We start from the raw sequence: 106,616 nt of genomic DNA on the forward strand, positions 1-106,616 counted from the left end.
TGTGCAGCATGTGGGATCTTAGTTCTCTGATCAGGGATGGTACCCTTGCCCCGTGCATGGGAAGTGCAGAATCTTAACTGCTGGACTGCCAGGGAAGTCCATTTTCCCCCCTAACAACAGTTTTGAAGAATATAGCATAGTTTCATTCGATAGCTTTTTCTTTAAATCTTTTTTGTTGAAGTATGCAGTGGTAAAGACTCTGCCTGCCAAGGTAAAATACATAAGAGATCTGGGTTCAATCCCTGTGTCAGGAAGATCTCCTGGAGTAGGAAATAGGAACCCCCCTTCAGTATTCTTGCCTGGAAAATTCCATGGACAGAGGCGCCTGGTGGGCTACAATCCATGTGGTCGCAGAGTCAGATACCACTGAGCACCCATGCACAACACACATATGGAAAAATTCACATATTTCAAGGATACACCTTGGATAGTCACAAACTAAACATACATATGTACTCAACTCACAAAAAAAAAGCAGGGACTTCCCTTGTGGTCCAGTGGTTAAGTATCTGCCTGCCAATTCAGGAGACACAGGTTCAATTCCTGGTCCAGGAAGATCCCACACACCACGGAGTCACTAAGCATGTGCACCCTAACTACTGAGCTCGAACTCTAGAACTTGCGAGCCACAACTACTGAAGCCCACATGTCCTAGAGCCAGTACTCCATAACCCGAGAAGCCACCAAAATGATAAGTCCACGCAGCACAATGAAGACTAGAACCTGCTCACTGCAACAGGAGAAAACCCAGGAGCAGTAACGAAGACCCAGTGAGGCCAAAAATAAACACAAAAATAAATTTTAATTTGAAAGAAAAGAACATTTTCTGCACCTTTCCAGTCTCCCCTCATGCTGCCTTTTAGTCACCACCCTGGAAAAATAACCACTGTCCTGACTTCTAATAGCATAGGTTTGCTTATGCAGTGCTTTTAAAGGAATTTTCACAAAAGTGGTCTTGTCCTTCAATATGTTTTCACACGCTTGCCAGAATGAGTATTCTGCAACTGAAACCCTATCACGTCACGCTCCTCTTAAAAACTTATCAGTGGCTGGCTACCAATTGCACTTAGAATGAATGAAATGAATGAATGAAATACAGACTTCTCCAAGGCCATGATCAATATATTCCCTCACTCACTACCCATCTTTTTTCTCAGTACTCTACCCCTTCATCACTGAGCTCCAGCAATATCCACCTTCTTTCAATTCCTTGGTTGTATCAAGTTCTTTCTTATCTCAGAGACTTGAGCCAAGCTGTTTGCTCTGCCTGGAATGCTTCTCTGAAAATTTTTCCCTTTCATCCCACAGCTTTCAGTGTAAATAACATGTCTATAGTTAGGCCTTCACTGATCACCCAACCTGAAATATGTTTCCCCTTATCTCTTCACCCAATTGATTCCTTTTTTTTTTTTTTTAGCACTTTTAAAAATGATTTTTCATTATCAATTGTCTCTCTCTCCATCCTTGACTGTGAGTCTGTGAAAACAAGGATCAGGTGTACATGTCCAATACCCAGTACACTGTACATCCTCAGTAAGTGTTTACTGACTGAATGATGTGACCACTGTCAACCTTTCAACCTTGTCTGTCATCTTTGTCTCCTTCAAATATTAAGGCCCAGCCATACGGAACTACTTGGGAATTTCCCCACTCTATCTTGCTTTCTTGTCCTGGGCTTCTGAGCTTACCAGCTTCTTTGCTACCAATGTTTTGATTTTTTTTTCACAGCCTTATTGAGATAAAATTGACATATAACTGTTAAAGTTGTACAACGTGATGACTTGTTGCACACATATTGCAAAATGGTTACCTCAGTAAGATTAGTTAACACATTTAACATATCCTTCACCTCACCTAATTACCATTTGTTGTTTTGATGAGAACATTTAAGATCTACTCTTATAGCTATTTTCAAATATTCAGTTCAGTTATTCAGTCATGTCCAACTCTTTGCAACCCCATGGACTGCAGCACGCCAGGCTTCCCTGGCCATCACCAACTCCCAAAGTTTACTCAAACTCATGTCCATTGAGTCAGTGATGCCATCCAACCATCTCATCCTCTGTCGTCCCCTGCTCTTCCCACCCTCAATCTTTCCCAGCATCAAGGTCTTTTCAAATGAGTCAGTTCTTTGCATCAGGTGGCCAAAGTATTGGAGTTTCAGCTTCAGCATCTGTCCTTCCAATGAATATTCAGGACTGATTTCCTTTAGGATGGTCTCGTTGGATCTCCTCGCTGTCCACCTTAGAGTCTTCTCTAACACTACAGTTCAAAAGCATCAATGCTTCGGTGCTGAGCTTTCTTTATAGTCCAATTCTTACATCCATACATGGCTACTAGAAAAACCATAACCTTGACTAGATGGACCTTTGTTGGCAAAGTAATGTCCCTGCTTTTTAATATGCTGTCTACAATACAATATTTTAAACTATAGTCATCATGCTGTACACTAGATCCCTAGAACTTATTCCTCTATACCTGGGAGTTGGTACCCTTTAACCAATATCTCTTTTCCCCTACCGGCCAGGGCCTGGCAAACACCAATCTACTTTCTGTTTCTGAGTCCAACTTTTCTGGATCCTGCATGTCAGTGAGATACTACAATGTTTGTTTCTTTCTGACCAGGCCACGCAGCTTACAGGATCTCAGTTCCCTGATCAGAGAGTGAGCCCAGGCCATGGCAGTGAAAGTTTGGATCCTAACCACTAAGCCATCAGGGACTCCCAGACACTACAGTATTTGTCATTCTCTGATTTATTCCACTTAGTGTAATTCCCTCAGTGTTCATCCATGTTGTCCCAAATGGCAAAATTTCCTTCTTTATAGTTGAAGAGTACTTTGATTGTTAAGTAAGGTTTCCTGGAGGAGATTGGACTGGCCCTGAGTCCAGAAGTATGACTTGAGTTTGAACTGATAAAGGGAGGATATGACATCCTGGAAGTCTGAGAAAGACCAAAAGGGCCAGAGATTAGTCAACTTTTCATTCCACAACATCAAGGCCTGTACTATGTCAAGGAGAAAGATAAATAAGACATAATGATCACAAGCCAGAAATCTGGAATAATGCTCTTGCCTTTACATTTCACAGGCTGATGATCCCTGTATTCATTTAAACATAACCTCAGAGAGGTTTCTTCTGACCCTGTCTCCATTTAAAATTGCATCCACCCCGGTGGTTTCAGTCTTGGCTGCCCACTTTAATCACTTTCATTAGTACTCACCAAAATGTGCAATAATCTTATTTGTCTACTAATTCCTTGCTTTTGTCTGTTTCTGTCTCAACCACTAGGATATAAACTCTTTGAGGGCAGAACTCAGTCATTTCTGTCTCATTCACTACTGTATCCTTGGCATTAAGCACAGGGCCTGCCATATAGCAGGCAGTCAATAAATATTTGTTGAATGAGTGAATGACTTTTTAAAAATATAAATACAAATTTTATTATTTGCTCAATGTGGGAAATATCTAAATCACAGAATTAAGGAAAATCAAATTTGTTTTATGTCAAAGATCAACCAAAGTCATGTTTATAAAATGAGCAATTTAAAATTAGAAGCCAATGTATAATGTTTGTCTTTCAGAGAAGCCCTGGATATATAATAATTTTTTAATATAATAATTTTTAGCTACTTTTTCTTTTATTAACAATGTTTGGGCAAAATAATTTTATCTTTCTTTAATGCTATTTTTAAAGAAATGACAGAGGTAAGAAAATATCCTATACTCTTGAAAATATTGTTAGTGTGGTCTTGTTTAGTTGCTAAGTCATATCTGACTTTTTTACCACCCCATGGCCTATATCCCACCAGGCTCCTCTGTCCATGGGATTTCCCAAGCAAGAATACTGGAATGGATTGCCATTTCCTCCTCCATGAATGTCTGTTTCTTAGGAGCACCTTAGAGGCTGAGAGAAAGATGTAAACAAATAGTTGCAGTAGAGTATATATGTACAGATTGCTGTGGGCACATCAGACTAGGAACAGCAATGTGGCTACAAGCAGTCACACCAAATTGGGATGGCCAAGGTTCAAGTTCAGTTTCTACCAGTCACTCACTGGGTTACCTTTAAAACTATTCACCTCACATTAGGACTTGAACCCATGTACCAGGGCTCAAACATGGCCAGACCCCACAGTCTTCCTACCAATATCACCCACCTGATTTCAGGACTTAATGAAGCTCATCGCAGAAAGAATTATGAGCAAAAAAGTGATAGGTAAGAAGTGGATTTATTTACAGAGAAATACACAGTCTACAGACAGAGGGTAGACCATTTCAAAATATGAGACTGGCCTCAAAATATGATGTGGTTAGCTTTTACAGTATGGGTAATTTCATAGGCTAATGAGCAGGAGAATTATCCCAACTATTTTAGGGAAGGGGCAAAGATTTCCAGGAATTGGTCCACCACCCACTTTTTGGTCTTTAATGGTCGGCCTTAAAGTTTCGTGGCGTCAATGGGAGTGTCATTTAGCTTGCAGATATGTTACAATGAGTGTATACTGAGGCTTAATGTCTAGTGGGACTGATTCATCCACCGCGTTGGACCCATTTGGTTCTAGTCAGTTTATATCATGTCCTTGGGCTACATTATTCTTTTAAAGTTTGTGCCTTGCCCCCTCCTCTCCTGTTTCACCTTGAATAATTGTCTTAACATCCCTAAGCCTTGGATATTTCTCTGTGCGTTAGTTGCTTGCTCAGTCAGATCTGACTCACTGTGACCCTACAGACGGTAGCCTGCCAGGCTCCTCTGTCCAGGGGATTCTCCACGCAAGAATACTGGAATGGGTTGCCATTCCCTTCTCCAGAGGATCTTCCCAACCCAGGAATCGAACCCAGGTCTCCCGCATCGCAGGAAGAGTCTTTACTGTCTGAGCCACTAGGGCAGCCCTAAATATTCCTAGTAATGATCATGTCGTGGATTTTTGTCAGAATTAAGTGAGATTTACCACATGTGGAGAGCCTGTCACATACTGATGCATAGCAAATCTTAGCTGTTGTTTTTAAAGGAAGATTGTGCCTCCTTAGAAGCACCATGTAAGACTTACATGTATTAACATACGCAAAATGAAACAAAATAGTGGCCTCTTTAAAAAAGTCATTCTAGGGATTTCCTTGGTGGCCTAGTGATTAAGATTCTGGGCTTTCACTGAATGGTCCAGGTTCAATCCCTGACCAGGGAAACAATTTCCCAAAAGCCACGCGGTTCAGTTCAGTCACTCAGTCGTGCCTGACTTTGCAACCCGATGGACTGTAGCAGGCTAGGCTTTCCTGTCCATCACCAACTCCCAAAGCTTACTCAAACTCATGTGTCTATGGCATCACTTAGTACTCTCCAGCTAGGGCTCCTCTAAAGAATCTATTACCTTTCTTACAAAGAGAAAAGATGTGGAAATAAATGAGAGGGAGGGTTTTTGCTTTAGAAAAGTTAATTCTGACTTTACAGAATAATTTTTTTTTTTTTTTTTTTTTTTGCCACACTGCATGGCACTGCAGCCATGAAAGTCAGTGATGCTGACTTTGAGTCAGTGATGCTATCCAACCATCTCATCCTCTGTTGTCCCCTTCTCCTCCCACCTTCAATCTTTCCCAGCATCATGGTCTTTTCAAGTGAGTCAGTTCTTCGCATCAGGTGGCCAAAGTATTGGAGTTTCAGCTTCAGCATCAGTCCTTTTAGTGAATATTCAGGACTGATTTCTTTAGGATGGACTGCTTTGATCTCCTTGCAGTCCAAGGGACTCTCAAGAGTCTCCTCCAACACCACAGTTCAAAAGCATCAATTCTTCGGCACTCAGCTTCTTTATAGTCCAACTCTTATAACCATACATGACTACTGGAAAAACCATAGCTTTGACTAAATGGACCTTTATTGGCAAAGTAATGTCTCTGATTTTAAATATGCTACCTAGGTTGGTCATAGCTTTTCTTCCAAGGAGAAAGCATCTTTTAATTTCATGGCTGTAGTGCCATGCAGTGCGGCAAAAAAAAAAAAAAAAAGTTATTCTGTACAGTCAGAATTAACTTTTATAAAGCAAAAACCCTCCCTCTTATTTATTTCCACATCTTTTGTCTTTGTAAGAAAGGTAATAGATTCTTTAGAGGAGCCCTGGCTAGAAAGAGTACTAGCTGATGCCAAAGAAACTAGGGATAAATGTCCTGTTTTCTTTGCCACCAGAGGGCACCAGTCAGTCAAGTCAATCTTTGCTGCTGCTACCTGTCATGAAACTAAGAAGCTCTAGGAAGCTGTTTCTGACATTCATTCTTTGTGCTGTAAAGTAGCCAAACATTATAGTAGCTTGAATACGGTTATGTATAGCTGACAAAAGAAGAGAAGCTAAAGTCAAAGTAGAAAAGGAAAGATATACCCATTTGAATGCAGAGTTCCAAAGAATAGCAAGGAGAGATAAGAAAGACTTCTTCGTGATCAATGCAAAGAAATAGAGGAAAACAATAGAATGGGAAAGACTAGAGATCTCTTCAAGAAAATTAGAGATACCAAGGGAACATTTCATGCAAAGATGGGCACAATAAAGGACAGAAATGCTGTAGACCTAACAGAAGCAGAAGATAATAAGAAAAGGTGGGAAGAATGCACAGAAGAACTATACAAAAGAAGATCTTCATGACCCAGACAGATAACCACGATGGTGTGATCACTCACCGAGAGCCAGACATCCTGAAATATGAAGTCAAGTGGGCCTTAGGAAACATCACTAAAAACAAAGCTAAAAAAATAAAAATAAAAAATAAAAAAATAAAAACAAAGCTAGTGGAGGTGATGGAATTCCAGTTGAGCTATTTCAAATCCTAAAAGATGATGCTGTTCAAGTGCTGCACTCAATATTCTAGCAAATTTGGAAAACTCAGCAGTGGCCACAAGACTGGAAAAGGTCAGTTTTCATCCCAATCCCAAAGAAAGGCAATGACAAAGAATGTTCAAACTACCACACAATTGCAATCATGTCACACGCTAGCAAAATAATGCTCAAAATTCTCCAAGCTAGGCTTCAGCAGTATGTAAACTATGAACTTCCAGATGTTCAAGCTGGATTTGGAAAAGGCAGAGGAACCAGAGATCAAATTGCCAACATCCATTGGATCATCAAAAAAGCAAGAGAAACATCTGCTTTATTGACTAGGCCAAAGCTTTAGACTGTGTGGATCACAACAAACTGTGGAAAATTCTTCAAGAGATGGGAATACCAGACCACCTGACCTGACTCCTGAGAAATCTGTCTGCAGGTCAAGAAGCAACAGTTAGAACCGGACAAGGCACAACAGACTGGTTCCAAATCAGGAAAGGAGTACATCAAGGCTGTATATTGTCACCCTGCTTATTTAACTTCTATGCAGAGCACGCCATGTGAAATGCTGGGCTGGATGAAGCACAAGCTGGAATCAAGGTTGCTGGGAGAAATAACCTCAGATATGCAGATGACACCACTCTTACGGCAGAAAGCAAAGAAAAACTAAAGAACCTCTTGATGAAAGTGAAAGAGGAGAGTAAAAAAGCTGGCTTAAAACTCAACATTCAGAAAACTAAGATCATGGCATCCGGCCCCATCACTTCATGGTAAATAGATGGGGAAACAATGGGAACAGTGACAGACTTTACTTTTTTGGGCTCCAAAATCACTGCAGATGGTGACTGAAGTCATGAAATTAAAAGATGCTTGCTCTTTGGAAGAAAAACGATGGCAAACCTGAATAGCATATTAAAAAGCAGAGACATTACTTTGCCAACAAAGGTCCATCTAGTCAAAGCCATGGTTTTTTCCAGTAGTCATGTATGGATGTGAGAGTTTGACAATAAAGAAGGCTGAGCGCCAAAAAATTGATATTTTTGAACTGTGGTGTTGAAAAAGACTCTTGAGGGTCCCTTGGACTGCAAGGAGATCCAACCAGTCAATCCTAAAGGAAATCAGTACTTTAATTTGGGAAGGACTGATGCTGAAGCTGAAACTCCAATACTTTGGCCAACTGATGAGAAGAACCCACTCATTGGAAAAGACCTTGATGCTGGGAAAGATTGAGGGTGGGAAGAGCAGGGGATGACAGAGGATGAGATGGTTGGATGGCATCACTGACTCGATGAACACGAATTTGAGCAAGCTCCAGGAGTTGGTAAGAGACAGGGAAGCCTGGCATGCTGCAGTCCATGGGGTCGCAAAGAGGCAGACACAACTGAGGGACTGAACTGATATGGATATGAGCAAGACCCTTTGTCCTTACAGAACAGGACACCTACTATGTGTCTGAGAGACCCTATTAGACTACAGGGGTGGAGGGTGAGGCTTAATTTGTGATTCATTGTTGTTATTGTTGTCGTCACTGATTATCTTCCTGCCTTTGGTTGTGGGCCCTTGAGAACAACTACTTAGTATCTATTTTGTGTCAGAGAGTGTCCTAGTTGCTCAGGATCCAGGGATGAATAAGACATAGTTGCAACCTACTAATAAACAATGTCTCACCTGCTAAGGTAAAAAGGCATGATACAAGTCCTGTGGAATTTGACTTCCTCTGACCTGAGGATGGAGTCTTTAGACAGCTCATTAAGACACTAGGCTGTGAGCTTCCTTGATAGGTATATGTTTATTAGGGTCATGGCATTGTGAATACTTAGAATGAGTTTGTGAGTTGATTTGAGTCCAGGGAGCGGTATTTGGTCTGGGTGCCAGGTGTATGTTCCAGTGACTTAAGACTAGGAATTTGCCATCTTCTGGGTCAGGGTGAGGCTGTGATGAGTTTATGTGGGTGAAATGCTTTGAAGATGAACTTTCTGCCTATTTGTCTACTCATAGCCTTGCTATTAAAAGTGTCAACATCATCACCCATATTTCCAGGTCAGCAATCTTCTTGTCTTTAAATGGAGTGGGGGGAGGAGGAGAAGTCAAAAACAGTCATACTCCATCCTTTGGGAAGGAGGGGCTACACTGACTAAGATGCGCTCTAATGCCAGTGAAGTTTGGCCTCAAGACCAAGAGAATAGAGTTGGGAGCTAAGGAATGATTATTTAAAATACTGAGGCTTTGTGTCTGAGAAAAAAATAACACCAACAATAAAATGAAGGGGCTCTTTCCTTGTGGATAGTGCATAGTGACTTCCTTCTTAAGAGGACAGAAACGAGGTAAAAAGAGTAACTTTACAGTGAAGAAACCTGACACACTAGGTCAGCCAGGTGATTGAGGTCAATATCAGCATATCAACACAGTCATGTTGATATTATGTGCTCTTGATATGATGCGATGAAAATATTTTTCTCCTGGGATCTCTTCCTCTGTGGGCATGCTGAGTTGCTCAGTCATATCTGACTCTTTGCGACCCCATGGACTGTAGCCAGCCAGGCTCCTCTGTCTATGGAATTTTCCAGACAAGAATACTGGGGTAGGCTGCCATTTTCTCCTCCAGGGCATCTTCCTGACCCGGGATTGAACCAGCATCTCCTGCATTGGCACGCAGATTAGCATTCTTTACCACTAACCCCTGGGAAGCCCCAGGATCTCTCCCCAAACTCCAGTTTAATCATGAGAAAAACATCACAAATTCTAGCTGAGGGATATTCTAAAGTATACTTGACCAGTACTGTTCAAAACTTTCAAAGTCATCAAAAACAAGGAAAGTCTGAGAAACTTTCTTAGTCAAGAGGAGCCTTAATAAAATATGAAAACTAAATATAGTTTCTCGGATGGGATCCTGGAACAGAATAGGGACATTAGGTAAAATCTAAGGAAATGTGAGTAACTAGGATTTTAGTTAATAATATATCAACATTGGTTCATTAACTGTAATAAATGTACTATACTAATGTAAGATGTTAATAAGGGGAAATTGGATGCCAGGTATATGGAAATTATCTATACTATTTTTTTTTTTAAGTCTATTAAAAAATGGAGGGGGTGGTATCCAGAATATAACTATGCCTTAAAAAAATTTTTTTTTCTTAAAGTTCCTACTTACGGAGCATTTACCATATGCTGGTCATTGTGCTAAACTCTGTACATGGATGATTTCATTTAATTTTTTTTTCATTTAATTTTTATAATTGTTTATATATTAGGCATAATTAACCTTTTTTACAGAAGCTGATGAAAAAGGAAGAGGTAATATAATATAAATGGTGGAGCCAGGATTGGAACCAGGGATGTTTCTGATCCCAGAATTCTAAGTGTGTGGTACTCACAGTATCCTGGCTTTTCTAGAAAATGTTCAGTTTTCATAGGACAGGGCTTCCAAAGAGAAACAGGGCCTAAATTATGGGGATTGCAGTCCATTTCCACATCTCACTTCAGTCATGATTATTTTAAAACAACTCCAGTTCTAAGATCTGTAGGGGGTCAAAGTTCAACCAAGTACCTCATTTTACAAATGGGTAAATGGAGGATAGCCACAGCATTTGTTCCAAATCACACAGAAAAGGGCCAGGAACCCAGGTTCAGTCTGTATGATTATTTCTCTTTTTATTTCCCACAACTTCCTCTTTGTAGTTAAGAAGAGAAGTAGAAACTGACCTATCTGCTTTCCCCATTTCTCGGATGGGAAACTGCACTTCAACCCCCTAAGCTGGGAACACGCTGCTCTCCAAGGACACAATGGCATGAGGACTGGACCTGAGGAAATGTCAGGACGCTTGTTCCCACCGAGAAAACCCGCACTGTCAGCACATCCTTGTCAAGCACCTACTGAGTGCTGGACGACAGACCGTGTGTCATGGCGGGCTGGGGAGGGGACGTTAGGCCTGCAGAGGATCAGGACTCAGGAGGACAAGTGCGGGAGGCCTGAGGATACAAGTAGGGGGAGGAGGGCGATGACAGCTCTAGGACAGAGGTCCCTTCCCGGGAGCGCCTTTGGAAACGTAGCGTCAAGCCGCACAACCGTCATTTTGTGGCCAAGGGCATCCCCAGGGGCCATCCTCAAACCCCGGCCCCCACCGCCACCCCCAACAGCCGCTTGGCCCTTTAAGGGCGGGGGACGCGCGCCGGCGTCACAAAGCGCCGCCACCTGGCGGGGCGGTGGAGAGGAGGCGGGGAGGCGGAGAGGAGGCGGGGACGTGGGAGGAGGAGGAGGAGCGGGGGGGGGGGAGCAGCGGGAGGAGGGAGAGGAGGGTGGAGGGGGAGGAGAGGGAGGAGGGGGAGGAGAGGGAGGAGGAGGAGGAGGAGGGAGAGGAGGGCGGGGCGCGCGCACGCGCGGCGCGTCGGGCCGCTCGCCGCCTAGAGCCTCCCTCCGCCAAGAGCCGCCCTCCCTCCCGACGCGCGCCCCTCCTCCCTCCCTCCTTCTTCTCGGTTTCGTCGCTCCCGCGGCGCGAGGCGCTCTCGCTCTTCTCCTCCTCCTCTCCGCCGTCGCCCCTCCCCCCGCGCAGCCGCCGCCGCCGCAGCCCCGAGACCCCCGCGTGTCGCGCTTCCCCCGCCCTTCGGCCCCGCGCGCCCTTCGGCCCCGGCGGCCCCCGAGGAGAACAAGAGAGCGAGCGAGCGCGGCGCTCCCGGGCCATCCCGGCCCGGTCTCCTCACTGTCGCCGGCCTTTCGCCGCCTTCCTCCGCTTCCACCTCTTCCCCCCCCCCCCCCATCAAGTTGAGGCCCCCTCCGGGGGGGGGAGGCCCGAGACGCGGAGCGAATTTCTTTAACTCTCTCCACCCCTCCCCCCACCCCTGCCCGAGTGTGAGGAGAAGGGCCCGGCCCGGCCCGCGTCGTGTGTGAGGAGGAACCGGGCCGGCCCACGGGCCGTGTGGGGCCTGGTCCGGGCCGCCGGGTGTGTGAAGACAGGGGCCCGGAGCGGCCCGGCAGAGGGCGAGCGGAGGGGAGGGGCCTGGTCCGGCCCGGCTGGTGCGTGAGGACTGGGGCCCCGGCCCGGCGCCGCCGCCGCCGCCGCGATGGCCCAGCAGCAGATGACCAGTTCGCAGAAGGCCCTGATGCTCGAGCTGAAATCCCTGCAGGAGGAACCGGTGGAGGGCTTCCGGATCACCCTGGTGGATGAATCCGACCTCTACAACTGGGAGGTTGCCATCTTCGGACCCCCTAACACGCTCTACGAAGGCGGCTACTTCAAGGTACCCCCACCCCCTCTCAGACCAGGCTTCCCTCGGCGGAGGCCGCGGTTTTCGGCTGTTTTCCCGGCCGAGAGTGGGAGCGCGGGGGAGCGGAGGGGGCTCCTCACCCCGGCAGCCCCCTCCCCCCATCCGTGGAGGCAGGAAGGCCTCGCTTGCTCACCCGGTGCCTTTTCTTTGTCATGGGGGCGGGGGCGGGAGGCCAGCCTGCACCGGGAAATAGGAAAGCCTCTGTGGCTAGGGTAGTGGCTACCGGAGGAGGAGGGGGGAGGTCTTTGTTTTGTTTCCCCCGCCGAGGGTATACGGAGAGAAAGGTGGTCTGTTCCCCACGGCCTCCCATCAGAACCATCTCTGCGCCGGCTGGAACTACCCCAGAGGGCAGAGTGACCTGCACTTATGGGATTGGACCTTTTTTGGGGGTGGGGGTGGGGGGGGTAGGAGGGTGGGGGAGGGGTATCGGCCTGTCATTCCAGAGGCTGCCTACTGACCTGACATTTTGGGGATTTGAGGGCTTCTTGCATATAGTGGTGGTTCCAACTTCGCATTCCAGTGGGTGGTAATGGAGAATAGGACCCTAGGGGTGGTAAACAAGGGCGCCTGCGTTTTCTTGCCATCAGCCACTTGAGGGAACTCGAATTTAGCCCCCTTTCTGTCCTCATTTTCTATTTACTTCAGTGCTGTTTCAAAATGCCCTTTGTCCTTACCCTGCCACCAACTTTACTGCACTCACCCCCGCCTTCCCCGGCCCCCGGCCTCCTGTGTAGAAATATCCACTGAGGGCAGAACATGTTATGTAGGGAGATTGATAATTTCCGACTTCAGGGAGACAAAATTGAAACCTTTTGCTCAGATGGCTAACTCTAGCAAACGGGGAGGGGGGTGGTTTCACAGGTGATAAGTATCATCTGCGGTGGGATGGTTTCACAAAGTAGGACCTCTCCTTAGCGACCGTAGATATACTTTCTATTGTTTTCCAGGATGTTAGAACAGTGGTTTTTATCCTTCCTGAATCCAGTAGTTTTTTCAATTCCCAAATACATAGTTGGAGATATTGAGGGTCTTTTGTTTTTGTTTTTATTTAACCATTTTTTAAGGGGAAAACCACAGATTGAAGGTCGAAGTTTTAAATGGTGGGGGACAGAGAGGAAATGAGTGCTTAGGAATTCTTTTAAGTTAATTTTTTTTAATTTCCAAATTTAAGTAAAATAGGTCTGTGAGTCAGTCTTAGTTTGTTTTGAAGGGAGGGGCTATCTTGGCATAAGTTTTAAATGAGTATCTTAGTCATGTAGTTACGTGTATTTTTAAGGACTGCCCAATTACTTTAGTTTCTACTCTTCTAAAGGTAGAAGCCTCAGTTTCAGGCTTGAAATTGGGTCTATTTTGTAGAAAATGTGAAGAATTGATTGGGAAATGTTTACCATTCATGTCTGTGATAGTCACGTAATACCTGGTAAAAAGCATGCATTTAGTTTTTAGAATACTGTATATACCAACCATACACTGTACTCTTCAGAGGAAAATACTTGGAGCAAAATCCACTGGCTAACTTTAGTGAAATGAAGTTTAATTTCCAAAAAGTATCATTATTTGGGACAATCGCTTGTCAGGATAAATAGTTCCTAGCTAGAATTATCTTAATCCTACGCAGTGCATTAAAAACAAACAACAACAAACAGAGGAAATAATGGGTTTAAAATGGTAATAGTTTTGCTCAGGTAATTGAGAACCGAGTGTGGTGAACCCTCTCAGTGTGGCATAGGTAATATGGAAGGAGAATTCCTCGAAGCATGCACTGATTTAGATTAACTGCTTTTTAAATTCAGTCTTATTTAAAAAGAATCTCGTTTTGTTGTATGTTTTAGATTTTTTTTTTTTACTTTTGTGAAATGTAAAAAATATATGAAAATTCTTAAACAGATTTAGTGTTTTAGTCTTATGTGAGAATTTTGTTCAGTTTTGTTCTCTTCTGCTTTTTTTTCTTTATTAAATGGCTTTTTATTCCAAAGTACTTCATTGGAAAAGGCAAATTTATGGTCCTGAGCAGTTAACACTGGTGACAGGTTTAAAACCATTGTTTTTTATTTCACTGCTTTTGTGAAACAAGGCTTTTAGTGTGTCCACTACAGCTGCAGTTAAAAGTTGGCACAGATCTTTCTCTACTACTATTCTCCTTGATCAAATGGTGGTTCTTGAACATTTAATTTATTTTCAAGTGAAACTATTTTCTTTATGGTGTGTTATAGTTTCCAAAGGCAGGGGCCCGCCAGTCATTTTAAATTTTTCATAATATAACTCCTTTACCTTTTACATGTTAATAGACTTCTAACAGATCTTATTCATCATGAAATAGTTGACCCTAGTCTGTTTTAACTGTGGCATCTGTTGTAGTAGAGACTTGTGAGACCTGTATTTCACAAATTTGTTTTTTCAACTTACTTTTCAAATATCTTGAATCTGTATGATTCTTAGCTTGGGTTGGGGATCGAGAGGAATATAGATGTATGGTGGGCAAAAGTAGTTTCTTGTGTCCGATTTTCTGAATGTTAGAAACTCTTCTTTGGCCTCATTATCTTTTTGTCCAGTTTCTTTAATTTAAAAATTTTTATTTTATTTTTTTGGCCACCCTGCGTGGCATGTAGGATCTTAGTTCTCCCACCAGGTATCAAACCCTGGTAACCCTGCTTTGGAAGCCAGGAGCTTTAACCGCTGGACCTCCAGGGGAGTCCTTTGTCCAGTTTCTTGATCTCATTGATTCACAGAGTGAATTTCTTTGCTGCTTCAAATTTTTCCTCTGGGGGCAACCATTGTAGAACACAAAGTAGGAGATGATTTAGAATACCCAGAACACTTCTGATCTTAATTTTGCTAATGTGGAGCGAGTTGGAATTCTATTATGTTACTGGAAGAGGAACTTGTTGATCATGTGAGCAGTAGTAATGACTTTTAACAAGTTTACTCCTATTCTTTTAGAAACAACTATCTTTTCAGATAACTCCTGATAATGATCACAACTTAGTGTGGCTGCTTTTGTATAGAACCTCCTTGTAACTCCTGCCTTATTTATATAAATACAAGATAGCAGTGAGTATGGAGATCAGAAAGAGGGACTTTTTCATGATATGCATAACATTTAAGTGTTACAGAATGCTTAAAGTGTTACAGGTTTTGTAGTTTTGATTTTATTCAGTAATCTATGGGAATGAAATACAGGTGTGTTCCATTTTTGGATAACTCCCAACAGATAAAATTTAGGAAGCATTTGTTATATTTTCAGAGTTTTCCTTAATAGGATATTCTTTATCAAATGTAACACTTCATTTTATATTCAAGAAACTCTTGAATAGTAATTGTTTAAGATAAAGGACATACATTATTTTCATTTGTTCTGGAATCTATTGTTCATGTGTCACCCCTCCCTGCCCCATAAAAACTATTTTATGACTCTGACATTTTTAATATATAATTGAAACAATTTTTCTAAGTAGTTTTGTCTTTTTGGCATAGGGATCCTTTTGAGAACTTTATAAATTTCCTTCAAAAGATAATCAGAACACACTAGTTTGTATGTAGGAGGGTTAACTGAATCCTTGTTTTAAGGGATTTGGATTGTCAGCTTTAAAAACAATTAAACTCCTTTGATGTAAAAAAATACTACTTTTTAAAAATTTATAAGTCTTTCAGTCAGTTAAAATTTTCTTAGTTTAAATTTTTTTCTCAGTGACTTTAAGAATACCCCTTAGGACTTATAGCTGTACCCTTTTCTGGAAGCTGAATTTGTTTTGAGTGCTGGGTGAGCTAAGGGAACATTGTAAATGGAAACATGGTTAATGTCCACTGATTTGGGACATGGAGTGCAATTTTAGTCCCCAGCCTGCATCCCTGGCAAATGCAGCATTCCAGTATTTCATAGATTATACTTTTACCATATTAAGTTGATTCCAAGATGAATATTTTTCTAGTTTCACATCTCAAATTTGGAATAAGTCCAGAAAGTCTTAGAATTGCCATCAACTAGGTGGCACTTGTGACTTAGCTGTGAGAGAGCCTTCCATTGAAATCATCTGATAAAATTTTTTTAAATGCTAGCATCAGTGTCTTAAATTTGATCAGTAAGAATTATTTCTTTTTGAATGAAGGATTTGTTTCCTTAGTACTTTTTTTTGCTGCATGTTGATTCCTCTTTTTCAGAGATTTGTGTTAGTAAACAATAATTATTGAACACACACCAAAGGCAAAGCACTACAGGAAGTGTCACTACCTTTCAGATAGTAAGGAAAAGTATTAGGACATTGATAACCTTAAAACTTTTATGAATAATCTTCATAAAAGTCTTTGTGCAGCAATGTGAGGGGTAGGTGTTACTGACAGAATTGTAATGGTAATTAAAATCAAAGTTTTAAGGCCAGTTAGTGCATTGGTCAACATAACCACAGTCTGTCATGATTAAATATTCTGCTCCATTTTTACAACTTAGTGTTCCTAGGCTAAGTAAGGTTCCAGAAAAATCTGTCTGTCGGAGACAGGTGAAATAAAAGAGATTATCTTAAGAAACTGGCCCACCTCTGCTAATATAGTTTGGAAAAATAACAGGAAGAGTTGTAAATTCAGGATTTAAGACAACAGAAATCCTATCTTGCTGAAAGGTCATATTTAAAGTTTTTAATTCTTTCATGTTCCTGTAATTCTTTTGGACGTTTCATCATATACCGCTACATATATATCTGAATAAGATTAAGCTGAACCTCTTTGAAAGTGTTTTGTCAGCACAGAATTAATTCATTTCAGCTTCGTTCAGTGAGAAATTGAGTTTATGTTTAAGTATCTTTAAATGAATTGATTCTGAAATTGTGGGATGATAAATACTTAATTGAAGAGAAAATTTTAGTTTGGATTGCTAAGGTTTGACTTTATATAAATTTTCCTCTATATAAGAATTGGAATAGTCAGGGAAAAAAAAAGAATTGGAATATTCAGATTTGGGGATATGTATTTAACATAGAAAGTGAATATCCACTTTAAGCACCTTTAGTTGATTTGTTTTAATAACAAATATAAATATGTTTTTGTTACAACACAGTAAATTACTGTTGTAAATTTGTTGGCAGGGTAATATAAAACATGGAAAACTCTGAATGTCATGTCTAATTGCAGATACACGCTACTATCCTTATCAGAGTAATTTAGGTGTTAGTAGCTAACATTTATTGAGTACTTACTATGTGCCATGTACTTTATATAGAATATTTCATACAATTCTCCTGTGAGGTGTGCTGTTAGTACTTTCATGCATATAGAGAAACAGTCACAGAGCTTATTTAACTTGCTCGGGGTCCTCAGCTAGGAAGTTGTAATATCAAGATGGATTATCAGACTGCTTGATTCTAAAGCCTGTGTTATTCTCTTGGTGAGATCTTTTATCATTTTGGATAATGTTTGAAGGTACAGAAATGGAGCTTTAAGAAAATAAAATCTATGGACGGGACTTCCCTAGTGGTCCAGTGGTTAAGACTGTACTTTCTCTGCAGGAGGTTGCGGATTCGATCCCAGGTTGGGGCTCTCAGATCCCACATGCTGCATGGTGTAGTCAAAAAAGTAAATAAATAAATAAAATTTTTGGAACATTTGAAAAGGAACTTTTTATTTTAAATTGTACAAGTTTAAAGGTCACAAGGGTAATTTGTTCCTTCAAATTTCAGGGAGATTATTATGACTTCTGCTTATAAATCTTAAATTGACTGAAGAAGTGGATTTTGATGTTGTTCTTGGACTACTTGGATTAGAGAGTAACAAGTCATAATTCAAAAGGATTTTTTTTTTTATTAGCAAATTGACTCCTTTGATAGCAACTTTTTCATTATGGGAAGAGTGGGATGCTGCTACAGTTCAGAAATATAAATCTAAAAAAGCTACTTTTGGGATTAGAAATGATGGTAAACATCTTTGAAGTCATACTGGATCATAGAGGAAGTTAAATTTCTTAATACAGTGTTGCTTTATGCTTTTAAAATAATGTCAACACTTTTCCCAAGTATATTTAAACGTCATAGGAAACTTGAGCAGTGTAAAGTTGAGACTTTATTTTTTTCAGTTGAGTTTTAACTGGTATTCCGTATCTTTATTATAGCATCTTTTTTTTATATTATTGATATATGTAATAATTTGAATGAAGATTACACTGAGTGAGAAAGTCAATCTCAAAGGTTACATGGTCCCACTTAGTTAACATTCTTAAAATGTCAAAAGTATAAAGATTAAAACAGACCAGTGAGTGCGGAGGGGTCGGGGGGAGGGAGGGGGGATTAGAGATGTTTGGGTTATGGGATCGAGGTGGATGTGACTACGAAGGAGGAGCATGAGGTCTTTGTGGATGGAATAGTTCTATATCTAAATCGTGTTGGTAGTTACACAGATCTACACAGACCATAAAATGATGCAGAACTGCACTCATATATTGTACCAGTGTCAAATTTCCTCATTCTAATATGGGACTATAATTATGTAAGACGCAGCCATTGGGGGAAATTTAGTGAAAAATAGATTTCTGTGTACTATCTTTGCAAATATATGTTGTGAATCTGTAACTTCCAAAATAAGATGTTAAAAAGTTAATCATCAGAAGAAGCCATATATTCATGCATTTTATGATCTTGAGATGATTGCCATCTTGAGATTGCCATCTTGAGATCATTGCCATAGTTTCAGTCTGTGTGTATTTGGATTTTCAGGTTTCACAAAGAAAATGAAAGTGAAGGTGAAGTCCCTCGGTCCTGTCGGACTTTTTGAGACCCCATGGACTGTAGCCAACCAGTCTTCTCCGTCCAGGGGATTCTCTAGGCCAGAATACTGGAGTGGGTTGCCATTTCCTTCTCCAGAGGATCTTCCCGACCTAGGGATTGAACCTGGGTCTCCTGCATTGTAGGCAGACGCTTTACTGCCTAAGCCACCAGGGAAGTCAGATTTCACAGTTATTTAGTTATCTGCTTTGCTATATTTGCTGCATGGCTAGCTTATGCTTAATTTGAGGGATAAATCCCTTGAAATAATTTGGATTATGTGACTCACTTAGTAGCATACATAGTAATTCAGAATGTAAACATTGAATGTTTATTATCTCATTGAAAATAGCCATTTATAAGATAATATTGGCAAAGTCACAAAAAGTTGGACAGTATTTAGTGATTCTTTATAGAAGAGTGATTTAAAACTTAGAATACAGATTTTTAAGTTTACTGGAAATCATACTTCATATATGGTGAAACAAAATTTCATTATTCAAAAAAATATCCTTCATATGATTTGAAACTTTTGAAATTGTTGGTAGAGGCACAGGTAAAATTTCTGTAATAATACTTCATATTCATATTTGATTTTTTTAAAAATTTATTTATTTTTGACTGTGCTGGCTCTTCATACCTGTGTGGGCTTTTCTCTAGTTGTGGTGCACAAACTTCTCACTGTTTGTGCTCTTGTTGAGCACATGCTCTAGGGTGCTCAGTCTTCAGGATTTTTGGCACATAGGCTCAGTAGTTGTGGATTCCAGGCCCTAGAGCATAACGCTCAACAGTTGTGGTACCACAGGCTTAGTTGCCCTGTGGTGTGCAGGATCTTCCCAGATTGGTGATCGAGCCCATGTCCTGCATTGGCAAGCAGATTTTTTACTACTGAGCCACAAGGGAAGCCGCACATTTGTTTTTGACTAAAATATAGTATTACTCAGATTATTTTCCTCCTTTACCAAGTTGAATCTGAATCACCTTTGGATGTTAAAGAAGGTCCACAAGAAGCAAAGATTTGCCACTAATAAGGACATTAAGAAGTTGTACAATAAAAAAAAAGAAGTTGTACAATAGATTGAGGGTAGTTATCAAAGAAAAGTTGTTTTTTTTTTTTTGTCAGATAAGAGTTTTGAACAGTGGCAGTCTAGCACTGTTGGAGTGGATATATAGCCAACCTTCTGAGGTGTTTGCGTTGAAGGGGACAAAGCTCATTTGAGTTCTGTGGTAGTTGAGTTTAAAACAAACAAAAAACCTTATTACTTAAGGCTCATCTTGGTCTTGTCATGTAACTGCTCTTTCTCCCATTGGCTAAATAGGGAAAGGAACAATATAAGCTAATCCTTGTGGAAAACTTCAGCCCTAAAATTAAAAAAAAGAAGGGGAAAACACAAGGTCCTACTGGATAATATGGGGAACTATTGAATGTACTGTAATAAGCCATAATGGAGAAGAATATGAAAAAGAATATGTATGCATATAACTGAGTCGCTTTGCTGTACAGCAGAAATGAACACAACACTGTAAATCAAAGTTAAAGAAAGGGGAAAAAATAGATAGTGACTGTCCTCAGGGTCTTTACCCTGAGTTCTTTCGCTTTGTTAATCATGTTTCAACATTTACTCTTAAGAATGAAGGAAAAACAGCGAGGCAAAAAAAAGAGGCGTCTTAAACTGAAGATATGGAAATTCTGTAGAATTTAGATTGTATCTAAGGAACCTTATGTTAAATGGGTTTTAAGGGGAGTGCACTTCCTGAGTTTGGATTTGATGAGTTACCATTTTTTTTATATAACCATTTTTTTAAGGTTTTTTTTTATTGGTATATTGTTGAATAAGTAATGTACAGAGAGTTTCCTTAAATAAAAATGGTGTAAAACTGAAAGTGTAAGTGGTAAAACTGAAAAAGTTACTTGAGGTCATGTATTATACTAAGAAAATAAGATGTTTTTAGCTTAAATTTTTTTCTTTTTTTTTTTTTCTATTGTGACCAAACCTAGTAGTGTGAGAGTTTAAGTAAATTCTTAGATTATGGGCTTCTTAAGAAATGACTAGATCTTACTTCAGTCTTTGAAATTCCTTAGCATTTGGCATAGGACTTGAAAGAGTAATACTTAATCTTTTGGCAGAGGTCACATCTTTTGAGAATGACAGTTGTCCCCCCGCCCAGTTCTCCAGGCAGTTTCAAGAAATAACTGATACCTGAGTTTCTTCATAGACCTTAGGTGGTTAGTCCCTTGTCATGAATGTAATGGTAAGACTAGTGGCTCAGTATTTGAACTACTTAGTTCCTCTAGTTGTGCTTTCCCTTTTTGGAGAACTTTGATTTTATTGGGTTTTTCCATCAGTGACATTTTTCTGTAGTTGCTGGGTTGCCTCAGTTAAATCTAATTTTCTTAGTGACTGAAGGTTAGCTCAAAATTAATTAAGATTCAAATCTTGGTTATAGTAATATAGGAAATTAGGATCTTTGTAAAGGGCTCCTCTTATAATTTAAGTATTAGAAAACTTATTTAAGAGAGGTTAAGAATTTTGGAGCAGTGATAACGAGAGGTATTGGGAAAACTGGCTAGAAATAGCAACTTTGACTTTTGTAGTCCCATGAAGATAAAGATTGCTTAACTTCATTTGGAAATCTACTGAATAAAGCAAAATAATTAACTCCAGTTGTTTTAGCCTTTTGAAAGAGTATCTGAAGACATAAGATCTTTTGTTATTTTTTTGAATCATTTAAAAATTTTATTTATTATTTACTTATTATTTTTTATATTTGGCTGTGCTGGGTCTTTGTTGCTTTGCATTGGCTTTCTGTAATTGCAGTGACTGGGGGCTACCCTTCATTGTGGTGCTCAGGCTTCTCATTGCGGTGGCTTCTCTTGTGGAGCACAGGCTCTAGGCACTCGGGCTTCATTAGTTGCAGCACATGGGCTCAGTAGCTGTGGTGCATGGGCTTAGTTGCCCCATGGCGTGTGGAATTTTCCCAGACCAGGGATTGAACCCATGTCCCCTGTATTGGCAGGCAGATAGATTCTCCACCACGCCACCAGGGAAGTTTGACATAAGATCTTTTAAAAGCAGACTAGAAGTGCATTTTAGAAGTGCAGAATTTTTTATACAGTGGAGGATTTTAACATATTGATTGTAAATGTTATGAATATTTTCATGGTTCTTGATACATTAAAGGAATCAGAATAATTAGAAAAGTACGTTTTTATAGCTGTGCTTTGAAAATACACTGCATGTGTGCAATTTGTTAAAGAATAATTTTGATGACTTTTAGCCAAATATGTATATGTTCTTCTTTCTCCTATATCTATATAGTTCAGTTCAGTTGCTCAGTCGTGTCCGACTCTTTGTGACCCCATGGACTGCAGCATGCCAAGCTTCCCTATCCATCACCAACTCCTGGAGCTTGCTCAAACTCATGTCCATAAAGTCAGTGATGCCATCCAACCATCTCATCCTCTGTTGTCCTCTTCTCCTCCTGCCTTCAATATATAGTCTAAATATAAAATTAACACATCTTGATCATTCTGTTTACATAAACACTTGGAAATAATTAATTTTTAACAAGGTGGAGTAGGGAGGGAGCTTTTGTTGTTGTTCAGTTGCCAAGTTGTATCCAACTCTTGGCGACCTCGTGAGCTGCAGCACGCCAGGCCTCCTATCCCTCACAATCTCCTGGAGTTTGCCCAAATTCAGGTTAAATTTCTGTGTTGTGTTCGATTGTAACAAACTCTCCTTGGTTATTGTTCCAGCTACCAAATATGTACTAAAGATTTTTATGTCTATATTTTCTTATTAGCCCTCTCGAGTTTTTGCCTGGCTATTAACACATTTCCACCAGTATGTCCTTTTATACTAAACACTAAGCTGAACTCTACCTTTTTCCTTAATCCTCTTCTATGTTTACTTTCCTGTATATCGGACGTTGTCTATGCAGTTGCACAAGCCTACATGCTAGAAATCAGTTCAGATGGTCTCTGCTCCCTCTTTCTGCATATTCAATTATTTTTAGTATCTCGTCTCAGGTTTTTAGCCTCTGATCTTTATTTCTGCTTCCACCATGTGAGTTCCCATTCAGTTGTCACTCCCCTGGACTGTGACAGTGGCCTGTTTACTCTGTTTTGTGCCCCTTCAATCTGTAATGCCACCAGAGTAACCTGTCTAAAGCTCTAATCTGACCTGTCCCCATCAGGAGAAAAAAAAAAGAAGTTAGCAGTCCATCTTCCATAAAATTAAATAAAAATTCCTTGTATGACATATAAGACTCTTCATGATCTGGTTGTTCCTTACTTTTCTGTGTTTTTTGTTCTTGCCCCATAGGTGGTCTTTGACAGTGCCATTTCTTAAGCTGTTACCTGTCTTTTTCATTTCTTCTCATGCCCTCTTTAGTTCTTGAACTCTAATTTATATCTTTTAAGACCCAGTTCACTGTGAATGACCTCTTGGGTTCTCTCCCGCTCTCCCATTAATTCCTACTCTTTCTAATTAGATTAAAGTAATTGTCCTTTCACCCCTAAATACTAGAGTCCCTATAAAAGTCCCAATATCTTTTAAAAGATAATCATATTGTTCTTATAATTACTGAATAAATAATAATTCCTTAATATTATCTGATATCCAGTGTTCATATTCTCCCAGTTGTATCATAGATATACTTATAAGTTCATTTGAATCAAGATCCCCAGTTGCTTTTGGTGATGTGCCTCTTAAGACTGTAATTGATTTCTCTCCTTCCTTTAAAAAAAAAACTTTATTGAGATATAACATATACAATACAATTCACCCATTTAAATGTACAATTCAATGACCTTTAGTCATTGTATAACCATTACCACAATTTTAGAACTTTTTCACTCCAAAATGAAACCCCATACCCATCAGTAGTCACTTCCCATTTCTCCCACACTCTAGGCAACTTGTCTACTTTCTGGGACTATAAATTTGCCTCTTCTATAAATGTGTAGATTTGTATTTCATATAAATGTAATCATTTAATATATGGCCTTTCACTTAGCATGCTGTTTTCAAAGTTCATATATGTTGTGGCATGTATCAGTACTTCATTCCTTTTCCTTATTAAATAATCTTCCATTGTATGGACCTTTTATTTATCCATTCATCAGTTGATGAGCATTTGGGTTGTTTTCCACTATTTGGCAATTATAAATAATGCTGATATGAACATTTGTGTACAAGTTTCACTGTGAACATATGTTTTCATTTCTCTTGAGTATTTACCTAGGAATAGAATTACCAGGTCATCTGATAACTCTGTGTGTAACTATTTGAGGAACTGCTAGACTGTTTTCCAAAATACATTCCCAATAGTAGAAAGAGGGTTCTAGTTTCTCTATATCTGCACAAACACTTGTTCTCTCTCCAAAAATTATTTGTTGGCAATTGAATATATTTAACTGCTGAACTCCTGTCTTCAGTTTTAAGACTTTGAAACTGGACTGATGATTATATTTTATTCCAAACTAAAGATACTTTTATAGTACTAAAAGTAAAGGAAAGTTGTGTTTCTAACTCTGGAGGTCACCATACATTTGTTACAAAGTAATTATGGTAAGCTCTGGCCCCAAATCTAGTTGTTGTTTAGTTGCTAAGTCCTGTTGGACTCTTTGTGACCACATGGACTGCAGCAGGACAGGCTTCCCTGTCCTTCACTATCTCCTGGAGTTTGCTCAAACTCATGTCTGTAGATTCATGTTGCCATCTGACCAACTTATCCTCTGTTGCCTACTTCTCCTGCCCTCAGTCTTTGTTAGCATCAGGGTCTTTTTCCAGTGAATCAGCTCTTCGCATCAAGTGGCCAAAGTATTGGAGCTTCAGCTTGAGCATCAGTCCTTCCAGTGGATATTCAGGATTGATTTCCTTTAGGATTGACTGATTTGATCTCCTTGCTATCCAAGGGACTTTCAAGAGTCTTTTGCAGCACCAAATCTAGTTAGCTGCCTAATTTTTCCACGTTATTTCTTAACCCACTTTAATTCATAAACCACCTCATGTAGGACCTTGTCATATCTCAGCTTCAACATGGAGCCACTTAAATTTAGTATAGTAGGTTTGCTGGGGGAAAATACTAAGTTCATGATGGATTAATCTATCATGTAGGTGTTATATAGGAATATATATTTCCTAACATTGAAAGATGTAATGTGCTCGAGTTAGTCATTCAGTTGTGTTCGACTCTTTGTGACCTCATGGACTGTAGCGCACCAGGTTCCTCTGTCCATGGGATTTTCCAGGTGAGGATACTGGACTGGGTTGCCATTGCCTTCTCCAGGGGATCTTCCCCACCCAGGATTTGAACCAGGGTCTCCTGCATTGCAGGGGGATTGTTTACCAGGTGAACTACCAGGGAAGCCCAAAAGGTGTAATGAGGGATATTTATTAAGGGTGTTGATTTAATAATTTTTCTTAAAATCAGTCTAGAAAAACAATTCAAGCAGTAAGAAAGTCTTGCCCCTGAAAATCACTTAACTGTGTGAATGTGATCCTCCAGAAATATTCCATTTACCTACAGACACATCTAAGCATTTTAGACTCAGAGGGATGAGATGGGGAAGGAGGCGGGAGGGGGAATCGGGATGGGGAACACATGTAAATCCATGGCTGATTCATGTCAATGTATGGCAAAAACCACTACAATATTGTAAAGTAATTAGCCTCCAACTAATAAAAATAAATGAAAAAAAAAATAAAACTATGAATGTAGTTAGACTACAAGTATTTTTCTGCATCTTTTTAAAAAAACTTTATCTTGGAGAGCTTTCCATTATTAATATTTATGAATTGTAATTTGTAACTGCTGTACAATATTCCAGTTGTTAAGGAAGTACTGTTTTTACTCCTCTATTGATGAAAAATCAATTATTCTCAGCTTTTTACTCTGATAAGTGAAGCTGAAAGGGACATTTTTTCATACGTCTACTTTTTTGAGTCCATTTGCTGAATTAAAGGGTTTGTGTATTTAAATTTTACTAGATAGTCAAATTACCCTTCAAAAATACTAATTTATATTCTGTAGTATAACATAGGGATTGTCAAATATGAAGTTTGCAGTCATGATAACTTTATGATGGTTGTTTCTTTTAATCATGAATGAAATCTAACTTACTTTCACGTCACTGGCCATTTGTAGTATTTATGCAAGTTATCTATATTTGTCCTTTGCCTATTTTTCTTTTCTTTTAATAGATAAAAGCTGTTTGTATAAAGGAAGTTACTCATTGGTCAGATGTATTGCATGTTGCAAATATCTGTGTCATTTATTAATAATGTAATTAAAATAACGTGTTTAGAATTCTGTCCAAAGTTAAACATGGAGTCAAGCATAGAGAAAATTGTGTTGTAACTGTTGTGACAGCAGAGAAGAGTTTATAGTTTAGAGTTAAACTGTCTTAACTTGTCATGTGGGTTATTCATATGTTATGAACAAGCTCAATACTAATAATGTATAGGGTGATACAGAGGTGCCTGGATTTTTCTGTGTAAGTGGCAATAACCATTTTTTTAAACTCAGTATCTCCAGTTATAAGTCAACATGTGTTTATGGTAGAAAGTTTTTAAAGTTCTTGAAACTGTGAAGAAAAAAGTCACTTAAATGATGCTATCCAAAAATACTTTAAAATATATTTCTTCTGAAATATGCTATATTTCATCTAAAAAGTTGGATACTGTGTATCCATTTTTTAAAAGCAACGTGTTTTGACCATTTCCTCAGCTAGTTTTTATTTAACCTTTCCCCTTTTGTTGTACCTGGAGATTTGGTTTCTAAACAAGACTGTTGAACACATTTTTATATCTATATTTGTGTCTTCCACATAAATTTCCTAGTACTGGATATATTGGGTCAAAAGTTCTATGTTGCCTACATGTTATATTTAAAGAACATATTTTGAACTAGTTTTGACAAGATAAAAGGCAACAGTAAAAATTGCCAGTTTTCTAGGGGGCAAAAAAACCATTTAAGAGGTGGCTATTATGGCATTAGTTTTAAACAATTATGTATAGAAAAGTTAAAGTAACTGTAATAGCCAAAACAATTTTGAAAAAAGAATGAAATTGGAAGACTCAGTGTCCAATTTTAAGATGTTCTGTAAAGCTACACTTATCAAGACAGTGTGGTGTATTGACCAAAGGCACTGAATAGAGAGCCCAGAAATAGACTTATCTGGATATAGTCAAGTGATTTTTTGACAGAGGTGCAAACATACTTCCATGGAGAAAGGATAGTCTTTTCAAATATACAATGTTGGAAAACTGGGTATCCGTATGTATAGTGAGCCTTAACCTATCCAACATATCTTATACAAAAATTAACTCAAGATGGATCATAAATGTAAAACATAAAGTAGTAAAACTCTTAGAAGAGAGCATTGGAAAGTCTTCTTGACCTTGGGTTGGCAAGGAGCTCTTAGATACGATACCAAAAGCATGATCCATGAAAGAAAAAATTGATGAAGTGAACTTCATCAAAATTTAAGATTTTACTGTGAAGGACACAATAGTTCAGAGATGTTTGGATGGCTTATAAGCACATAAAGATTTTCATCTTCAGTCATTATGCCACAGTGAGGTACCATTTACATACCTTTTATTTATTTATTTTTTAATTGACTGCACTGGGTGGGTCTCTGCTGCTGTGCAGGCTCTACTCTAGTTGTGGCAAGTGGGGGCTCCTCTTCAGTTGCAGCGCACAGGCTTCTCGTGGCAGCGGCCCCTCTTACTGTGGAGCACGGGCTGCAGTAGTTGTGGTTTGCTGGCTCAGTAGTTGTGGCGCATGGGGTTAGTTGACCGACGCAGATAGGATCTTCCCAGGCCAGGGATTAAACCCCTGTCTCCCACATTGGCAGACGGAGCCATCAGTTCAGTTCAGTTGCTCAGTCGTGTCCGACTCTTTGAGACCTCATGGACTGCAGCATGCCAGGCTTCCCTATCCTTCACCAACTGCTGGAGCTTGCTCAAACTCATGTCCATCGAGTCGGTGGTGATCCTCTGTCGTCCTCTTCTCCTTCTGCCTTCAATCTTTCCCGGCATCAGGGTCTTTTCCAATGAGTCAGTTCTTTGCATTGGGTGGCCAAAATATTGGAGTTTCAGCTTCAGCATCAGTCCTTCCAACGAACACCTGGGACTGATCTCCTTTAGGATGGACTGGTTGGATCTCCTTGCAGTCCAAGGGACTCTCAAGAGTCTTCAACACCACAGTTCAAAACCATCAGTTCTTCAGCACTCAGCTTTCTTTATAGTCCAGCTCACACATCCATACATGACTACTGGAAAAACCATAGCTTTGACTAGTCGGACCTTTGTTGACAATCATGTCTCTGCTTTTTAATATGCTGTCTAGGTTTGTCATAGCTTTTCTTCCAAGGAGTAAGTGTCTTTTAATTTCATGGCTGCAGTCACCATCTGCAGTAATTTTGGAGCCCCCCCAAAATAAAGTCTGTCACTGTTTCCATTGTTTCCCCATCTCTTTGCCATGAAGTGATGGGACCGGATGCCATGATCTTAGTTTCCTGAATGTTGAGTTTTAAGCCAGTTTTTTTCACTCTCCTCTTTCATTTTCATCAAGAGGCTCTTTTTTTTTTTTTTCTTTTCCCAGGGTTTAAGATTTAGCTTTATTATTTGATCTCGTCAGGGGAAAAAGTTATTTCACATCAAGAGGCTCTTCAGTTCTTTGCTTTCTGCCATGGGTGTGGTGTCATTTGCGTATCTGAGGTTATTGATAATTTCTCCCGGCAACCTTGATTCCAGCTTGTGCTTCAACCAGCCTGGCATTTCGCGTGATGTACTCTTCATAGAAGTTAAAAAAGCAAGGTGACAATATACAGCCTTGATGTACTCCTTCCCCAGTTTGGAACCAGTCTGTTGTTCCATGTTCGGTTCTAACTGTTACTTCTTGACCTGCATACAGATTTCTCAGGAGGCAGGTAATGTGGTCTGGTATTCCTGTCTCTTGAAGAATTTTCCACAGTTTGTTGGGATCCACACAGTCAAAGACTTTGGCCTAGTCAATAAAGCAGAAGTAGATGTTTTTTGAAACTCTTGCTTTTTCAGTGATCCGACACATGTTGGCAATTTGATCTCTGGGAATCATACATACCTTTTAGAATGGCTAAAATAATAGAAAATGTTATACTGACAATACTGAGTATTGCTGAGGATGAGGATTAACTGAAACTCGGGTGAGAATGCAAACTCCGGTTAAATCTGTCAGTTTGTTACAAAGTATACAATTAACATGAGTTTCAGTAAGCCCATTTCTAGGGATTTATCTTAGGGCAATATAAACTTACTGTTTACACTGAAATATGTATGTGTATGTTTGTAGCAGCACTTTTCCTAATTACCCCAAACTGGAAACAGCGTTAAGTGTCCTTCAGTGGGTAAATGGATAATGGATAAACAAACTGGTATATCTACATTATGGAATGCCGTTTAGCAATTAGAAGGATCAACTGTTGACATACCAGTAATACAGATAAGTATCAATGGCATAATAGCAGTGCCATAAAATTATATTCTAAATGGGCCTGTTTACATGATATTCGTAAAGAAACAAAGCTATAGGCATAGAGAACAGATCATTGGTTACCAGGGTTTAGGGATAGAGGTAAGAGGTTTAACTACAAAGAGATAGAGGGAATTCTTTGTGAATATTGGAAGTGTTTTGTATTCTGTTTATGGGGTTTTCAAGAATCTGTGTACATGCTAAAACTTATAATAATGTATGCTGAGAAAATGAATACTGCTAGATGTAATTTAAGATGTAAAAAAATTATAAATTTAATAATAATTTTATTTGCATATTATACCTCAATAAGGCTGAAAAAATAAGATACAGTAAAAATTTTAAAGAATAAAAAGCACCTTTGTTTAAAAAGGATGCAAAAATTACTTTGTTACAGATAAGAGTACCATAGTCTGAGTAGCTTATAAACAGCAGAAATTATTTCTCTCAGTTCTGAAGGCTTGAACTCTGAGATCAGGTTGCCATCACGGTCAGGTTCTGGTGAGGTCTGTCTTCCAGGTTGTAGATTTACTGTATATGGTACAATAAGTACGGTAAGAAAAGGTCTAGAGAGCTCTCTGGGTTTCCTTATTTAAAGGGTGCTGATCCCATTCACGAATATTCTGCACTCAAAGACCTTGCTTCCTAATATCACATTTGGGGTTAGGATTTTAGCATGGGTTTTGAGGGCAACATAAATTCAGTCCATTGCAACCAGCATTCAGCTTTGGCACAAAATACTGTAAATACAGTTTAGTTGTATCTTTAGGATAAATTCCTAAGAATAGATTTTATGGATCAAATATGTTCACATCTAAAGATATCTGTTACAAATTTAATATTCACAAAAATTAGAAGCAAGTTGCTGAAGTGTATTTAGATTTTGATTTTCTTTGTGAGGGATAGCCAATGCCTGAGTAGTATTGGTAGTGAATATTAACAACTTTCAGTTTAATAACCAGTTACATAGAAACTGGAGGAGGAAAAAAGTAAAGGGAGGCAGATGATATTTCACCATAAGATTCCCAAAATTTAGTATTTGAGAAGGTGGTCAATTTTTGGTCTCTGGGGGTAGTCAAATGGCATGTTGGATGACTCTGATGGACAGTATTCTAAGAGGATGTTAATCATCTGGATGAATGATTAAGCTGCTTTAGAATCATGTTAGAAACTTTTAGAAATAAAGATGCCTGTCTCTATCCTCACACTGTTTGATAGAATCAGAATCTTTTTTATTTGGCTGTGTCTTCCGGCTTGCAGAATCTTGACCAGAATTGAACTCATCCCCTGCAGTGGAACCGTGGAATATTAACCATTGGACCTTCAGGGAAGTCGCTAGAATCAGAGTCTTTTGAGGAGGGACCAGGGGCACTGGTGGGCATCTCCTGGTGATTCTAATGTAAAGCAAGGTTCCTGTCCTGTTCCTGAGATTCAGTGTGATTCTATGTTTTGCTTTATTTTGTGGGTAGAATGCATTTATGTTCCAAAAGTACTGTATCTATAAACTCTTTATTAGCCAAAAAAAGAGAGAATGCTTTAAAATGCATTATTATGTGGCTTCTCTCTAATTGCCAAATACTGTCTTCCCCTCCTACTGTGAAAGACACACCTGTGAAATTGTAAACGGTTTTCTTAAGCTTTGGAATTTTTGTTAATGGCTTGCATAATTTTATTCCAGTGATTTTTGTGTATGATTTTAAAAAATAGAAGTATAGTTAATTTACAGTGTTGTGTATGTTTTTAATGAGTAGTTGACAGTTTTGATTTTTGTTCAGATACAGAAGTTGTTTCGTAGCATATCTAATTGAGTCAGTAATACATCTCCTTAGTAAATAAGAACATGGGTAGAAAGTATTGCTAAACTGAATATTTTAGATTGTTAGGTAATTCTTTACCACTTATGGAAGAATTTGGGGCCAAGTTTGTTATTTTTATTGGTAGTTTTCATCATCAAAGATTTATTGAGCACTTACTCTATGTCAGGCACTTTTGTTGATGCTGAGGATACAGTGAATCAAAACCAAAAATTTTCTACTTCATGGAGCATTCAATGGGAGGCATAGGCAATGAACAAAAAAAGTATGTGGCATCTTAGAAGTGGTAAGTTCTCTAATGAAAAAAGAGCGAAGCGGCGAGGTAGAGTCTGAAGTTGGGAAGAGGTTATAAAAAATCTGTGTGTGTCACATTTTAGACATCTCTGAAGAAAGGTGAAGGTGACTTGGAGTAAAAGCATAAGGAAGGGATGGGGCTAACTGTGAGGATCCATGGAAGAGCATCTTACTAGAGAGCTAAAGAGTGGTGTTCTTTAGTGTATGCCCTTCTGGGGTTAATCAAGTAGAAGGCAGTGAGTAAAAGTTGATTTTTTTTTTTCTGTTGCAAAGGTTTGTGGTAAGATTTTTTAAAGTGCTGTTTATTGTAGCTAATTTATTTATTTATTTTTTTATGGGTTATGATTTTAGAGTCTGCAAGCAACTTTAGAGATTATAGCTTCAAGGTTGCCACTGGGAAAAAACTAATATTATTTCTCAGTGAAGTTAAGAGAGTAGGCATTATGTATTTTAGTGATCCTTTGAGTTTTGTACTAAATCTCATTCTTCTGTTTATTTAGTTTTGGTTTCTGTGGGTCTTTGTTGCTGTGGGAAGGCTTTCTCTAGTTGCAGCAGGCAGGGGCTACTTTTCATTGTGGTGCATCGGCTTCTCATCACGGTGGCTCCTCTTGTTGTGGAGCACAGGCTCTAGGCATATGGGCTTCAACAGTTGTGGTCCACAGGCTTAGTTGGTCCGTGGCTTATGGGATCTTCCCAGACCAGGGATTGAACCTGTTCCCCTGGCAGATGGATTCTTATCCACTGTACCACCAGGGAAGTCCTAAATCTCATTCTTAATGTTAAAGAACAGAGAGGCAGTATAGGATAGTGGTTAAAAATGTGAGCTCTGGAGTTGGAGAGCTAGGTTCCAGTTCAGGGTCTATGACTATGATATTGGGCAGATTATTTATCCTGTTTGTCTTTGTTTCATCTGTAAAATGGGGGAAAGTATGGCATCTACTCTGTTAAGGATACTGTGAGAATTACATACTGTGTGTTAGTACATGTAGAAGTACATAGAATGTGCCTGCTATATAGAAAGCACCCAATGTTAGTTGCTACTAGTGTTAGCTATACTATTTTGAATGTTACTTTTCACTTTATAAGTTAATATATGTGCAAGGTAAAAATACTATAATCTTTCTAGAGGTTTTTCTTTTTAATTTATTTTAAAAGTTGTGGTAAAGTATACGTAACATGAAATTTTTCAGTTTTGACCATTTAACAAAAGTGTGTAGGTCATTGCTTAATACCATTGATTTTTGTGTTTTATTTATAAATACTAGTTTTTGGCTGCATCACATGATTTGTAGGATCTTAATTCATCGACCAGGGATCGACTTGGGCCCTTGGCAGTGAATATGTAGAGTCTTAACTATTGGACCACCAGGGAATTCCCACTGGTTTTTGCTTTTTAAATGTTATTCATTATATATGATAGCTCCCCTTGGAATATAAGGATTTCATTATTTTCCCTCCACGTCCTTCTTTCTCCCTCCAGCATACATGTACATACTTTCACATATACATGCACATAGATTTCTCCAGTCTCCCAGTAAAGTTATATCATAATTATATGATTTTCAGTGCTTACAATCTTAAGGTCCTCATTTCTCATGTAATATTCTGTTTTCCATGTAGTTGATTTTTTTCCCCTTAGTTTTCTATCTACTTACTACTAAGAACTTTGAATAACAGCTTTGTTGCAATATAATTCACATTATCATATAATTCACCAATTTGTATAATTTAGTGGTTTTAATATATTTAGACTTGTGTAGCCATTCAGGCGAAGAGTTGACTCATTGGAAAAGACGCTGATGCTGGGAGGGATTGGGGGCAGGAGGAGAAGGGGACGACAAAGGGTGAGATGGCTGGATGGCATCACTGACTCGATGGGCATGAGTTTGAGTAAGCTCCAGAAGTTGGTGATGGACAGGGAGGCCTGGCATGCTGCGATTCATGGGGTCGCAAAGAGTCGGACAAGACTGAGCAACTGAACTGAACTGAACTGAGCCATTATTATAGTCATTTTAAAAATACATATTTTAATCTATATTCTAAAAATGATATCCAAGAAAATCACTTATCCCTTAGCAGTCACATTCCATTTCCCCTCACCCTCTTCAGTCTTAAGCAGTCACCAGTCTTTCAGTCTGTATAGATATGTCTATTCTGAACATTTCATGTAAATTATGCAGTATATAATATGTGATCTTTTGAGACTGACTTCTTTCACTTAGCATAATATTTTCAAGGTTTATCCATGTTGTATCAGTATTTCATTCTTTTTTATTGCTGAATAATACTGCATTGTGTAGACATGGCACATTTTGTTTATCCATTCATATGTCGATGAACATTTGGATTGTTTCCACCTTTTGGCTGTTATGAATAATGCTTCTGTGACTATGTACAAATTTTGTGTGGACATACATTCATTTCTCTTGGATGTATACCTAGGAGTCAGATTGCTAGATCATATGGTAACTATGTTTTACCTTTTGGAGCATTGTCAGACTGTCCTTCAAAGTGACTGCATCGTTTTACCTTCCCTTGAGACTCCTGGAGTACTCTGAACTTCATTCTGCATGGTTGCTTTTTCTATACCTAGTTCACAGCTGTTACCTGAGATCACCCCCTTCACAATTGTTTCAGGTACTTTATGGAGGCTCCTTCTACCTGTGTTGGAGTGGTTTCCTTTATCTTCTCTGTCTTCTTTGGTTGATTCTCCTGTTTTTGTTTATCACATCCCTGAGTAGATTTTTGAGGAAATATGTATAGCAGGTAAGTTTTTTTGAACTCTTCTAACTTTATACTTATACTGTTTGACAGGGTAAAGAATTCTAGGTTGATAATCTCATAGCTTTAGAATTTTGAAGCCATTTTTTTCTTGGTTCTAGAAGTGCTATTTGAAATTCAAAGCCAAAAAAAAAAAAAGAAATTCAAAGCCATTCTAAGTCCTGTCTGTTGTATGTGAACTGTTTTCTTTGTGTTTCCACTGTTCTGAAATTTCACATTACTATAGGTACATTAAGTCTGGAAACTCATGTTCTTCAGAGTTGAAAATTTTTCTTGAATTATTTAAATGATATTTTCTACTATTCATTTTTGCTGTTCTCTTTTGGAAGCACCGATTATCTGGATATTGGATTGCCTGGCTTAATTCTCTAATTTAAAAAGTCTTTTTCTCTGATTTTCAGTTTCTTTTTGTTTTTACTCCTTTTTGTCTCACCTTCATCTTTCATCCCTTTTATGGAACTTTTTGTTGTGTTTTGGCTGATATTTTTTTGAGTATAATTTACATGCAGTAAAATGTGCCAATTTCAAGTGTGTGGTTTGATTAGTTTTCAGAAACATATATACCCCATTTAGCCATCACCATAGTAAAATTATAGAGCATTTCCATTATTCCAGAAAGTTCCCTTCTTTTCCAGTCATTTCCCCCAAGGCATTCTAGACAACCGCTGTTCTTTCCTTTCACCATTGCTCCTAATTTTTCCTGTTTCAGAGCTTCGTACCAATGAAATCATACGGTGTATATTCTTGGGTTTAGCTTCTTTTGTTCAACATAGTGTTTTTGAGATTCACATATGTATGTGTATGTTCCTTTTGATGAGTGGTATTCCACTGTTTTAGTATATCGATTTGTTTATCCATTTCTCTTCTAGATACTTGTTGCTTCCAATTCTTGGCTGTTCTGAATAGAACAGTTATTATGAACATTCATGTTAAGGTCTTTTAGTGAGCATTTATTTATTTCTCTTGGGTAAAATACCTAGGAGTAGAATTTGTTGTGTATGTTTTAATTTCTAAGAGCAGTCTTGATATCTGATTTTTAAAAATAGCATTATAAAATAAAAACATTTTGGTTTTGAGTTGAGTCATGGTTGCAGTGTCTCCTCTAACTCTCTGAGGACGCTGTGTGTGTATGTATGTGTGTGTGTGTGTATATATATATATATAAAAAATGTAATGTATGGGCTTCCCAGGTAGCTCAGTGGTAAAAAATCTGCCTGCCAGTGTAGGAGATGCAGGAAATGTGGATTCAATCCCTGGATTGGGAAGATCTTTGGGAGTAGGAAATGGCAACTTGGTCCAGTATTCTTGCCTGGAATATTCCATGGACAGAGGAGCCTCAAAGGCTATAGTCCATGGGATTGCAAAGGCTCAACATGACTGAGCATGCACACAATGTAATATATAATACGTATATTTTAAAAGTTTGCTTTTTCTTATAGGCTGTTTTCTTCCAAGTTCTTACTTGTTTTTGATAGGTGTATTTTGTGTTAAATACTTTGCCCAAATGTCTTGTAATCTTTGGTTATCTACTTAGTAGTTTTTAATTGAGACATAACATATGTACAGTAAAGGGTGTGTGTGTGTGTGTGTGTGTGTGTATTTCTTAAGTGTACAGCTTAATGAACTTTCACTGTATACTCTCTCATATATTCACTGCCTAGAACAGTAGAGAGAACATTTTTAGTTTCCCAGAAGGCATTGTTGTACCACTTTCAACTTAGTACCTTTATTCTCCTATAGCCAGTAATCATTCTGATGATTTACATCACCATGATTTAGTCTTGCCTGTGTTTCAACTTCACGTAAGTGAAATTGTTCTTATTTTTTTTCTTCTTGTTTGTTTAGTTGTGCAGCTGGTAAAGAATTTGCTGCATGGAGAAGGAAATGGTAACCCACTCCAATATTCTTGCCTGGGAAATCCCATGGACAGAGGAGCCTGGCAGGCTACAGACCACAGGGTCACAAAAAGAATCAGCAACTAACATAACTAGCAACTAAACAACGACAAATAGTATTCAAACCACATGGGACTAGCATAAAAATAGACACAAAGACCAAAGGAAAAGAATCTTGAGCCCAGAAATAAAACGTGTTTAACACCAATCATCAGAAAATGCAAATCCAATGAGATATCACCTCACACCTGTAAGAATGGTTATAATAAAAAAGACAAGATAGAAGCACTGGTGAGGATGTGAGGAAAAGAGAATTAGCGTGAACTACTGGTAGAAATGTAAATTGGTGCAGCCACTGTGGAAAACAATATGGAGGTTTCTCAAAAGAATTCAAAATAGAACTACCATGTGATCCAGCAATTCTACTTCTAGGTATATGTCTGAAGGAAATGAAATCACTGTCTCTAAGAGTTATCTACACCCCCATATTCTTTACAGCATTATTCACCATAGCTAAGATACGGAAACAACCTATGGGTCCTTCAATGAATGGATAAAGAAAAAAAGAAAAATAATATATATACATATACACATATATATGTGTGTGTGTGTATGTGTATCACAATGGAATATTATTTAGCCATAAAAAGAAGGAAATCCTGCCATTTGTGACAAAATGGATGGACCCTGAGAGCACTATGCAAAGTGAAATAAGTCATACAGAGAAAGACAAATGACCTTATTTATATGTAGAGTCTAGAAGAGCTGAACTATAGAAACAGAAAGTCGATTGTTGGAAGCCAGGGAGTGTTGGGAGAAATGGGTAGATATTGGCCAAAAGGTACAAATTTGCAGTTATAAGATGAATAAGTCCTGGAGATTTAATGTATGCGTGGTGACTATAATTTACAATACTGTATTGTATATTTGAAAGTTGCTAAGAAAGCAGATCTTCAAAACTTTCACCACATAAATAAAAAGGTAACCATGTGTGGGAAAAAAAAAAAAGGAATCTGCTGCAGTGCGGGAGACCTGGGTCCGATCCCTGGGTTGGGAAGATCCCCTGGAGGAGGGAAAAGCTACCCACTGCAGTATTCTGGCCTGGAGAATTTCATGGACAGAGGAGCCTGGCAGGCTGTAGTCCATGGGGTTGCAAAGAGTCAGACATGGCTAGTGACTTTCACTTTCCTTTTCTGTGGTTACCTTGGATCAGAATTTTTCAGTCTTAGGACTGTTGACATTTGGTGCCAGATGATTTTTTGTTTTGGGGTGGAAAGGGCTGTGCTGTGTATTATAGGATGTTTAGCAGCATCCCTGGTCACAATCCACTAGATACTAGTGGCATCCCCCAATTTCCCAGTTTTGATGACCAAAAATGTCTTCAGATAGTACCAAATGCCCTCCTGGGGGCAAAAATACCCTCTGGTTAAGAACCATGGCCCTAGATATTTCAGTCTGCATTGTTAATTTATTACAGTTTAAGTTAATGCTTTTCAAAGAATGCAAGAAATCATGTAACAATTTAACTCCATCCCACCCCCACCTCTTGCCCTTTGTGCTATTGATGCTGCTGTATATTTTAGTTTCACATGTTTCATAAACCTCTTAAGGCAATAGTGTTGTTGTTTTACATAGTTTATAATTTTAACCTTTGTATTGTAAAGTAAGCGGGAAATCTCACTCACCACAAACTTATTTTAAAATAAATAAGGCAAACATCCTTGTAACCATACCACCTAGGTCAAGAAATAGAACTTTTTGTAGATGGGAATAGAAATTGTCATACTGAGTGAAGGAAGTCAAGACAGTTGAGGAGAATCCCTTATATGTGGACTCTAAAAAGAAATGATACTGGATTTCTCCAGTGGTTAAGAATCTGCCTGCTAATGCAGGGGGACACAGGTTCGATCCTTGACCTAGAACAATTTCCACACGCTGAGGGGCAGTTAAGCTCCCGCGCTACAGTTACTGAGCCGGTGTGTTTAGAGCCTGTGCTCCGCAACAAGAGAAGCCACCTTGGTGAGAAGCCTGCACGCCAGAACTAGAGAGTAGCCCTCGCTTGCTTGCAACTAGAAAAAGCCCTCGTGCGGCAACAAAGACCCAGCATAGGCAAAAATAATAAGATAGAAATGATATAAATGAATTTATTTGCAACACAGAAATAGACTCACAAACTTAGAGAAAGAACTTATGGTTGCCAGGGAAGGATGGGAGGAAGGGGTAGTTAGGGAGTTTGGGATTGACGTATATACACTGCTGTATTTAAAATGGATAACCAACAAGGACCAATTGTACAGCACAGAGAACACTACTCAATGTTATGTGGCAGCCTGGATGGTAGGAGAGTTTGGGGAAGAATGAATACCGTATGTTATGGCTGAATCCTTTTGCTGTCCACCTAAAACATCACAACATTGTTAATCAGCTATTAGTTCAGCTCAGTTGCTCAGTCATGTCCAACTCTGCGACCTCATGGACTGCAGCATGCCAGGCTTCCCTATCCTTCACCAACACCTGGAGCTTGCTCAAACTCATGCCCATCGAGTCGGGTGATGCCATCCAACCATCTCGTCCTCTGTCGTCCCCTTCTCCTCCTCCTTTCAGTCTTTGCCAGCATCAGGGTCTTTTAAAAAAGAGTCAGTTCTTTGCATCGGGTGGTCAAAGTATTGGAGATTCAGCTTTAGCATCAGTCCTTCCAATGAATATTCAGGGTTGCTTTCCTTTAGGGTTGATTGGTTGGATCTCCTTGCAGTCCAAGGGACTCTTCAAGAGTCTTCTTCAACACCACCATTCAAAAGCATCAATTCTTCAGCACTCAGCTTTCTTTGTAGTCCAACTCACATCCATACATGACTAATGGAAAAACCATGGCTTTGACTAGTCAGACCTTTGTCGACAATCATGTCTCTGCTTTTTAATATGCTGTCTAGGTTTGTCATAGCTTTTCTTCCAAGGAGCAAGTGTCTTTTAATTTCATGGCTGCAGTCACCATCTGCAATAATTTTGGAGCCTCGCAAAATAAAATCTGTCACTGGTGCCCTTGTTTCCCCATCTATTTGCCATGAAGTGATGGGACCAGATGCCATGATCTTAGTTTTCTGAATGTTGAGTTTTAAGCCAGCTTTTTCACTCTCCTCATTCACTTTCATCAAGAGGCTCTTTATTTCGTTTTTGCTTTCTGCCATAATGTTGGTGTCATCTGTGTATCTGAGGTTATTGATATTTCTCCTGGCAATCTTGATTCCAGCTTATGCTTCATCTAGCCCGGCATTTCACTTGATGTACTCTGCATAGAAGTTAAATAAGCAAGGTGACAATATACAGCCTTGATGTACTCCTTTCCCGATTTGGCCTTGTCCAGTTCTAACTGTTGCTTCCTGACCTGCATACAGATTTCTCAAAAGGCAAGTAAGGTGGTCTGGCATTCCCATCTTTTGAAGAATTTTCCAGTTTGTTGTGATCCACACAGTCAAAGGCTTTGGCCTAGTCAATAAAGCAGAAGTAGATGTTTTTCTGGAACTCTCTTGCTTTTTTGATGATCCACCGGATGTTGGCAGTTTGATCTCTGGTTCTTCTGCCTTTTCCAAATTCAGCTTGAACATCTGGAAGTTCACGGTTCACACACTGTTGAAGCCTGGCTTGGAGAATTTTGAGCATTACTTTGCTAGCGTGTGAGATGAGTGCAATTGTGTGGTAGTTTGAGCATTCTTTGGCATTGCCCTTCTTTGGGATTGGAATGAAAACTGACCTTTTCCAGTCCTGTGGCCACTGCTGAGTTTTCCAAATTTGCTAGCATATTGAGTGCAGCATTTCAACAGCGTCATCTTTTAGGGTTTGAAATAGCTCGCCTGGAATTCCATCACCTCCACTAGCTTTGTTCGTAGTGATGCTTCTGAAGGTCCACTTGACTTCACATTCCAGGCTATCTGGCTCTACGTGGGTGATCATACCATCGTGGTTATCTGGGTCATGAAGATCTTTTTTGTATAGTTCTTGTCTGTATTCTTGCCACCTCTTCTTAATATCTTCTGCTTCTCTTAGGTCCATAGCATTTCTGTCCTTTATTGTGCCCATCTTTGCATGAAATGTTCCCTTGCTATCTCTAATTTTCTTGAAGAGATCTCTAGTCTTTCCCATCCTGTTGTTTTCCTCTATTTCTTTGCACTGATCAAGGCTTTCTTATCTCTCCTTGCTATTCTTTGGAACTCTGCATTCAAATGGGTATATCTTTCCTTTTCTCCTTTGCCTTTAGCTTCTCTTCTCTTCTCAGCTATTTGTAATCAGCTGTACTCTAATACAAAATAAAAAAGTTAACCCAGTTCGGTTGTAACCTGCTCCCTTCTCTGCTCCCTTTCTGCTCCCACAGTGACTGTTCTGACTCTTAACAGTAATTCATTTCTTTTTAAGTTTTATCACAAGTGTGCCTTCCTAGACACTATCGTGTTACTCAGTTTTTAAAATTTGATTTCTTATAAATATCTTTTAGTGTACAATTTACCTCTCTGTCTCTTTCTTTTCCTTACAGTTTTTCTGTTGAAGAATCCTTGCCAAAATTTGAATTTTACTGACTACTTACCTACTACAGTTGATCCTTATACAACATGGATTTGAACTGTGCGGGTCACTTATTTATGGATTTTTTCCAATAAATATGTACTAGAGTACTACCCAGTCCTCTATTATTTGAATCCATGGATGCAGAATGGCATATGTGGAGAGCTAACTGTAAAGTTGTGTGCAAATTTTCAGCTGCATGTAGAGTTGGCACTGTAACCCTTATGTTGTTCAACTGTATTTGGTTACTCTGAAGTAGATGTTATATAGGAAAGGTAGGATAGATGCTTGATTCTTTGGTTTTATTACTTTTCAGGATAGCAAATTAGTTCCTTATTAGTTCTCCTCTACGAGAAAGTTGTGTTTGTTTGTTTGTTTGTTTTTTGCCGTGCCGCAGCTTGTGGAATCTTAGTTCCTCAACCAAGGATTGAATCCGGGCCCTTGGCAGTGAAAGTGTGGAGTCCTTAACCACTGGACCACTAGGGAATGCTTGAGAAACAGCTGTTTTTTAAAATATCAGTGTGAATTCAGGGATTCAGACATATTTGATGGTTTTTAATCAATGTCAGTTATTGTTTATGCTAAAATTGTCCTATCTTAGTTGGAGCCTCAAGTTGGTTTCTAAATAACTTGATCCACTCCAGATAGTCTTTGTAGCATCCTTGTTATCTGTTACGACCAAGTGATTTAGGCTTATCTTATATTTACAGCTCCAAAGTTGTAACCAGCTAGTTTCTCCAAGAAGTCCTGGTTTTAGTGGGAAATGGTGTTTGAGGATGTAATCTGGGCATTGAGTGTGCTCATTGCTGTGAGTTACTGTGTCTTGGACAGAGTTAAGGGTGATACAGGTACATCTGTATATCTATCTGTACATACCTCCACTCATAAAAGATTTTAAAAATTTACTCTCTTCTATGCTACATCTATAGCTCTTTTTTTCCATACCAAAAATTCTTGTTCTCAAGGATATAGGGGATAATGAATTAGACTTATAATCATTATTAATTAGTCACTTGTTTTATTCCACAGTATACAGTAGTCTCAGTATACCAATACTAACGTTACCATTTCCAGTATGATCACTGAGAGCAGTTACAGAAAATATTTTGCCTATGTTATCCTCATTCCCTTCTCACTTTAATCCGTACTGTATCTGTATTATCAGGTTATATTGCCATTGCATAGTATATAGTGGGCTTCCCTTGCAGCTCAGTTGGTAAAGAATCTGCCTACAATGCAGGAGACCTGGGTCTGATTGCTGGGTTGGGAAGATCCTCTGGAGAAGGGAAAGGCTACCCACTCCAGTGTTCTTTCCTGGAGAATCTGTGGACAGAGGAGCCTGGCAGGCTACAGTCCATGGGGTCACAACTGTTGGACACGACTTAGCGACTAAACCGCCACCACCACTGTATAGTAGTCACCCCTTTTCCATGAGGGATATGTTCTAAGACCTTTAGTGGGTGCCTGAAAATGTGGATAGTGCTGAACCCTATGTCTGGTTGTTTTTCAGTCATTCAGTCATGCCCAACTCTTTGCGACCCCATGGACTGCAGCACACCAGGCTTCCCTGTCCTTCACCATCTGCCAGAGTTTGCTCTAACTCTTGTCCATTGAATTGGTGATGCCATCCAACCATCCCAACCTCTGTTGTCCCCTTCTCCTGCTTTCAGTCTGCCTGCATCAGGGTCTTGTCCAGTGAGTCGCCTCATCATATACATAAAATAAAGTTTAATTTATAAATTAGGCACAGTAAGAGGACATCTGAATTGCCAGCATCACTACTCTTGTGCTTCGGGGCCATTGTTCAGTAAAGTAAGGATTACTTGAATACAAGCACTGTGGTACTGTGACCGTTGATCCTCATAACCCAGACAGCTACTAAGTGACTTAACAGGTGGGTAGCATGTACAGCATGGATACACTGGACAAAGAGATGATTCATATCTAAGGCAAGATGGAGAGGATGGTGTGAGATTTCATCATGCTACTCAGAACAGCAACTGAATTGCTTATTTATGGAATTTTCCTTGTAATGTGTTTGGACTCTTTGCCCTCAGGAAAGTAAATCTGTGGATAAGGGGGCACTACTGTACTCTTTTTTACCTTCATTTATTTTTAGCAAGTAATTAATATATAGTTTAGGAGAACTAGCTAGTTCAGAGATTGACATACTTTTTCTGTAAAAAGTTAGAGCAGATATTTTGGGCTTTGTGGGCCAAAATGCAAACTCAGAGATACTGTTTAGTTATATAATGAGAAATTTCTGTAAATCTTTATTGAAAAGTTTTAAAATATAAGTAGTTGAATATAGTTTTTTTAATACAGGTTTGCCAATGAGAAGAATGGAATTAATTTGGAAGGGTTAGATAATGCGTCACTCAATTTGGGTTCAGGTGTTACTCATTATCATTAAACTTGATTGTAAATGTTCATCTGTTTTGATCTCTAATGAGGTTTCCTCTTTGAAATGTCTTTTCACAGAGATTGGTGCTACCAAAAACAGGTATCAGTCCACCAGCATATGATTTTAATTGGGATATTGATTACTAGGAAGTCATTTGTAAAATTCTGTTAGATTTCTCCTCTTGATATTTGTCTTTTAGCATGCTGTTACAATGCAAATTAATCACTTTCAATAGAAGGGTTTCATCTTCAATTGAAGGTCCAATCACTTCAGATTGCACAGTTAAATGAATTTAAGAACATGTAAATTTCTCTTACACTTTGCTCAGAGTTTAGAAACACTACTGAAACTATCCTTTGAGCTCAGATAATTTGTCTGTTGCAAATTTTTATGGGAATGGTGACCTCACATGTTTTAAACTTTGACTGTTTAGGAAGTGAATAAAGCATTATTCACTTAACATTAAAAACGTTCAACATTACAGGTGTTTCCAACCGGCTTTAGTTGTCATCAGAATATTTTAAGCTTTACTACTGTGTAAGTTTTGCATAGGAGTGGTATTTTACCTTATAATTTTATTAAGATACATTATCATGTTTGTAAGCAAAAGTTCCAAAGCCATTTTAGTGTTTTGTAATAATGATTGAGGCTAGCTCTTTTCCTTTAGAAAAAATTTGTGCTCATACCTGAGCTCAGAAGATGAAAATAAAACATTATCAACATGATCTGCTGTGTAGTGGCAAGTCAGGACATTTGGCTTCTATTTTGGAGCAGAAGATGGCTAAATCCACGAAAGCAAATGAAATTTATATCTTTTGGCACTACTGGTCAATAAGACATGATTAATTCAAATATTTTCCACAAAGTACCTGCTGATGAATAATTATAAGCTTGCAAGACCTTTACATATTTTAAATTTTCACAGGTTTTGTTAATTTGTCCAATAAGCCCTTTTCTGTTCTACACATATTTTTTGCCACCATTACTTGTAATATTCTTCAGCAGATTCTACTTCAGGTTATACTGACTTGGTATTTTCTCAAGTTTGAAAATACTGTTTCCTGTTGTGGTTTCACATAGACCTTCTTAGAGGTTAATTCTGTAGTCACTTCAAATTCTGTATTGATTGCTCAAACAACTGGGCCGTGATCAGTAACATCTTTGACTCCTCTAGAGTCAAGGAAACCCAGTCAAAACCATTTGTCTTGTTTTTTAATTTAATTTTTTTTAATTAAAAAAAATTTTTTGGCTGTACCAAGCAGCATGTGGGATCTTACCTACACCAGGGATCAAATCTGCACCCCTTGCATTGGAAGTGGGGTATCTTAACCACTGGACCACCGAGAACATTCCTTTTGTTGACTGTTGATGTTGTTTCCAGTAATCTCAACTTGGTTGAAAAACCATTCTCACCAAAAAGCTCAGTCTTTTTTTTTTCTTTTTTTTTTAGTGTTCATTTATTTGGCTACACCAGGTCTTTGTTGTGGCATGCAGGATCTAGTTCCCTGACCAGGGATTGAATCCCGGCCCTCTACATTGGGAGCGCTGAGTCCTAGCCAGTGGACCATCAGCAAAGTCCCAAAGCTAGTAATCTTAAACAAGTTTATTTTCTCTGGATGCATTTCTTTGACTACTGTGTAATCCAACACTTTGACTACTTTCTGTGTAATCAAGCATAATTTAATTAACTTATGAATACTAAATGGATTTTTTTGCTAGGCTGACAAATGAGCCACTCACTCACCTACTTATTTGCAGTTGCATTTTTTGTTTATGAAAAAATTCCACTACAGTATAAATTTTCTAATTTTTCTGACTAGCTTTCCTGTGAGTTTGGGAGTTGTTGTGGTGAGTGCAATCTAGTAGTGTCTATGTATATTGTATTCTTTAGCATAGTGTAGTGTTATTGCATAATAAAGACAAGACTATGCCATTTAATTTGATGACAAAACACACTCCACTGTGCCTTAATGTGTGGCATTTGAAGTGCACTTTTCTTGTTTTGACTTGATGGGTTATGTACTCACAAATGAAATTGTCATGGTGCAGCAGCATTTGTGACAGTCAGAATGCTGCTGGTGTATATGGAGCACTGCAGAGTCTAGTGTACCGTGAAGCAGCAGTATGGAGCAGGAAGGGCACTGGGCACAGTCTCTGTTGCAACTCCTCATTTTACCATTAAAGCAGCCACAGACAAGTCATAAATGAGCATGACTGTGTTCCAGTAAAATTTTATCTTATGGATCCTGAAATTTGAATTTCATATGTGTCTATATATTGTTTGTTTATTTATTTGGCTGTGTCAGGTCTTAGTTTCAGGTCCTGGTTGCTTGGCAGCATGTGGGATCTTAGTTCCCCAACTAAGGATCAAACCCTTGTCCCCTGCATTGTAGGGCAGATTTTTAACCACTGGACCACCAGGAAAGCTCCTGGATTTTATATATTTTTTCATGTGTCACAAATGTTCCTTTGTATTTATGTATTTCCCTTTCCAGTTTTTCATTTTTCATTCCTTCCTGCAGTGGTACTTTTGTCTAAGATATTTTTCTTCAGTCTACAGAACTTTTAATAGATTTTGTGCAGCACCCTCTTTCAGATTTTCTTTGCCTGAAAGCATCTATTTTTGAAAGTTTTTTTGGCTAGGTGTAGATTTCTAAATTGGCTTTTTTTTTTTTTTTTCATTGTGTCTTTCCTTTCTGCACCTCCAAGTTGTCATTCCACTGTTTTCTGACTTCCTTAATTTCTTTTTTCTAGCTTTATTGAGTTATAATGGACATGTAACCTTGTGTAAGTTTAAGGTGTATGATATGATAATTTTGATATGTGTATTGCAAACTGATTATCATAATAAAGTTAGTTAACTCATCCTTCATCTCACATAATTACCATATTGTGGTGATAACATTTAAAATTTACTTTCTTAGTAACTTTTGAGTTTTACAATACATTGTTGTTAACTGTAATCACTGTGCTGTACATTAGGTCCCCATTCGTACTCCTCTTGTAACTGGAAGTTCGTACCCTTTGACCACATCTCTTCATTTCTCCCATCCTACCTCCCCTCCCTGCCAGTCCCTGGCAACCACCAGTCTACGCTCTAGTTTCTGTGACTTTTAGATTCCATATATAAGTGAGATCATACAGTATTTGTGTTTCTCTGTCTAACTTAGCATTATGGTCTTAGGGTTCATCCATACTGTCCCAAGTGGCAGGATTCCGCCCCCCCCCCCCGCCCCTTTTCTTAAATGGCTGAGTTATATTCCACTGTGTGTACTTAAACCACACACAGACTCTTCCTTATTTTCTTTTGACCAGTCAGCCATCAATACTGTTACTGCTTATTGTTCAGTTGCTAATTTGTGTCCTGTTCTTTGTGACCCCATGGACTGCAGCATACCAGGCTTCCCTGTCCTTCACCATCTCCCGGAGTTTGCTCAAGCTTACGTACATTGAGTCAGTGATGCTATCCAATCATCTAATCCTCTTTCATCCCCTTCTGCTTTTGCCTTTGATCTTTCCCATTATCAGAGTCTTTTCCAGTGAATCAACTCTTCACATCAGATGGCCAGGGTTTTGGAGCTTGGACTTCAGCATCAGTCCTTCCGATGAATATTGAGGGTTGATTTCCTTTAGGATTGACTAGTTTGAGCTCCTTGCTGATAGTTAGGGACTTTGGGAATGTCATGTACACACTGCTGTATTTAAAATGGATAACCAATGTTCATGTCTTTTAGTGTCTTGATATCTTGTGTCTGTTTATCACTTGATAATACTCCATTGCTTGGATGTATCAAAATTTGCTCATCCATCACCTATTGCAAGACATCTTGGTTGCTTTCAAGTTTTGGCAGTTATGAATAAGGTTGTTATATAAATATTCATGTATGGGTTTTTATGTGGACATAAGTTTTGAACTGATTTGGGTTTTAAATACCAAGGAACACAATTGCTGGATTATATGGGAAGAGTATGTTTAATTTTGTAAGAGACTGCCAGCTGTCTTTCAGAGTGGCTGTATCATTTTGCATTCCCACCAGCAATAAATAAGAGTTCTGTTTGCTCTATATTCTCATCAGCATTTGGTGTTTGTCCTTGTTTTTTATCTAATAGATATGTAGTGGAATCTCATTGTTTTAATTTGAAATTTCTGTGATGTGTAATGTTGAAAATATTTTCATATGCTTATTTGCCATCTGTATATGTTCCTTAGTGAGATATCTGTTTCTTAGTGAGGTGTCTGTTCAGATATTTTGCCCATTTTTAAATTAAGGTTATTTTCTTACTGTTGAGCTTTAAGAGGTCTTTGTATATTTTTGATAAGTCTTTTATCGGATGTATCTTACACAAATATTTTCTCTACTCTGTGACGTGTCTTTTCATTTTTTTGGCCGTGTCTTCCATAGAGGATGTATTTAATTTTAACAAAGTCCACCTGATCAGTTCTTTTGTGCTTTTGGCATTATATCTGAAAAGTTATCAACAAATTCAAGGTCATTTGAAATTTTTCCTATGTTATATTCTAGGAATTTTATGGTTTTGTTTTACTTTAGCTCTGTGATACATTTTGAGTTAATTTTTGTGAAGGGTGTAAGGCCTGTGTCTAGATTGCTTTTTCTGCAGTTAATTTGCAACACCTTTTTTTTTTTCCCCACTTAATGCATACTTTCCATATTGTTAAAGAGTATCCTCATTCTTTTTCTTTAGTTATTAATTTTTGCATGTTTCAGTTTTATTGCTAAGTAATTAATTTTTATTGTTATTTCAAACATAGGTGTACTTTTATTTTCTAAATAGATATTTGTATGTGGGAGTATTGTTTAATTTATTGCTGTTAATTTGTACCAGCACCTAACTGGATTCTGTTACCATTGAAATAATCTTCCAGTTGATTCTTTATAGATTTCCAAGTAATCATATCACTGAAAATCCTGATAGTTTCCTGATTTTTGCACTTTTATTTCTCCTATTTTAATTATATTGACTGGTACATGCAGAGTAATGTAAAAAACTTATAATAGTAAAGAATATCCTTTTTTCTGACTTTTGCTGAGAATGCTTGGAAGCACTTATCAAAGATTGTTGGGTTTTGGGTTAGACATACATGCTTTACTATGCTATTGAAGTGTCTTGTTTTAAAAAATAGTCAAGAATGAATGTTGAATACTGTTGCATGCCTTTTCAGGATCTTTGAGGATGATCGTCTGATTTTTTTACTCCCAGTTCTATTAATCATTAAATGATTTGATAAATAAATAAACCCGGTGGTGTATGGTTATTATTTAGAACCAGATAAGAAAGGTGGAGAAGGGTCTAGACTTGCCCACTTGTTTGAACTAAGACTGCCTGGAATTGAACCAACCTCACACATGTAGAAAAATAGTCCAATCTGATGGACTGGGCAATTTTCAGGTCATGATGAGTCTAATCTGAGATGAGTATATTATCTTAACAGAATTACAAAGTTAATACTAGGCACTGTTTATTGAGTGATTGACACGTGCCCTGCTCTGTGCTAAGTGCAAGTAAAAATTATATACAGTACATGTATATTAATATATATTATATCTCCACTCCACTAGTTACTAGATATGTGATCTGACGGAAATTTCTAAAATTCTTTTTATTTATCTTCCTCTTTGTAATAGAGGTTTGATGATAATACCTACCTCGTAGGTGGCTTTAATAATTAAATCAGTTAAGGGGATTCCCTGGCAGTCCAGTGATTAGGACTCTATGCTTTCACTGGCTTGAAGCCCCAGGTTGAATTCCTAGTTGGACAACTAAGATCCTGCAGAGTTGCACGGTGTGGCCAATAAATAAATGAGTTAATAGATGTAGAAAATGTAGAACAGTGCCTGGCACATAGTAAGCAGTCGGTAAGTAAGAGCTGCTGCTCCTGTCTTTATTCCATATATGTATGTATGTATGTATGTATGTATGTATGTATCAGTTCAGTCTCTTAGTCATCTCTTTGCGACCCCATGGACTGCCCCACACCAGGCTTCGCTGTCCATCACCAACTCCCAGAGCTTGCTCAAACTCATGTGCATCAAGTTGGTGATGCCATCCAACCATCTCGTCCTCTGTCATCCTCTTCTCCTGTCTTCAATCTTTCCCAGCATCAGGGTCTTTTCAAAAGAGTCAGTTCTTTGCATCAGATGGCCAGAGTATTGGAATTTCAGCTTTAGTGTCCATCCTTCCAGTGAATATTCAGGACTGACTTCCTTGAAGATTGACTAGTTGGATCTCCTTGCAGTCCAAGGGACTCTCAAGAATCTTCTCCAACACCACAGTTCAAAAGCATCAATTCTTCGGCACTCAGCTTTCTTTATAGTCCATCTCTCACATCCATACATGACTACTGGAAAAACCATAGCTTTGACTAGACAGACCTTTGTTGTCAAAGTGATGTCTCTGCTTTTTAATATGCTGTCTAGGTTTATTGTAGCTTCAGGTGTCTTAATTTCATGGCTGCAGTCACCATCTGCAGTGATGTTGGAGCCTAAGAAAATAAAGTCTGTCACTGTTGCCATTGTTTCCCCATCTATTTGCGATGAAGTGATGGGACTGGATGCCATGATCTAGTTTTTTGAATGCTGAGTTTTAAGCCAACTTTTTCACTCTCCTCTTTCACTTTCATCAAGAGGCTCTTTAGTTCTTCTTTGCTTTCTGCCATAAGGGTGGTATCATCTGCATATCGGAGGTTATTGATATTTCTCCTGGCAATCTTGATTCCATATATATATATATATATACACTTTTTTTTTTTTACCATGCTATTGAAGTATCTGACTTTTTTAAAAAAATAGTCAAGAATGGATGTTGAATTCTGTCGTGTGCATGTGTGTGTGTGTGTGTGTGTGTGTGTGTAAACTAAGGTTTGCAGGGAGTTTGAGTCTAGGGTTACACAGATTCCTGGTTCTTTAGCTTATTGAGTCTGTCTGCCATAATTTTGCCCTGGCTCCCAAAGCAGGATACTTGGATGTTCAGAAAGAGAGGTTTTCCAGGAAGTTGTTTGGTTAGAGGACCAGATAGATTCCTGCTACTGGAGTTTGGACAGATACAGCCTTCAGTAAGATATTGGCCATGGTAAACAGAAACTGAATATACTTTTAGAACAAGAACTTCAGCATTAGAGTTGGCATACTTTGGCATTTGGGCTGGATGAAATAGGTTGGAGTCCAGTAATTAGACCATTCAGGATTCAACTGAGTCTGAGGATTGAGGGCTTTAAATAGTAATCAAGTCAGAGTTGTCCCTGGGAGTTAAGGATGCCCTGATTCTCTGGGCATTGAAAGTGGCAGTAGCCAGCCATAGGTACGATTAAAGCGGAAACTGGGAACAAGGCCATCATTAGACTTCATTTCTAAGTTACCAGTATTTACTTTTCTTCTCATGATACCAGATTGGCTGTACCCTGATGTCAGCTGGATTCGTAAACTGCTGAACTCATGGTTTAGATGCCCTTTGCAATAACAAGTTTAACCTGTGTCCTGATGGCTGGCAACTTAACAGACCTGCCTATCTGAATTCCTGACTTCTGGTTTACTGTTAATCCTTCAAATCCTAATTTAGATTCTTTACTGCCTTCTCATTACTGATTTTGACGCTTGCTTCTTTTTCTAAATTTCTCATTTATAAAAATAACTCATATATAGTTTTAAAAGTCAGACATGCTATAAAATTTATAAAGGAACTTTAGTCCCTTACTACTAGTCCCCCACTACTCAAAGGCAATGTCTTGTAGCTGTTTTAGAAATGGAGAGAAAGTGAGTCTTAGGTTAATTCCTGTGCTATTTCTAGCATAAAGCTACACATTAGGTGAGCCCTACTCGCAGACTGAATCACATATTTATTTAAACCATTTTTTTGGTTACTGTTCCTAGGATTGAAGTAATCATGCTTCTCATTTCAAAGCTCTTTATCATTATTTTGCCTATACTAGACCTTTTCTTTTGATGGTTGGTTGATATGTATATATGTATCCATTTCTTTTTATTCTCATCCCCATTTTTCTCCCTCTCTTATTATCCCTTGGGCAACCATTCTAGCAACTTTATGAATATCCTTTGGTAGATACCTTTTTTTTTTAATGATTAAAAAACTTTTTTTTTAATAGTTACAGACTTAGAGCTTTCTTTCTGAACCATTTGAGAGTAGTTGCCAATCTCTGATGTCCCACCATTCCTCTGAAAATTTTAGAATTTATTTCCTACAAACTGGATCCTTCTACATAATCATAATTGTCAACAGTAACAAAATTAAGATTGAGACATTCCTGGCATCTAATCCTCAAGCTCCATTCTATTTTGTGAGTTATCTTGATATTATTCTTTGTAGTGGAAGGATCCAGTTCATAATCATGTATTGCTTTTAGTAGTTTCCCGTCTCTTATAATCTCTTGCAGACTGTAATCATTCCTTCTTAGTCTTTTTTGGACTTGCACGCCCTTTATAGGTTTGACAGTATTCTATTTTAAGTATCTATTGATGATATTCTATTTGTAGAATATCCTTCAGTTTGAGTTAGGAAAATTTCCTCATGTTTATTTAAAGTGGCACATGGTTTTGATTTGTCTCATTACTGATGGTGTCCACTTTGGTCACTTAAGAGAGATCTGGTAACTTAGAAGGGTTCTATAAAGTTTTGCCCTTCCCCTTTTAATTAATAAGTGTTTTATTGGAAGCTATTATGAAACTGTGTAAATTCTTACTTCCTGTTATTCAGTTGCTAAGTCTTGTCCAACTGTTTGCAACCCTAGAATACGGGAGGCTTTCTTGTATCTTCCGGGGTTTGCTCAAACTCATGGTCATTAGTTAGTGATGCCATTAACCCTCTCATCTTCTGTTACCCCATTCTGCTGCTGCCCTCAATCTTTCCCATCAGGGTCTTTTCCGAAGAGAGAGCTCTTCACAGCAGGTGGCCAAAGTATTGGAGTTTCATCATCAGTCCTTTGAAAGAATAGTCAGGGTTGATTTCCTTTAGGATTGATTGGTTTGATCTCCTTGCTGTCCAAGGAACTCTCAAGAGTCTTATCCAGCACCACAATTCAAAAGCATCAGTTCTTTGGTACTCAGCCCTTCTTATGGTCCAACTCTCACATCTATTACATGACTACTGGAAAAATCATAGCTTTGACTATACGGGCCTTTGTCGATAAAGGAGTGTCTCTGCTTTTTAATATGATGTTTAGGTTGGTCATAGCTTTTCTTCTAAGGAGCAAGCATCTTTTAATTTCATAGCTGCAGTCACTGTCTGCAGTGAGTTTGGACCCAAGAAAATAAAATCTGCCACTGTTTCCACTTTTCCCCTATTTGCCATGAAGTAATGGGACCCCAGATGTCATGATCTTAGTTTTTAGAAAGTTGAGTTTTAAGCCAGATTTTTCACTCTCCTCTTTCACCCTCATCAAAAGGCTCTTTAGTTCCTCTTCGCTTTCTGCCATTAGAGTGGTATCACCTGCATATCTGATGTTGTTGATATTTTTCCCACCAGTCTTGATTTCTAGCTTGTGATTCATCCAGCCTGGCATTTCACATGATGTACTTTTCATGTAAGTTAAATAATAAGCAGTGTGATAATATACAGCCTTGATGTATTCCTTCCCCAATTTTGAACTAGTCTCAATTCCTACTCAACTTTGAATTTATTAATATTTATGTCTGTATGGATTCATAGTTTTATGTTTTATTCAGTGGGTAATAATATACATTCAGGTAAAATATATGCATTTATATGAATGCATATTACAATGGTGTAAATGATACTGTTTAACTTTATTTTAATATATAGCAGCATATTCAAGTATTAAAATGGGATGTGAATCCAGAAGGTCATATTCTAGAATATTCAGAATGATAATCTGGTTGGTAGTGAGTAGAACTCCACCATAGTTAGATAGGTGGAGTTCCAAAAATTTTATCACACAAAATATGAGCCTAGTGTTATTTCTAGCTGGCCTGTGAAAGTCGCTCAGTCGTGTCCAACTCTTTGCGACCCCATGGACTATACAGTCCATGAAATTGTCCAGGCCAGAATACTGGAGTGGGTAGCCTTTCCCTTCTCCAGGGGATCTTCCCAACCCAGGGATCACACCCAGGTCTCCCGCATTGCAGGTGGATTCTTTACTAGCTGAGCCACAAGAGACGCCTCTAGCTGGCCTGGAGTTGCAAAAATCCAGCAGCTTGATGCAGATCTGATCAGATCATGACTGCAGTTTGGTGCCACCTGGTGGCATTTGTCCACTTCAGGACAAATATAAACAGAGACAATTTGGCTGGCTAGGACTTTTGGTGTTGGCCCCAGTTTTAGGTGTGGATAGCTGTTGCCAGGTGCTTTGACAAAATCTTAGAGGAGATTGGGCCAGGCAAATACTGAGAATGAGAAGACTATTTTCTGCCTCCTTGCTTTCTGAGACAGATGGCCTGGTTTTCTCTTTCAGGCCTCACTGTTGTCTCTTTTAGGGCAGAGGTGATTGGTAAGTGAATATATTTACGGTAGTGTCAGTGGTTTTAATTTTCTCTTTTAATGTCTGTACGTTCTGATAAGTTGACATGTATGAAATGAGGCAAGTGAGTAGGTAATTTATGTAGAAACTTTACCAGCACTGCAAAAGATCCTTTCAAGTAGTATTTATTTAAGGCCTATTCTCAGGACTTGTTCTGGCTATGTAAAAGAATTCTCGCTTCCAAAGCAAGTCACAGTGTCTTCAACTTTTCTATTTTAATTCTATTATGTATTATTGATACTCTTGAATTATTTTCAAATTTCTGTTGATTATTCACCACAAACAATTTTCTTTTTGTATCTTCGATGCAGATTAATAGAGGATGAATCACAATCCTTAGTTTATGGCCATTGTTGTCACTGGTTTGTTGTGCAAATTATACTTCTCTTGCCATATCTTTCCTTTTATCCCCAAACTTCACTTTCATTTGGCAGCTATTCTACTTTACTTAAAGTTCTTGTTCCTATAAAATGTGTTTTCTTCATGTATATGTACTTTATGTATTCCTTTATGTTACTTTTTTTTCCTCCTAAGTAGTTTGTTTTAACGATCCATCCATGCTGCATGGTATGTGTACACCTAATTGCTTCAGTTAATATTGTAGTATGCTGCTGCTTCATGCTTCTCAGTTGTGTCAGACTCTTTGGTTCCCCATGGACTGCAGCCCACCAGGCTCCTCTGTCCATGAACTTTTTCCAGGCAAGAATTCTGGAGTGGGTTGCCATTTCCTCCTCCAGGGGATCTTCCTGATCTAGGGATCGGACTTGTGTCTCTTGCATTGGCAGGCAGATTCTTTACCAGTGAGCCATTTGAGAAGCCCAAGTACATATTTATTTATCTGGCTGGGCTGGGTCTTAGCTGTGGCATGTGGGACTCTTAGTTGCAGCATGTGGGATCTAGTTCTCTGACCAGAGATTGAACACGGGTTCCCTGCATCGGGAGCATGGAGTCTTAGCCACTGGACCATCAGGGAAGTCCTCATTATAGTATGAGTCCATCATAATTTAGCTGTTCATTTTCAGTGATAATCATCCAGATTGACTTTTTACTTTGTGATCGTTACTGCTATAGTGAACATCCAAATATGGATCTTGTTATATGCCTTTTTGAGAATTTCTTTGGAATATAGAACAAGGAGCAGAACTGCTGGATTATAAGGGATGACAATTTAAATTTACTGAAGAGTTTAGGATTTTTCTCTAGCAAATAGAATAGGGAAGAAATGAATCTGCACTCTTAAGTAGCAGTACATGATGTTTCTTTTATTTTTACCAACACTTAACAATATGCAGCTTTCTTATTTTGGCCAATCTATAAATGTATATGCTTTTAGTCTCTTAAAGGCATTTTTTAATCTTAAATTGCATTTTATCAGATTGCTTCTCAACTTTTATCATGTTTTTTCTTAGTACATTATTCTATCCTTTTGTGTTTTTTTAATCCTTTTGTTTTTTCCCAGTATTTTTTAATCTTATAGATAACAAATTGTTGGATTTTGAAATAGATCAAGAATTTAAAATAAGCATGATAATTTTGGTACTTTATTGATGGTACTCAAGAAGGTAGGGTTCCCTAAGCCCCTCCCCTTCCTCAGGGCGTCTAGGATGGAAACTGTGTGGACCATCATAATATTTTTGAGGAAATAAAGGATTGAAATAGTATTGTTGTCTGGTTCTGTCTGTCTCTTATTATTGTATGTATTTTTCAGGTGGTTGATTTGTTTCATGAGCAGCTTTTTTCTGAGGTTTTTAGCTACTGTGTTTGTTAGTTCTCAGCTATTAAAACTATTTTGGGGAATGGAAATAATGAAAATCCAGGTCCAAGTCTGTGTACATTTCTAGAGAAATGAGCCCTAGGCACCATAAAATCAGTGTTAGTCATTCCTGTTTGCTGCTATACAACAACATTGGGCAGGGTTTTACTTTGAGACTCACAGGAAAAAGTGGAAGGAGGCCTTAGATTATAGTCTATCTTTTTGGGGATCTGGAGGAGGAAAGGGAGAAAGGATTGGAAGAGTGGATGCTGAGGGTAAGGTAATCACTTTGTATGCATTTTTGTCAATGTCTTACAGTAGCAAGGCTTTTGCACTGCCCTGACTTTACACTGAAGACACTTGCAAAGTGAGATTAAACTGTAGATTTATTTGGAGAAAGGGACAGGTGGTCATCATCCCAAAGCATAAATAGGGGAGAAATAAGAATGAAAATGTAAAACCTCTCACCATCTTGTTCTTTCATCACTGCTTCCATTAGGCAGCCTTTTTCTCCCAGGTAGCACTCAGCAAAGCACTATTTTCTAAAGTTTCGGGTTTTTTTCCCCCCACTCTTATCAAAGTGATGTGTATATATAGTTGTGGGTGGTTTTTGTTTTTTTTTTTTTGGTAACTTTATACACATTGAACATCAGCTTCCCTATTTCCCCTCCCCCCCAGTCCCTGGCAACCACCATTCTGTTCTCTGCTTCTGGGAGTTTGACTGTTTTAGATCCCTCATATAGTGGACTCATGTAGTCTTTGTCCTTCTGTGACTGACTGACTGCACTTAGTGCAGTGCCATCCATGTCGTCACAAATGGTGGGATTTCCTTCGTTTTTAAGGATGAATAATATTCTACTGTAGGTATATACCACATTTTCTTTTGTCCATTAGTCTGTTAATGGATATTTGAGTTATTGGGATATTTTGTCTGTTGTGAATAATTATGTACATAGTTAAAAAAAATGCCCCTAGATTTATGATAGCAGTTAAATAGCAGTTAAATATGATACTGTTAAATAGCAGTACACTGCTTTACCGTCTCTCCCACATTTTCTTTCTTCAGTCTTGTTTTCTTATATGGTTTTTTCCTCCAGATTTCTAAATGGTGTGCTAATACTATAAGTGATTGTTAAATTTTAATATTTTTTTTGAATTGCTGTTACAGAACCTAACAGTTTTGTCATCTTATACCACTGCCCTTTACCACCATTTCCCCTTCATTTGTCTATCCTAATATGGTTGTAGCAATATCTAGTTTACTTTTCATTTGATGAGTACATATTCCTTATTTTTAATACAGCCAACCCTCTGCATCCATGGGCTCCACATCAGCAGATTGATCCAACCAAAGATTGAAAATATTCAGGCAAAAAACAATGCCAGAAAGTTCTAAAAAGCGAAACTTGAGTTTGCCGTGTGCTGGCTATGGTTTACATTGTATTAGGCATTTTAAGTAATCTAGAGATGATTTAAAGTACTTGGGAGGATATGTGTGGGTTAATGCAAATACTGCGTGATTTTATATGAGGGACTTGAGCATTCTGAGATTTTGGAATTCATGGGGGTCCTGAAACCAGTCCCCCCATGGATACCGAGGGACGGCTCTACATGTAAGTATTATGTTGACTGTGTCCCCAGTGTGTAGTATGATCACATTTCCTTTCTTAGAAAATCTTGTTATTTTTCTTGGACTTAATAGTTGTCTTGCTTTTCCATTTTGCTTGGTTTCCTTTGGCACTCTTCATTTATGATTCCAAATTCTCTAATGTAGAATTGTAAAAGCCCCCTAGAACACTATTTTCTACATGGTCAAATAAATTATTCTTGGTTTCATTTTAAATCTTTTATCATGTATTATACTTACCTTGGGGAAGATCCCTTGGAGGAAGGCACTGCAACCCACTCCAGTATTCTTGCCTGGAGAACCCCGTGGGCAGAGGAGCCTGGCGGGTGGCAGTCCATAGGGTTGCACAGCGTCGGACAGGACTGAGTGAGTTGGCGTGCATGAATGCACACCTCTACGGTGTTTACCTTAGAGGCTTCTTTCTGTCTGGAAACTCTAGTCTTTTAGTTCTGGGAAATTTTATTAACTTCTTTAATTAACAATACTTTGTAACCTAAAATAATTTAAGTCAGTTCTACTGGAGAAGAAACTACTCACTAAGAGAAGAGGCCTACAGATAATGATTCTTGTGGGTTCCCCATAAAAAAGTTGATGCTCTAATCTAAATTTGTTGAGCCCCACAAATCAATAAGGTACATTCAGTTTCCCACTTGGAGGTTCTTAGTGACTCACTTGTAAATATAAACCAAGAGCTAAAGAAAACTAGAAATTTGAGGAAAACCTCCAGAATGAAAGGCAAAATTAGAAGAAAAAGTAAAAAGCAACTAAGAAGATAGATAAATGAAAAGAAAAACAACACTGTAATTAATATCTTCAGATAATTTTTGTTTAATTAATTGTTTCCTGTGATAATATACTTGAAAGTCATATTAGGTGTTTTTTAATTTATGAGGTAATAATATTTAGCTTTGAGAAACAACTCAGCTAGCTGGTTAGACTGATAGATTGTTAGCCTTTTATGCTTTGTGCAAAAGATTGACTAATTGTTGAAAGGCATGCAAGCTATTTTGCTTATAATATACAGTGACTTAAGGACTTGTTGGGAGTAGCTATTTTCATTTTTTACATGTAAGGTAGTAAGTCTTGGGTTGTATTCTGTTTTCTACTACTATAAGGCTAAGACACTTTTTTAGGCACTAATTATGCTCATTTGAATTTTTTTTGAACTCATGGAATAATTGCATGTAATAAAAGCTAACCTATTTTTTTCTTGAACTTTTCTTGCATTTTTCTTGCATGTAAAATACGCACTTTCACTTACCTACCTAAGTACATTATTGAGTGATATAAATAATAGTTTTGATGTAGTTTCCTGAAGTTTCAGAATCCTCTCAGGGAGACTAAATTAGATTTAGAAAGATGGCTTAGCATTATCATGAGATACAGTGCTCTTTGTTGTATAAAATGCCTTCTTACTGTTCTGTTACCAGGGGAACAGGTGAAGGCAATAATTACATTTTGTTAAGCTTAGGTTTTTGGAAATTGATGATCTATAATAATACAGTATAAATGTTAAATATCTAATTATAATCATTACTAAACGATTGTGTTCCACTCTAGGACTGTGCCATGTAATAGTCTGTTTTCTTTACATTTCAGTTTATGGAAGAGTTCATTTTATTGTCTTTTAAAAAGACAGTGTAAGTTATGGTTTCTGTATTTGGGAGCAGAACTGCAAATACTTTGAAAACCATGTAGCCTTTGTAAATTCTTACTTTGAAAATGTTCATTATCTCATCAGTATATGTAATTGCTACTGTAATGTATTTTTGTGTATTTTATCTCTTGGTAGATTAGTATCTGCCCTAAGTTGACACACTTGTATCCTCATGAAAACAGCAGAACCAGGAAGGACAATTTATGTTTAAATTTGTCTAGGCTCATTGCCCAAGTTTAGTTTAGAATTCCTACCCTACCTGATAGTTTTACATCCTTGAGAATATCCTTGTTTTAACATGGAAGGTCATCATATTTTCAAAGTGCCCACAGAATGACGTGTAAATTATTAAAACAGACTCATAAAATCGTAAGACTGGGATGGATTTGTAGATACTGATTTTCTTAGAACTAGGATTTTTTTCCTGTGCTTGTGTGTGACATAGGAGACCTTGTTTTTTTGTTTTGTTTCACAGGATGATTTTTGTAGTCAAGAAAACAAAATTTGATTATGTAGAAATAAATTTAGTGTTTAGCATATAATCCTTGTGGTGGGAGTTGAAGCTATTTTGTTTTAATATTGCATTTTAGGAACACACATTGTCCAAGTAATTTTGTGAAAGGAAATTCTCTTAATTGGGCATAACACTTCCTGACATGTCAAATATTTGTACATAAGTCTCTTTTTCTCCTGACATCTTAACCTTTGGTATAAGTTTGTATTTTATTGCCTTCTGATTCCTAGTTGTTCAGTTGCTCAGTCGTGTCCAACTTTTTGTGACCCCATGGACTGCAGCACTCCAGGCTTCCCTGTCCTTCACTGTCACCCGGAGTTTGCTCAAACTCATGTCCATTGAGTTGGTGATGGCATCCAACCATCTCATCCTCTCTTGCCCCCTTCTCTTTTTGCCCTCAATCTTTCCCGGCATCACGGTCTTTTATAGTGAGTCAGCTCTTCACATCAGGTGACCAAATATTGGAGCTTCAGCATCAGTCTTAGTGGCTTCGCTCTAACCTTTTTCCATGATTAATTAGTTTGCAAACAATAAGTACCATTTTGAGAGCGTGAGGATGCAACACCTTGTTATGTTGGCATGGCATAGTATTCCATAGCACTGTTCCAATCACTTTTTGTCAAAGTAAAGTCTTTCCTGCCGATAAATGAGTTCCTCCTTTGTCATTTGTTCATTGTTGAGAAATTATGTGTGTTTGAAATCAGAGTTTCACAGATCTATGATTGTATAACATCAGATACCCATTTTTTACTTGTTCGTCATGTCTGACACCTTTTTTTTTCCCCCTTGGGGTGGTCTGGTAAAGAATATGAGTTAACTCAGTGTTACAAAGTATTCTTCAGTAATTAAATAATTCAAGGTAAGATCTAGGTTTCCTTCTCTGCAGTTTTAGTGAGGATCTATTTTCTTTCTTTTTTAAATTTAAGTTAATGTATTTATTTTAATTGGAGTCTAATTACTTTACAATATTATAGTGGTTTTTGCCAAACATGGACATGAATCAGCCACGGGTGCACATGTGTTCCCCATCCAGAACCCCCCTCCCAGATCTATTTTCTGTACCTGAGAAATTACTGATTTTGAAAAAAGATGACAAATAGTTATATTAAACTTTATTATTATTTGACAGTAAAATATGGATTAATGAAGAAAGGGTTTTAAATCTTTTCATTCTGTTGTTTCAAAGAAGGTATCCTTTGTTGATCTGCTTTTATGTTTGGTGATAGAATGTTAGGCTTGTCATTTGTTAAGAGAAGCAGAGCCAAGAATTAGCAATTTGTTACTTTTTCTCTTTTGTCATTGCCACTATTTAGATCCCCACCCCTCCTGTCTGGTGAGTTAATTTAACCCCTTTCAGCTGTCATGCATACCCTTATCAAATACCTCCTCACTCCTTCTGTTAGCCTCCTACTCAAGAAACTTGTGTTTAGTTAGGTAGGAATGCAGAAGATAGTATATAGGCAGAATATTGTTAGGTTCCTTTTCTTGTTTTGATAAAGTTGATTCTTGGCATGTACTTCTCTGCTTGGCTGAATTATATGTTGTATTGTGTACTCTCATTTCCCACTGGTATACATAAAAAATACCCTACATTTGTAAAAGTTGCTGACTCATTTTGCATATAGGAGTGGCTTTCTATCTCAATTTCTCAGTCTTGGAGAGTTCATGAAAAGGCTGCTAAGAATGTATTTCTCTGTTTTGGCTTGTTCATGTCCTTTACCTGTTTCACTGTAGATATATATTTTTGTCAGAAGAGTTATATACATCTCCCCCAGTTTGTGCTTTTGCTTTTATCCATATTTATGGTATATTTGCTGTGTTATATGGAATTAATTTTCATGTTATAAAATTCATCAGGGTTTTTAACTTTTGGTTTTGTGATGGAATTAAATTTTTTCATAAAATATTTAGAAAGAATATAATCGATCTTTTTGCTGTGTAGCTTGGAATCTTCATTCCTGCGAGGACTGAACCCTGGCCTTGGCAGTGAGAATGCTGAATCCCAGCCGCTGGGCCACCAGGGGGTTTCCTATAACTGATCTTTATTTTTATCTTACAGTACCATTTTAGGGTTGTTTAGGTATAATCATTGTTTACTTGTCTTAGGTATGCTTTCCTAGTTCAGCATCAAAACTGGTTAGTAATTTTATCTGCCATTGTTCACATATGTAAATATATGAGGTGCTAAAAGATACCTTGTTAATAAAGGCAGAGAGGGCTGTAGAATGCCTTTTCTTGTGACTGAAAGCATTTTTGTTTTGTTTTGTTTTGTTTTGTTTTTAGCTTTGAGCTCATGTGTTCAGATCAGGAACCCAGGATGTCTTACCCTGGCTGCCAAGGGTTCCTTCTTTCTTAGGTTAGCCATCACAAATCATCCATGGATAACCTGTAAGGCATAGTTATATAGTAGGAACTCTGGGAGAGGCCAGAATGCTCCATGATTGTTAACAACAGTTAAATCTATTTTTTTAAAAGTTGTCAAATTAATACATGTAAATAGTGTGAAGAGTCTGATAATCCTCCAAGAGCTGCACTGTCGTCCATTTCTACCCCTGAATACTTCTCCCCAAAGAATGCAGCTTTGAAACTTCTCAACCTTATCTTCTGGCATTTGCCCCCATATTTCTTTCTTTTTTTTTTTTTTTTTGCCCCCATATTTCTAAATGCTTTTATTGCTATTTATTTACCAACAGTTTTCTAAATTGGTATATATTCGCACAAGCACTGTGTGAGAGCTACTGTACTTCTGCATCATTGCCTTGCCAGTCTCTTTCATTTGAGGTATTGTGTTTCAAGCTTGCATTTCTGTAATGACTAACGGGGTTGAATATCTTTTTTTTATTTTATTCTTGACATTTGGATATTCTCTTTTATGTTGTGCCTGTTTAAGTCTTTTGCCCATTTTTATTCTTTTTCCTTCTTCTTATTAATTTGCAGGAGTTATTTATATAATTTGGATACAAATCATTTGTTGAATATATGTATTGTGAATTTTCTTCTGCTTGTGCTTGTCCTGTCTTGATGTCTTTTGATGAACCAGAAGTTCTTAGTTTTAATGGAGTCAAATTTAACAGTATTTTCTTTTGTGGTTAGTGCTTTTTGTGTCTTATTTGAGAACTTGTATCTTCTCCAGTTGTCATGAAGATATTCTGTGTGTGTGTGATAACATATATTTAAATTTGCAGTTAAGTGGCATTGTAAGTGCATTCATGTTGTTGAGTAACCATCACCAACACCTCTCTCCAGAACGTGACCATCTTAAACTGAACCATGAAATAAAGTAATAACTCTTCACCCCCACCCCTCTTTCTAGCTCCTGGCAACCACCATTCTGCTTTCTGTCCCTGAATTATTAACTATTCTAGGGAACTTATATAAGTAGAGTCATACAGTATGTGTCCTTCTGTGACTGGCCTAACTTGGGATTCCCTCCTGGCTCAGACAGTAGAGTCTGCCTGCAATGCTGGAGACCTGAGTTTGATTCCTGGGTCAGGAAGATCCCCTGGAGAAGGAAGTGGCAATCGATTCCAGTATTCTTGCCTGGAAAATCCCATGGATGGAGGAGCCTGGCAGGCTATAGTCCATTTAGGGGTTGCAGAGAATTAAACTCGACTGAGCGACTTCACCTTAACTGAGCGTAATATCTTTAAAGGTTCTCCATGTTCATAGCATGTGTTAGAATTTTCTTCCTTTTAGAAACTAAATAAATATTTCATTCTATGTATATGCCACATTTTGTTTATTCATTTGTTCATTGATGAATACTTGGGTTGCTTTTACCATTTGGCTATTATGACTAAGTGACTGTGAATGTAGGAGTGCAAGTATCTGCTTGAGACTCTCTTTTTTGATTCTTTTGGGTATATACCTAGAAGTGAAATTGCTGACTCATATGGTAATTATATTTTTCATATTTTGAGGTACCACCATACTGTTTTCCATAGTGGTTGCACCATTTTACATTCTTAGCAGCATTGTATGGGAAGTGTTTTCAGATTCTCCATGTCCTCACCAACATTTATTTTGTTGTTTTGTCTTGATTTGGCCATCCTAATGGTTATAAAATATCTCATTGTGGTTTTGTGGTTTAGTCATTACATTTCCTTAATGAGTGTTGCTGTTGAGCATCTGTTCATGTGATTATTGGCCATTTGTAAATATTCTTTGGAAAAATAGCTACTTGTCTTTTGTCTGATTTTTAATCCTATTGTTGAGTTGTATGTAGTTCACTATATATTCTGGATATTAATTCCTTATCAGATATACGATTTCAAGATAATTTCTCCTGTTCTGTGGATTGCCTTTTCACTCTGTTGATCGTGTCATTTGATGGATAAATATTTTAAATTTTAATGTAACCCAGTTTATATTTTTTTCCTTCTGTTACTATACTTCTGTTGTCACCTACATGTCACCATGTAGAAATCATTACCAAAGCCAGTGTCATGAAGCTTTTCCTGTTTTCTTCTTGTATAAATTTAGGTGTTATATTTAGGTCTTCGATCCATTTGGAGTTAATATTTGTATATGGTGTAAGGTAAGGGTCAGTTTCATTCTTTTCTATGTGTATGTCTAGTTTTTCTATCATTTGTTGAAAAGGCTGTGCCTTCCTCATTGAATATCTTGGCAGCCTTGTCAAAAATTATTTGATCACATATGTGAGGGTTTATTTCTGGGCTTTCTAGAATTACATTCCATTAGTGTCTTTGCTTTATACCTTTGTCACATTGTTTGATTACTGTAGCTTTTTATTAAGTTTTGATATCAGGAAGTAGCAGACCTCCAAACTTTGTTCTCGGAAAAGATGATTTTGGCTATTCACAGTTCATTGAGATCCCATTTGACTTTTAGAATGAATTTTTCTATTTCCCCAAAAGTTATAATTGGGATTTTATTAAGGATTGCATTGAATCTGTAGATCACTTTGGGTTCAGTTCAGTCGCTCAGTCGTGTCCGACTCTTTGCGACCCCATGAATCACAGCACGCCAGGCCTCCCTGTCCATCACCAACTCCCGGAGTTTACTCAAACTCATGTCCATCGAGTTGGTGATGCTATCCAGCCATCTCATCTTCTGTCGTCCCCTTCTCCTCCTGCCCCCAATCCCTCCCAGCATCAGGGTCTTTTCCAGTGAGTCAACTCTTCGCATGAGGTGGCCAAAGTACTGGAGTTTCAGCTTCAGCATCAGTCCTTCCAGTGAACACCCAGGACTGATCTCCTTTAGGATGGACTGGTTGGATCTTCTTGCAGTCCAAGGGATTCTCAAGAGTCTTCTCCAACACCACAGTTCAAAAGCATCAATTTTTCGGCACTCAGGTTTCTTCACAGTCCAACTCTCACATCCATACGTGACCACTGGAAAAACCATAGCCTTGACTAGACAGACCTTTGTTGGCAAAGTAATGTCTCTGCTTTTTAATATGCTTTAATATGCTATCTAGGTTGGTCATAAATTTCCTTCCAAGGAGTAAGCGTCTTTTAATTTCATGGTTGCAGTCACCATCTGCAGTGATTTTGGAGCCCCCCAAAATAAAGTCAGCAACTGTTTCCACTGTTTCCCCATCTATTTCCCATGAAATGATGGGACCAGATGCCATGATCTTAGTTTTCTGAATGTTGAGCTTAAGCCAACTTTTTCACTTTCCTCTTTCACTTTCATCAAGAGGCTTTTTAGTTCCTCTTCACTTTCTGCCATAAGGGTGGTGTCATCTGCATATCTGAGGTTATTGATATTTGTCCCGGCAATCTTGATTCCAGCTTGTGCTTCATCCATCCCAGCGTTTCTCATGATGTACTCTGCATATAAGTTAAATAAGCAGGGTGACAATATACAGCCTTGACGTACTCACTTTGGGTAGTATTGAACATATAAACAACATTAAGTCTTTGAACCCGTGAACGTGGGTTGTCGGACCATTTGTTTGTGTCATCTTTAATTTCTTTGAGTCATGTTTGTAGTTGTCAGTGTGAAAATCTTTCACCTTTGGTTAAGTTTATGCTTGAGTATTTTATTCTTTTTATATATGTGTGTGTATGTATATATATATATGTATAATATATGTAAATACTTTATTATAGAAATACATGTAAGGATAGAGTATCCTCTGTCAATAAGGGGGCTTCCATGGTGGCTCAGCAGTAAATAAAAAACAAGAGTATTAATTTTATTTTTTCCTTTCTTTTTGTTTTGGCTGTGCCATTCGGCAGGTGAGATCTTAGTTCCTTGACCAGGAGTCAAATAGTGCCTCCTGTGGTGGAAGTGTCAAGTCCTAACCACTAAACCACCAGAGAATTCCATGTGCCTAAATATTTTATTCTTGCTGATATAGTTGTAAACAGAATTATTTTCTTAACTTTCCTCTTTAAATTCGTTGCTTTTTTTTTTTTTTTTTGTTAGTTTTTTGGCCTTGCCACAAGACATGGGATCTTGGTTCTCTGACCAGAGATCGAACCTGAGTCCTCTGCATTGGAAGTGCATAGTCTTAACCACTGGATTGCAAGGGAAGTCCCAGTCTTACAATCTAGTAGTGTATTTTGGGAATAATAAGGCTTTACTTTCTAAGCAGAGAGGAACATTTTTATATTACTGTTAAAAAAAAAAAGACTATCAGCATTAATAGTGAGAGTTACTTCTGCTTAACTGTCAGAGGTTTACTTTTAAGAGTCCAGGAAACTTCCTGGCAGTCCAGAAGTTAGGACTCTTATGCTTCCACTGCAGGGCACAGGTTTGATCCCTGGTCCAGGAACTAGGTAGGGTCCCACATGCCACACAGTGCAACCCCCAGAAAAGAGTCCAGTAAGAGCATCATGGGTTTACTGCTATTTATTATTTCATCTTTAGAATAATTACATTAAGTATTATAGTAATTGTAAATTCACTTTTTATATTGAGATTTATAATCAGTAAAGGGGCTTCCATTGTGGCTCAGCGGTAAAGAATCTGCCTGCCAATGCAGGAGGTGTGGATTCAGTTCAATCCCTGAATTGACAATATCCCCTGGAGGGAATGGCAACCCGCTCTGGTTTTTTTGCCTGGGAAATCCAATTGACAAGGAGCCTGGGGGGCTGCAGTCCATGGGGTCACAAAGAATTGGACATGACTTAGCAACTAAACAACAACAAATAAAGACATAATTTCTTGATTTTAAAAAGTCTGTGGCATATATTAATAGCATCACTGGGTATATGTTTTTCACATACTATTAATGGACAATTTAAGTTTGTACTGGTAATTGGCAGGTTTTTGAAACTTTCAGCAAGTTAATAAGAAAATATATTTTGATTGCTTTTGCTGTCATGTTGGAAACATATCTTATAGCAGATGTGAGCTGATGACATAGCAGAAACACTCAGCAGTGGGAGTGTCCTCATTTCACACTATCTTCAGGCACTAATCCAAAAGCAGCAGCAACTCTGCATTTGCGGTCAACTGACTTACTACCATATATAGTTATGTTTAGAACTGGAAACTTTTTCCTCACTTATTTAATAGCATGTTAGTAACAAGGTAACAGAAATAATTAGAATATGTTTCACTCTTCATATTTGTTTTTTGTTATGTTATAGCTGAAATTCCCTCTGTATAGAAATAGGGAGTAACAAAATTAATGTTACACATTGGGCTTAGCAAAATTTTGTCCCAAGCAGATGTATACTTCATATAGTAATGTTATCTAAATTGTTTATTGGTGTTGTGCATTGTAGGGTTTCTTTTTCTTTGCCCAGAAGTTTTTGATTTTTGTAATGTGTCACATTTGGGGTGAATAAAGAACCTGGGAAAAGTTATAATGAGAGCACATCCAATTAAAAAGGAAACAAGAGGAGCTAAGGAGTGTGATACAGAACGGGCAGAAAAGAGAGAGCATGAGGAGACAATGGAATTGGGGAAGCCCAGGAAATAGATATGAAGAGCCTACTCATTGGATAGGAGGACTTAATGCTGGGAAAGATGGAGGGCAGAAGAAGAACGGGGCAACAGGATAAGATGATTGGATGGCATCACTGACTCAGTGGACCTGAGTTTGAACAAACTCTGGGAGGTAGTGAAGGACAGGGAAGCCTGGCATGTCGCAGTCCATGGGGTCATAGAGAGTTGGACACAACTTTAGCGGCTGAATAACAACAACAGGAAATAGATGGTGAAACAAAAATGATAAACAAGGAGAGATGCTTCTTGGTAGTCAGAAATGTGGACTGGAAATAATCTATTACTCAGTTAAAAGTCATCTGCGGAAAAAAAAAAAAGTCATCTGCGTTTGTGGGTGTATGTATGTACATCTCACGTTTTGATTTTACAACTGAGTAATGAAATTAAATGATACATATGAAACAGTTAAGTGACTGTCATTTAGTACATACTTTGTAATTATTATTTATTAGCAGTTCCAGCTATCATTGTTCGCCCATTTCCTCAATCCAGAAAACATCGAAAAGAGTCATCCTCATTTCTTTCAATCCCAGAATCAAATCAATTACTAAGTGTCATTGATTATATTTTTAGATGCCTTGAAAGTCCTTGAGACTTCTCTTGTGGTCCAGTGGTTTAAAATCTGCCGGCCAGTGCAGGGGACCCAGGTTTGATCCCTGGTCTGGGAAGATTCCACGCACTGCAGAGCATCTAAGCCCGTGCACCACAGCTGCTGAGCCTGTGCCCTGCAGCAGGAGAATCCACCACAGTGAGAAGCCCACGCACCACAGTCAGGGAGTGGCCCTTGCTCGAAGCAACTAAGACCCAGTGCAACCAAAAATAAATAAATAATATTTTTTAAAAAACAGAACTTCCCTGGTGGTCCCCAGGGTAAAACTCTGCTTCCAGTGCAGGAGTGTGAGTTTGATCCCTGGTTGGGGAACTACAGCCGCCCGCCCCCCCCCCCCCCCCCCCCCCAAAATTAGTCTTGTTATTTTCACTCCTACTGTCTCTGCCTTTCCTCTCATGCATAAACCCTTCTGCATTCTTTTCCCTCTGCCTTTAAGGTTCCCTTTTGCTTTGGCCTCAATTTAGCTCACGTTTCACCCTTTAGGAAATCTTTCTTTACTGTCTCAGGCAGAGGCAGACACGTGTTCACAGTGCTCTTTTAGCAGCTGATAGATATCTCTCTTAAGGCACTTCATTTGTGATCATTTATTTGCGAGTCTGTGTTTTCAGTTAGTTCACAGCCATTCTGGGGTAGGGATATAAACAAATTGTTGTTTGTTGTTGTTGTTATTGGCTGTGTTGTGTGGCATGTGTGGACCCGTGGCATGCAGAATCTTAGGTCCCCAATCAGGGGTGGAGCTCATGCCCCCTGCAGGAGTCTTAACCCCTGGACCATCAGGGAAGCCCCTAAATAAGTTATTATTATAAATACCTTTGTTTAGTACCTCCCATATTGGCATCTGGCAGCATGATTGATTTTCAACAGTGATGTATTGAATGATTGACTAAATGAAAATATTAACATAAATGCTCAGTGTGTGAATAACTAATCATAGATTAGTGAGTTCAGTGATTTCATTAAGGGTAGAGTTAGGAGTAGCTTGAGCATTTTAGAGAAGGCGTGTGTTGTAATAGTACAGAAAATATTTTGGAGATACTTGACTTTATGAGTTTGCAAGTTAGTCAAGAAAAATATGAGGAGTTGCCTACAAAGAGAGTTTAAATTACTTGTAAAACAATTGTAGGTGTGATTTTTCACATTTTTAGGTGTGATTTTTCACATTTATTTCCTGTATCTCGATATAGTTATATATGAAATTTAAAACTGTACCTCATGAATAAATTTGTTAAAGGTATAACAGACCTTAGTATTTAAACCAAAAACCACAAAGCTCAGTTTATTGCTTATTTAAGTAAAGAGAGCTTTGCTGGTCAGTCATAATCTCTCCATGTAGAACAGACATGTTCTAATCTTCTTATAGGACATTTGAAAAGTGTGAAGTTTAGAGATTAGTGGATTTTTCACAGTTGTTGTGCAGTTGGCATTAGCTGTGGAAGCATGGGTACTTGGCTGAGAGCATTACTGATTGGTTGGTATTCAGAAGTGTGTTTGTTGACAAGAGTGTGTTCCCAGTTGGCTGGCTTTCAGAAGCAAGGGACTGTTACTGATAAGTTGACTTGCAAAAACATACTCACTGATGAAAGTTGTTTAAAAGGGGTTAAAGTTGGTTCTTATTCCATGCCTGTAGAACTGTCAGGTATTATTTAGCAATTTAAAACCAATTCTAGTTATACGTAGAATGGATAAAAACAGAGTCCTACTGTATAAAGCACAAGGAACTATATTCAGTCAGTATCCTGTGATGAACCCTAATGGAAAAAAATATAAAAATATGTATAATCTCAGGGAAGCACTATAGCAGACTATTCCCCTTGATTTTTAACTTCAGTTAAACTCTTTAGGATTGTAAATTTCATTGAAAGAGTTCTTATAAGAACTTTAGATAGCCATGCGGGGGTACACCACCCAATGTTAACCTTTTTCAGTTGTAATGTAAGCATAATTTAGGTATAATACTTCCTTTTGGCTGCACCACACGGCTTCTGTGGTCTTAACTCCCTGACCAGGGATTGAACCCCGGGCCACAGCAGTGAAAACACCAAGCCCTAACCACTGGGACTGCCAGTGAACTCTCCAGTATGATACTTTTATTTTATTTTATTTTTTAATTAATTTATTTATTTTTTCAGTGGGTTTTGTCATACATTGACATGAATCAGCCATAGAGTTACACGTATTCCCCATCCCGATCCCCCCTCCCCCCTCCCTCTCCACCCGATTCCTCTGGGTCTTCCCAGTGCACCAGGCCCGAGCACTTGTCTCATGCATCCCACCTGGGCTGGTGACCTGTTTCACCATGGATAATATACATGCTGTTCTTTCGAAACATCCCACCCTCACCTTCTCCCACAGAGTTCAAAAGTCTGTTCTGTACTTCTGTGTCTCTTTTTCTGTTTTGCATATAGGGCTGTCGTTACCATCTTTCTAAATTCCATATATATGTGTTAGTATGCTGTAATGTTCTTTATCTTTCTGGCTTACTTCACTCTGTATAATGGGCTCCAGTTTCATCCATCTCATTAGAACTGATTCAAATGAATTCTTTTTAATGGCTGAGTAATATTCCATGGTGTATATGTACCACAGCTTCCTTATCCATTCATCTGCTGATGGGCATCTAGGTTGCTTCCATGTCCTGGCTATTATAAACAGTGCTGCGATGAACATTGGGGTGCACGTGTCTCTTTCAGATCTGGTTTCCTCAGTGTGTATGCCCAGGAGTGGTATTGTTGGGTCATATGGCAGTTCTATTTCCAGTTTTTTAAGAAATCTCCACACTGTTCTCCATAGCGGCTGTACTAGTTTGCATTCCCACCAACATTGTAAGAGGGTTCCCTTTTCTCCACACCCTCTCCAGCATTTATTGCTTGTAGACTTTTGGATGGCAGCCATCCTGACTGGCGTGTAATGGTACCTCATTGTGGTTTTGATTTGCATTTCTCTGATAATGAGTGATGTTGAGCATCTTTTCATGTGTTTGTTAGCCAAGTATGATACTTTTAAAAATCAATCAACAGTAGTTTAAACTTGACTTTAGCCTGGAGATGTTACTTTTAAAATTTTTGCAGAGAAAACTAGTGTCCAAGGTAGAGATTGTTTACAGATGAAAGCTCAAAAGAAATAATTCAAAATATTAGTAGATGCATAGAGGAAATAGAGAAACCCAATTAAAATATTAAGTAATTGACGTTTGTTAATTACATTTAAGTAAAAAGTAATTAGGATTGGTGAAGCTCTAAGAAACTGGTTCCATAAAATTCAGGTTGGGAAGCATCTCTCCAGTTGAGTTTTCTTTCTTTTTTTTTTTTCTTTCTTTCTTTTATTTAATGAAATACATTCATCTGATTTTCAGCCATCAGCTCATTGACGATGGGAAAGCTTTCTCCAGTTGCATGAGTTACCTATTACTGTGTAACAAAGTATCCCTAAAATTAGTGCTTAAAACAGCAGACATTTATTATCTCATGGTTTCTGTGGTCAGGAATCTAGGAGTGGTTTTGCTGTGTTCTTCTGTCTTAAGGCTGCAACTGGGGTGGTGGCCAGTTTTCCAGGCAGCTTAAGGCTAGGATGGGGGCGAACCTGCTTCCAAGTTCACTCACATGCCTGTTGGCAGACCTCGCCCGGGTCCTCATGGCTATTGCAGAGAGAGTACTTCCTTACCAGTTGGCTTCTCCATAACTCTCATATTGATGTGGTTCAGATGGCATGAGGTGCATGCTCTGAGGCCATCTCGTGATGCATGCTTTCCACACGCAGGCTTGCAGACAACAGGCAGGAGAGCCCTACTCTCCCCCTGCCCCCTTCCTCTGCAGGGACCCCACGTAAATGGGGTAGTGTTAGAATCAAAAGGCAGGTAAGTAAAAGAGATAAAGTAAGAATGAGTAGTCTGTTAAAGACACTTTTTGTAAAAAAAAGATTTCATGACATAACCCTTGACAGTTTAATTTGCAAACAAAACCCTTACATATCTCTTACTATGTTAGTGAAAGTGAAAGTCACTGAGTCGTGTCAGACTCATTGTGACCGCAAGGACTATATAGTCCATGGAATTTTCCAGGCCAGAATACTGGAGTGGGTAGCCTTTCCCTTCTCCAGGGGATCTTCCCAACCCAGGGTTCGAACTGAGGGTCTCCCGCATTGCAGGCGGATTCTTTACCAGCTGAGCCACAAGGGGAAGCCCTATTATATGTTAAGCACTGTTCTAATGCATTTTACAAGCATTTACTCACTCCTCATACCAAGCCATTTAATAAGTACTATAAACTTTATTTTACTGATGAGGAAATTGGAGACACAAATAACTTACTTCGAAAAACACCAATTAGTGGGAGAGCCAGGATTCAAACCCAGGTGGTCTAGCTTTCTGAGTGGATGTTCTTTACTGTTCTTTGATGCTGTTGTATTGGTGCATTTCCTACATTCTTTATAAATTTGCATGCTGCCATACTTAGTTACTCTAGAAGAATTTCTTTTAATATAGTAGTAGTCTAGGAAAACATTTTGGGGGACCTCAAGATTTTGACTGACTACTAAATTTTATAATTTTTAGGATAATCTAATTTCTCATAGATACGTGGTAAGGAGGCTACATTTTCAAGCACCAGAGTTCCAGTCTCTTATGGAAATTTTTATAATCCTGTTTTATTCAAACATGCATTATATAACTGTGTGTGTGCTGTGTGTGCTTAGTCGTTCAGTCGTGTCTGACTCCTTGTGACCCCATGGACTACAGCCTGCCAGGCTCTTCTGTCCTTGGGGATTCTCCAGGCAGGAATACTGGAGTGGGTTGCCATGCCTTCCTCCAGGGGATCTTCCCAACCTGGGGATTGAACCCAGATCTCCCACATTGTAGGCGAATTCTTTACTGTCTGAGTCACCAGGGAAGCCCATATAACTATGTAATAAATGCTTTCTAAAGTATATACAGATCTGGGAGATGAAACAGATAAAATGAAAAAGAAACCATTTCTAACTTATGTCTGTTTTTTCATCCCATTCCATTCATCTTTTACAGTGCTGTCCTAGAGTCATTTTTCTAGAATACACATCTGGCCTTTTGTGTCTATGTATGGCAACCAACTGCAGTATTCTTGCCTAGAAAATTCCATGGACAGAGGAGCCTGGCAGACTATGCCCATAGGGTCACATAGAGTCGGATTGACTGAGTTACTGAGCATGCATGTACAACTTTCCACTAAAACACCTAAACATGGCCTCAGCCTGCCTTCATCCAGTCTCCTGTAGTTAATTACCACCGAGCATCTCACTAGCCATGCCTGACGACTCCTCATTCTTTGCACCTGGTGCCCTCTTGCTGTTTCCTCTGCTTTAATCCACTCAGGGCATTACTCAAGACAACATCTAGCCATAGTACCAATACATTGTAGGCTTTCAAAGTATACAATTTGTTGGACTTTTTAAAATTCACAAGGTCATACAGCCATCGTCACCATCTAACTCCAGTTTATTTCATCAACTCCAAAAGAAATCTCATACCCATTAGCAGTCAGGCTCAATTCTACCCTACCACTCGTAATTGCCTTTTATTATTTCTGGTTACACTTCAGAATACTCCATTGCATTTAGTTGTCATGTCTTCTTAGTTTCCTCCAGTATTTGATGATTTCTGCATCTTTCTTTGTTTTTCATGACACCTTTGAAAAGAACTGGTCAGATATTTTGTAGGATGTCCCTCCATTTGGGTTTGTTTAATGTTTTTCTCATGATTAGAAGGGTTACGGATTTTGGGGTAAGAGCATCACCAAGATGGGCTGCATTTCTCATCACATCTTATCAGGAGGTCATGATTTCAATGACTTGACACCAATGATGTTAATCTTATTCACTTGATTAAGGTGTTGTCTGCCAGGTTTCTCTACTGTAAAGTTAGTATTTCTTCCTTGCCCTACTCTATTCCTAGGAAGTGAGTCATTCAGCCCAGCCCACACTCCAGGGGGAGGGGAACTAAACTCCACCTCCTTAATGGGGTATATCTATATATATATTATCTGCTGTAAGAAAGATTTGCCCCTTCCCTAATATTTTTTCACTCAATAATTTATACCAATATGCACTCATGTATATTTACTTTTTACCTTGGGTTATCACCCAGTACTATAAATTGCTTTACATTTGGCCAGTAGGGGCTTTTTCAGGTTGGCTTCTATGGTGTTTGTTTTTGCTTTTTGTTTTTGGTATGCCTCCATTGTTAACATTTCCTTACTTTCAGGTACTGTAAGATGCTCCATACTCATGCTGTATTTCACTCCCCTAGATCCAGTATCAAGTATTCCTGCAAATAGCCTTGATTCTTTTTATTAGAAAATGGTATTTTGAAACTAAGATCTGAGGAACTGAGTATTCTTGTTGCTATTAGGATGTGACTGCATTTGAACTCCAGGTTTGTTTATTTTTGGCTGTGCTGGGCTTTCTCAACTTGCGGCGAGCAGGGACTATTCTCTTAATTGAGGTGCATGGACTTCTTGTGGCAGTGGCTTCTCTCATTGCAGAGCACAGGCTCTAGTAGTTATGGTGCACGGTCTTATTTGGGGCTTCCCAGGTGGTGCTAATGGTAAAGAATCTGCCTACCAGTGCAGGAGTCGTGGGTTCAATCCCTGGGTCAGGAAGATCACCTGGAGAAGGAAATGGCAATCCACTTCAGTATTCTTGCCAGGTGAATCCCATGGACAGAGGAGCCTGGCGGGCTGCAGTCCATGCTGTCACAGAGAGTTGGCCACAGCTCAGCACAGCACAGCACGGGCTTACTTGCCCTGCAGCATGTGGGATCTGCCTGGACCGGGGATTGAACTGGCGTCCCCTGCATTATAAATAATGGCAGATTCTTAAACCACTGGACCACCAGGAAACCCTCCCACACCTGCCCCCCTTTTTAAAAATAAGCAGCTTTTTTTGTGATTTTAATGTACATATACTGTTCACCCATTTAAAGTACACAATTCAGCTATTTCTAGTATATTCATAAAATTTTGCAACCATAAACAATTTTAGAACATTTTCCTCATCCCAAAAGTTCATGCATCTATTTCCTCCCAATTTACCCTAGGCAACCACTAATCTCTCATTTTCATAAATATGTGGTATTTGTGACTGTCTTACTTCACATAGCTAATGTTTTTGTGGTTCATCTACATTGTAATATGTGTCAGTACTTCATTCCTCTTTTCCCCTGCAGGGAAGCTGAGTTCTAACAACTGGACCACCAGGGAACTCCTGTACATCATTCCTTTTAATTGTCATATAATATTCTAATGTATGGATATACAATGCCTTTTGTACATTCATTCCTCGGGTAATGGACATTTGGGGTTGTTCTACATTTTGTCTGTTATGCTATTATGAACATTTCTGTACAAGTTCTTATGTAGTTCATTTCTCTTGCTCACATACCTGGTAGCGGACTTGCTCTGGCACAAGTTTATTGTTTCAAGGAACTGCTAGACTGTTTTTCAAAGTGACTACCGTTTAGTACCCCCTTCAGCAATGTATAAAGCATTCTAATTTCATGACATCCTGGCCAACATTTTTTTTTTATTATCTCGCTCTTTATAGCCAGTAGGTGTATGTCAAGTGATATCTCATTCTACCTTTAGAATGCATTTCCCTGATGGCTAATGATGTTGAGCATCTCTTCATATGCATATTAGCCATTTGTTTATATTATTTGGAGAAATGTCTGTTCAGATACTGTGCCCATTTTTAAATTGAGTTATTTCTCTTTATTACTGAGTTATAAGCATTCTTTATGTTTTCTGGGTATGTGTCCCTTATCATATTTGCAGGTATTTCCCTCCATTCTGTAGGTTGGTTGTCTTTTCATTTTCCTAATGTTGGCTTTTATTCCTTCTGGTGTTCCTATTACATGTATCTTATACTTTTTGCATTTCCCACAGTCCTTGAATACTCTGTTCTGGTCCATCCCACCCCAAGGCTTTGTTCTCTTTGCTTTTCTGTTTTCAGGGATTCTATGCATAATATCCTCTAGTTGAGAGATTTTTTTTCCCTCAGCCATGTCCAGTGTTAGAAAGCAGCCCATCAAGGCATTCTTCAGTGTTTTTATCTCTAGCATTTGACTTTGGTTCTTTCTTAGGATTTCCATCTCTCTGCTTATGTTGCCTATCTGTTTTTGCATACTGTCTACTTTGTCCATTGGAATCCTTAGAATGTTAGTCATAGTTTTAAATTCTGATAATGCCTACATCCCTATCATATCTGGTTGTGATAATTTGCTCTGTTTCTTCATGTGTAATATATCCTTTTGTTATGCCTTGTAATTTTTTCTTGTTACTTAGCTGTGATATACTCTGTTAAAATAATATGCTGTAAGTATCTCAGTAATATATTGGTGGGGTGTGAGGGGAAGGGAAGGAGTTGTGTACTTCTGTGATTAGGTTTTGGCCTTTTAGCGAGGCTTTGCTTCTGGACTGTGAACTTTTCAAAAGAGTTTCTCAATTTTTCTTTGCCTGTGAGGTGGGATATTAGGGTTGGAGTTCTATATTTCTCTTCCCCTAAGTTAGTTAGGCTTTGACAATGATCCTTCCAAGTTAGGTTCTAAGTAGCTTCTCCTGAGGGCAGGCCTGGTTAAAAGCAGAATCCTCTGGTGTATTTAAAAGGATTTAACTTCACTCCTTTGCATGTGGATATCTAGTTGTCTCAGCACAATTTGTTGACAAGGCCTTTTCCCCACTGAATTGTCCTTATGTTAATACCAAACTGTCTTGATCACTGTAGATGTGTAGTATATTGGAATTGGGAAGTGTGAGTTGTCTCACTTTGTTCTTCTTTTTCAAGATTGTGTTAACTATTCTGGGTTCCCCAAGTACCAATTTTGCCATTTCTGTAAAGGAGGTAGTGAAAAAGTTGGCTTAAAACTCAACATTGAAAAAACTAAGATCATGGCATCCAGTCCCATCACTTCATGGCAAATAGATAATAGATAGGGAAACAATGGAAACAGTGACAGACTTTATTTTCTTGGGCTCCAGCGTCACTGCAGATGGTGACTGCAGCCAAGCAATTAAAAGATGTGCTTGCTCCTTGGAAGAGAAGCTGTGACCAACCTAGATAGCATATAAAAAGCAGAGACATTACTTTGCTGACAAAGGTTCGTCTAGTCAAAGCTATGGTTTTTCCAGTAGTCAGTATGGATGTGAGAGTTGGACTACAAAGAAAGCTTAGTGCTGAAGAATTGATGCTTTTGAACTGTGGTGTTGGAGAAGACTCTTTAAGAGTCCCTTGGACTGCAAGGACGTCCAACCAGTCCATCCTAAAGGAAATCAACCCTGAATATTCATTGGAAGGACTGATGCTGAAGCTGAAACTCCAATACTTTGGCTACCTGATGTGAAGAACTGACTCACGAAAAGACTCTGATGCTGGGAAAGATTGAAGATAAGAGAAGAAGGGATGACAGAGGATGAGATGGTTGGATGGCATCAGTGACTATGGACATGAGTTTGAGCAAGCTCCGGGAGTTGGTGATGGACAGGAAGCCTGGTGTGCTGCAGTCCGTGGGTTGCTAATAGTCGGACACGACTAAACTGAAAAGAAGGCAGCAGAGATTTCCATATAGTGAGGCTGAATGTGTAGATCAACTTGGGGAGGATTACCATCTTAAGAATATCAAATCTTTCAATCCATGAACATGTGTATGTGTGTGTATTTGCTCAGGCGTCTCCAACCCTTTATGACCCCATGGACTGTAGCCCACCAGGCTCCTCTGTCCATGGAATTTTCCAGGCAAGAATACTGGAGTGGGTTGCCATTTTCTTCTCTAAGGGAACTTCCCGACCCAGGCATCAAATCCATGTCTCCTGGGTTGCCTGCATTGTCAGGCAGATTCTTTATCACTGTGCCATCTGGGAAACTACATGAACTTGTAATATCATGGATATTTAATATTTACTTAAGTCTTTAATTTCTTTTAAAATGTTTTGTACTTTTTAGAGTGTGAGTTTTGCACACATTTTTGTTGGAGGTTTTTTTCTTTTTTATGTGAACCGTTTTTAAAGTATTCAGTTTGTTACATTAGTGCTTCTGGGTTTTTTGTTTGTTTTTTGTTTTTAAATATTTTTGGCCATGAGGCACATGGGATCTTACCTCCTCCACCGAGTATTGAACCCACACCCCCTGCATTGGAGGGTGAAGTCTTAACCACTGGACTGCCAGGGAAGTCCCAAGCTTTGCACTTCTTGTTATTAAATTCATTCCTAAGTATTTATTATTTTTGTTGCTATTATAAGTAGAATTTTCTTAATTTCATTTTCAGTTTGTTCAGGGCTGCTGTATAGAAATATAATTGATGCTGATATTGTAAGTTTTATCTTGCAACTTTACTGATTTGCTATTCTAATATATTTAGTGGATTCTTTTTATTTTTCTGTATACAGGATTATGTAATATAAAAATAGAAGTAACTTTGCTTCTTACTTTCTAACCAAGATGCCTTTTATTTCATTTGCTTGCCAGTTGCCCTGGCTAGCATCTCCAATACAGTGTTGAATACACCATGATGAGAGTGGACATCCCTGTCTAATTTCTGAAATTCCTTAACCATTAAGTATAATATTAGTTGCAGTTTTGTTTACTAGGTGGCCTTTGTCAAATCAAGGAATTTCCCTTGTATTTCTAGTTTGTTGGGTGTTTTCAGTCATGAAGGGGTGTTGAATTTTTGGAGTTATTTTATATAAACATCATATAACTATACAGTTCAATTATTTCTTGGTATACAAATTACTTCTTTGTGTGGTTTATGCTCTTTAGTAGATTTATAATTATTATGCTATGTATTTTTAAAATTTAATTTATTTTTGGCTGTGATGGCTCTTCACATCCAAATCACATTGGGATTTTCTCTAGTTGTGGGGAGTGGGGGCTACTCTCTAGTTGCTATGTGCAGGCTCTTCATTGTAGTATCTTCTCTAGTTGTGGAGCACAGGCTCCAGGGCATGTCGCCTTCAATAGTTGTGGCCAGTGGGCTAAGTAGCTGTGGCTTCCAGGCTCTAGAGCACAGGCTCAGTAGTTGTGCCACATGGACTTAATTTCTTCATGCTGTGTGGGATCTTCTCAGATCAGGGATCAAACTCATGTCTCCTGCATTGGCAGGCAGATTCTTTACCACTGAGCCACCAGGGAAGCCCTGTTTTTTAAATTGGGAGGAAAAAGTTATAAACAAAAGGAACATTTATTATATCTTTTGTGTCTATCCTGTACTTGTACTACATATTTATTTGTGCTCTTTCTTCATCTTGGTTCATGTAGTAGCTAGTCCTTTCCTTTCAACCTAGAGGACTCCCTTTAGTATTTCTTGGAGGTGAGGTCTGCTAGTCATCATCTGCTAGTTCTCAGTTTTTGTTTACCTAGGAATGTTTTAATTTGCCTATTTGAGTTTTGAGGAATGGTTTTGCTGGATATAGAATTCTCAATTGACAGGTTTTGTTCTTTGTACTTCGAATGTTATTCCACTGCCTTCTGGCTTCCTGGTTTCTGGTGAGATGGCATCTGTTTGTCAAGGGATTCTACTTGATGGATTGTTTCTTTTTTGCCGCTTTCAAGATTCACTCTTTAGCTGTGAACAATTTGATTATGATATATAGATAGATACGATATATAGATAGATAGATGTGTATCTCTTTGAGTTTTTCTCTTGGGAGTTTGTTGAGCTTTTGGTTGTTAGAGTCATTGTTTTAATCAAATTTGGCAAATTGTTGGCCATTATTTCATCAAATGCTCTTTTTGCCCCTTTTAATTCTTCTTATGAGACTCTTAGTATGTATATATTGATAACCTGGTGTCCCATAGGTCTCTGTTAGTTGCTTTGTATTCCTCTTAACTCAGACTGGTTAATCTAAACAGAGCTTTCTTCAGTTTCACTGATTCTTTTTTCTGTTTCATCAAATCTGCTGTTCAGCCTATCTAGCAGATTTCTAAAATTTCAGTTACTGTATTTTGCAGCTTCGTGGTTTATGTTTGGTTCTTTTGCTCCAAAACTTTTTTTTGTTTGTTTGTTTTTTATAATTTCTTCATGTTGATATGCTGAAAGATTTTCCATATACATTTCCTTATTTCTTTAGCTGTGGTTTCTTTTAATCTTTGGAATATATTTAATACAGCTGATCTAAAGTCTTTTTCTAATAAAGTAAATATCTGACCTTCCAGTTTCTGTTGGTTGCTATTTTTACCCTTTGTATGTGCCATACTTTCTTTTCATGTTTTGTAACATTTTGTTGAAAACTGGATGCTTAAATAATATATTGTGGCAACAGGATGTTGGTTGTTCTTGTTTGTTGAAGTTGCTTCCTTACTTAATGACTTTTCTGACCTAATTCTGAAACGTCTGTGTTCTTGGTTGTGTGTGGCCAGTAGAGTCTTCACTTGGTTAGCTTAGTGGTCACCCAGTAATTGGGCAGAAGTTTCCCTTATTAAATTAAATGCAGTTATTTTCCTGGAACCAACAAACCTCCTGGGCATTTTAGAGGAGCTCTGTGTGCATTTGGGGGCATGCCGTTAACACTCAGCTTAGGTAGTTGCAAATTCGGCCTAACCCTCAACTGCTGCTTGTGCAGATCTCAGGTTCACCAGAGGTGCTAGTTGAAGGCCATCTAATGACCTCTCATGACTTTTCTGAGCATGTGCATAGCTGAGGCATATTCATGGCCCTATACATTGGCTGATCTTCTAGTTGGAAATTGGTCAGAGATTTTCAAAGCCATACAGACATTTCATATCCCACCCTTTCCTATTAAAATAGTTGTTTAGTCTATTTGACCTGCTGAGTCCCTGGTGGCTCAGATGGTAAAGAATCCACCTGCGACGTGGGAGACCTGGGTTCGATCCCTGGGTTGGGAAGATCTCCTGGAGATCTTTTAACTAGAGCAAGTTAAAATACCACAAGTGAAGTGAGTGAGTGAAGTTGCTCAGTAGTGTCCGACTCTGCGACCCCATGGCCACAAAGTTTACTATAAAAACCAGTTCAACTGTTTTCCTTGAATAGATCCTCCCTGGACTGCTACAAGCCTCATGTGATTTTCTAGATTTTGAAGAAGTTGATTCTTACAGTTTTTGCTGTTTTTCTCATTGCTTTTATTGAAGACAGAATTGCTGAGAATCCTGACTGCAGTTTTCACTGCTGTCCTCAGCTTTACTCTCAGCTTGTCCTTTCGTTCCCGTCCTCATTCCCTTTTACTGGTATGGTCAGATGACACTTTGGGTTTATTTATATTTGAAATGTGGGATTCTGCTGAGGACATTCACTGTGACTGTATTTACAATAGCAAAAGAGTGAAAAATCACCAATATGTTCCAAAATAAGGAAATGGGTTTTTTTAAATGGTTCATCTATATATCCGTATGATGGAAACATCTTGCAAATACTAACAATCATACATACAAAGGAAAATGTTTATGATATAATACAGATGGAAAGAAACAGTATAAATACAATAATTGAAAATAAGCTTTGTAAAGAGATAAGCATACTTCAGTATGAAAAACTCCTGGAAGAGCCGTATCAAAATGATAGCATTTGTTACTCCTTGGTAGTAGTTAAATGGTGTTGAGTAAAACAAATTATCTTTGTTCTATAATATACCATAAGGTCGTATTAACTGTTATGAATATAAAATGCAGCCATTAATGTGACGCACATATTAAACATTTTCACTCATGTTTATTCAGTTAAAAATTATATAACTGTTGAGCATTTGCAATTTAACATAAATTTTTATAAATATTTAAAGAGATAGTTGTAAAAACATGCTAATAACCCTAGCATTGGGGCTGACAAAATATATATGAACTATTTTAATCTCCAGAGTTTATGGTGCAGAAAGATGTTCCATTTCACTGGAGTATATTAGGGTGAATTGTTAGGCAGATAAGTAACCTGTAGTCTTACTTACTAGCATTTCGTTGTTTTTTTCTTTTTAGGCGCATATTAAATTTCCTATTGACTACCCATATTCACCACCTACCTTCAGATTCTTGACCAAAATGTGGCACCCCAACATTTATGAGGTAAGAGATATCTATCATGAATTTCTCTGAAGATTTGATTTTTTGATACTGTCCTTTAATCTCCATAGCTCAGTATGCTGTGGCGACAAAGAACTATTCATGGCTTTTATTATAGCAGTGTATATTATGGTTGGGGCTTTCCAGGTGGCTCAGTGGTAAAGAATCCTCCTGCCAGTACAGGGGACTCAGGAGCCACAAGTTCTATCTCTGGGTTGGGAAGTTCCCCTGCAGTAGGAAATGGCAATCCACTCCAGTATTCTTGCCTGGAGAATTCCATGGACAGAGGAACCTGCTGGTCTACTGTCCATGGGGTTGTAAAGAGCTGGACATGACTGAGCACACACTGTTCCATATTATGGTTACTTTAAGATTGAGACTTTAAACCTTTGCTGCTCATTGCTAAGATTATAATTCATATGTGTTAGCATTTATATTTTTTAAAATTTAGTGAAGTTATATAAATTTATTTGTGTACCTATTCCCTAGCTTTACAGACTCTAGCTTCACAATTTGTCACTTTGATCAGAGATTCAACTTGTGGGTGAAGGGAGTGGGAATCATTTGTACTGGTCTCCTTTAAGGAGTTGCTGCATACCAGTTGAGAGTCTCTTCTGAAATAAATTCAAGGTTAGGGTCTTCTGTTGGACAAGTGCCTGGGAAAACAATTTCTAGCTTTTTTGATGACATATACTGAGCTTTGTGCTAAGTTCTAAGGATCCTGAAACGATCCCTTCTGTTTCTTCGGGTGTATGTCAAGGCCCACTCAGGAGTCCTTCGAGTCTCCTTCTCTGCCATTCTGTAGCCTGTTTCATTACAGTAGGGCTCTGAAGTTGTAGCTGAGGCCCAAGCATTAAATTTGTTTTTTAAAACTCGCAACTTTAGTAGTATAGTTTTGGGGTTTGTTTTTGTCACGTGTTATTGGCAAGCTCCTATGCTCCAGAAATAGAGGTACAGGGCCTTTACTTATTCTATAGTGCTGAATTTTGGATCTCAGTCTATATAAAGAACACCTTGGAGCAGCTTTATTGTTTTTCACAATCTGCTTTTTTCTGTAAGTCATTATCTTCATTTTTCTTTTCTTAAAACAGGACAAAGAGTGCTCAAAAGGTGATACATTGTAACATTTCCAGAAATAAGCTCCCAGGATATTGTTTTCTTTAGTATCTTTAGTATTTGACATAACCATAATACAGACAACATTGAATGTGTTATATACCGTTCTGTATAACAAAATTATCCTGTTGTAGGAGAGAGACTATAGAAATGTTTTACTGTTTCATAAGTTAAAACTGAGTTCAGTTAATACTGAAATATTTTTGTGTCTGTCTCCATTTAATAATCAGAAATTCTTGCCTTCAAAACTAGGTGGTATATATAGGTTTTAGATAATAAAAGAGAAATGAAAACAACATTGAATGTGTTATATAGTTCTATGTAACCTTGTCTTGCCACTGAGAATGAATTCACGTTAGAGCCACACACTTGCCTGTTTCCATCTCATTTATCTAATTCTCAAACTTTTGTCAAAAAAGAAAAAAAAAGCATGGTAAAGGAACCAAAGCTCTTTCAGAAGAAAGTGTAGGTAAATACAGTCCCCTTTCCATTGCTTTTTCACCACTTAGGTAGGCAGTCTAGTTCTGTCTCTTAAGATTTAGCATTGGATCATTATTTTTAGAAATATTTTTCATATTCATAAAAATTTTAGCAGTAAAATAATGCATGCATATCTTACGAATATGCAGTTGTTTACCATGCCGTATAAGTTGTTTGTAAACAAGTGTTAAGTCATATTTAAGCATTAAATTTGATCTAATCAAATGAGTCACAAGAGACTTTCCTCACATTTGTTAATTTACTTTGCTATATTCTGGAAATGGTATCAGAATTGAACTTGGGGGCCCAAGTAAGTGGGCTCATGGTTCTTAGCCAAAGGGATGGGATATTCTTGGAGATTGCTCTCTCCTCACCCATCTATGTTGTCACCTAGAAACACAATGGACCTCAGTGTCAAATTGTTCTAGTCACCAAATTGTTTACTACAGAATTATTTATAATAGAACTGGGGTTGAAATGGGGGAACAGTGACAATATCAACCACAACAAAACAAAAATAAAATATGTGAATTGAAGAGTTTTTTGTGTATTAACTTTGTGAGCATTAAATTATCATAAGGACTATTTTTGGTAGAAAGTAGTTTATCAAAAGTTTTTAAAAACTAGAGCTTTGGTACAATTTTGTTAAATACATTCACAGATATTACTGTAGCCCCCAAAGTTATAAATAAACTGCTGTGTTATCAATTTCAACATTTCTTTTATCATTGCCACGTTTGTGAAATTTATAAATACCAAGGGGAAACTTGGAGAACGAAAGAAATTTCATATGAACTTGTTGTCAATGACCATGTTGCACAGTTGACTCCTTCTTGCTTTATATAATATGTTGAGTGATCTTAGTAACAGTTTGCCTGGTTACATGTGTTGTGTGTGTTCTGAAGTAGATAACCAGTGAAGCCCATTAAATCATGTATTCAAATGAAGTTTTTGTACACAAACTCTTGAGTATGAACTTCACAGCTATGGCAACTCAAAATCTCACTGCTCTTTGTATTTGTTATTCATTTTACATCTCAGAACTGCCTTTCTCAAAGCTTAGAACTTCTCCCTCCCCCCTCCTTTTTTTTAAAAAAAAATTTATTTAATTTTGGCTCTGGTGGGTCTTTGGTGTTGCCTGGGCTTTCTCTAGTTGCAACAGGCAGTGGCTACTTTTTGTTGTGATGCAAGGGCTCTTCATTGGGGTGGCTTCTCTTGTTGTGGAGCAGGAGCTTCAGTAGTTGTGGCTTGCAGGCTCTAGTGCACTGGCTCATGGGCTTAGTTGCTTCACAGCATGTGGAATTTTCCCGGCCCAGGGTTCGAACCCTTGTCACCTCCTTATAACCTGCAAATATTTCCTCTCGTATGTATCGATTGTTTTTTTTTCCCCCATTTTCTTTGATAATTTCCTATGCACAAAAGTGCTTAATTTTGATGAAGAGGTCTAGTTTATCTGTTCATGCATGCTTTTGGTGTCATACCTAAAAGTCCATTGCTAAATCCAAGGTCATGAAGATTTTAAACACACACATAGACAAACACAGACACACTTTTATAAAAAGACTTTATGGTTTAGGCTCTTGGATCTTTGTTCCATTTTGAATTAATTTCGTATATGGTTTGAGGCAGGAGTTCAGCTTCATTCTTTTGGAAATCCAGTCCCAATATCATTTGCTAAAGAGACTGTTCTTTCCCCATTGGATGAACTTACCATCTTAGAAATCAGTTGGCTATGTTGTATGAATCTGTGTAGACTCTCAGTTCTGGGTTGCCTTGATCTATATATCTTGTCATGCCAGTCCTAAACTGTCTTATTCTCTGTAGCTCTGTAGTGAGTTTTGAAATCAGGAAGTATGAATCCTTCAACTTTATTATTATTTTCCAAGATTGTTTTGGCTTTTGTGGGTTCCTTAAATTTCCTTATAAATTTTAGGGGCGGTTGGTCAGTTTTACAAAAAGGGAAGCTAGGGTTTTAATTGGGATTGGGTTGAATCTGTAGATCATACTGGGGAATATTGCCAACATTAAGTCTTCCTACCCATGAATATAGGCTGTTTTTCTTTTTTTTTTTAGGTCATCTTTAATTTCTTTGAGCAGTGTTCTGTAATTTTCTTTGTACAGGACTTTCACCTCCCTGGTTAGATTTGTTCCTAGATATTCTATTCTTTTAGAGGCCATTGTAAATGGAATTGTTTGCTTAACTTGTTTTTTAGATTGTTCATCACTAGTATATAAAAATGAAACTGATTCAAAAATTTTTGTTTTCTTTATTTTTGCCATGCATGGCTTGTGCGATCTTAGTTCCCTTACCAGGGATTGAACCCGGGTCCTGGGCAGTGAAAGCGCAGAATCCTAACCTTTGTCCATGGGATTTTTCAGGCAAGAATACTGGAGTGGGTTGCCATGCCCTCCTCCAGAGATGCCGCCACTGGAATTTCAAAAATCCCAAAATGAACTGATTTGAGTGTTGATCTTGTATCCTACAACTTTGTTGAATTGATTATCTCTAGTAGTTTTCTTGTGAGTTCTTTGGAATTTTCTTTGGCATTTACAATAGAAATGGATTTACTTCTTCCTTTTCAATTTGTACACTTTCAGAATTTTTCTTAATTGCTCTGGCTACTACTTCCAGTACATTGTAAATAGCAGTGGTAAAAGTGGGTGCCCTTTGTCTTATTTCTGATCTTAGGAAATTTTTCACCATTGAGTATGTTAGCTGTGGGTTGGTTTTTTTGTTTCTTAAATTTATTTATCTTCTTAATATAACTCCCTTTTACACTTTTAAGATAGCTGGAAAGTATGGTTTTCTGAGTGTTTTTATTATGAGTAAGTGTTGGGTCTTGTCAAGTGCTTTGCCTGAATCAGTGGAGATGCCCATCTTTTTTTTTTATAATGGAAACAAGGGCATTTTCTTTTATTCTTAACCATGTTTTTATTCCAAGTTAGATTCAGCAGGTGGAACTGATTGCTCTCTTCCAGTGATCTGGGCTCAAAAGACAAATACAACTGCTGACGTCTTCATTGAATTCACTGATGATGAGACTTTTGCTGGAACTGTCCATCCTGCTGTTGCTCTTTTAGGATTGTTGTAAAATTGCTGCTGTTGTTTAGTCACTGAGTTGTGTCTGACTCTTTTTCGACCCCATGGACTGTAGCCCGCCAGGCTCAGGCAAGAATACTGGAGTGAGTTGCCATGCCTTCCTCCAGAGATTCCCATCTTTTGATATGTCATTTCTGCGTATGTATGTTTATATCATTTCACTACTCAGTGTCATTTCTGCGTATGTATGTTTATATCATTTCACTACTCAGAAATTTCACTTAACACACACACTAAACTGGGAACAAAGTAACATACTCCTCTGTTCGCTCTATTTTTCATTCAAACTGTGTTCTTCACTCCTGTGGTAGGTAGAATAATGCTCCCACAGAGATGTCTGTATTGTAATCCCTGGAATCTGTGATACGTACCTTCACATGTTAAAATTAGGCTTGCTTATCAGGTGACCTTGAACTGAGATTATTCTGGATAATTTAGGTGGTCCCAGTGTAATCACAGGGTCCATTAAAGTAGGGGTCCCCAATCCCTGGGCCTTTTAGGAACCAAGCCACAGAGCAGGAGATGGGTGAGCAAGCCCCCACGTGGTGGGCGAGCAAGCCAAGCTTCATCTGTATTTACAGCTGCTCCCCATTGCTCATATTATTGCCCGAGCATTAGATTCTCATAGGAGTGCAAACCCTACTGTGCTTGAATCATGCCAAAATCACCCCTCACCCCCACCCCTGAGCATGGAAAACTGTCTTCCGCCAAACCAGCCCCAGGCGCCAAAAAAGTTGGGGACCACTGCTTTAAAGTGAAAGAGGTAGGGTAGGAAGAAAATCAGAGTGAGAAGGAGATGTAACTTTAGAAGAAAGGCTCCAAAAATGCAGCATTGCTTCCTGTGAGGATTCGAGGAAGAGGGCCAAGAACGAAAGAATGTGAGTGGCCTTTAGAAGCCAGAAAGGGCAAGGAAAGGGATTCTTTCTTGGAGCCTCCAGTAAGGAATGTGTTGTTACCCACACAGTTGACTTTAACCCTGTGGAGAGCAGTGTCAAGCCTGGACCTACAAGACTGTAAAATAATAAATTTGTGTTGTTTTCAGCCAATTTTGTGGTAATTGGTGTAAGAGTACAAAATAAATATAACTACCCAAACATATTTCTGATGTTGGTTTATTTTTTCAGGCAATCTCATGTCTAAATTTCCTTTAGGTTGTTAAAATTGAAATAATTATTGAAAGCTTCTTCAACCTTTAAGCCTTTTTCTTCTTCCAAAGCACCTCCTAGGTGTCCTCTCCAAATATATCTAGTTTCTCTCTCCTCATTTCTATAGTGTTTTTTTTTTTTTTTTAACTTCTTCATGTTATCTAACATTAATACAGTTTTGGAATATAGTACTTGACATTGATTTTATTAAAATTTTATTCTCCTTTTTAAATGTTCTGTTATCTTGGTGTGTGTGTACATGTATGTAAATTTGGGTTTATATATAAGATTTATTCCACTGTATATGATTATACCTCTCTTTTTAAACATTTGAATCTTTTATTTTAAACCAGTAGGCTACTACATCTTTCCCAGTCTTTTCTGTTAACAGTCTCTATTGCATATGAGACAGTCCATGTGTGTTTTAACTTAAATTTAGCACTTGTGAATTAGATCCTATAATTTAAATTTATGAACCAGAATATTATAATCATAGTGGTGAGTTCTTCTATCCATATACCAAGGGAGTTACACATAATTGTTAGGAGGCATGTATCAGTTTATATAACCATACTTTTTGAAGCCAGTAATTGATATTAAAGGTGATCATAGTTTCTCTGTAGACAAATCATAGGCAGATTTTCTTTTTTAAAAATTTGGGTATATTTGCTGTACAACATTGTGTTAATTTCTGCTGTACAATGAAGTGAATCAGCTGTATATAAACATACATTCCCTCCCTCTTGGACCTCCCTTCCTTTTACCACACCCTCTACCCCCATCCCACCCATCCAGGTCACCATAGACCACCCAGCTAAGCTTCCTGCACTATACAGTAGGTTCCCACTAGTTATCTATTTTACACATGGTAGGGTGTCTGTGTCAGTTCCAGTCTCTCAATTCATTCCTCCCTTCCCCCACCCAGGTTCACACATCCATTTTCTTCATCTGTCTCTGTTCCTGCCCTGCAAATATGTACAATTTTTCTACATTCCACATATATGCATTAATATATGGTATTTATTTTTCTCTGACTTCATTCTGTGTGACAGTCTCTAGATCCATCCACATCTCTACAAATAACCCAATTTCATTCTTTTTTATGACCAAATAATATTCCATTATATATATATGTGGTGGTGGTGTTTAGTCACTAAGTCGTGTTTGACTCTTGGGACCTCATGGACCCACCATACTGCTCTGTCCCTGGGGTTTTTCAGGCAAGAATACTGGATTGGGTTGCCATTTCCCTTGCCCAACCCAGGGACCAAACCTGTGCTTCCTACATTGGCAGGTGGATTCTTTACCACTGAGCCACTTACATATATACACACCTCATCTTTTTTAATCCATGTATTTGTTGATGGACATCTAGTTTGCTTGCATGTTGTGACTATTGTAAATAGTGTGCTACAGTGAACATTGGGGTGCTTGTGTCTTTCTGAATTATGGTGTTCTCAGGGTATTTGCCCAGTAGTGGGGTTGCTGGGTCATATGGTAGTTCTATTTTCAGTTTTTTTAAGGACCCGCCGTACTGTTCTCTATAGTGGCTGTATCAATTTACATTCCCACCAATAGTGCAAAAGTGTTCCCTTTTTCTCCACACCCTCTTCAGCATTTATTGTTTGTAGATTTTTTGATGATGGTTGTTCTGACTGGTGTGAGGTGATACCTCATTGCAGTTTTGATATGCATTTCTCTAATAATTAGTGATGTTGAGCATCTTTTCATGTGCCTCTTGGGCATTTGTATGTCTTTATGGGAGAAACGTCTACTTAGGTCTTCTGCCCATTTTTTGATTGGGTTGTTTAGTGTTTGTTTTTCTTTTGATATTGAGCTACATGAGCTGTTTGTATATTCTGGAGTAATCCCTTGTCAGTTGCTTTGTTTGCAAATATTTTCTCCCATTCTGAAGGTTGTCTTTTCATCTTGTTTATGGTTTCCTTTGCTCTGTGAAAGCTTTTAAGTTTAATTAGATACCATTTGTTTAGTTTTTGTTTTATTATTCTAGGGAGTGGATACAAAAAAAATCTTCCTGTGATTTGTATCAAAGATGGTTCTTCCAGGGGGGTGGGGGAAAAAAAAAAAAAAAAGATGGTTCTTCCTATGTTTTCCTTAAAGAGTTTTATAGTGTACCATCTTACATTTAGGTCTATAATCCGTTTTGAGTTTATTTTTGTGAATGGTGTTAGTGTTCTAATTGCATTCTTTTACATGTAGCTATCCAGTTTTTCCAGTGGCACTTACGAAAAGACTTGTCTTTGCTTTGTTGTATATTCTTATCTCCTTTGTCGTAGATTACATGGGTACGTGGGTTTATCTCTGGGCTTTCTCTCCTTTTCATTGATACGTATATAGGTCTGTTTTTGTGCCAGTACCATACTGTCTGGATTACTGTGACCTTGTAGTATAGTCTGAAATCAGGGAGCCTGATTCCTCCAACTTCGCTTTTCTTTCTCAATTTATTTGACTATTTGGGATCTATTTTGTTTCCATACAAATTGTAAAGTTTTTGTTCTAATTCTGTGAGAAATGACATTGGTAATTTGATAGGGATTACATTGAATTTGTAAATTGCTTTAGGGTAATATAGTCATTTTCACAGTATTGATTCTTCCAGTCCAAGAACATGGTATATCTTTACATCTGTTTGTGTTGTCTTTGATTTCATCAGTGTCTTCTAGTTTTCTGAGTACAGGTCTTTTGCCTCCTTAGGTAGGTTTATTTCTAGTTATTTTATTCTTTTTTGTTGCAATGGTAAATGGAATTGTTTTTTTAATTTCTCTTTCTGATCTTTCATTGTTAGTGTTATAAGAATGCAAGAGATTTCTGTGCATTAATTTTGTATCCTGCAACTTTACCAAATTCATTGATTAGCTCTAGTAGTTTTCTGGGGGCATCTTTAGGATTTTCTATGTAGAGTGTCACATCATTTGCCAACAGTGACAATTTTACTTCTTTTTTTCCAATTTGGGGTCCTTTTATTTACTTATTTTTCTTTTCTAATATCTGTGGCTAGGGCTTCCAAACCTATGTGGAATAATGGTGGCAAGCGTGAACATTCTTGTCTTGTTCCTGGTCTTAGAGGAAATGCTTTTAGTTTTTCACCAGTGAGACTGATGTTTGATGTAGGTTTGTCATATACATAGGCAGATTACATATATATATATGTCAAAAATATATGCCAAATATATATTACATACATATATATGTCAAAATATAGGCAGATTTTAGGCAAAAGTAAGAAAAGTATTTTGGAGATTGGTCAAAATGAATATTTATAATATAAAAATGCTTAATTCTTCTTTATCATTGGATCTAAACATGAAGAAAAAGCAGTTTACTCCCCAGCAGTAAGAAAACAAGTTTTCTAGGAATAAAAGAAATTTCAGCAGAATTGATTTTTTTATATCATACTTTTGAATATTTACTGAATGTGTTATTTGTGTCTTGTAGAATGGAGATGTATGCATTTCAATTCTTCATCCGCCTGTAGATGACCCACAGAGTGGAGAACTGCCCTCTGAAAGGTGGAATCCTACTCAAAATGTCAGGTAAGGAATTCCATAAGAAATAATCTGATTTCTAGGTGGCTCTTAACATTGGATATAATCTTTTAATAAGTACAAAAGAATCCTTTTCTATATATGATGGCTTTGTTTTATGCTAGAGCTTTATGTAGCATGCATGTATCATTTTGAAGAGTTGTATTTATGAACTAATGATGCATATGTTGCTCATCTCTGTGTTCACTTTGGAAGAATTATTCTACTGTTAGTTCTTCCTCTTGCATTATCTGAGTTCCACCCTGCTGCTTTTTATTTCATGACTTCCGTGTTTGAATTGGTTGCTTCTGTATTCTAGGACTCTTACTACTTTTTGCTGAAAAGTCTTAGTCTTTACACTTTTTCTTTATCCATTCACCAGTTGATGGACATTTCAGTTGTTTCCACTCATTGACTATTATGAATAATGCTGCTGTGAACATTGTATGCAAGTTTTTATGTGCACATATGTTTTCATTTCCTTGGACTTATTCCTGGAAATGGAATTGTGGGGTCATAACTCAGTGTTTAACTTTTCAAGGAACTGCCATGTTTTCCAACACGCCTGCATTAAATTTTTAGTGCATTCCCACCAGCAGTGTGTGAGAATTCAGATTTCTCCAGATCTTTGTTAGCACTTGTTATTTTCCATGTTTCTCATAACTAGCCCAGAAGGTTGACTGGGTATTCTTATTTTAGTTTTATCATCAGTGTGTTTCTTTTAAAATAACTTTAAAAAACTTATAATGATTTTAGATTATCAGAGAAATCATGAAGTACGGATAGTACCCGTGTTCCCCACACCTGCCAGTTTTCTTCGTTACTAACATATAACATTAGTATGGTTCATTTGTTACAATTAGTGAACTTGTATTAGTACATTATGATTGATCAAAGTCCATGTTCTTTCACATTTCCTTAATTTTTACCTAATGTTTTTTCTGCTCTAAGATCCTACACATTATAGATAGCACATTATATTTAATAGATGTTTCTCCTTAGACAACTGCAACAGTTTCTTCGACTTTTCCTTGGTTTTGATGACCTTGACGATTTTGAAGGGTGTTTTATAGAATGTCTCCCAACTGGGGTTTTGTTTGATGCTTTTTTCTGCTTATTATACTGGAGTTATGAGTGTTGGGAGAAATTAAGGTAAAGTAGATTTTCATCATGTCATATCAAGGGTACATACTGTCAGCATGACTTATCACTCTTGATGGTAACATTCATCACCTGGCTGAGACTTGTTTTTAGGATTTCTCCACTGTAAAGTTCCTCATTTCCTACTTTATGTTCTGTATAACGGAAGTTACAGGTGCGGCCCACACTAAGGAGTGGGGAATTACATCCCCAGGAGGCTGGGATATCTATGTAAGTTATTTCAGGTTCTTCTGTATAGGAATTAATCTGCTGTCCCACATTTATTCATTCTTTCAAACATCTTTTTTAATGATCTGCAAGATAGTAATTAGAATCTCCATTTCTGACAAAAGCAAAGAATTGGAAGCTTCCTGATGTATGCAAGGCTTTCTTAACATGTTTCTTCAAGTTATGTATTTGCTTCCCACTCTCTGTGATGAGTATACCTAAAAGACTATTCAGGACATATGAGATACTTTTGATTATGCTAGTTACTCACTTCTTTCTAGGTACTTTTTTCTACCCAACATACAGGATTGGGGAAAATGGGTGTATTTTGGACTTCACCACATTTTGCAAGTATATTTTCTTAATCAGAAAAAAATGACTTCCCTTTTTAATTCAAATAAATGTGTTGATACACCTCACCTTGACAAGCATCATGCCTATGAATAATTCTCAGATCAGGCATTAAGACTTGCCATAAGTTTATAATGTCTATGAAATAAAGAATCATTATACATTTCCTATACTTTCTGCTTTGCTTTAATGGGGTTCTCCCTTGGGGTTGAAGCATTTCTCAACAGTAATCAGAGATGGAATTACTGAGTTTGTTTTAGTGAAGATGTAATTCCTGCAGCCCCAATCTATACATATCTGAGTTTATTATACTCCACCAATAGCAAAATACTCAAAAAAAATCACTCTGTGTTTTTAACAAAATTATTTATGAGGAAGGAAAAACAGCTCTACTTGTAAATTTCTCTTTGTTTTGCACTTCTGATGTTTCATCTCCACTAGGCAAAGCATCTCCACAGCTCTACTTGTAAATTTCTGTTTGTTTTGCACTTCTGATGTTTCATCTTCACCATAGAAATTCTTGGGATGTGTGGGAAATATGCATTTCTTATAAAGGGCAATCCTGAAAAGGGAAGCTGGAAAGAACTGATGTGATATTTTATATTATCCCCAGGATCGCATATATATTAGTTTCAAGACCATTGCTTTACACAGGATCTTTTATGGATCATTAGGAAAATTAGTATATTTCTGCCTCATCCCCTCGTACCTAAGCATCATACCACTGTTAGCTGAGTATTTGTACCGTTAGCTCATACATACTTTATTACTTGAATTTTCAGCATCAGATAATACATTGACACTTGGATGTAAAAGAAAAGGAAATCTGCTTCCCCCTTCCCCCTTCCAGCTTTTAAGTATGATTGTTTCTGTATTGTCAGGGTTATAAAACTTACAGTCTGTACTGTAATGTGACATAATCCCAGTTTTTAAAATTCTCATTCCTGTTGTTAAATCAGTTCACTATTTGCTGCTCATTATTTTACTTCCTTTGGTCTATTAATTGGCTGAAATTTGTTCATTAGTAATTTCTCAAGGGATTGCTCCTAGGAGCCATATTTCATTCCCTGAGTTCTCACACATGCAAAATATTATGTGTTTGTGTATATTGGAGTATACTAGTGTGTTTGCCATTATATTTCAAGTGACAGATTTTGACTAGATGTAAGGTTTCCAGATCATGCTTTATTTCCTTGAGGATATTACTGGCATTACTCTGTGGTTGCTGTGGAAAAGTTTGGCTACCCTGTTTCTCATCTCTTTCACACTATATAATTGTTTAAGAGGCTGACAAGCTTTTGAAAGAAACACATTATATTTTGTCAGTATAAGTAAACTGACAGTATAGGGAAGAGGATTTAAATATTTGGGAAGATTTGTTGAAAAATTGGAGCAAAACTGCAGAGTTGTTCTTTAAGGGATTTTGGTGCTTGTTTTTCAGGGCTAGCATTAACCCTAGACTAGAAGAAGAAGTTCTGAGGTGTTAGTGATTCTTGCTTTTGGAGGTTGAATGTTGAATCGGATGCTTCCCATACCACCCCACCCACCCTTTGAGAAAGCAAGCCTTCTTTTTTTTTTTTTTTTGGTGGCTTAAACAGTAGAAGTTTATTTTTTCACACTTTTGGACACTGTAAGGTGTTGGCAAGGTTGGTTTCTTCTGAGACTTCTGTCCTCAGTTTATCTCCACATGGTCTTCCCTCTGTTCATATCTGTGTCCTAATTGCCCCTTCTTATAAGGACATTAGTCATATTGGATTAAGACCTGTTCTGAGGACCTTATTTTAATCTGGTTACCTCTCTAGAGACTCTGCTTCACATATAGTTTGAGGTACTGGGGATTAAAACTACAGCATAGAATCTGAAGCCTTCCCATTCTTTAGATGCAAAGCCCAAAACAAGATTTTTCTCATTGTATTCATGTGCTGCCTAGATGGAAAACCTATTACCATTGCCCACAGCAATTCAAATTTTTTGCCTTTATTTCTGTGCAAATATACAAAGACTGTATTTGCCTTGTCTCAGCTTAAAATATTATAAACTTTTTTTTTCCCCCCAAAAGAAAGGCCTATTTGGGGAGTCCCCTGGTGGTCCACTGGTTTAGGACTCAGCGCTTCACTGCCTTAGCAGGGTTCAATCCCTGGTCAGGGAACTGAGATCCTGCAAACCACACAGCTTTGGCCAAAAGAAAGAAGAGAAAGGCCTGTTTCTCATTTAATCCAGTCCTTTGGGGGCAGGGAACTCCTTTCATATTACTCTGCACTCTAAAACTACCTTAACTACTTTGGTACCAGCATCAGTAGTTTTTCTCTCTGGACCCTGAGGTAACCTGAGCCCCAGTTTAGAAGCACCTGGACTTCACATCAGAGATTGCTTTCCTTGCCTTTATGCTTTCTTATTTAGAGGCTTCACAGCCAGAACTTAGTTATCTTCAGATTGTCCCCTTGATCGTTAGCCACTGCTCCAAAAGATATTTGCATTGGAAGTCAGTAGTGAACTTCTCGGACCTTTTTGTTTCTTCATTCCATGTAATTGGATGATTCTTCAATGTATTGATCTTGGAGTGGGCAAGTAATGGGAGAGTTTTTGTGTTTGTGTATTTCTAGAGAGGGCATGGTGTTTTGTATGACTTGTGGAACCTCATCTGGAACTCCTGGTGATGCCCAGAACTCTGAAAAGTCAGAAAAGCACTACCTAATGTGAAACATGTCACATTTGTCAGTGTATTATTTGTTTTGAGATAAAGGAGTTCCTTAAGGTAGTAAATTGTATGTATTTCTCATAGGTTATTTATGGCACTGAAATATCAAGAGGCAAGATATGAGGTGCCAAAGTTTATTGTTGATATCTGTTTGCTGCTAAATTATCCAGCACTTGTCTGCCTCAGGATTCTAAGCTCCATATCGAGTTTATGGCTGTAGCAAGACAGCAGTGCAGGCGGCAAAAGGTTCATTTCAGCCTGTTGTAGGGTCTTGACTGCTGAATGACTCTGTTATCTGAAAGTGGTTCCATGTTCACATGTGTTTGCACTTCTCCATGACCACATGCACTAGTCTTTGATTTAGCACCTCAGTGAACATACTCAGAAGATAAAGTTGTGCAGGCTTTTGTAACCTGAAGAAGAGGAAGGAATTCCAGTTACCTTTGCAAGCCTAAGTTGATTTATATCACAAGACCTGTTGAGTAGTGAGAGTTGGCTAAAGGGGAAAGCAAGGAAAATGTGCTGTGGTACAGTTGTAGGGATCTAGAGCATTAGCCAGCTAGTTTCCACTAAGAGCTCAGTAGTCTTCTCCTCTTAGAGGAGGCTGGCATACTTTCTGGAAGAAGAGATCCACAGCCCTGTCCTCAGATGTCCAGGATTAAGTTTAGGGGATGGAAGTTCCTTACAGAATTGGGAAGTTTTGGAGAAGTAGGTATTAGTCAACAAAAAATGAAGCTGGGAGGGTTGGGACCCCTGATGCTGCCACATGTTTGTGACTAGGGGTCCACAGCACCATGCCTCCTCTTCTCAGTGGAAGAAACAAAATGTGCCTTAATTCTCTTGAGAACCAAATGAGAGCTTTCCGTGGGTGGGTGGGGGTTCTCTCAGACTTTGCAGTAGGATTCACAAGTGCTTTCTCTGAGGAACCACCCTCAGAACTACCTGCTGTATCTACTGCAGGCTCTTGGATAGGAAAGTGGTCTTTTTAAGGATTTGCTTTCCTCCGAAGGATAGAAAAGTGTTTTCTTTGCCGTGGGACCAGATGTATGGATCCACTCCAGAGGACACACTGTCACGTACAAGGGTCTCTCAGGAGTAGGTGAGGATGTTCTCCTGTCGGATCTTCTCTACAACCTGCGGAAAGGGCAGGGAGCTAGTACACAAGTGCTGGACAGCTTACACTGTGTGTAATATCCTTGCCAGCCTTTTTGAATCACGGTACACAGGAAAAATGAAGTGATATTATTTGTAGATCACAGTGTAGCAAACTGAAGATGCTCCTTTGGCCAGAAGTTGCCATTCCAGGCTCAGGATGTCCCAGGTCCTCCCCACCTGTCTGCCTGAGGGGAGTCACATACAACTTTTCTGTAACCCAGTCGTAACATACTGGTTGGGAAGTTTTGAGTAGGATATTGCAAATGGAACTGCATCAGAATTCTTTGTCAGTGTTGAGTCCTTTGCCAGCACTTGGTTATGTGTCCACTGCTGTGGGTGGGTAGGTTGTTTTTATGAAGGTGTGGCGTTGTTGTTTAAAGGTGTACTAGATGAAGAAGATTAACCCCATCTGAACCAGTGGCATGGATTCCATGTACCCCCCCCCCCCAAATGATTTCTGCTCTCCAGACAAAGGGAGGAAGTGAAAACATGCTGGGTTAATAACTGTTACTGACAAATATTATCACAGTCTACTGTAGTTAGTGCCTGATGCTTCTGAAAGCATCATGGATTTCAATTTAGGGAATATATGGTACTGGAAGTGATTTTCTTTTCATAGAAATGGATGATTTACTATTTTTTAAAATTGTACTTTCCAATTTGGTGTTTCAATATGGTATTTACATTGCAACATATAAAAAATCTACTTGGTGAGCACTCCTGGGAAAAGTCTCCTAATTCTGTTAATATAATTCATCTGGACCTGTGTTGTCCAGTAGCCACTGTTACATTGGATAACACAGATTGTATGTTTCCATCATCACAGAAAGTTGTGAAGATACAGTACTGATTAGGACCATTAATCTATACCAAAGTTTGTCCTTATTCTGCTTATTTTTCAAACAGATTTGTATATGTTTTCTTCTGAAACAATCCTTACAGAATTTTCTACACATATTTTTCTTTTGCTTCTAGGATATTGTCAGTCCATTTCCCATTTTTGGCAATGATGAGTTTCTTTGAATCTTCTTACTGTAACTACTGAAGAAATCCAGAAGGATGGGGGTGGGAGTTACAAGGAGTTAACCTAATAGAAAGGGGGGGTATTAGAAAGGGGGGGGTAATAGACAAGGGGGTATCACATATTAATATATGTGATAAATGGATTTTAACTAGATGGGAAAGTTTTCTTTGAAAGTGCCTTTGTGGTAATCTTGTATAATCACGTAACAGAAACTCTTTACCCTTTTAAGGAAAAGGTTTCATCAAATCAAACATCTAATTGCCCGGTTCCCTCCCTTTATTTTTTGCTTGGAGTCAGGAGCAAAAGGCTATTTTGCAACAACACAATCTGTAACCTCGCACCAATGAGAAAAGGTAGAGAAATTTAATTTTTCATCCCATGTTTCTTCTTAACTTCATGCACATAGCTTTTAGGGGAGAAAAAAGCATGAGAACTATTTCAGACATTTTTGGATCTTACTGAGTTTATTTTATCTAACAGAAACTTCATTCCCTGTAATTAAGGTATCTAGTTTTATCTGTGGATGAAAATTTTTCACAGAATTTCTGAACCCTAAGAGATCAGGGGTGGCATCTAACTCGCTGACAGTTGTACATTCAGCATCTCACTTAGTGCCTCTGGTACAATAGTAAGTGCTTAGTAAGTATTTTTGAATAAGATTTCTATTATTACGAAATTAGTTCTTCCATGTTAAGGCTGTTGCTTTTTCTCCATTCTCCTGCTTAACTCTTCCTTGCTTCCCTTAGAAGTATGGAAAAGAAATGCATTTGTGTGTAATACTGGTTTTCAGATCTTCTAAGCAGCCATGATACAAATTAGATATATGGAGTTTAGCATCATTTTTACCCTCTGCCATGAAAAGATTGCCTTCAAGTTAAGTATTTTTTGCTTCTGCTTTTTCCTTTTGCACTTGACTAGAGTAATGGAAATAAAAACAAAAATAAACAAATGGGGCCTGATTAAACTTAAAAGCCTTTGCACAACAAAGGAAACAGTAAACAAGATTAAAAGGCAACTTTCAGAATGGGAGAAAAATATTGCAAATGAAATAACTGACAAAGGATTAATCTCCAGAATATATAAGCAGCTCATGCAGCTCAACATTAGGAAAACAAACAGCCCAATCAAAAAATCGGCAGACCTAAACATTTCTCCAAAGAAGATATATAGATGGCCAATAAACATATGAAAAGATGTTCAGCATCACTAATTATTAGAGAAATGCAAATCAAAACTACAATGAGGTCTCACCTCATACCAGTCAGATTGGCCATCATCTAAAAATTTACAAACAGGAAATGCTGAAGAGAATGTAGAGAAAAGGGAACCTCCTATACTGTTGGTGGAAATGTAAAATGATACAGCCATTATGGAGAACGGCTTGGAGATTCCTTAAAAAACTAGGAATAGATCTACCATATGACCCAGCAACCCCCCTGCTGGGTATATACCCCCCAGCCCTGCCCCGAGAAAACCATAATTGAAAAAGACACATGTACCTGAGTGTTCATAGCAGCTCTGTTTACAGTAGCCAGGACACGGAAGCAACAGATGTCCATCGACAGGTGAATGGATAACGAAGCGGTGTGTCAGATATACAAAGGAATATTACTCAGCCATGACTGAATGAATTTGAGTTAGTTCTATAACCTAGAGCCTGTTATACAGAGTGAAGTAAGTCAGAAAGAAAAAAAAAATATAGCATTAACACATATATGGAATCTAGAAAAACGATGATGAACCTATTTGCAGGGAAGGAATGGAGACGCAGATGTAGAGTGGACTTTTGGACACAGTAGGGGCGGGGGAGAGTGAGACTAATGGAGAAATTAGCATCAACCTATATACACTATCAGGCGTAAGACGGACAGCTGGTGAGAAGTTGCTCTGTAGCACAGGAAGCCCGGTGTGGCCTTCTGTGATGACCTAGAAGGGGAGGTGGAGGGAGGGGAGGGAGCTCGGGAGGGAGGGAGTGTATGTAAAATTGTGGCTGATTTGTGTTCATTGTATGGCAGAAACCAACATAACATTGTAAAAATTAAAATATATATATATACACATACCCATATAAAAACTGTATGGCATTTAAAAAGTAAGACATTGCAATTAAAAAAAAAATTTAAACCTTAAAAAAAAACTTCATTTTTAAAATGTTATTTGAAAAGCTTCCAGATGTCCGATTTTTGTAGATTGGAACATGTTGCCAGTTAAGACAGTACCTTCTACAGAATTCATATTTTGGCCTACAAACCAACCTTCATGCTAAACTCAGATTCCCTCTGTGTTGTCTCCCAGATAGCAACTTACTAACTTATTCCTAGTCTAACCAGTACTGGAAACAAAATTTTGATACTCCCCTAAAGCCTCAAATATTATAGTCTTAAATTTAAAACAAAAACCTTTGAATGCTGTGAATGTGAATATTCATAGCTGACCCTTTCTTCCTGTTCCTAGGACTATCCTGTTAAGTGTAATCTCATTGCTTAATGAGCCCAACACCTTCTCCCCAGCCAATGTGGACGCCTCGGTTATGTTCAGGAAGTGGAGGGACAGTAAAGGAAAAGACAAAGAATATGCTGAAATCATCAGGTAAGGCGCTTCGTTTTGTCTTCTGTTTGCTCCAAGTCTTCATACAGAATCAAAGTATATCCTGGAACCAGGGGCTTAAATTGAACTTAAATGTCGACTCTGTGTCTGCCAATTAGATTTATTGTTTGGGAAGAGGTTTGTGCCTGAGCCTAATGATACTGGCTTTTGAGAAAGCAGCAGATCTGATTTCCAGAACTTCCATGTTCTGACTAGTTGAGTTTGCAAACTCTTCCTCCTGATCAGTTTAGGGACACTGTTTTAGGCTTTCAACATGTCCTTTAAGTGTAGCAAACACCCAAGGTATTCCAGATATTTTTGTTTTCATATTTTTATTAGTGAAATCCTGTAAATTATTGACGTTTTTAACCACAGCAACTTCTTCCAAGGATCATCCTCGCCTTCTCTAACTCCCTTACCGTACAATCATTATCAACAACTGTATGTAGTACATGATTTAACAGAATGGAGTAAGAATCAGGAGACTTGGAGTATACTCCTAGCTCTGCCATGCCTTTTATTGGTTAACTTTTTATACATATATATATATAATTTTATATAATATATAATAATATATATAAATTTATAATAATATAAGTATATAAATATATATATTATAAATATACGTATATATTTATTTAACTGCTCCGGGTCTTAGTTATGGCATGCGGGATCTTTAGTTGCAGCCTGTGGGATCTTAGTTCCCAAACCAGGGATCAAACCCACGTCGCCCGCACTGAAAGTGTGGAGTCTTAGCTGCTAGACCACCAGGGAAGCCCCTATCAGTTAACTTTTGAGGGTCTTTAATTTTCCCATCTGTAGAAGGAAAAAAAAAAGGTAGATGGTATTAGGCTCAGCCATTCATTTCTAGTTATATCCTGCATAGAATAAAAGGTTTTCCTAACAGGACTTAAGGATTGGTAGAGTCCCAGGGACAATTCCAGCCCATTCTGTGTGTAGGAATTTTAGTAAGCACTAGAATTTATTTAAAAAGTCCCTGTCTATAAATCTAGTTGGCACAATACCATGTGATTTTTTTTTTTTTTTTTTCTTTTAATGCATGTCATCTGACAGCTGAATAAGTTGTCTGTAAATCACCTTCAGACCCTCTCTCTGTTCCACAGTCATTTGATGAAATTGCAAGGATAGAATCTGGGCATCTGTATTTTGTTTTTACCAGCCACTTAGGTGACTGGTTTATACCAAAGATTGAAGATAACTAGTTTAAGTAGTAAGAAGTTGAATGTGGAAGTGGATTGAGGATTGGAAAATGGGAATTCTTCATAAAAGTGTCAGACGGAATTCTGATGTTCACGAGAAGGTTGGATGTCAGGCACAATCTTTTTCCTTAAGGGAATTCATACTTCTGTTTGTAAACAAACAAATGACTGTGTAATATGATAAGTGCAACTACAGAACCATAAACAAGATACAGTGCAAGGAATATATAATATGTTCCTAGTAGAGAGAATGCGTCATAACCTAGAATTTTTCAGAGAGAGGGAGAAACATGTTTACTAAAACACAGGTGTATAACAGCATGACATGTCAAGAGAATCGTAAATTCTAATTTGAGAATTGATGGGAAATTAAGAAAGGCATCAGGTCTTACAAGACAGTGAAGTCAGAAGGAGGTGACAGAGTGTCACTTAAAGATTTTGTTTGAAAGGATAATCCTAATTGAGTTCCAAAGGAAAGTGATTGACCAGGAGACTAGCTGAGATCTGAGGAGGCTGCGATGAAGACAAAACTGACGGAGTGACAAACAAGAATGAGAAAACAGATTTGAAAATATTTAGGACTTTGAAGTAAGGAGCTGAGAGAAGAAAGATGGGAGAAGCTGGCCATGGAGGTGGACGGCGACAGGCCAGACAGATGAAGACTTGCTGCGTTAGGATTCCGTCAGGATGGAGAAGGGTATAGGGCTCAGAAGAGAGGTCCAGGCTGGGCCCTGATGATTTGAGTGCTGTCAGTATGAAGGGTTAGAACCACGGGAATGGATAAGGTGGTCCCAGGAGAAGGTTGTGAGAAGAGAGATTCAAGCCTGAAAGCCTCAACACCAGCATGCAAGGCAGCAAGATCAACTGAGAGAAGTCTAATTAAAAGGAAGACGGGGAGAATAGTGGTTTGATGCTTTAAGTTCAGTTTCTGTAACCCCTGGAGGGATCAAATTTTCATACTTGTTGAAGGGAACAACCTTCATGCATTCATACAATCAGTATTTGTTGCACAACTGTGTATGACAGACAGTGTTCTAGCAGCAGGGGAATAGAATTAACTAAGATAGACAAGGTCTTTGCTCACATTCGGGGTGAAAATGACAGAAGAGGGAACAAGGGAGGAAGTAGGATAACATGAGGGGTTGACAAGATGGCTCCTTTCTGTCAGAACAGGCCTCCTCTCAGGTGACAGACGTTCGTAAGTTCATATGTGTGGGGCAGAACAACTGATCCACACAGAAAAACTAGGTGTGTTTGAAGGTACCAAAAAATAGCCCAGAGTGGCCTGAATGTTTTGGAATTGGAGAAAGCAGTGAAGTGGTAGGCAGGTGGGTCATGCAAGACTTTGAATTCAACATGAGATATTTGGATTTTACTCCGAGTAGGAAGATTATTGAGTTGTTGGGGCCTGCATTCTAGGTTAGTGTGGGACCAACTGGGGAAAAAAAATGTGAGGTGATTTCCAGCTAACCAATATTTGAGATCCATGGCTTCGAACACCCTTCAGAAGGGTCATTATTAAGTGTCCTTCAGACGGGTACCTGATGGGCTAGAACTTTTGGTGTAGTAGAGGGTATTTGTTAAAGATCCTTTTAAGTAGATAGGTTCTAAAGTTCAAAAACCCAAGTCACAAAGATTTTTAGATTATTTTGGCCAATTATAAAACCATTTTCCAGAGACTTACATAAACTATCCTCTCTTCAGGAAACAGGTGTCAGCCACTAAAGCCGAAGCAGAAAAGGATGGAGTGAAGGTCCCTACGACCCTGGCGGAATACTGCATCAAAACTAAAGTGCCTTCCAATGACAACAGCTCAGATTTGCTTTATGACGACTTGTATGACGACGACATCGACGATGAAGATGAGGAGGAGGAAGATGCCGACTGTTATGATGATGACGATTCTGGAAACGAGGAGTCGTGACGTGCTCCTTCAAGGCCCCTGTACTGCCCTGCCGTCTCAGGCCAAAGGGAGGGGAGCAAGTGGGGACCTAGCAGTGGCCCCTCGGCAAAAAGCTATCACGGGGGTGGGGAAAACAAACACGGCTCCTGCTGACTCCCCTTATGGATCTCAGTTCGCTCCTTTTTATGGACCTCTTAATGGAGAGAAAGTAATCCTCCACAGAATGTCTGAATTCTTGCATTCTTTACCCTTCCATCACTGTATTGAATTTTTTTTTTTTTTTCCTTTCTTTAAATCCAAACTCCTGCCTCACTTCGTCTCTACAAAGCGTTCACAGCAAAACACGTTTGGTCTGTTTTTAGATTCTTGAAGAATTAGTCTTTCACCAAGACGTTTAATGTGTTTAAAGCTGGGAACCCATTGGGAGTTCACAAGTGCTGCATATGCTGGGTAGCAAAAGAAAGCCACCACAAAACCCCCAGAAAACAAAACTTTTTTTTTTTTAAAGCAGATTTGCCAAGGTTTAGCTGCTCATTTACGTGTGTGTGCATTTGTTCAGCCCCATGGTGGTGAGTTTTGTTTCTTAAGGCTGGGGTACAGTGGGCATCAGGGACTTTGTTCTGAACCTGATGAGACATGTTCCTAAGGGCACAGAACTGTTCAGCCTCACGTGGAAGAGAGGAATCAGATTTTGTTTTTTGAAATTGATTGGGATCTAAAGCCTGAAATAAATATTCATACTTTACATAGAACTGATTGCTATTTATTTTGAAGGCAGAGTTAATTTTGCCCCCCAGGGAGTGGAGAGAGAGTGGGGGGATTAGCGTGAGTGTGTGGAGACTTAGTGATGGGAACAAAGATTTAAAATCACTATGCCAGTTTTGGTTGATGCTGCTGGGAGAAAGTCAAACTGCTGGTGACCACTGTTGGGAGAGAAAACATCTGTTTCATATATGTAACATGGCCTTTCCCTGAAAGATACACTCTCACGAGCATTTTTTTTAAGTAGCGAGGTTTTAATTACTCAGTATTAATACTAGGTGCATGTGTTTAAGATTTTGGTTCTCATTGAGCTGCTTATACTGATAGTGGTAACTGTGGATATATGTAAGACCTGAGTGACTGGTTCCTGCTTTGCTCACTGGATGTGACCCCGACTTCTCTCCTTTTGATGTACTCGGGCTGCGGAGTGGAAGCAGAAGTTGTGCATGGAGCTTTCCCCTGAGCTGCTTTGTCTCTTTTGGCAGGGCCAGGGGAGTTGGCTGCAGGCAGTGTCCAGGCAACACTAGATCTTTCTGCCACACAATTGCTGCAGCTTTGATTTCCCCTGTGCCGATCGTGTGTTACTTCAATCAATATCAAGTTCCATCAGCCTTCACCAACCAGGGACTTCTGTACGTGGCGATGATTTTTGTTTCTTGTGGGGGCGGGCCAGTGCATAAGAGGGCAGTGTTCTTTCATTGGGAAAAATACCGCTATAAACTTACTTCAGATCCCTGTGCGCTAGCATCAACTCCTTTTCTTCAGATCGTACAGCTCAGAAAGAACGAAAGGGTTGATGAGGGACAGGGGTAGGATGGATCCTAGGACAGAGTAAGTGATGCTTAGGTCCTTAGTTCCTCCTTCCTTTCTGATCTCAGGGTTTTCATTCGCTCTTCAGACTCTCCAAACATTTGCTGACTGATTCCCAGCAGCCCTCTTTGGAATCTTAGGTTTGGTCTAGTATTAAATCGGGAATGTTAAACGTGCTAAGGTTCATATGGGACAATATTGAGCCTGGTCCCAGAATCTGTCCAAACTCCATGGGGCTACCTGCACCTCTGAATCAACAACTGTGGTCAGATTCAGAAAACAAAGCAGCTCTCCTGTGATGTAACAGTGATGTTGAAACTAGCTTTTTATGCCCCACATGTACTCTCATCCTCCACTACTAGATAAACACACACACCCCACGTTTACAGCCAATAGCTTGGTCTTACTCTTGGAACCCTAAAACTAAGCCTTTCCCCTTCCTGCTGAAGCATTTCTCTCCCAGGGCAGGCCAGACACTTCGGCGTTGTGGGAGGTGCTGTCCCATTAGGCCCTGTGGCCTCTGTTGCACATTGACTCGGGGAGCCAGAGAGCCAGGTGGAGGCTGTACCTCTCAGCCCTTTGGGGTTTTACTTTTGAGGGCTAGTTTAGTTTTGCCTCTGATGAGAGTACAATCAATTCCAGAAGACTGGGGTGTGTGTTGATTTGCTAGAATTGTTAGAAGGTGGACGTTCGGATAGCTCTGACTTGTAAAAAACCCAGGCTGGTTCCAGAGCTCTGTCCTGAGAACACAAACCACAGGAGACCTTGAGCACGTGATTGCTTTGGGGCGTGATCTTAGGCTCAGGCCACAACCTTGTGAGTACAGTTGTGCTGTTTGGTGCAACACGAATTCAGAAACCACCCTGCAAATTTGAGGTTCCTTCAGATTCTAGCGGAGGCCTCTGGATGCTCTTCAGGTCTGTGTATTTTGAGGCTGGGTGGACAAAGTGTATCATTGTGATTTTGTTGTTGCTTCTCACAGTCTTCCCCACTTTCATTTCACATCATTCCAGAGTTCTTTTCTGTTAGCCAAACTTTTGTAGTCCCTTCTCCTTTCCCGGTAATTACTTGCTTCTTTATTTGCTGGTTTCCTTATGTTTGGAAAATACATAGTAAGTGATTGAAGGGGAAAAGGTGTAGTTCTCCACTGAAAATTAACCCTCCACCCCACCCCACCCCCATCCTGATTTTAAAAAAAAAAGGTTTACATTTACAAAGATTCAGATGCAATTTTCAACTCTTCTGAAACCAGCAGGACACACCTGACTTTAATAGTTTTCTTAGCTGAAATTGTAGATGTTTTTCTTCAGTTTAACTTATGAGAAAAGATTATCTGATGCATTTTGTGTTCAATTTCCCCTTTAGTGGTTTATTTTTGTCTTTTTCTGCCCATCTGTCTACTAATAAAATGTGAAATAAAATATACCTGTATTGCTACTTCCCCATGGAATGACCCTTTTCTTGTGTGTTAAAAGGTGGTCTTAATACTTCCTATGTTCCCAGATTATACACAGGACTCAGCTGAAAAATTAAAAAACCAAATCCTTACCAGTTCAAGAAAGGTTACTAAAGACAAAGCCGTTTGTTAACCTTAATTCTGAAATAGGGCACAATCTGCTGGTACAAGTAGGTCAGTGGACTGATGGGCGGGTG

At 38.4% G+C, this 106,616-nt stretch overlaps 1 protein-coding gene across 1 annotated transcript; it reads left to right on the forward strand.

Annotated features, from left to right (window-relative positions):
• Positions 1–11,327: 11,327 nt before the first annotated feature.
• UBE2R2 (ubiquitin conjugating enzyme E2 R2) lies at positions 11,328–106,400 on the forward strand. Its single transcript, XM_043453451.1, has 5 exons — positions 11,328–12,042; positions 81,617–81,703; positions 90,998–91,095; positions 100,137–100,271; positions 103,193–106,400. The coding sequence occupies exons 1-5, from the start codon at positions 11,866–11,868 to the stop codon at positions 103,410–103,412; spliced, it is 717 nt and encodes a 238-aa protein (XP_043309386.1). The 5' UTR covers positions 11,328–11,865; the 3' UTR covers positions 103,413–106,400.
• The last annotated feature ends 216 nt before the right edge of the window (positions 106,401–106,616 follow it).

Source organism: Cervus canadensis, chromosome 30, assembly GCF_019320065.1.
Source record: "Cervus canadensis isolate Bull #8, Minnesota chromosome 30, ASM1932006v1, whole genome shotgun sequence".
Taxonomy (NCBI): domain Eukaryota; kingdom Metazoa; phylum Chordata; class Mammalia; order Artiodactyla; family Cervidae; genus Cervus; species Cervus canadensis.

Excerpts from the sequence above, each read along its gene's own strand:
- UBE2R2 (XM_043453451.1), top strand. The coding sequence starts at position 11,866 with ATGGCCCAGCAGCAGATGACCAGTTCGCAGAAGGCCCTGATGCTCGAG. Across the intron at positions 81,704-90,997 it reads GGCACCCCAACATTTATGAG|AATGGAGATGTATGCATTTC; the intron begins GTAAGAGATATC and ends TGTGTCTTGTAG. Across the intron at positions 91,096-100,136 it reads AATCCTACTCAAAATGTCAG|GACTATCCTGTTAAGTGTAA; the intron begins GTAAGGAATTCC and ends TCCTGTTCCTAG.